The 121,896-nt window shown below is 42.5% G+C and overlaps 18 protein-coding genes and 3 long non-coding RNA genes across 67 annotated transcripts in view; 7 read left to right on the top strand and 14 right to left on the bottom strand.

Moving 5' to 3' along the window:
* The first annotated feature begins 443 nt into the window (after nt 1-443).
* LOC124337711 (protein timeless-like) lies at nt 444-5,916 on the top strand. The gene is made up of 12 exons (XM_046791743.1): nt 444-552; nt 629-648; nt 747-853; nt 934-1,120; nt 1,180-1,610; nt 2,523-2,759; nt 3,125-3,270; nt 3,315-3,512; nt 3,570-4,348; nt 4,410-4,680; nt 4,739-5,330; nt 5,411-5,916. Exons 1-12 carry the CDS (start codon nt 444-446, stop codon nt 5,487-5,489), a joined length of 3,156 nt encoding a protein of 1,051 aa, XP_046647699.1. The 3' UTR covers nt 5,490-5,916.
* Nucleotides 5,917-6,196: 280 nt separating this feature from the next.
* On the bottom strand, nt 6,197-7,728 carry LOC124337115 (carbonyl reductase [NADPH] 3-like). Its single transcript, XM_046791171.1, has 5 exons — nt 7,585-7,728; nt 7,005-7,522; nt 6,855-6,942; nt 6,637-6,787; nt 6,197-6,574 (listed from the first exon to the last, which is right to left on the bottom strand). Exons 1-5 carry the CDS (start codon nt 7,612-7,614, stop codon nt 6,441-6,443), a joined length of 921 nt encoding a protein of 306 aa, XP_046647127.1. The 5' UTR covers nt 7,615-7,728; the 3' UTR covers nt 6,197-6,440.
* Nucleotides 7,729-7,868: 140 nt separating this feature from the next.
* On the top strand, nt 7,869-8,748 carry LOC124337453. The gene is made up of 2 exons (XR_006917381.1): nt 7,869-8,558; nt 8,706-8,748. It is a non-coding gene; the product is annotated as an uncharacterized LOC124337453 (long non-coding RNA).
* On the bottom strand, nt 8,517-13,335 carry LOC124337027 (IQ and ubiquitin-like domain-containing protein). Its single transcript, XM_046791038.1, has 7 exons — nt 12,099-13,335; nt 10,290-10,785; nt 10,052-10,219; nt 9,553-9,722; nt 9,171-9,452; nt 8,950-9,111; nt 8,517-8,882 (listed from the first exon to the last, which is right to left on the bottom strand). The coding sequence occupies exons 2-7, from the start codon at nt 10,771-10,773 to the stop codon at nt 8,709-8,711; spliced, it is 1,440 nt and encodes a 479-aa protein (XP_046646994.1). The 5' UTR covers nt 10,774-10,785; nt 12,099-13,335; the 3' UTR covers nt 8,517-8,708.
* Nucleotides 13,336-14,584: 1,249 nt separating this feature from the next.
* Nucleotides 14,585-34,744, bottom strand: LOC124336947 (RNA binding protein fox-1 homolog 1-like). 11 transcript variants are annotated; one of them, XM_046790903.1, is made up of 13 exons: nt 34,546-34,744; nt 31,923-32,441; nt 24,488-24,910; nt 23,893-24,309; nt 23,362-23,415; nt 20,415-20,507; nt 18,547-18,601; nt 18,291-18,474; nt 18,122-18,215; nt 17,044-17,145; nt 15,914-16,044; nt 15,743-15,836; nt 14,585-15,666 (listed from the first exon to the last, which is right to left on the bottom strand). In XM_046790903.1, exons 2-13 carry the CDS (start codon nt 32,190-32,192, stop codon nt 15,622-15,624), a joined length of 1,962 nt encoding a protein of 653 aa, XP_046646859.1. In that variant the 5' UTR covers nt 32,193-32,441; nt 34,546-34,744; the 3' UTR covers nt 14,585-15,621. The 11 variants fall into 11 exon arrangements, with proteins under 11 accessions (XP_046646859.1, XP_046646857.1, XP_046646858.1 ...); XM_046790901.1 differs by having other exon boundaries at nt 15,914-16,062; nt 34,546-34,743; XM_046790902.1 differs by having other exon boundaries at nt 15,914-16,062; nt 18,137-18,215; nt 34,546-34,743.
* A 329-nt stretch (nt 34,745-35,073) lies between these two features.
* Nucleotides 35,074-46,396, bottom strand: LOC124336875. 3 transcript variants are annotated; one of them, XM_046790761.1, is made up of 22 exons: nt 46,202-46,396; nt 46,036-46,150; nt 45,095-45,548; nt 44,816-44,934; nt 43,334-43,442; nt 42,782-42,991; nt 42,401-42,555; nt 42,124-42,272; nt 41,857-42,042; nt 40,387-40,635; nt 40,258-40,323; nt 39,987-40,140; nt 39,448-39,866; nt 39,218-39,344; nt 38,892-39,068; nt 38,592-38,696; nt 38,360-38,522; nt 38,078-38,259; nt 37,473-37,575; nt 37,207-37,349; nt 35,389-35,935; nt 35,074-35,304 (listed from the first exon to the last, which is right to left on the bottom strand). In XM_046790761.1, the coding sequence occupies exons 3-22, from the start codon at nt 45,381-45,383 to the stop codon at nt 35,243-35,245; spliced, it is 3,714 nt and encodes a 1,237-aa protein (XP_046646717.1). In that variant the 5' UTR covers nt 45,384-45,548; nt 46,036-46,150; nt 46,202-46,396; the 3' UTR covers nt 35,074-35,242. The 3 variants fall into 3 exon arrangements, with proteins under 3 accessions (XP_046646717.1, XP_046646719.1, XP_046646718.1); XM_046790763.1 differs by lacking the exons at nt 44,816-44,934; nt 45,095-45,548; nt 46,036-46,150; nt 46,202-46,396 and adding exons at nt 43,535-43,722; nt 43,788-44,464; XM_046790762.1 differs by lacking the exons at nt 44,816-44,934; nt 45,095-45,548; nt 46,036-46,150; nt 46,202-46,396 and adding an exon at nt 43,535-44,464.
* Nucleotides 46,397-47,613: 1,217 nt separating this feature from the next.
* Nucleotides 47,614-71,845, top strand: LOC124336859 (myosin heavy chain, muscle-like). 32 transcript variants are annotated; one of them, XM_046790712.1, is made up of 32 exons: nt 47,615-47,715; nt 48,074-48,442; nt 48,629-48,775; nt 49,869-50,025; nt 50,587-50,614; nt 51,408-51,513; nt 51,721-51,732; nt 52,139-52,231; nt 52,300-52,363; nt 52,437-52,535; nt 52,733-52,826; nt 53,488-53,497; nt 55,590-55,724; nt 56,760-56,879; nt 56,953-57,102; nt 58,044-58,214; nt 59,275-59,454; nt 59,535-59,685; nt 60,582-60,634; nt 61,182-61,269; nt 61,874-61,991; nt 63,399-63,528; nt 64,481-64,617; nt 64,711-65,047; nt 66,762-66,890; nt 66,955-67,199; nt 67,271-67,529; nt 67,606-67,859; nt 68,371-68,449; nt 68,617-69,561; nt 69,641-70,774; nt 70,842-71,845. In XM_046790712.1, exons 2-32 carry the CDS (start codon nt 48,242-48,244, stop codon nt 70,878-70,880), a joined length of 5,865 nt encoding a protein of 1,954 aa, XP_046646668.1. In that variant the 5' UTR covers nt 47,615-47,715; nt 48,074-48,241; the 3' UTR covers nt 70,881-71,845. The 32 variants fall into 32 exon arrangements, with proteins under 32 accessions (XP_046646659.1, XP_046646662.1, XP_046646677.1 ...); XM_046790703.1 differs by lacking the exons at nt 52,733-52,826; nt 53,488-53,497; nt 55,590-55,724; ... (1 more) ...; nt 61,182-61,269; nt 68,371-68,449 and adding exons at nt 54,811-54,914; nt 56,019-56,156; nt 60,043-60,095; nt 61,522-61,609; nt 68,053-68,131 and having other exon boundaries at nt 47,614-47,715; XM_046790706.1 differs by lacking the exons at nt 52,733-52,826; nt 53,488-53,497; nt 55,590-55,724; ... (1 more) ...; nt 60,582-60,634; nt 61,182-61,269 and adding exons at nt 54,811-54,914; nt 56,019-56,156; nt 57,380-57,550; nt 60,043-60,095; nt 61,522-61,609 and having other exon boundaries at nt 47,614-47,715.
* On the bottom strand, nt 71,261-74,789 carry LOC124337042 (uncharacterized protein CG3556-like). Of its 2 annotated transcripts, XM_046791058.1 has the most exons (8): nt 74,641-74,789; nt 74,094-74,567; nt 73,586-74,060; nt 73,190-73,391; nt 73,009-73,112; nt 72,782-72,940; nt 72,191-72,716; nt 71,261-72,127 (listed from the first exon to the last, which is right to left on the bottom strand). In XM_046791058.1, exons 3-8 carry the CDS (start codon nt 73,677-73,679, stop codon nt 71,893-71,895), a joined length of 1,320 nt encoding a protein of 439 aa, XP_046647014.1. In that variant the 5' UTR covers nt 73,680-74,060; nt 74,094-74,567; nt 74,641-74,789; the 3' UTR covers nt 71,261-71,892. The 2 variants fall into 2 exon arrangements, with proteins under 2 accessions (XP_046647014.1, XP_046647013.1); XM_046791057.1 differs by having other exon boundaries at nt 73,586-74,567.
* A 714-nt stretch (nt 74,790-75,503) lies between these two features.
* On the bottom strand, nt 75,504-80,176 carry LOC124337187. 2 transcript variants are annotated; one of them, XR_006917202.1, is made up of 3 exons: nt 77,797-77,811; nt 76,067-76,400; nt 75,504-75,989 (listed from the first exon to the last, which is right to left on the bottom strand). XR_006917202.1 is itself a non-coding variant. In XM_046791285.1 (3 exons), exons 1-3 carry the CDS (start codon nt 80,159-80,161, stop codon nt 75,656-75,658), a joined length of 522 nt encoding a protein of 173 aa, XP_046647241.1. In that variant the 5' UTR covers nt 80,162-80,176; the 3' UTR covers nt 75,504-75,655. The 2 variants fall into 2 exon arrangements, 1 of the variants encoding a protein (XP_046647241.1); XM_046791285.1 differs by lacking the exon at nt 77,797-77,811 and adding an exon at nt 80,129-80,176 and having other exon boundaries at nt 76,067-76,221.
* LOC124337424 lies at nt 76,639-77,477 on the top strand. The gene is made up of 4 exons (XR_006917352.1): nt 76,639-76,729; nt 76,795-76,967; nt 77,076-77,307; nt 77,386-77,477. It is a non-coding gene; the product is annotated as an uncharacterized LOC124337424 (long non-coding RNA).
* Nucleotides 78,081-79,319, top strand: LOC124337348. The gene is made up of 2 exons (XR_006917237.1): nt 78,081-78,814; nt 78,890-79,319. It is a non-coding gene; the product is annotated as an uncharacterized LOC124337348 (long non-coding RNA).
* Nucleotides 80,177-80,536: 360 nt separating the features above from the next.
* Nucleotides 80,537-83,004, bottom strand: LOC124336976. Its single transcript, XM_046790959.1, has 2 exons — nt 80,975-83,004; nt 80,537-80,909 (listed from the first exon to the last, which is right to left on the bottom strand). Exon 1 carries the CDS (start codon nt 82,757-82,759, stop codon nt 81,008-81,010), a length of 1,752 nt encoding a protein of 583 aa, XP_046646915.1. The 5' UTR covers nt 82,760-83,004; the 3' UTR covers nt 80,537-80,909; nt 80,975-81,007.
* A 176-nt stretch (nt 83,005-83,180) lies between these two features.
* LOC124336897 (protein timeless-like) lies at nt 83,181-88,782 on the bottom strand. The gene is made up of 16 exons (XM_046790806.1): nt 88,502-88,782; nt 88,352-88,418; nt 87,884-88,041; nt 87,682-87,804; nt 87,235-87,329; nt 87,107-87,168; nt 86,804-87,005; nt 86,534-86,725; nt 85,903-86,041; nt 85,694-85,840; nt 85,557-85,620; nt 85,317-85,483; nt 84,480-85,252; nt 84,150-84,414; nt 83,537-84,089; nt 83,181-83,474 (listed from the first exon to the last, which is right to left on the bottom strand). The coding sequence occupies exons 4-16, from the start codon at nt 87,782-87,784 to the stop codon at nt 83,387-83,389; spliced, it is 2,850 nt and encodes a 949-aa protein (XP_046646762.1). The 5' UTR covers nt 87,785-87,804; nt 87,884-88,041; nt 88,352-88,418; nt 88,502-88,782; the 3' UTR covers nt 83,181-83,386.
* Nucleotides 88,783-90,494: 1,712 nt separating this feature from the next.
* On the bottom strand, nt 90,495-92,228 carry LOC124337710 (protein fem-1 homolog C-like). Its single transcript, XM_046791742.1, has one exon. The coding sequence runs from the start codon at nt 92,226-92,228 to the stop codon at nt 90,495-90,497; it is 1,734 nt and encodes a 577-aa protein (XP_046647698.1).
* Nucleotides 92,229-92,760: 532 nt separating this feature from the next.
* Nucleotides 92,761-95,477, bottom strand: LOC124336950 (protein fem-1 homolog A-B-like). Its single transcript, XM_046790915.1, has 2 exons — nt 93,475-95,477; nt 92,761-93,289 (listed from the first exon to the last, which is right to left on the bottom strand). The coding sequence occupies exons 1-2, from the start codon at nt 95,288-95,290 to the stop codon at nt 93,156-93,158; spliced, it is 1,950 nt and encodes a 649-aa protein (XP_046646871.1). The 5' UTR covers nt 95,291-95,477; the 3' UTR covers nt 92,761-93,155.
* A 1,236-nt stretch (nt 95,478-96,713) lies between these two features.
* LOC124337007 lies at nt 96,714-98,877 on the top strand. The gene is made up of 7 exons (XM_046791010.1): nt 96,714-96,884; nt 96,979-97,104; nt 97,176-97,383; nt 97,452-97,606; nt 97,673-97,874; nt 97,935-98,186; nt 98,247-98,877. The coding sequence occupies exons 1-7, from the start codon at nt 96,768-96,770 to the stop codon at nt 98,732-98,734; spliced, it is 1,548 nt and encodes a 515-aa protein (XP_046646966.1). The 5' UTR covers nt 96,714-96,767; the 3' UTR covers nt 98,735-98,877.
* A 226-nt stretch (nt 98,878-99,103) lies between these two features.
* LOC124337708 (protein Wnt-2b-B-like) lies at nt 99,104-100,096 on the bottom strand. Its single transcript, XM_046791741.1, has 2 exons — nt 99,823-100,096; nt 99,104-99,586 (listed from the first exon to the last, which is right to left on the bottom strand). Exons 1-2 carry the CDS (start codon nt 100,094-100,096, stop codon nt 99,321-99,323), a joined length of 540 nt encoding a protein of 179 aa, XP_046647697.1. The 3' UTR covers nt 99,104-99,320.
* Nucleotides 100,097-103,895: 3,799 nt separating this feature from the next.
* On the bottom strand, nt 103,896-108,888 carry LOC124336896 (protein timeless-like). The gene is made up of 15 exons (XM_046790805.1): nt 108,840-108,888; nt 108,597-108,762; nt 108,395-108,517; nt 107,948-108,042; nt 107,820-107,881; nt 107,517-107,718; nt 107,247-107,438; nt 106,618-106,756; nt 106,409-106,555; nt 106,272-106,335; nt 106,032-106,198; nt 105,195-105,967; nt 104,865-105,129; nt 104,252-104,804; nt 103,896-104,189 (listed from the first exon to the last, which is right to left on the bottom strand). Exons 3-15 carry the CDS (start codon nt 108,495-108,497, stop codon nt 104,102-104,104), a joined length of 2,850 nt encoding a protein of 949 aa, XP_046646761.1. The 5' UTR covers nt 108,498-108,517; nt 108,597-108,762; nt 108,840-108,888; the 3' UTR covers nt 103,896-104,101.
* Nucleotides 108,889-111,210: 2,322 nt separating this feature from the next.
* On the bottom strand, nt 111,211-112,944 carry LOC124337707 (protein fem-1 homolog C-like). Its single transcript, XM_046791740.1, has one exon. The coding sequence runs from the start codon at nt 112,942-112,944 to the stop codon at nt 111,211-111,213; it is 1,734 nt and encodes a 577-aa protein (XP_046647696.1).
* A 3,571-nt stretch (nt 112,945-116,515) lies between these two features.
* On the top strand, nt 116,516-119,840 carry LOC124337004. Of its 2 annotated transcripts, none has more exons than XM_046791006.1 (7): nt 116,516-116,645; nt 117,714-117,839; nt 117,915-118,131; nt 118,190-118,344; nt 118,412-118,613; nt 118,689-118,940; nt 119,004-119,840. In XM_046791006.1, exons 2-7 carry the CDS (start codon nt 117,768-117,770, stop codon nt 119,489-119,491), a joined length of 1,386 nt encoding a protein of 461 aa, XP_046646962.1. In that variant the 5' UTR covers nt 116,516-116,645; nt 117,714-117,767; the 3' UTR covers nt 119,492-119,840. The 2 variants fall into 2 exon arrangements, with proteins under 2 accessions (XP_046646962.1, XP_046646961.1); XM_046791005.1 differs by lacking the exon at nt 116,516-116,645 and adding an exon at nt 116,709-117,619.
* Nucleotides 119,841-119,932: 92 nt separating this feature from the next.
* Nucleotides 119,933-121,896, bottom strand: part of LOC124337172 (protein Wnt-2b-B-like) — a 3,460-nt gene continuing 1,496 nt past the window's right edge. The window contains exons 5-10 of the mRNA XM_046791259.1: nt 121,774-121,896; nt 121,329-121,572; nt 121,110-121,253; nt 120,955-121,055; nt 120,493-120,781; nt 119,933-120,333 (exon numbers count right to left, since the gene is read on the bottom strand). The exon at nt 121,774-121,896 is cut by the window's right edge and continues 93 nt beyond it. Of these exons, the coding sequence (XP_046647215.1) occupies nt 120,065-120,333; nt 120,493-120,781; nt 120,955-120,987 (591 nt within the window). The 5' untranslated portion in view covers nt 120,988-121,055; nt 121,110-121,253; nt 121,329-121,572; nt 121,774-121,896 and the 3' untranslated portion in view covers nt 119,933-120,064. The remainder of the gene's footprint in view (nt 120,334-120,492; nt 120,782-120,954; nt 121,056-121,109; nt 121,254-121,328; nt 121,573-121,773) is intronic.

The raw sequence follows: 121,896 nt of genomic DNA, 5'->3' as shown, positions 1-121,896 counted from the left end.
GCTTCCAAAAACGTGGTATACCGAGGAGCGATACGCAAATCGTTACCTGAACAATAAAGTTTTAGACATGCGCGCAGATAAATAGGCATGAGTCATAGGTCCAGGTCCTGCCTCCTTTCCGAAACGAACTGCCTCAATAAAGAGTTAAAGACTCAAACGAATCTAACGTACCTTGTACAATTTTCATCTCATATTCGAGCCACAAGCAACGCTCTGCCTCCTCCTATCGCCCTCCCAAAGGGCTTCGTTCGTGAGAAAATAAAACTACGCATTGCAACTTAGTTCAGTGGAATCGAGCACAGTTAATTAATTGCCAAAACAGGTTGCTCCCACGATCGTTCCTTGTTTTGTTTGTGTAAACAGAATGTTGCTTAGCACCTCGAAGCGCTAAAAGCTCGAAGCGTGTCCCTTTTGTTTGAGATTGATTAAAAAATTTGGTTAAGATGGAGCAGTTAATGAAATTGAAATTAAGTGGTGACATTCCGTGTTTGTCTTCGATTCCTCTGGGGACATTTCACAATAACAAATATTATATCGGCGACGAATGTCTGAGTGAGTATCTCATCACTGAAACTTTATCGATTCAAAATTAACTGACATTTTAATCAACTCATTTTCTTTACCGTAGCTCATCTTGAAGAAATTAACGTTATGTTAAAGCGTGAGGATCCCAACAGTCGTCCACTCCGGCGTGCCATCGGCTTCATGGACATACTAAATAAGGTAACACAGAAATATTATAGTAGCCGGATGAAATATTTAATTTCCCAGCGCTATCATTATTATTGCAGGATCTAATTCCTATTCTGACGATCAGTAAGGATCAGACCGACATATTTTATTCAACAATAAAGTAAGAAAACAACGACATCTTTAATCTTAAAAGATTTCGCCCGTATTTTATTCAAGAAATGTTTCCCGTTATTTAAACAGATTGTTAGTTGAACTTACTACACCCGTCGAGTGCTTGGTCTCCGTCAATCCGTCCAACCGCATTAGTCCATCGCAGCACATCGCCATCCACGAACTGACCCAACTCCTCTATGGTGCTAAAGAATCCTTTCTGGATGGCAAAACAACTCAAGTTATTCTCAATCATCTTCTCCTTATCTCACAAAAGGTGAAATTAACATTTACAAACGTGACTGAATTATCTTTTAAATATACTTTCTTGTCAAGCAATCATTGTCTAGCGAAGATTGCGAGTTGGTAAATCATTCCCTATTGCTGATACGCAATATCCTGCACGCTCCTGAACGCCAATGTCAAATAGCAGTAGGAGAATGCCAAGTTTCATCTACTACCTCAACACAGCAGCAGCAGAATCGAATTCTTTGGAACTTGTACGCCCAGGGACTGAGTCACCTCCTCATCAACTTGCTCGGCTGTTCGCAGGCTACGGTAAAACACTATTACTTCTCTATTGACTTGCTTGCTGCTGGCTGTTTGCCTTGCATATTTAAACAGCAATCGACAAAGGCTTTTTACTATCTCTCGCTTCGTCTATTTACAAAAACGGATTTCAATTTACTGAGAATTTATTTCGCATTTGTTTCCACGAATACCATGCGAATATTTCCAACTGAGATTTTAGAGTTGGAAAACTGGTTGTAGGTTCTTTGACTGTGTGAAATAAGTACTAGTAGGCCTACCTTGTAAAATCTTATAAAATCGTGAGAGAGTCTAGCGTTTTTTCGTTGAAATCCTGTGGTTGGGCATTATGGCTAGCAGGAATAAATAAAAGAAAAAAATAAAAGTTACCATGTAGGTTTTGCTCAGATGAAAAACTTATTGACGAAAGCCTTTCAAGGTATCACATCTTCTTTACAGTTGCTAGGGAATATGATTTCCCATCAGTTGAGTAATACTGCCAGTAGCATGCATGGATGCCAATAATAGGGGGAGATTAGAGCTGTACCACAGAAATTATTTTAAAATAGAACCTATAATCTTTAAGACCATCAGCTAAAAATACGATTGAGAAGGTCATATGATTGATTTATACCGCTTCAATAGAATCTTCGTTCAAAGTCGTAGAATTGCAGGGTTCAATCAACAATTTCTTTCTGGTTGATTTATAGAGGTTAACTTTTTACATGTGTTGGCAATAATATGGCCGTTGCTTAGCAGCAGCCATGCAAATCGTTAAAAGTCAGTGATCTTTTCCATAAATCGGGCCATTCGTATTCAGCGTTGTGCAACAGCAAGGATCGTTCCTTTCCCCTAGGAGAGCAAACTAGCATACACAGATCAAGGAGTAAATACTAAATTATTCGTGACATTGATTGTTATTCGGAACACTGATGGTGTGCTTCCATTCCAAAACATTATTAAATATTAACGATTACCTGCATATCACAATGCCACGGTGGCATTTGATTATAGTGTCTTGGCTGGAATGGAATTCAGTTCTAACAGTCGGCGCGTTATTTCGTTTGCGTAGACTCTATACATTTTTAAAGAATGTTAGTAATTGGATAAATTAACAGCTGGAACGCTACGAACGTGATTTAATTACATGCAAATTCTTCACAGGAAAAATGGTCAGTGACGATCGTACAGCTGATTTCGCTTTTCTATAAAGATAGACCCGTTGAAACTATCCAAAACATGTTGAGAGATGACATCCATTCGTCCGAGTCCTCAGAAGATGATGGACAAAGTCAATTCAGTAAACAGAATCTTGAGAACAATCAAAATGGAAATCCAAATCGAATCAATTTTTACCTCAGATCAATCACGTCGATCCAGTCAAGAAAGTATATCTAGCAGCGTCTTTCACTCGGACAGTTTCACTCCGCCGAATGCGACGCCAAAAATGACATTGTCGGGAGAAATGCACAAGCAAGAAACGGGAACAGTCGGCCAATCGCTCTCATCCGGTGAAAGAAACAACAGCCAAACAGGTGCGGACGGGAGCAGCAGTTAAATGTTGAAATTCTGTAGTTTCACGATTTCTTTTTTTATAGATAAATCACGACACTCGTCTAGCGAACAAAGTACATCCAGTGGTTTTCACTCTGAGGATTCCGGAATTCTAAAATGCAACAATCTCGCCCTGAAGGAGCACGACGGTCATAAAAAGAAATCGTTTAAACGTCGTTGTCGTGACAACTCTCAAAAGGGCTGTAGTAATAGAACCTTTCATGTCGATATTCCAACCGAGCATCCAGCCAATCATGTACCGCCCACGGACGAATCATTGGAAAGTGGTTCAAGCTTGTTGCCTCCTGTTTTATTTCAATCCAGCGCCGACAACGGAATTAAAAGGTCTGAAAATGATGAATAAATTGCGAGGAAGTATTAATAATGAGAAATGAATTATCTATTACAAAGGAATATAAAAGGTGACACAAAAATTAAGGAAATTCCGGAAAAAGAGCAGAGCCGGAAGAAGTTTACCGAATGCAACGTGGAAATGGATCAACGCTTTAAATTATTTCAATATCAACCAACAGAAAAAGATATTGCTCAGCTAGTGAAAGAATTTACTGTCGATTTCCTGCTCAACGGTAATGACTTGATCTCCATTCTCTTAAATTTAAATTCAAATGTTTTAATTCTTATAGGCTACAACACTCTGGTGAAGCAACTGCATCAACAGTTACTCAAACAAGGTGAAACTTACCTGCTCTGGGACAAATCTCATTTTTGCTGGCTCATCTGCTACTTTTTGCCCATCGCTGTTCAATTAGAAACGAGTGTGGAACACTTGAAAGACGTCTTAACTATTGATCTCTTGTGTTATCTGACGTGGGAAGCTGTTTGTCAGACGGAAGAACTAGAAATTTACACGTTCCAACCGACAGTTGATTTGAAGCCGTGCGTAAGGCGTCTACATCTGAGCGTGATGGCCATTCGTGAGTACGTGCAAACTTTGGAGAGTTATTTCCGTCTTGCTTCGGGGTCGAATAGAAATGAGCCAGGCCTCCTCACAGGCAGCGAAGATTTGATTACTCGACTGAGTGGTTACGTGCCAGCCATTCGGGACCTCCGTCAACTCTTTTTGCTCCAACTCCGTCAATTCGATCCTGTCGTTCAAAGTCGGCGTTATCTACTCGATGTCATCGCGACCAATCACATCTTATTGCTTGCGCTCGAACGGTCCACTGGGCAATCATCACGCGGGAGTTTTAATATTAGCCAACACTTGACTCAATTCTGTTCGGAAATAATAGTCGATCGATACGGCACGGCTCTCGAGGATTTCAAGACCAACGGCCCATTCGTCAACGATTGCATTTTGACGATTTTGCATCACATCGCGGGCGATTTGGGCCGGGCCGACCTTTTGTGCCGGCCCGTCATTCTTCGTCCATTCAGCAAAATCTGGAAAGAGGAATTCAATGTACGTTACAATGAACAACTATAGCATTCGGAATTATTCAAATTTGTCGATTTATTTGCAGATGTGTGACGATTGGAATGATCTGATTGAATTGACTATTCAAAAATCAATGCGGAGTTTTCAGAAAAGCGTTCGCTCAATCAAGGAAACATCACGCAGCAGCCCAAATGAACCGCTAGAGATCAAAGTTTCCGCTTCCCATTTGACAGACACCCTCCCACTAAAATGTTCGGATAAGATAAAAATAGAAGAATCGACTGAAACAAATCAATTGTCGTACGAAGTACCTGACACCAACATTAAATCACTTTTGATTCAACTCAAGGATTCTGGTGCGTTTCAATTAATTTTAACATTTTTACTCAAATAATTAGATTATTTTTCTTACAGGATTTCAGAAACAACTGGACTGGATCCAGTCTTCATTATTATCAGCCTGTGCTGTTCGATTGGGGATTTACTCCGGCCAAGAATTCCGCCACCCCATATATACCCTGAGTTTTCAAATGAATTTGTCCTGCCCTTTGGTTCCCTGGACGGAGGTGGAAGCATCCGCCCTGCGTTCAGAACTCTTCCTCAATCTCCTATTTCGTATTGGCCTCATTCCTCCATCCCCTCAGGCTGTTCTGTACCCTCGTATCCCGCGTGAATGGTCCCCGGACACTTTGTACAGTGTCGCCCTCCTTTTCGGACCCATCGACCAGAAGAGGATCGATTTCGATTTAACTCGAGTCAAGAAAATTGAACTAGACTTCCCCTATTTACCTATCAATGAACTCGGAGACGATAAGTTTTCTTTTCGTTATTCAACCCACAGTGAATTCCCTTTCTGTGATACTTGTTATTCGTACAATTCGGTCCAAATGAAGCCCTTGTCAGCAGATCCCTATCAGCCCTATGTAAAAGAATCCTTTGAGTCTCGGTTACTTTCAGAAAAGATTACTAGTCCTATCAGCATCAGCGATCTTCATCCTTTCGACAGGTATGTAATCAATTCAATTACTTGTTAGTTGGTAACTCCTACTTCATTCCTAACTCTTATTTTCTTTAAATCGTTGGCAGTATCAGTACAAGCAGCTCGCTACAAGTTCACAAATGCGAGTCGACAGATGGCGAAGAGGAAACGGAAAAATGCGGTTGATTGGGTTAACGGATTGGCAATTCTGAATGAGCTTGTCTTTTGGAATCTAATGTATGGTCGTCGATTGCTTTTTTGAAAACGTCAGGTGCCTGATGTTTCATCAATTATTACTGTAATTCAATTTGATGTACGTAAAAACATATCCTGTTTTCAGATGATACACAAAATCTGAATAGTAATTAGAAGGAACCACATGGTATGTGATCAACTTCAAACCATAGGAATTTTTCAAACATGGAGATCCCTGACATGAGGAATGCACTTTCAAACATGAATGAAGCCATAGGATCTCACGAGCCTAAACCCATAATTAAGAATGAGACCGCAATTGCGATCAATAACCAAGAAGAAAAGCCTTGTGTCGATAGTTTCTCTCCAAACCGATAATCCTAATCTATTTGGAAATTATTTTACGTGCCAAATGTTACGACGTTTTATTGGCCAAATTTCCCTAGAATTTCCATAGCTCGACCACTGACAGCATTCAACTTGCTTTAGTCGTATTCGAACGACGTTCTTAATTCTACCCGATCTTTTTTTACTACAAATCGGCAAACCATTTAGTAAAGAAAGAATCCAGAGCTTACCTTCTGACAGAAGAGACAAATGACAAATGAGACAACGACAAGCTGGTCAACTTATTACTTACAGTGTGTTTACGAAATTCAAGATTGGTCCGTATTCTTATTTTGCTGAAGTACTTTCTCCGTGTGATTTGCATTGTATTTCCAATTAGATTGATTTCGATTTCATTATAACACGGATAATTTTATTACATTGAAGGAATCAAATCGAACCGGATTTAAAATATGAAGTCCATTTAGGGGCGAAAGTTAGTTACGTATATCAAGCCAAATACAAATCAGAATTATTTTGAAATTCCAACTCGGATGTGTGCGTATTTTAACACCGAAAATCGTATTATAGCCGTGAAGACTATTCAAAATGTAATTAATAAATCGATGGAAGGGGTCCATTGACCCAGTCGACGAGTTGCTTGTCGTGCCAAACGTACGCACCTTTCGGTACATTGTTGGCCGATGAAGATGGCGGTTGCATAGCCAACCAACAAGCCGCCTCGGCACCTGTTCAACAATTTGACTTTAAAAAAATAATGATTCTCAAATTAAGTGCACCAATTCTTGACCTTCTTGGATAGTTTTCTCTCCTTTCTGGTAAGTGGCATCTGTGACAACATAACCAGGGTGGACGCAATTGACAGTTAAATCTTCCCGCGGGTCCTGATCGAATTGACGTTGATGAATGCGAGTTAAAGCGCTTATGCCGACTTTTGAAACCTTGGAATTCATAATATGAATTAAAATTAACTCTCAAATAGTAAATAACATTTCATATGTTACTCACGATGTAGCCTTCGTTGGGCCATGTATCTTCCCTCTCTTTGACGCTATCTGGCCATCCGCGTTCATAATAATCTCCATTCTTAGCAGCCCTATAAATCAACAAATAATTAAATTAATTGCCAATTAATCATTTTAAAAAATATACACCCACTCGATAAATTCTTCCATCAATTGGCAGAGCTCTGGCTCTGTCAAATCCGGAGAGCAGAATCTCTGCCTCAAGGCAGCAGCTTCCGGTTCCCGGCCGGATATTTTCAGCAAATGGCCATCGTCGCTGGTCAAATGAACGACCCTAGCGTGAGGTCGTAGGATGGGAAAGAGGATCTTGCAGGCTCTCATCGTGTGGTAGAAATTGGTATCGATAGTCTTGCGAATCGATTCGACGAATTCCTCCTTGGGCGTCATCATCGGGAAAATGATGGCCGCGTTATTCACCAGCACGTCCAGCCCGCCGTGGGTGTCGACCAGAAAATCGCGCAATTTCAAAACGCTCGACTCGTCGTCAATGTCCAATTGGTGGTAGGCCGGATGCAATCCGAGTTTTTCAAGCTCTTCCATCGCCTTCCGGCCGCGCCCTTCGTCCCGCGACGTCAAGTAAACGGTCCCGTCGAATTTGGCACACAATTCCATCACGGCCGCGTAGCCGATTCCTTTGTTGGACCCAGTGACCTATTTAAACGGCATCATAAATTAAATTCGTTCTGTATTTGTCATTTTCACGCAAAACTTACCACGGCCACTCGAGTTCCGGCGGATGACATGATTTTTTGGCACTCCGGAGTGAAAATTGTCAAACTGACACGTTGGAATTGTTGACGCCTAAAGGAGACGCGAATCGATGGAGAACTGTAGAGTCCATGTGTGATCGCATGCGCAGTTGCCAGGCAACGCCATTCGAGATTGTGTGGCGTCTGTTCAATGTCCGGTTGGAATTTTTATCTTAATGCAGCTATCTTTTTGTGTACTTTATAACATTTCAGATTTGAGTTGTATACTTAACCTTAACTAAAGAAAAGTGCGGTAAAATTCGAATCGCCTAAAAGTTTTATACATTCGATCGCGTGTCAAAACTTGAGAAATAAAAGACTCCCGCGGTCAGTTTGCCACCCCCCATCCAGATGACTGGCGAGCTGTTTAAAAAAACCTTATTCCAGTGTTATATGTACATTCTGGAACTGGGTGGTGGTGTGTGTAACAATGAAAAGGTAGTTGGCAACTTTGCAACAAGACATTTCTAGCCTTTATTGTCCACACACGCCCCCCGGGTAGGAAATGTTGATGGGCAATACGTGGCGAGAATGTGAAAATGTTATGGCACTGCACAGCCAACTCGTCGGCGTGATCGTTCAATAAAGAACGCGTGAAAATCCTTGTGTGTGGGGAGGGATTAACTGTTAAGGTCGTAGAATTCCAAAGGGGCGGAAACCTAGAAAAAAAGAGAAAAAATGTTAACGAGTTACATATTCTGCCAAAAGGGATTTAACAAAAGAAAACATGACGTCAAGTGTGAACGCTTCGATGAAAAAGGCGTCAGCATTATTGATTGTGCTGGCAAACGCACCCAGAGGGGGGCATTCCGACAGTTTTTCCCCGAAGACAAATGGACACGGATGACGAATCATCGTTCATTTTTCCTCGGATTCTTTCACGTTTGAAATTTTTTGAGTTGATTTCAGTTTTATTTGTTCCCGCCAGCATATTACAGGTGAGCTATTCAAACAAGTCAATTTTTGCTAGTCGAAACGAGTGACACGATTTGTTTTATATAAGAATTTCACGCAAAACGAATGGAATGATCTTGATTGACTATGGACAGCCGAGATAATTATTATTAAAGTTATTCTTCCTTCAGGTATTAAACACACGGGGGCTGGGGCAGTTGCTCGGTGATGAAATGGCGCAAAAGAGCCCGGAGTCGTGATTGGAGCCCGCTCAACGCTGAAGACATGAGGCCTCTGGCCAGCAGGTCCAGCTCACGATCGGCCAACTGGAGGAGTTCCTTGACTAACGGCCCGCTCTTCTTCCAAAGCTGCACCGATCAAAATAAATTATAAAATTCCCAACTTTAAATTAAACAGTTTAAAATAATAACTTGCAGTTCGTTTCAAAAGGTGCAATGCTCGCACGCGTTCCTCGGTCAAGGTCGAATTGCAAACGGCCTCGTACATGAGCCGCATTTCACGTAGATATTCAATTTCGACCGTGTCCACCTCGACGATGGCACCTGTTGACGACCTCCACACTTTCGGTTGCGATATCTAATTAAATTAATTTAAGTTGATTAAATTAAATTTTTTTACAAAATGGCCGGTTGTACCCTGTGCAACAGACGCCGTAGAATTCGATCCTTGACGGCCGACGATTTGGTCGAGTTGAGGATTTCGATTTCGTGGAAAATGATGCGGTGGTTGTCGAGTTGGTTGTCGACCTCGTTGATGCGGTTCTTCTCGATTGTGACGTCGCCAAAGCGGATGATGAGAGCCTCCACCGGCTCTATGGCCGGATTATTGTTGTCGATCGATTCGGCCAGCGAACTGGTCACGGAACAAGGTCGAGGAGTGTAAGGATTCTCCCCAGGATCGCAGCGCTTGACCCTACGCTTTAAAAATCCATATTCAATAGTTAAACGGTGTCAAACCCTATGATTCTGGTTCGATCTATTTCGGGGGCTTCCGGTGGTTCCGGTTCGATCTACTCACAGATTTGTCGGCGTCGTCGAGGGGGGCCACGAATCGTCCGGTCGCGTTGAGACTGTCGTCTCGTGACGACAAGTTCCAGTCGAAGCCGCGCACTTGGCACGAAACGCTGGATGAGCTCTGCGTGTGATTGTCGCGGATTGTGGCCACCTGGCAGTCCTTGCTCCTGGGACCTATCAAAAGTACAAAAATAGCCAAAATTTTATTTTTCAAAATAAAAATAAAAACGATAAAACTGGCGGAAAATGAAACAAAATAAAATAAATAACAACAAAACTGGGAGATCAAAGTTGATTCCAGCCAACAAAGTTTCGTTTCACGAGTCCCGGTGAAATGTGGCGGCAGACGGACAAATACACGTCATGCTAGCCACCGATCGGCCCGTCTGAATTGATGAGAAACTATATAGTATGCGACCCGTTTGACTGCCGGCCATGGATCAAACACATATTATCCCATCGAAAGGGCCGGAATCGATTGAATTTTCGAATATCTCTAATACCTGGTGTCAAGATGCGGAGGCGATCGTCCGGGCCGACCGTGTAATCCGTTTGAGTCTCGGCGTGATAGTAGCAGACGCCGTTGTTCTTCCGCCGCCATCCGCCGAGAAACGGCTGGCAGACACTTTGATTTTCAATTTCCACCACCAGGTCACGATCCGGAGCGTTTTCTGTCCCAACAGAATTGCCTTTAATTGAATTGAATTAAAAATTGAAAAATGGAGATGATGAACTACTCACTGGTGTGAATGCGGACGGTGATGACGTCCGGAAGCGGCATGAGATCTTCCGGCGGAAGGGAGGACTTGATGCGGATGGGAAAAGCCACAGGATCGACGGAGCGCAGCGACAGAGAAATGGTTTCGTTGACTCTACCGCCCAGCTCGCCCAGCGTCACGTGATCCTGGACGGCCTTACCGCCGTGAATGAGGTGCAGAGTGCCGACGGGCAGTTCGACCATGCGGGAGAGACGCTCCTTGAGCGAGCCAGCGGACGTGGCCAGCGTCCAGGCTTGAGTGATGACCTGAGAGTCGGGGCATTCCAGCTTCACTGTGACCACATAGCGGCCGGTTGAGGGAGCAGCGCCGGTGGGTGAATCGTCGCCCCTGGTCGACACCGGGACAGGTGGACGTTGCTCCACCTGGACGTACATCTGCTGGGGTATGTCGGCGGCGCAGCAGTCGTCTTGGGTTGTCGCTCCTCCTGCAGCTCCTGTCACCTCCATTTTCTCCCGCGTCTGTCCCACCCCGAACAATCAGAAAAGGTGAGGTGGGGTTGGGGTGGGGGGCGTGATTAGAAACGCCAGACGGAAATGTAATGAACGCGGGACACACTCAAAATAGAATAAGGGAATAAGACTATTATTTTTTTGAGCTTAGAGTTAATATCTGGATGCGAGAAGTTGGGAACCACAGCAGCACAGTGTAATAGGACGAGCTCTACTGGCATCGCCACAATCGATCCAACATTAAAAACCCCAGCCCCACCCAGACCCCCGCCCAGCACCCACCGTCCACAACAGCGCCGAGAGTTTTGACCCGTTGTACACCAGCACAGTCGTAAACAACTAACCCCTGACAACGGCTGCTATAGCTCCCGTTTTTGTTTTTATTTTTTTTAAACCCTGGACACATCAGGTAATAACAAAATGGCGGTAATGATTATAGGCCCAAAATGCGTACGTACACAATTTCTTATGTAACTTCTTTTTTATTATTCGTCGATGAATCAAAATGATTTGCGTGTCCACGGGTTTGCCTATAAAAACCCGTCGGATTACGCCATCCATAATCAAAGGTCGTTCATTTGTCAACATCCGGCCGATCCAAACTTATTGGTTTCGTGCCGTCTATTTTGATTGACTTGGCCGGATAATTCAGGATGCCAATTTTTCTTTTCCTTGGCCTTAATTGCAGTTTCGAATGACTGGCGCCCATAGAACGAAATAAAAAAAAATGGGAGAAACTCTAAAGTTTCAATCGGGAATGTGTTGTTACTTTTTAGATCAAAATGGCAACGATGGCCCGTCATCAGCCGCAACGCCTTTTAAAAAACTTTAGCCGTTTTTCTTTTCTTTTTTTAAAAAAAGACTTAAACTTGCATCAAACACGCCATTCTTGACTTGATTCCCTTTATCGACCCCCGAATGATCTGTGAAAAAAAACACTCGAAAATAATTTAACTATTACGTACCGTACGTCATGTTATATACTCAGCGCCGGATGGGAAAAAGGCCTTTTATGATCGATAGGCTGTGACGACGTGGGTATTAAAAGACAATTTTCCCCGTGTGTGTGTACATGTTTTTGATACGCCTTAATCGACTCGACATATACATTTCCCCGGGAAAATATGGCCTGTGTGATGTTGAAGCCACTGCCCTGCCTGGAACACGACAAGTCAATCGTCGTTTGCATTATTATAAATCGATCTCTACTTTCTATAGAACTAGTATCGTAAATGTATTGCTACTCTCATTCGTAAAAAAAGGACCTTGACGACGGCTGATTCGATCAACGGCCACCACTTTGAACGATAAGTCCAACTAACCAGTTTTGTCCAGTGTTTTTCGGGCTTTCACGCTGTTCTGTTCCGACTCGATGAACCCCGATGTCGTCACTCCTGGGAAATCGCTTGCCCAGGATATATGGAGGAATTATGTGTTTCACAGCGCCGGCTGCCGAAAAGCCTTTCAAGGTAAAGTGAGCGTAATTTATGAATGCAATTTAACGTTTCGGTTGGAGGAAAGAACAAACAAGTATTTATAGTTGGTACTATATACTCACTGGGTATGTCTACAGATGGCCGGTTTTGGGACGTTGCTTGGAATAAAACTAAAAAGGCAGCGGGATCGAACGGTTGTTTGGCGTAAATTTAGAAATCGATTCCAGCTGTCTACTAACGAGGGGAATATGTTTCATCGCTTCCCTGGAAAAACAGTTCTCCAGACCGCTGTCGAAAGACACACACATGACTCACGAGTCGTTTTGAAATTTTCACGAAATGTGTCGCAGCTTAATAATAAATGAGGGAACTCGACACTCGACTGCTCCGTCATGCTCAACATAACAAATCAACTGTCTGTCACGAATGATTCAAGTATTTTCCCTCGAGTTTCGAATCTCATTTTCCCTGGAAACAATAAATTTGGTTTTTTAAAAGACAAAATGGCTTCGCATTTAAAATGATAATTTAATACGTGTATACTTAAAAAAAATGTCAACTGCAGCAGCCCCGCTCTCTATTGATTTCCTTCTCCCGCGTTCAGACACTCTTTCGAGCGTGTCGCAAATAAATGACTCGGGTAAACTTCAGCAGCCGTGCAGCACACAGTTGTTACATCCCAGGGAAAAAAAAAGAAGAAGCGTGAAAAGCAAATCACGGACTGGGGGGCAGGTTTAGTGAATTATATTCTCCAGAGTGGTGCGTCCTGTGCTGCTGCTCTGCCCCGGTGACTCGAATACAAATGCTCTACATCCAGTTAACTCTCTCTTCTTTTTTTTCTTATTTCATTATTTAAAAGGGGCCTCTTGTGCACAGCTAGGTGGGTGAGAGTCAGCGTGCGGAAAAGCTCGTTATTTCGAATGCGTGAGTAGAAAAGCATCTTCCGGATAAAACAGGGAATCTCTCGAGGGATTTCTCTCGCAGCCGGCAAAAACTTGTTCGCTTTTAGCCTCTTTTAATATTTCAACTAGATTCTCCCACATTCACCAATTAAAGCAGCTCCTGAAAAATAAAATAAAAATAATAAAACATTTCCGCAACACGATCGATAACACTGGTGATACCTATAGAAAAAAGAAATTGCCATATCAAATAAGAAAAGAATTTGTTGTTTTTTCTCATCTCGTACATTTTTTGTTTTCTTCTTTTAAATCATCTTCTTATCGAAAACGTTACACAGAGTTCATCATACACACCTACAAAAACACACTCACACATTCGGGTAGTTTGTATCATATTTAGAAGACTTTTTTGTCGGAGAGAAGAACACGAATGAGAGAGCACGAAAATTAAAAATGGGGGAAAATAAAACCAAAAAAAGAAGTTTGAAAAAAAAAAAAAAATTTTCTGTTAGGCTACCTGAAAAAACTTTGAAAAATGTTGCACAAAAAAAAAAAGGTGATTTTTGTTTTTTTCAGGACTGCATCCGGACAGGGGATAAAAATAAAAATAAAACTAAAAAAGAACTGGCCTTTTCAAGGAGCGAGGCAAATCTCATTCTCGGGGAAGGATTGAAATGAAATTCAAGAGATTCTAATATGATAGACAGCCACACGCACACACATACACATACACATCAAAATAATAAAAGAACCTGGGAGAATAAAAGATGTTTTTTTCTTTCTTCTTCGGAGATGAGTATGAAATATTATAAGAAATATTATAAAGAAATCAAGAGAGAGAGAATAGAGAGAGAGACAGGAGGGGATACCGACTAGCGATTACTCAGTGAAATTATATAAACCCCTCTGCAAATGTTTTCCTTTTTTTTTTAAATTTCCCTATCGTAGTCGAGAGAGAGAACTTTGATTTATAAACTATGTCTACAATTCAAAACTTTTTTTTTCATTTTACTTTACGAAAAAAAAAAAATTATTTTTCAAATCTTTGATTGAATTAAAATTGAAAAAAAAAAAAGATTCCATCGAGTTCGAGAAATTCCAAACTGCAATAAACAATTTGCCAAGTTGCGACGAAAACAAAAAAAAAAAAAAGAAAAAGAAAATTCTTTACCCCCAATTTAATTAAAAATAAGAGACCAAAAATCATATTTCCCAATTTGGAAACTTTTTCGAATCGGCCGAGTGATGAGTATATAAAGCGGCAAGAGGAAACGGAGTAAGTGAGACCCAGCTGCGGTACACACAAGAGACAAAATTAAAAATATCGATTTAAAAAAAAATGGGGGATTCAATAATAAAAAATAATAGACACACGCAAAAATTAAAAGAGAAGGAACAAACGGAGGAGGATGAGTATTCGTTTTTTTTTTTTTTGCGCTGCCTTGAGTATGTGTGTGTTACTCTTTTTTAAAAAAACGATTTTGAAATAAACAGGTGAGAGAGGAGGAGGGGACTCGGTGAGAGAGAGCCGCTCGACTGGCCGTCAAAACACCAAAACAAGAAAATAAAAATAATTTAAAAAAATCGTCGTTTGAGCCGGAAGAGCGTGAGAAATACAATTTTTCTGCTAATTTGTTTTGTGCTAAAATTAAATTTCTCCTCTCTTAAAAGAAAAATCGAGTCAACTCGGTAGGAGAATTTGTGTGTCAAGAAACAAATACACGTGCGCATCTTTTTGTTTTTCTGTTAAATATTATATCACTCTCGAGAGTATTTCTTCTGTTTTGTGTGTACGGGGACGTCATCTGAGTAAATTCAAATATGAGGGGGGTAGACGAACGATTCCGAGTAATTTATCTTTTTGTTATATCAAAAAAAAAGAGAATTTTTGTTTTTTCTTCTGAAAATTGGGCGTGGAGGCGAGTAGGAGGAGAAAGCGAAAGAGGAAAACGAGGTCCGTTAGGCTCTTATTTGGTATACGTTTTTGTTGTTGGAAGCCTCGAACGAAGAGAGAGAGAGGCCAACACAATTTTTGACTGTGAAACAAAAAGGAGAAGAGAAACAAAATTTCAGGAGTCGAGAAAATAATTAAAAAGAGGACCGAGGGACCCAACAAACTGCCCACTCTTCTTTTTCTTCTTTCTCCCAGTTGTTGTGCTTGATTTTTTTGGTTTAAAAAATTAAAAAAGGAGAAAGTTGAAATACTTTGGGCCGGCCCCCCCATGTGTCACCACATGTGAGAAATTTTTGTGCGTTTCGGGGCTGGTTATTTTTTGGTTTGTCTTTTGTGCGCGCTGGTGATTTTTCGTGTGAGACGACCGAACGAACGGAAGGGAAACGACTACTGGCCACACACTCACACACACACACCAAAACACTCAACAATTAAAAAGGAAAAATACGGCAGCGGGTCGGGTTTGGTTTTTTACTCAATTTGTTATATCTCTCCCTCCTTTTTTCTTTTGTTTCTTTTCTTCACCGACGTCGTTCACTTCCGGGAGATTCTCTCAATAGGGTGTGAATCTGTTGTAACTACTTCGGTACATGGCAGCCTGCGGGGATAAACCCAAAAAACCAAAATGAATTAAATCGAACAATTTTCGATTCAATTTTTTTGTTTTGACGTACCAATTTGTTGACGGATTGCAGTTCGGCGGAATTGCTAATTCCGTACGTGGGCACCGGTCCGATGCTGTGCCCCAAATACGGATCGGCTCCGTAACTGAATTTGGTTTTGAAAAATAAATGTTGCAGAATAAACGAATCGAATGTGGGAATCATTTGAGGGGGGAAACTCACTTTGCGGGGACGGCAGCGTAGGCGGCCATTGTTGAAGGTTGGGCAGCTGCAGCGGCTCCGTAAGCCCGGGCTGCCGCATTGGCCGCCGCGGTGTAATTGGCAGCAGCGGCGGCCTGACTCAGATAGCCCGCCTGAATTTGTTGCGACGTCAACGCATTGCGCGGAAACACAAACAAAAAAGAATAAAAGATGAACGCATCGAACGAGAGACCCAAAAATCAACGTCACACAAAAATCACAATTTCACTTCAATCGCAGTTGCTTTCTTCGCCCCATTATTTTTTTAAAAGAAAAATATAAAAGAAAACAAAAGGAAGTTGAATAAGAAAATCGTTTCTGGTTAAGTCCATCGGTCCGTGCACAAAAATGAATAAAAAAGAAAAAGAGAAAACGCATAAATGGCGAGTTTCCCCCATTTTGTTTTTTACACACACACACACGACTATAAAGAAAGAAAGAAAAAGGGGTTCCGATAGAAAGGACCTAAGAACAAGGTGCGATAGAAAACCCAGGCAAAAGAAAAATAAATTTCCGACAGAAACCTAAAATGAAAGGAATGTTGCGGCATGCCTGAATCAAAACGACCCAAAGGGGAAAGAAGAAAACCCAAAGGGTTACACACACACACACACACTCGGGAGACCAACAACAACCAAATAAAAGAAGAAGAAGGGGGGGGGGGATGTAGACTAAAAGAATATCATCTACAAAAATACCAAAGACGATGGTTGGTCCGTGTTTTTTCTTTTCTTTAAAGTGTGTGAACTCTATCGAGACCAAATAAATTTGGTTTCCAATCAGCTGGATAGACACACGGACCCAACATCGCCTTTCCATGAATGTTAATTTCAACCGGGGGAAAGAAAAAAAAAGTCCGTGCCCAAGCAAAATGCAAATTTCATCAATTGAATTCCTCAAAATCCGAAAGAGAAAAGAAGAAATTTTAAAAAATGAAACCAATCATCTTAATTTTTTTAAATAAAAATTTTAACCAAAAATAAGTTTGAAATGAAATGAAAAAAACCAATAATGAGAAAATAATTCTCGTTTTTTCTCCGATTGAAATTTGTGCGCTCTGTTATTTGTTGTTGTTGTTGTCATTTTTCTCTCTTTTGATTGGAGCCACTTACTGTGGACTGGGAGTTGCGTGACAGTACGGATGCAAGCGACGGCGAGAGAGTGGGCGGTCGCTGAGTAGCGGCGGCCGCGGCGGCTGCTGCTGCCAGTTGCTGCTGCAGACGGACACAAAGGGGGTACGACGACGACACACACGCCAAAATAGGACGCAACACACGGACGGGAGGGAAAAGAAAATTTTTTCGACCAAAGGCAATAAGAAAAAAAAAAGAAAAAGAAAAAAAAAAAGAAATTTTGAATTTCCCGCGCGTGGCTACAACAACAACAACCAAGATCAATTCTTTTTTTTTTTGCAAAAGTAATTTTTTAATTTAAAAAAAAATTAATTATAAATTCCCGATTCATCATTAATTAAAAGAGAAATATGTGTGGCAATAAGTCAAGTATTTTTAGACCCCAAGAATGGAAAAAGTGAGTGATGGTTTACTCGGTTAAATCGAAATGCGCGCGCACATGACATAAACCTCCCGGCAGAATATATATCAAACAAACAAAGCAAGACAACAAACCAACACACACACACACACAAAAAGAAAAGACACGCACGCTAATTCTGTTAATAAGTAATCAAAAGTAATCTACACATTGCCTTGGACGAGTGGGAGCTTTTCTACTAAGACCCTCCTCCCCCCCAGAGTGATTATCTCCCAGCGATTAATTATCTTGAGATGATTGATGCTCGTCGGGACGCCCCTCCCACGTCAAACGAGAGTCCCAAAATGAGTAAATTCCCCCCTTAATAATGTTTTTTTAGGAATCGACGACATGGTAATTAATATCTAGCTACCCCAGTTTGCATGCTCGTTTTGAACAAATTGAAACGTTCTTGAATTATTTGAAAAAATCGCCCCGACGAAATTTGTCGTGCCAAAAACAATTCAATTATTTAAACATGCGTCAATAATTAATTTCAAAAAGGGAAATTAAATTTCCATTTGTTTTTTTTTGTTAATAACCAACGGGTAAAAAAAAGAAGATTTTTCCATGTACAACTCGATCAAAAATTCAACCCGAAAAGAAGTAGTAGTAATAGTAATAAAGATAAAAATGTTTTTAGAAAATGGTTATTACATATTGTTGTCCTACCTGCAGTCTGTAGGCGTCGCTGGCCTGGGCTTGCGCTTGGGCTTGGACCTGGGCCATCAAATTATCGTAGTACGCTCCCCTGTGAGTCGATTGTAAAAAAGAATATTTAGTAACGAGCGCCGATTTCACTTCGGGGGAATCAAATGTGACGTACTGTAGCGAAGCGGCAGTGAGCTGAGGTCGGGCCATAGCGGCGGCAGCAGCGGCGGCAGCAGCTGCAGGGTAGGAAGCGGCCGCAGCGGCTCGCTGGACCCGTCCGCGTTGAAGGGCAACGCCTCGCAAAGCTGCAGCGGCTTCCAGTCCCAAGTGGAATTGGGATGACTTAAATTCTTGCTCTTCTGCATAAGAAATTAGTACATTTTGAAAATGTTGTATTTTTGGCGCGCGAATTTTTCGAATTTTAAATTTACCGTTAGGAAGAGTGGCGGGTTTTTTGGTTTGTACTCTGGCCGTCGCGTTATTGACCTAATAGGAACAGGTACGGGGAAATACACAAGACACACAGCCACGCAAACGTGGACGACGACGACGAAGAACAAAACAAAAAATAAAAGAGAAAGAAAAGATTATTAGCCAGTGCGACCACCACATTCGCGCAATTTCGAAAAAATGAACAAACATCATGGCATTGGAAAGAGATTGTAACAATCACACAAGACAACAAGTTTTCTACGAGGTAGGAGGAAAGAGGGTGAGGAATTTAATTAATAATTAAAAAAAAAGGGTATTGAATCAATCGAACTCATTCAGAAGGAGAAACGGAGAAAGAAGACAATAAAAAACAAATAAATTAACAAACTTATTTGCATTTTTCGGGAGAAGAGTATTAAAAGAAGAAGGATAACGTGCAAAATCATAAGAAGTAAAAAAAAAAATTAAGGAAAATAAATATAAATGTTCTTTGTTAACGACACGGTCAAGCCTACACATTTCTTTCTAGCCCTAGCAGAACAGAGCGTCCCCTTTTTGAATCTACGCGCGTAATTATTAGATGATTAGAGAGATCAAGGAAAAAATTCACGCTTTTGTTTCTCTTCCATTTTGATTTCGAGAAAAAAGGCAGCAAGACTCTTCTTTGTTTTTATGTGGGAGGAGCTACACGAATGCGACACGAAGAAAATAAGTGTGAACTGTGAACGATCTAAAATTAAAAACAAATCATATGACAATTCATTTTCTTTCAATCGAAATTTTGATTTTGGCTGGTGGGATATTTTGTGTGAGAGAAAGGAAATGAAGTAAAAAGAAAAAAACTAACTTCGGTAGCCAACAAACGACGAGACGGATATATGAAAAATGGACGATTCCAAATGAAAAATGAACAAATTGCAAATTCACGCGCACACGCCACAATTAAGGGAAATATAGATATAGAAATGGTGTGTTTTTGATTGCTTTGTTTTTTGGTGTGTGTCTATCCATTTCCACAAAAAACGAAAATATACACAACCGAGCTCAATCTTTTTTGGGTGTTCGGCCACAGCCACGAATCAGGCAAATGTTTGGATGATTTTGAAATACGTACAAATTCTCAGAGATATGAGTAAGTAGTAGCAAAAATGAATTAATAGCAGCGGTACGTATTTTATATAGTATGTAAATAGCAGCGGATGGCTAGCAGAAAAATAGCTTCGAGGGAATGGACGTAAGGGGGAAATATTAATAAATAATCTGGTTGTGGAGAGAGAGAGAGAGAGTGTAGAAAAACATCGATCAGGAAGATTCACCAGAAGAAATTAAAAAACATCTATCCAAAAAACGTACGTGTGAATTACAAAGGGGGGTGCAAAAGACTTTCCACTAGCTTTTTTTTTTGGTTTTCTTCTGGCTAATTAAAAATTCACACAAAATTCCCGCGACGAATAAATAAATTCCCCGATCACACACACAGAAAAAAAAATTAATTGTAACGAAATTAAAAAAAAAAAATTGGTTTTCTGGCACGTTCAAGTTCCATTTCAATCTGAACTTTAAGCGCTTCGACTACCTTTTTTTTTCTTTCTCGGATAAAATAAAAACTGAAGCGAAAGGTTAATCAAGTCAGTAAACAAAAATGATAGAAGGTGGTGGTTATAGACAGAAAGATCTATCAGGGTAAAACAAATAAATAATTAAAAAGGTCAGGTGAAGGTGGTAAATGAAAAAGGTGAAGGGAATTTTTGTAAAAACACATTTGAGTCGATGGGGGGGGGGTAAATTGTTGTCCAAAAGGTTTTTCAAAAGTTGTTGAAGTAGTTTTTTTTTTTGTTTTTTAAAGGGAAATCAAGATCATGCACACCTCAATTTTGCGTCCCTCAACCACGGTGCCATGAAGCTTCTCTCGTGCGCGGTCCGCATCAGCACTACTTGCGAACGTTACAAAACCGAACCCCTGCATGCCAAGACAAAATACAAAAAAAAAAAAAAAAAAAAAAAATACAAAAAAAAATCATAATGATCAATCAAATTAAAAATCAAATTGGAGAGAATTTCAAGAGCGCGTTTTCTTTTATATAAAAATCAATTAAATTAGGGGGGAAATTCCTCCTAGGGAAATCAGAGAGAGAGAGAGAGATTGTGAATGTTTTCTTTCAAAAAAGGCTTGACGAACAACAACACCCAGTAGGGAAATTTTTATGTGTACAAATAAAACATCAGACAACAGACTAATATAATAAATAAGTTAAGTTCAAAAAAAAAAAAAAAAATTAAAATAAAAGGGGGGCATCGTTCGAAAAAATGATTAAGAGATATATAAATGTTTGTTGCTGCAATTCGGCCAGGGTAAATTTTGCGGGATTTTTTGTCTTTCCTTTTGTCTTTTTCAAACACACAGACACACACACATACATGTAAATATCGATTGATTGGCCAACAAGTCAAAGTAGCACAGCAGCAGCAGCAGAGAGAGAGAGAGTGATGTATATATAATAGTAAGAGAGAAGTATAATGCCCAGCATTCGATAAGATACCACAAGTTTCCACCGTAACAGGGAGAATAGGGGATAAAATATTTGTGTGTTTTTTGTTTCTTTTTTTTTGGTGGTGGTTGTGTTTCCGAGGAAAAAATAATAATTCCATTCGCATATAGAGAAAAATAAACATCAGGCACCACATCACACATGCCCCCTCTGCATATCCACCTCTAGAAGGTCAATTTCAATTATAAACAACAACAACAACATTTTGGAAGCTCTTTATTGCGTGTTGTTGCGCTCTCTCTAGCTCTCTCTCTCCCCCTCTTCTTCCTCGATTGGTTTAGTTGTTGTCTAAAGTCTCTACACAAATACAACAACAACAGCCCGAAATAAATAGCATTGTGGAATGACTTTTTTCTTTTTCTCTTGACAAAAATCAATACAAGAGTGTGTAGAGAGAGGAGCAGCTATGAGAAGAAGGAGAAAAGAAATAAAAAAAGGGGCGGGAGTAAGGATGATGATCATCTGCATGCGCCGGTGTCTGCTCGTGAAGAAGATTGGTGGGGGGTGGAACGAACACTCACGAAGGGAGGAAAAGAAAAGGATCGATAAAATGGGCGCCATGGGAGTGTGTAAGGATCGACCGATCGTCGTCGGCGACACAAATAATAAACCCGGAGCAGTAAGGAAAAGAAAATGATAAATGGATTATTTCACGAGAACCGCATACTCCCCCCTTGCCCCCCCCCCTCGCACAAGAATAAAATAAAAATAAACCGAGACGAATAATGCAAATAGGAAACAATCAATAAACGGGAGTAGGAGGGGAAAAAAAGTTGCGGAATCGAATAGCTAAGTATATACATGTACGGAATCCCAGAAGATTTCCGGAAGTGCGGATGAACGTTCCCCGGCTAATCAGACAACAAAACCAACAGAGTAAAAAAAAAAAAAAAAAAAATGTAAAACTGACGCAAACATTTACAAGTCTCTCGTGTCTTTTAGTTTTTTCTTTCGCGCATTCCAAATTGATTCCTTATTTAATCGTCTAGGAAAGATCATTTTCGGTTGGTGTTAAATACTCTATATCTAAAATAAGCCTTTCCAATTCGAATTTTTTCGGCGGGAAAAAGAGGAATGATAGAAAAAGGGGAGATATAACCAGCAGCCAAGTAAACCCACATCCCAGCAACCACATGTCAGAAGGCACAAACAAAAGGATTTTGTTTTTTTCAACAATCGGGAATTTTTGTGTTTTAAGTTTCCAAATGAAAAGCTTCGAAAAATAATTAAACCGAAAAAATTACATACACACACGGACTATTTCCCAATAAAAAACAATTATCTTTTTTTTACTTTTAAAATGCTTTTAGCTTTTTTTGGTTTGGTAAATAAAAAGGACATGTATAGATATAAAGACAGAAAAACCGACAGTGGTGTGCAGAGCAAGTAGCAAATAAGTAGCTGGAGGAGGAGAAAAAAGGGGGAGTTAAGTTACCCGGTTATATAGTACCACATGACAGAATATGCTCATCAAAAATGCTCTCACCTCTCGGGCTTCTACTAAACAACTTTTGGTGACTTTTTGCGTGATCAGCTCAAAATGATTTTGTCTTCTTCCAACAGTTAAAAAAATAGTGAGATATGTACAAGGATGGAATAAAAAAAAAACAAGGGAGGTAATTTTGATTTAGAAATGAGAGAGAGAGAGAGAGAGAGAGATAAGAGAGAGAGAGTGAGCCAAAGAGCCGTGCATCACCAATTCATAATATCACCATTACGGGGAGATCAAAAAATACCTGTCAAAACACACATCGAAACAACCGCAGTCTTTTTGTTAAAAATCAGACCAGCGCACGTTGACGCTTGTTGTATGTGTGTGCGCCCTTGTGTTCTCTCTCTTTTAACTTCGTGTGTTCTCATTTGTTTGTTTCGTTTCTTTTTCTGATTTTGTGTTTGCACATCATCACAGATTTTTTGATTGTTGCACAGCCTTGGGGGGCCTATAAAATAATACAATACAGAAGAAAAACGGAATTGTTTTTGTTGTTTGTTGTGTAGGTTGTTTCCCCTTTTTTTCTTAAACAACAAAAAAAGGCACACAATTGATTTTTAATTAATAAGTTAAACTGCATCTCCCCCCCCCCCATTCCACAAAAGTCTCGTGTGTGTGTTTGTGTTCGCCGGGGAGAGAGACAATCATTTTTTCTCGGGCCCAAAAGAATCACAAAACTTTTTCTTTTTGTTTGTTATGATTAAAATAAAGTCAAGACATAAATAAATCAAGAACAACGGTGATCAAGTTTCGCGTTTTCTCGTTTGTTTTACCTTGGATCCGCGCTCGTTAAAGATGATCTCCACGTCGAGGATGGGTCCAAATTGCTGTAAACAGATACAAATCAGAAGGAATTAAGAAACTTAACCAAAGCCAAGCACAAAAAAAAAAGATAATGGTGACAAATCACAAAAGGGGGGATGATGTGATTGACTTATTTTTATCTTTTTTTGTCTCTCACACTCCCCCGGACTTGTTATTAACGAGAAAGAAAGCCAGCCGGAATTGATTGATGAGGGCGGACAAGGAGTAGGGGGAAAGGGATATATAACCATCGATCAATAACAAGAAACCCCATCAGGCGAAAACCTTCTTCCTCCCGACTCCCGTCCATCATCACATGTATAATATATACATGTGATATACATTAGATCGCCCGGACGGATCCAGCCAGCCAAACAACACAACGACGACGACTGCCAGTAGTTTTGGGCTTTGAATCCGGAACAAGGAAGTTATTGATCTCGGTTGTTACAATATATAGATGCTAGAAGGGCTGGATCGGTTGTTGTTGTACTACATACCCCGAACATGGCTCTCAGATCGGGATCCCTGAAGCGGAAGGGGATGTTGGAAACGTGGAGGCGTTTGGGCATCTCTTTGGGAGAGGAAGAGCCGCCGGCGACGCTTCCGGCTCCGCTCGTCTGCACCACCACTCCAGAGCCGACGCCGACCGATGACGAAGATCCCGATGACAGGTCAATGGTGGTGATCATTCCGGACGTTGGTGTTGTGTTGCTGGATGAGACCGAGCAGCCCGTGTTGGTGGCAGCCGCCACGGCCTGAGCCGCAGCCGCTGCGGCCGCTACGCAACCGCTAGGATCGCCATTGACATCACCATTGCCCACCATCACGTCCTGCTGCTGTTGCTGCTGCTGTTGTTGCTGTCCGGCTCCTAGCTGATGCGACAAGTTCAATCCGAATGCCGCATTCAATTCCGCCTGGAAAAAAATCAAAATGTGAATCAGGTCAGTGCTAAGGGATGGCGCCACCGACTCTGGCCATCAATTTCGGGTTTTATGTCTTCAATTAGTGGTCGACTGGTTGGTTACAGTTCACGAGACTGTACAACAATAGAAGAAGAAGCAGCATAGTGGAGTATGTGTGTGTGTTACTTACGGCTAGTGAAGATTGATCGATGCCTCCGAGACTAAGAGCAGCTGCTGCGGCTCCGCCGGAAAGGCTGTCCAAAGCGGCTGCCACTGCGGCCTGGGAGCCGAGTGACGGCACTCCCACTGACCCCGATAGGACGCAGCTCGTGGACGTTGAAGTATTACACGAACTGGTCGAGGCCATGGTCATGGCCATGGATCCGTTGGCGTCGTCCTTCTCCAATTTCAAGCCCCCGCAGTTGGGGCCGCCGCCACCTACGCCACCGCCGACATTGTTTGGGCCCTGGCTGGTCGGAACGGCGACACCGGCCGCTTGGGCCGCCGCTGCCTGAGCCGCCGCCTGGGCAGCCGCTTGGGCCAGCGCCGCTGCATCACCTCCGCCCTGTCCGTACTGGGCATAGGGCGGAGCCAATCCGGCCTGCACCATGTGCTGCAATAGAAGCAAAAATCAAAAAAGTTAGCCAAAAATGAATCTTCAGTGACGTCAATCACAGGTGATAAGTCACAAGAGGGTGGCTATAGAACAACTTTTTCCTGGGATGTTTTCAATTTGAATTTTTCAATTGAATCTCGACACTTGACAAAAACATGGGCTGTATGGCGCCGACATTGCGCCGCCGGTTTCGTGTTGAATGTCGGACTGACTTTTGGACCCCCCCCCCCACACTTGCCTTTTTATTTTTGTGGGGGTGGGAGTAAGGAGGAGGAGGTCGGGAGGAGAAAGGAGAGAAATTCGATTCCGCCGCCATCGATCGACCATTGCGTTTCTTTTTCTTTTCTCTACTATTCGTCTTGGACCTTTTTTTGGCCTTTTCTTCCACTTTCATCCTTCCTTCCTTCCTTACTTTTTCCCCAACTTTGACACACACACACACTACACACCCCGATTCCTGACTTGGCCTGTTCACAATTAAATTAAAAGCTAGAAGCAGCATATAACATCCGTATCCATCCCACTGCCAGAAGCTCCGGCTGACGACGACGATCCATTTTCGAGTGAGTGTGTGTCTGTTCCTATTCCTTTATGGCGCATTGCCGGGAGACCAACAGTGTTATATAGTGTGTGTGTGTGTGTGTGTGACCCATCCATCCGTCATCAAACTGGAGGGGGGGTGGAGGAGGGGAGGAGGGAAAAGAGAAATGGCGGCGGCGACGGCGACGGAGTCGGCGGATCAATAAAGTTCATGGAGCGGATGGGGCAAAGAAGAAGAAGAAGATGTACACACACACTGCCGTTTTCTCTCTCCTCGCTTTACTTGTGCTCTCCTTTTTGGATGACTTCCAGATGTGTTTTAGTCTGTATGTCTTAACACACACACACACCCACGAGGTCTAAATTTAAAAAGGGAGGACGACCAGCCCCAACTGCCCCGTTGTAAAATAAGAAGAAGAAAAATCTCCCAAAATCAACAAGAAGAAGATGGTCTCCTCCCGCGTCTCCGGTAGCATGCCCCAGCCACATGGACACATGCACATCTGGAGCACAGCTATTCATCTCATCGTCACGGGGTTTAGAACAAGAAGGGAAAAAGAATAAAACAAAAAAAAAAGGAACACAAGAGAGTCTGTGGGAGAGCACAGCAGCAGCCTCTTTCGAATAACCCACACACAGACAGATTCTATTTTTACAAAAATACCGGGCTCTCTCTACCCAGCAATTTCGAAGAGAAGAAGAAGAAAAGTCAGGGGCTTGTTACACAGGATCTGGTTCGTTACGAAACGGACAGGACCCCCCTCTCCAAAAAAGCAATAAGCCTCCCACATTGGGGGCAGGAAGCTACCGATTGATTGAGTCAACGACGATGACGCCATGGCGACCAAAAAAGAACTCACAAACTAAATTTTTCATTATTATACACCAAAAGAAAAATAAAAGAATTTCAGAAGAAAAGAATTTCTTTTTCTAAAGCTGCAATATGTACGCACAGATGAGGAAGGAAATAAAATAAAAAAGCAGAGCAGATGTTTCCATCCGTTTTTCCTTCCCCCATCTGAAAAACCCCCCCTTCCTCCCCAGTCTATGTTCACCCAAAAAGCTACTGGGTATTTTTTGTGTGTGTTAAGAGAGGGTCCCAGAGTGTTTTACTGGAACAGTTCCAGATGTACAGACACACCACACATGACCCAAGAAGAAGCAAATACACACACGTAAAATTTTTCTGTCCTTGCCTAAAAATAGCCTCTTTCCAACATACGAGTGCAGGGCAACCAAAATGTGTGTATAAATATAAATCTTAGAAGGGGAGAGAAAAAGTAAAAAAGCAAAATTCACCGGATAGTAGACTCCTTGCGGAGGAAGGAAGAATGCTCCGGCGCTCCACAGTTTGGCGGCTGTTGGGGGTTTCGATTCGGAATCCAAATCAAATCAATCAAAACTAACTGACCCACACACTTGATAGAAATCTCGTGTCAAACTTTCTCGTTTCTTGTTTTCTAGTATTGGCGAATTGAAAAATAAATTTTTCAATTCGAAATCAAATTCGTTCAGTTTTCAAATTAAATCACAGCACTTTTAAGACGACTGTATTGTCGATCAAACAGCGTTGGCCACTCTCTACTGGGTCGGACAGGAAAAAATCTAGAGCAAAAGGCAAAAACAACACACCACACCACTCAAAAGGGACATGGAAGCATGTCTGTGTAAAACCAGCCGACTACTACGACTCTTGTGTAGTAAAGAGTCTCTGGTAGGGTTGGAAGCAGCAGCTTTTCTTCCTGTTGACAGCGCATGCCCAAAAAGAGACTCCGCCCCCCTCTCCTACACAGTGGATGGACCACTGGTATGGATCCCGATGGGCAATCGCCATTTAAACGCCATCTATTGCTCGCACAGTTGACTGACGTGACGTGGGAAAACGGGCGGAAACTAGACGACCGAGATGACCCCCTGCCATTTACCCACTTCCTAAGGGACGACTACTATACCCCCCCTAGAGGAATAAAAACAGCTGCCTGTCATTAACACCCGAATGATTCTTTTAACAACCTCCCTTTCTCTCTTTATTTTCTGTTCACCAGACGATAATATTGTTCAGCCATATGTGTCTAAAAGAATCTAATCAATAACACTGTGACTGTGAAATATTGGCGGCGATCTTTTTATCTCATTTGTTTCTTTACTGCGATGGTTGAGAAATGCGCCACTCATCCGTTGCAATTGATTTAAAGAAAATCCAATACGAATAAGTATACGTGAGGGGAAACAAAAAAGGGGCTCGCTGACTTGTACTTGCACTGCATAATGACCGTTATTGATCCACTCCAGCCAATCCCACCCACTCACGAACGCTTTGGCGAAGAGCTCGGCAAAGTTTGCGTAGAGTCAATTAGTTTCCTTTAACAAAAAGCAAAAATAAACCCGTGAGTCTCCTTAAACTTTCAAGTCTAATCTCTACTCCCTTCCACGCTCCTTTTTTAAATGGGAAAAACAACCAAAACAAAGTGGGAAAAGAGGATCGTGAAACCCGACGTAAACAAATGGGAAGCCTTTTTTCCCGACATGACAGGAATTAGGAAATCAAACGAAGGCGATTAGACATTAGAAAGAGTTGAACGAAAAATGCGGGACCCTCACCAAAGAGCCGATATCTTTCGCCAGTTGGCCAAGATCAAAAAAAGGCTATCGGAACAAAAATCAGCGAGCTGCTCTTTGCTGGTCAGCATAGGAAGCCATCGATCGATTACATTTGACACACAAAGGAAGGCCCCCGAGCGAAGATGTTTTTGTTCGCCCTGACATCTGGCGGTGGCGGAATAACGCACGTAAAAAGAGAATCGAACATTGTCCGCTAGGTGTCGAACAACGTGTTCACGACATTGAACCAAAAAAACAACAAGAGAAACAGGAAATGAAAAAAAAAAGAAAAAAAAAGCTGCTCACGATTCAAATTCCAATGCACGAAATCCAATAAAAAAGAAATAAAATAAAAACCGGTAGCACTCGACAATCGGATCTGCTCGCAAATCGGCTAAAAAAACAAATACCGAGGAAAGCACGTGGTTCACGACAAAAAAGATAAAATACAATTTCCAAACCGAATGAAAATATTTCAATAACACGAAAGAACAAAAAACCCACGTGTTGGATCCCTGGAGGCAACTCGATCGAAAAAAAGAGACAAAAGAAAAAACCGGTTAACTCACCCAAATGTCGTGATCGATATCGATCCAATCGTCGTTAATATCCTGTCTTAGTTTAGCCTTGTAAGTAAAGTAGCCGATCTGCTGCCACTGGTCCATCGTGCAACACGTTTCGAACATGGTCAACGTGGTGGTCGTCGACATGGCGGTGGCAGCGGATGATGAGGGCGACATTGAGGAACGACACACACGCGACCACCTTCTTCCCAAACGATTCACTGACCACAGACAACAAATTTTCTTTCGCTCATCTTGGAGATCGGTGCTTACCCCTTCCCTCGTGTTTGTTTTTGGACGAATGAGAATCGTAGGTCTAAATGACTTTTGATTGGCTCAATGGAGGGGGTGGTTGATTTTTAACAAGAGGGGGGTTACATGGGTGGGTGGAAATGTCGTTGGCTATTTCAACCACGTTTCGCAATTCAATCAAAGCACGTGGTCGAGATAATTTGATAAAAAATTTTCTCTAATTGAATTGAAACTAGTTCAACTGGTTTTCGAAAAATCTACCAGTTTACAGAATTAAAAAAAAATTGATTGGACGAATCAATCGATACATTGATCCACCCCCTAGAGACCACGTGTGTGACTCGTGCTGAAACCGTTGGAAAATCTCTCCCTCCAAATTAGCCATTTTTAAATGTCTCTTTTTCTTAAAAATCTCTCCCAAACTTATGTTTCTGAAAGACAAAAGGTGGTGGTGGCAAAACTCGACAACAAAGATGGCGGCCACCATTATCTTCTCTCGCCCAAACGAGGCCTCCGAAGAGTTGCTCAGACTCTCTCGGGAATTGTGCGTGAACAAACAAAAAACAGAACGAAGCTCAGCACGCAGCATAAAAGAAGAGATGAGAGTCTGAGGAAAGAAAGAAAAAAACATGAAACGCGGGAGCGAGAATTCACGAGAAAAGCCGATTCCATTATTCAAATTGAAAAGATCATGTTCTAAAGGAGGATTTCAAACGAGAAAAAAGGGACGAAATTGTGTGCATTATGAGGCTCCCGATCGATACTTAGATGGAGATATACACGAAGTCGTTTGAATCATTGAACGCCATTTTGGAAAAAGAAAAAAACGTCTGGGTGTGTGTTACGTTCCGTTTCTTTTATAGATTTATGGACATTCGTCGTCAGCAATGTTCTCGTTAAAAATGCATTCATCTCTTTTGTGAATCGCTTGGAATTAGACAAAAGTGGAATCCATCATCAGCCGAGCGAATAGAAAAGAAAAGAGAATTGATGGCGTTGAACAAGAGAGACTCTCTCGTCAAATTTAAATAAATAAATTGTTGCAGCCGCAGCAGCAACGCTGTGTAATGCGTTTTTCACGACGACGAGCCAAGCTGGAATCCTATTTTTGTGTTAGCTGACAATCTTTTTTAAAATAAAAAAGCTGCTGCTATTTAAAAATAAAAAGGCTACGTCAATATTCAGTCCCGAAAACGAATTTCAAATCTACCAAGTCATGGCGCGAAATTCGAAAAACAGTTAGTCGGCCTTGACCAGACGAAATGATTCAAACAGAAAAGTTAAGAAGAAACGGAGCGTCCATTTTTAAATGGCCGAACCCAGGAACAAGTCAACAACACACACACACACCACTATCCTGGGCTCTTTTGTATATCCTGCGGCTTTCCTATTGGATGGGAAAATACTGTCTACGTCGTCAGGATTTATATGAAACGTCGTTGCCCTCCTTTCCGGAATTGTGTATGTGAGAGCCGCAGCAGCAGCAGCCGAGAAAGGAGACGACAAGACCGACCCCAGCTGTTGTCTTTTCCACACACTCCCGACCGAAAAGCCTCCTTCCCCCCTTCACATTGTGTGTGTGTGTCCGCCGGGCAGAAGATTCCGCCATAAAAAGAAAAAAGGAATTTTTCTTTTTTAAAAAAATATTTTCGTTGCGTGAGCAAATAAGAAAACCAAATGGAGAACCAACGGTTTGTCCATTTGGGTTGGAAATTGTCTGCAATTTTCACTAACAAGTGACGGCTAAGAAATTTTTCAAAAATGTTCCGATCGATCTTGACGGGCTGCTAGCTGTTTCAGTGTGACGTCACACGGCAGAGAGAGCTGATGATTGATTCAGATCGGGACGACCTTACTAACCCTTTACACAGCTGACTGCTGTTGCTACACTCACGCCGAGAATCTCGGCAGAGAGTCTGTCAACCGTAGACTAAAGTTGTAGGGATTTAGCACACATGGAAACGGCGCTCTTCCAATTGGCCGAATCACAAAAAAAAAGGGAAATGTACACATAAAAATCGTCTGTCTCCGTGATCTTTCGACGACGCCAATCGATCGATCCTCCTCCTCCTACCGTGTATTACACGTCACGCACGTAACAATCCCGCCCGTTCTATTATTGGAAAATCCCTGCGACTTAATCGCTCGGAGAGAGTAGAAAGTTCCTGATAGTTCTACCGAAAGAATTGGTTGGAAAAACTTTTTCCCCCCTTCTAAAGTGACTCCTGTGTTTCCTATTAAGCGGCTCATTATACAACCATCAAGTTGTGGAAACAAATGAAATTTAAAAGGAAACATTCTTCTTTCCCCCGAGCGGCAAATGAACCAAAACGACGACTGTTTATATCTAAAACACAAAGAAGGAAAGCAATCAGATATCCTGTTACACACATGGAAGCCAAAAGTTCCCATATCAAACAGGGGCGTCGTCGTCGTCGTCGAGGGACGACACGGAAACAAGACGCTTCAATGGCGTCTGCTGGCGTCTCCCCAGCCGTAATGAAAGTCAGCTCTCGACGTCAATCAGCCTTGAAGCAAGAAATGTGGAGCTGCAATGCACATTTTGTAAGAAGGATCTGTCAACAATCAAGATCCCAATTTGGGAGGGGCAAACTGACACGAAGAGATGGAGAAGCTTTAGTGGTGCTACTGCCCCCCTTTTCTTGAATGGGCTGGCTGTTTGTGAGTGCCAGTCAATTTGTTTCCACTACAAATAGAAAAAGGGCTGAGCTGCCTTCAAATACACAAGCTGCAGCTACTGTCGTTTTCCAAAAGCGAAACAGAATCACACTTTGGAGTGGTAGACCTGAACAAACAGCATAAACCGTAATCACAGGGACACACACACACACACAGCCCAGGACCGGGGAAGAAAAACAAACACACAGGCTTGGAGGAAAGTCTGCGAGTGTGGGAGGTTGAGGTGTTGTCGAACACACCCTAAACAAACAGCAGGGAGCTAGAGAGATTTACGAAAAAGAAGCAGATTTGGTTTAACAAGTATACGTGTTTGATTTGGTGTGTGTGTGCAAACAGCACCACATTGTACTTACCGAGTTACCGTCAGTGAAACTGCCGCTAATTGTGATGATGGGTTTCAATGATTCGATGGGGGACGCCTCGTCTGCGATGCTGCCAGTGGAAGTCATTTCATTGTTGGTGGGTTCTTCCATTTGCAGTGAAATGCTCATCATTTCCGAATCGCTGCTGCTACTGCACTGCTCTGATTGCTTAGCTGCTTTTTCACTCATGTTGTTGCCACCATTGTTGTTGATACTGTTATTGTGCGCCGCTGTTGGCAGAGCTGCAATGGAGGCCGCCATTATTACACCACCACCCCCAAAAGACACACTCACACTCGTAACACAACACAAGATACACACACACCCAATATAAACTGCTAGGGCGAAGAATATATATGTGTGTACGTTCTGTTTACGTTTGTAGTCGTTGAAGGGTGGCAAGATTTTATTGGGGTGGGGGCGCCAAGATGAAGAACAAATGACAAACTCAATCCGCGTCTCGTACTGCGTCGGCTGCTAGAGTCACTGTCGGCTGTCTGCTAGAATGGCCTTCACACATGGAATAAAAGAATAAACAAAAAGAATGTTGACAAAAAAATACATTCCGATTGGCCGAATGCCATGGTAATTTCATACACTTGTAAATAAAATAGAAAAAAGAGACAGTGACGTGCGTACACACATGATTTGAGTGGATTTACCTAGCTATACTACTGTGCACATTTCAGCTAGCCTGGTGATGGCCGGGGACTGCTCTAGGCCAACATGAACCAGCATTATTATTATGTTACATACGAGCAAGATTATGGACCAACGGTTCACTGACTTTGTGTGTGTTGTTGTTGTGCGATAAAAATGTGTTTTAACTATATACCGGACATCCACAGGGTGTGGATGTGAATATAATAGCAGACGGCATATTTCACTTCAAGGATTGAAAAAAAAAAAAATGGCGGGAGTTATGTAACTTTTTTCCCCAGAAAATCCAACAGAGACGGATGATGGATAATCTCCGAAATATGTGCGTCTGCTGAGACACCCTAACGCCTGTGACGAATGGACTCTTTTTGAAAAGCATTTTGGACACATTATTAAGTCTGACTGCGCAGCACACGCTGAACGAAAAGGAAACGAGGAGTGATGATGAAATTCAGCGTCCTCTCTAACAACGCCCTTTTCTCCCGTTTTTATATGTGTCTCCCAATTTTTATAAATATCTCTCTCTCACTAGGCGACTGTCATGTTTGTCTTCTTTTTTTAAAAAATTTCGTGAATAATGCTCGTATCTCTGTGTCGGGGGGGCTTGGAAATGAACTCAATTCGGCTAGCTATAGAATTTTCAATTTCCCAAATGGAAACTGGCAAGCTTGGGCGCTGAATTGTGTGTGTAGTAGTACGTTCAGCCATGTGCAGTCGGCAGTGAACGAACGCAGAGCTGCGTGACGACACCCGAACGAAAGAAGAAAAATAACTTTCAGACCCTTCCTTCTTCTTTTCTTTTTTTCTTAACAGAGTCAAACCGCAAGAGCACACGCGGGACGACACACACATCTAGCGACCAAAGTCGAGAAAAAACCGCACAAAGTTTAGACCTGAAAAAGTCCAGGATCCTCCTTTTTTTTTTCCAAACTAATGATGATGATGGCCGTCGGTGTGGTTTATTGCACGAAACTAGTTCATTTCCCCCAAAAAAAGTTCGCCTCTACTATCACGACGCCCGTCAATGTGCCAAGTTTAATTTTATTATTTTTCTCTTTGCTTTTAAATTGATTGTCTCTCATATAGGCCACTGGTTTGTGTGTGTGTAATTCGTCAAAAAGAAACGCCAGAGCTCCTGGTTTTTGTTGACCGAAAGCAAACAGCTAGTCTAACTATATCAGTTGGCCGTGGTATAGGAAGAAAGCCATTAGGTTAATGGACTCCTACACTATATACGTAATGGTGTAGTAGGTCTATACACACACATCCAGGAGAATTTGCTTTGGCGCTCTATGTGGATAAGTAAATTTAGATTATGTAGATGGAACGTTCATTTTCAGTTGTAAATTGTTTGACGTTTTGACACGGTCGTGTTGAATAATTGATTGCTGACTTGTGCTACACCACCCCAACACGTCGGCATTTGGGTGTCCGAAATAGAAGTGGAGCAAATTTTGTGTGTGTCCTTCCAACGTTCCAGTTCTCCTTGGAGACTTATGGGTGTGTACTCTCAATCTAATCATCTATCGGTTGTCGATATCTATCTATATGTGCTGGGTGGGGGGGGGGGGGTGTACAAGGGGGAAAGGGGGGAGAATAAAGAGAAATGGCGTCTCTCTCCGACGGCGTCGTCGCCCTGGACACGCAGGGCGACGCCATACACACACGCGAAAAAGTTTCGAAATTTACTTTTTTTTTTAGTTTGTTTCGCTCGGTTGAATTTTTCACGCGACTTTTTAAAAAATTTCCCTTTTTTACTTTTTACCTACTGAAAAAATGTCTTGGCTCAATTTTTTATTTTTCTCAAGGATTATAACACTCGAGTTGGCCGGAAGTCGTAACAACACACATGGCCAATCTTGCGGATCCTAGCCGACAGACAGACACACCACCACCACCACTCGCCATGTACAAGAAGAAGAAGGAAAAAAGAAGAAATACAATTTTCTCTCACTTGTTTTTGTTGTGCGCAGCCGGTCGCAGTCTGGTCGGGAGGCGACTAAAAATATATCTCTTTGAATGTAGATATTGTGTGTGTGCGTGTGTGTGTGTAGTTACAAATATCCTATGGAGTTGGCAAATAATCGACACACAAACAACTTGCAAGAGAAGGAACAAATGAACGCACGTCCGTCTGGCTTGGCAGCAACACCCTCGACTACCGATTCCACCGTCCGTATCGCCATCCCAAAGAGAATTTCTCAGAGGGTCCGGCTCCTCCCCCTTTTTCCATCCATGTCTCCTCCCTTGCCTGTTTGGTTCTTTTCTTTCCAAAGGGTCGACCTAACGGTACATTTTCTCCTCTCGGGAGAGAAAATGAGAACCGCCGAGCGGCGGCAGCGGCGGCGCTTGCGCATTAAGAAACCAACGGAGTTGAGCCCATGGGTCGGTCACTATCACATAGGGAGAGAGGGTGGATGTTCTTCCATAGCTCCGGGGCCTTACACACACACACTACGTATAAAACACGCATGTGTGTCTCTCTGTGTGTGTATAATATATATTTTCCAGCGCTACAAAAGAAAAGAAAAGAATAAAATCCCGAGGAAACACTGGCGGAATGAGCAATGAAACAAGTGATGAAACGTGACAATGACGACACTCTTAATCTTCTTTGAAACTCTCAAAGAAAAGTTTTTGTTTTTCTTTTGTTACTGTGAAGGCGGATGTCGACTCAGTGTCTCTTCCAGTTGGGTAGACCATGGGTGAGCTCCTAAACGGACATGTAAAAAGTAGTTTGGTCATTTGAAATATTCAACGTTTGAATTTTGGCGCTGAAATGTGTACGAGTTTATACCGCAAGATTTGAGTGTCTGCTTCGAGTGGCGGATCAATGCCGTGGCCAACTGGACGGCTTCCACGCTGGACGACGACGGAGAGCGGACGGCGTCGACCACGACCATGTAATTCCAGGGCTGGGCAGCCAGCAAGGCGAACTGGGCGGGCGGAAGTGATCGCTGACAGGAGCGCATCAGTTGCGAGAGACAGGCGAAAATTCGGTTCTTGGTCGTCGACCCGTCGGCACTGCGCATCGTCCAGTTGACCAGCGTGGACCACAAGTGTTCCAGCAAGCCATTCCTCTCCTGGCTGCAATAACGGTGGTGTGGCTGCTGGTTCACTGGGTCTCTGTCGTCATCTTCCAGTGAAGGATCGATAAGTAGACGTCGGTTGGTAGTCGTGGGAGTGACCGGATCGTCGTTGTCGGGAGTAGCATCGCGTAATAGCCAGTCGAGCAGCTGGAGGATAACATCCAGCGACTCGGCAGCTTCGCCGTCCATCCCGACTAATCCAGCCGTCAGCTTTCTGCTGAGACGGGCCATGGAAACACGAACGGGCGAAATGACCTATTGATAATGTCGAGACAAGAGAGAGAACAAAAGAGAAGAAAATCATCAACAAAAATCCGACTGGCTGGATACGAGCGAGAGTCTACCCATGAGTCCCACAACGAGCATATGGATCAATGATTTGGGTGGGGGGGTTTGTCCGACACAAACGCCACTCGGAGCATTGTTGTTTGGTAGTACAACAACAGCAGTAACAGCTGGCTCTGGCTCCCATTCTAGCTCCTCCTTATACATACACCACCCCCACCCAGCCACCAAAGTCTTTCCCAGTACCGTTTTGGCACCACTTCTCCACCAGAAAAAACAACAACTTTTTTATGGTAAATCAATGATGCACGGCCCGTTACATCACAGAAAGTTTGTTTTATTATTTAGTGAGAGTCGTTCATCATCATGTTGGCCCATCAAAATTAAAGCGACTAAATAATTTCTGGGTTAATTTTCTATTTTTCAAAAACGAACAATGGAAAAGCTGGGCCGATGTAAGACAAGCGAAAATGGACACTTTGTGTGCTGTCGGATGTGGGATGTCCCCCTTTACATTTTCTTTTGTGAGTTCTTATTTCGGTTAGTAGAACTTAGCAAAGAAGAAGAAGAAGAAGATGAAACTGGGCGAAAAGCCAAGACGGAAGAGATGAGGGGGAGGACAACTATTGTGAGCGGAGCTTATGACGGACGATGAGCGCACACACACGTCTTCTTATTCGCTCCTTCAATCCATCCATCCATCCAACCATCTACATCTATCCATCCATCCAGCGATGAAAAAAGAGAGAAAAACCGCCCGAGCAGAGTTCGTTCAGGCGAGAGAATTTTCACCATCATCACCCACCCCTCGCATCCTCACCAACCCCCACCCGTCAAGGAGCAGACGAGGCATTATTGGCCTCCGCCCTCGGGGTGCTGGAGGGAGAAAAAGGGTATAGAGGGGTTTGAAGAAGGTCCGTCTCTCTCTGCTATCGATTTGTGCGTTCAGCGGTTCGTATTTAGACCTTAGCCAAGAAGAAAGGAAGAAGATAGAGAGGAAAAACCGGCCATGGGTTAGTGTGTGTTGGGCTGCCGGATGAAAGAGGAGAGAGAGTTTTGAATGGGTGGGGTAAGCTCCTGGCCCCCTATCGAGTCGAGTCCGAAACTTGTACACAAAGTGTGCACCACTCTCGGATGAGTTCCAACAACTTTTGGAAAAACAATTTTTCCACGATAGTCAGCGAAAGTTCGGTGGGACGAAGGACTTAGATAAATATCAACGTCGTAGTCGACAATCTGACCTTTAGTCGGTGGAGATGATGGAAAGCGGCCATGGCCGCCACCAATTGGGCCACGTTTCGCCAGACTGGAAGCTCATCCCGTCGATAAATCTCGTCGACAAATTCGATGAAACTTCGATTTTCCATCACAATTTGGCAGAGCACTAGAGAAGTAGGGGGCCAAACAGTCAATCAATAAAATAAAACGAGTGATTAGTGACGTCGGAATAAGTAATGACATCATCTCTCAATCCTCCAGACGGACGGAGAGAGAGGGAGGAAATTACCACGAGATGAAGGGGATGGAGTCGTTTCGGTTACAGACAAGAGTAGCACCGACTCCAAGTAGCGGCAACTCCAAGACCAGAGATCCATCGCGCCCAATTTCACCTGCATAACACATCACACGCCGGAGTAGCAGCACATCAGCAGGAGCAGGAGCGTCGGAAATGGAGAGAACGTCAGAGATCTTAATGATTAATTATTCACACAAGTTACGTAGACAGTTTGAGAGGGAGCTAGAAGTTAGCCTTTCAAGTTATATAACATCTCGCTCAAGAGTCAAAAAGATAAAAACCGGACAACAACAACAACAAAAGGATCCAGCTTGGAAGTCAAATCGATTCACGCTCTCGTTATTATCATAAAGGAGAGCTGTAGATAGGATCGATAAAAGCTGTACACTCGAACACACTGGGATTTTCTGAGCTTCTGCTGCTCTTAATCTAAAAAGCGTCTGGAACGAAATAAACAAAAGAGATTGGGCGAGTGGGATGGAAAAAAAAAAGAAACGGGGTCTGGGTGGGCGATAAACAAGTCTTGAGAAAATCGATCGGGACCAACCCCACAAGAAATAAATAATAAAAGAAGAAAGAAAGAAAGTCATCGTCACCTGGTGCTGGCCAAAGCGAATGGTGCGGGGCAGGAACGAGACGAGGGCGGCGACGATGGCGGGATCCCTCCAAGCAGAAATCGAATCGTCCGAGATGACAGCATCCGCCACCGGTAGCCCGTAGCGTTGACGACTTGATGACGACAGGCGACAGAGCAGACGTAAAGATCCTATCAATCGAGCTGGGCGACAGAGAGGAGGAAGGGATAGTGGATTATGTATAGTGCACAGCTAGATCACAGGAGCAAATAGTAATAATGCCAGATGTTATAATGACGTTACAGTAATTGTCATCAGTGACGTCTGTCAGACGGAGGAATCGCGGAATGTTGTACTTGATCATCCGGCCAATGGCCACTCTCATCGACTCGCTTCCGGCGGCTACTCGCTCCAAAATGGAAGCCACACAGCAGCTGACGCCGGCATCTTCGTGGAAAGCCAAATCCTTGATCGAAAAATTTAAAAACAAAAATAAAATGGAAAGAAACTCGGCAAAATGAAATGGAAAACTTACGAAAACGCTCAGGAGCAAAACATCGTCGGATCTTTCCAGGCACAAGTTGACCAGAGTTGTGGCCTTTTTACCATCGACATCATCTTCATCGATCCAGAGGAGGATCTAAAAATAAAAATAAAAAGATGTAGTAGTAGTAGTAGGGGGGAAATGGATGTAGATGAAAAAGCTGAGACTCTTGGCTCAGCTTCTTTGATGATGAACTGCTCCTGCCGCCACATGGCGCGCGGCGTCGTTGTCGGTAATGAAGTAGTAGACTGTCAGGAGCGAGCGGATATAGACAGCAGGAGCTATACATACCATGTAGGATCCCAAGTAGGAGGCGATATCCTTGAGAGCAAAGGCCCATCGCATTAGAGACAGATGGGGCGTGTAAATGCGACGGAGCCACGGCAGCAGAAGCGAGCCATTGGGCTGGAACCATTTCACCAGATGGACAAAAGCTTTTGAGGCTTCGTGGAATCCATCACTGTACCTCTGCATGCGAGTGGAAGAAGAAGAAGAAGAAAAGGGAGGGCACCCCCATTGTTGCCAAGTCCAATTAGAAAATCATTTGTCAGACGTCGTCATGAGCCAAAAGGCAAATCAAATCAGATCACAAAGTCTCGGCGAAAATAAAACCTTACGGCAATGAGGAACCAGACGGAGCGGAGAAGATCGGGATCGTCCATGTCGCAAGGGGAATGAGTCAGCATCAAATCACCAACGGCCGTCAGGAGGGCCTCCGAGTGATCACCGGCGAACGGAGCTTCCCTATGCGGAACAACACGGGCGCAATCATTAATTCCGGCAAGTTCAATTCAACCGCACACATCTTCTTCTTGTTCTCTTATTTTTCTTTTCTTCGCCTTGTTACTTTGATGTCTCGCATAATTCCAGCTGATAGAGCAAGACGAGGGCGGAGCACTTGGCTCCAAACGGCGACCTCTTATCGTTGGTGATCCAGTCGGACCATTCCGCCAGGGCGGATGGAATGGAGCGGACCAAACCGCGGAGGGTGGCGTAGTGGTGGTGGCGGATTCTGGTGGTAGGAGCCAAAGCGGACGGTTGCTCCTGGTTTCCGTCGAGCGAGCGAGCCAGAAACCAAGTCAGGAGCTCATCCGCCGAGTCCCTTTCAGCCGACGCCGGGCTCGATCCTCTCCGGGCATTGTAGACTCGACTCAGCAAGAAACCGGCTTTCAATGCCGCCTGGACGTAACCGGCGCCAGTGGCGGATCCCGTCGCTAATTGGACCAGCACAAGAAATAAATCGGACCAAAGATATTCTTTGTCGACCTGTCAGTAAAAGAAGAAAACAAAACAAAATAAGGGCGGAGTAAAGTATTGATTTTTGACTCCACCTTGACGGGGTAACGTGATTTTATTTTTTATTCCCGTTCTTTGTACGTTACGTACTTGCTGGAACGCAGTAATGAGCTCGTCGATCGTAGCGACAATGAGATCAATCAATTTATCGAGCGACTCCTGGTAGGACGCTAGTTGGGCGCTGTTGGCCGACGCGTAGGAGCTCAAACGAGCGCGAGGGTCGTCCGTCAAGTAGACAATCAATCTGAATCGATTGGACACGGGTGGAAGGGAAGTATAAAAAGAAAAATTCAATTTCCTCTTTTTTTTCTTGTTTTCCCCCTCATTTCGATTGGCTAATTATTTCAATCAACTTATTTACCCGGTAGCTGAAGAAAGCATCCGAATCAATCCTTGAAGATGGATCCTGCCCGTTTCGCTCTTCCACCTTTGATTCAAAAAGGAGAAATGATTGAAATCTGAGATAAAAAGGGAGAGACTCTTTTTATACTTTTTGTCGGGAGGAGCCAGCGATTTGACGCAGGATCGGATCAATTCAGAGACACGATCCAGCGGAATCGGCACGGGCAGATTTTTCCTGTCCAGGAGAGCGGCCACCAGGTAAACGCCGCCCGTTTCCAAATGAAGAGCGCACGAATCGAGTACCATGTTGGCGATGTGACAGGCCACGTGGAATCCGCCGTTCGACTCATCCGTCGACGAGACGCACCGCTGCAGCAGCGACTCTTCTCCGTCGTACCTACCAATTAAATAATTAGCAATTTCTCATTAATAAAAAAGACCAAGTGGAAAAGAATCACATTCCCCAATTTGTCCCCTTTTTCATTACACCCCGGAATAATTCCGGAATTCCATCGTTTTCCGGAATTATTCCGGAATGACTAGCTGGAATTTGATGGAAACAAAATCAAATTCCGGACTCGTTCGGGGGAATTTGATTGTCCTTTGTCCCCCATCGATTGAGATTTTCTACACTGAAAAGGTCGAAAGGCATTCCAGAACCACTTGACAGCCGTGGGTGAGTCAAAAAGTGGCGCCCGCCATTTCTGTAAGGCGACATGCGACGGCGCCATAACTCGGCGCCTTCTCGTGAGTGCACAGGGCGGATTTTATTAATAATAACAGCGGTACTCTACTACTTGCATCTAGTACATTATTCCTGTTTTTCTCTCTCTTTCTCGGCTATATATAACTCAATAGGCGGCCCATGTGTGTGTGTGAACGACGCACCTGCTGCCTTTACGAGAGTCCCCCACCCTAACCCGTGATGGATAACTATTCCGTGCGTGTGTATTCTTACTGTTACCCCCAACAGCTCAAAAAGTGGAGAAAACTCTAGCACCCAAAAAGTTGGCACACGGGAAAAACTTTGACGGATCACGGCATCATCATAAAAGAAAACCCCAGAAACAAGTTCGACTGGCCTCTCTCTCTGTCCGGATTAAGGTCGTTATGAGCACACGACACACAACAAACAAATAGTTAATGATTTCTTTCAAAGAGATTCCCGCAATTCTTTTATTTGCCATCTGGGCGACCGATGGGCATCTCCCGGAGCGAGTCGCGTTCCCCCTCCCTTTTCTCTATTAGCCAAGGGTCTCTCCTTCCGTGTGGCCGATCCGGCAGGATAAGAACGGATGGATGCGGACGAAGAAATGGGATCCATCCCTAATTTGTCCTCGTTGCTACGACACTAGGCCACGCAAACAGAAACAAATTTGTGTCCAATGTCGCCGGGGTCTCTCTTTTCTCCCATTAAACAAATAAGAGCCCAACAACAACAACAAAAAGGAAAAATGATGAGATGGAAAAATACGCCGCCTCCCACACACAACACTCGAAACTTTCTTTGCCCGTCGCCGTAACTAAATAATCTTAAGGGGGGACCGAGTTGATTGTCGCTCCTTCCTTCCTCAATTAGAGAAGTAGGAAGAAAAGGGAAATGTTTTCTTATTTTTACTTGGAGAGCATGTCGCTGAGGAGGTGGACGGCGTAGGCGACGATCAGTCCGCCACTCAAGGCGCTGGCGTTGCTGTCGGCCAGGTGAGGAATGACTCGCAGTAGCGGCTCCACGCCCAGGATGACGCATCGGTGCTGGAAAAAGGGCGGACAGCGGGACAAGTGATGCAGACAGCGCAAAGCGAACCTGTCCAGCAGCACCAAACAAGAAAAAGAAATGAGAATATCATCAAGCGGAATCCCGGACAAATTGAAATGTGTAACTTACTCCAATAACGGCAGATGGTTAGCGTAAAGGACGTCGTACATCAATTCGGCCAAATCTTGCTGCTCCATCAAGACCGTCATCATCTGAGGGCCGTCCGTCAGCTGGCGACATTTCAGCAGCAAGGCGTCCAGCACCTGTAAAGCGGCCACCTGCGTCGGCCAAAAATCCAACGGTACAATTATTTTGTTTTTAATTCCGTAAAAATAGATATCGGTCAATCATCATCTTCGTGAATGTATATCTAAAAAACCAAAAGGCTTTTTATTTTTATCTTTACCTGTATCTCTGGCTGGCTGCGGAGGATGATGCGTTTCAAACCGTTGGCCGTGGTTGACAACAGCTGTTGAGTTTTCGAGCGGCCATTGTCGTCGGGTTGTCGGCTGTGCTCCGGCTGTTGCAAATCCTCTTTGATCCAAAGCATCAGAGCGAAACCTGTTACATATCGTCCATTTTTATTTAGACCAAAGCGAAAAATAAAAAAAGGTTCGAGCGTCAGTCGAGCGGAACTAATCAAGGATCTTGCGAGACTAACTGGAACCCAATAGATTCTATTAAACCCCAGTCTCTCTGTGTATGTCTTTCAATATGTATACTGGGTCCGATTTGATGCTATATTCTATACGTGAGAAAGAGAGATACTTCTTTTGTCTACTAATACCCAGGGTGGAGCAGACCAACTGTTGGCATTGAGAGTTTTGGAGAAGGCGGGCCAACTGGAGCATCAGGATCGGGCGTCTGCCGGGTCGGATAAGAATTCCATCAGCGTCGCCGCTCCTGACGATTGGATCCAGCAGAGCGACGACGTGCAGCGCGACAAACTCGCTCAAGTGATCGCTCAAGTGTTCCACCATCTCATTTTCCAGTTTGGCTGCCATGATGAAACGGATGGAAACATGAAAATATATACATCAAACAAGGAAAAAGAAGAAGAAAAAACATTTCATTAAAAATCTGAGAGAGAGAGGAAACTCTGTGCAGGATGTTACGTCAAGAAACATGTTGATCGATTTTTCCTTATTTGTGTGAAGAGAAAAGAAAAGTCTTTCTTTCTTTTGTTATTGTTTTCATTTCTGTAGGCATGGAGATGGATAAGGTTGTGAAGGCCGACCAGCAGGTGACAGCACCACCTCCGCAAAGTTGTTGCCGTGTGTGTCTGTGCGGGCTGATAGGTGGGCTAGAGTTAGTCTAGTTAGAAATTTGTTTGTATTACCGTTTTGGCTGATGGCCAGGGCCACGGCCGATGAATTCAGACGGGCAAGACGCTGCATGACACTGAGGTAAGGCACCCATTTCTCCGGCTGGTCCAGGTCTTCACCAATCTACTCCGTTCGATTGTTGACATGTATAAAACACAAAAGAAAAATCATTTAAAAAAATAACAAGACCAAAAACTTTGGCGACAATATGAAACCGTTCAAAAACGACGGCGGCGAATGTTTCCAAAGAACTTTTGAATCTCGTTCGCCCAGGCTAAATTAAGTCTTTGCTCTGTGTGTGTGTCTGCTCCCAGGAAAAGGATCCACCCTGAAAACTGTGTCCCTCGGCTAATTTCAAACGGTCGCCATTTCTTTCCAGTGAAAAAATTCCACCTTCAACATTCTCCATCGGGGGAACAAAAATATCAGCCACGACTCTAAATGCTTGTGGATTTTAAAAATAATTACTGATTCGCACAGGAGCCGCACATTGTGTAGTGACGAGAGACAGTGGGCGGTAAGGAGAGAAGGTACATACACCCACAGGCAGACACACAGAGAAGAAGAAAAACGGGGCGGTGCCTCGATGATGCCAAGTTTGTTCGTCTAAAATTAAACCTGGGCGAGTTTGTTCGACGGCCCCGGTCCCTACACAAGAGAGCCTAAATATGGACGGCCCCCATTTCTTTCTCTACTTTTCTTTTTAGAGAAAAATTAAATTTCTGACCATTTTGTCTTTGTGTTTCACTTGACGTTAAAATATCAAAGATAAAGTTATTAGGAGCCCCGGAGAGTATAGAGGATCCTTGTTTGTAGAAGATGGTGTGTTTGGCTTGGACAAGATTTTCGGTCGTTTGGAATGCCCGGCAAAACTTTTTCTTCCTGGCACAATGGGAAGGCGTAAAAGCCACAAGATGCCGCGCAACAACAAAAAATGTTGGGGTTCCGGCCTCCGCTGGAAAAGGAAAAAAATCAACAGAAAAAAAGGAAAAAACTGATTCAAGAAAAAAGTTATTTCAACGACGACGAAGGTGGTGGACGACCGGTCTGAATATCTTTTTCGGCCCACCCTGAACTTGTGTGTTCCTCTAATAATAATAAGACGGGGATAACGAGAAGGTAACGTTGCCAAAGCTTAGTACGCTTGATGGAAATAGGCCAAACGCCTCTCTCTGACTACTCTTAAACTGTACACTACTTCTTTTCGGGAAGTTGTGGCATTTGAGTCACATTTTGGAATGTCCTTTGGGCTGTCATGACATTGAACGCCATTTCGATTAGACTTGTACGTGCGTCGTTGGGGTTTTTTGATTCTATAAATATGAGGAATATATAAAAAGCTTCCGGTTGATGACGTGTGATGATGGGTCTAGGCTCCCCCAGCCACAAATGAGACACGTGGCGTCGTAATCACTGGAACATTGTACACAACTCTAGACGATTACGAAAAAGAGAAAAAAAGAGTGTGGGATGAAGGAAAGTTCACGCTCGGTCACCTTTTGAACGCAGTGCGTCAGCACGTTATCCAAGACGGTTTCGTCGCGCAAGACGTGATGATAAAGTCGGTAGACGGCTTCAATCGCCAAATCGACGACGTCCACTGAAGTTAAACTGTCTGCACAAAGAAAATTGGGGGAAACAAGATATCAGCAAACAGAATTGTACATTATGAATAAATAACAGCACACACACACACACTTTGACCGGCAGCAATGTGTGTGGAATGAGGTCATGGTGACCGTCCAAGAATCGAAATCAATCCCTGTCTGGCATACCCAAAAGCGTGTTGAGGACTTGTGAGGAAACATTGCGATTTTTCTGCAACAGCCTGGCCAGGTTCTTGCTGCTGCAGCTGCTGTTCTCTTGCTGCTGTAACGAGGGTCGAGTGACGTCAGGGTTGAGTCTGTGGTTCAAAGTGGCCAGGGCGAAACGACGATGGATTTTCAGCCTGCTACTCGAATCGGCTCGGATAATCTCAATTAGACATAAAAGACACGTGTCGTCTGAACGCCATTCAAGGGCGTGACTTCGATGTGTCTCACTTACTAATTCGCTCTCACGCATTTTGTATGTCAATTCGTTTGTGTATCAATGCAAATGGAGACAATCAAACAATCAAACAACACTCAGCCAATATTCGACGTTTCTCACCTTTTCCCCCCAAAATCTTTTGTTTGTTTAATCGTCTTCTGCTAGTTGTCGATTTCGACCGCCAGGGCACCGATTTTTCTTGAATGAAAAACAAAAAATGGCGTAACGTCAATATCGATATTTCTGGGTGACGTTTTTCTAGAATATGATGACTACACAGTGACGGAATGCGATGGCGCAGATCTAATAAGCGGGACAAGTGCCCATTCTTTGACGACACACGAAGAAGAAGAATAAAGGGCAGCAAAAGCTCATTAAGAGACGGAAAGGTGATGAGAAAAGAAAAGAACTTTGGACCAAAAAGTTAAAAGGAAGAAAGAGGGGAGACCACAAGAAGTAGGTCCGCTCTATTTATAATTCAAGAGAGTTGGCTCGGGTCGAACCCGAAAAAAGAGTTTTCTTTTCTCCTAGAGCACAGAAAAACTGCCTCCCTCATCAACGCTAAACTCTCAACTTTGCATTTCCTGGTCTGACTCTTTTTTGTTCTTCAAAATGTCGGAAATGAAACGAAAAAGTATTAACGTCAATTAAATAAAGTAATAATAAATTATTAAAAAATACAAACCCGGATGGATGAATCATCGTGTTCCGGTTAGGTCAACTTCGTGAGTTTAACCCCGTGAAAGTCCTTTTCCTTGTTATCATGTGGGTCCAGCAAGTCGATTAGTCAGCGAGGTGAGCTAGAGATAATTTATATAAGAGTGTATAAGAAAAATTCTCTTTAGCTATACAGCTCTCGCGCGTTTTGTTTATTCTATTCGTCTCTGCCATCCAGCCGAGAGTGCAAGGAGAGAAAAAGTTTCCGAATTGGATCTCTGTCTCTCTCTACATATGCTCTGCGTTTTTCTCCGGCGGAGAGTTTCGAAAATAGACGGGCGGCGAACTGGTTCACATACACAGCAGCAGCAGCATAGCGCAGTTCAGTGAGCTGCTGCTGGCACTGTCTGCCTGCTGCCGAGGATCATTTGCAGACACACACACTCCGTTGTGTTTCTATCTCCATTCCAGGCCTTGCAACTATGCAGGATCACGAATAGTTTCCTACACACAAATAAAAGGATTTTAGAGTTGATGGAATTAATCATTTGAGAGAGATTCCACCTCACATAAATATAGTCGATCCCCCGCGTTAGTGAACAATCTAAGCAAATAATATTAAGGATGTATAGACGCTCCAGCAGCAGCTGCCGGAGCGTGTAGGTTTCGGCAGGTCTTATTCCGTCACCTTATGTCTATAAAAAGACCCGCGTTCGCCGCGCGGAACTCGAAACGTATAGATGCCCCAGTTTCTTTCACGGGGAAGTTTCTTTTGTTTCTTTTAATTATTATTATCTTTTTAAATCCTGACTTCCCGATTTTCATATCAACTGCTGTCGATGATTTTCGGGCGTGATTTCAAAAAGAGGTGGACACCGCCTATCGCTCGTTCATTAGCACCGCCACCGCATTACGTAATTGGGCAGTAGTTTTATATGCGGAATGGAGGAGAATCAACCCTCCGATGTGGCGATTGAATTGATCGCTATCAAAACCATTACAGCATTTATAGGTGTAATGGGGAGGATTATTAGATTACGTAACAGCTTAATAATATTATATAAAAGCTCTAGAGTGAAAAGATTGACACTGGTAGAGCTGCTCAGCCTTTTGGGTGTTTTCGGTTCGTGCCAAAAAAAGCTTTTCACCCATTTCTCTCTGTGTGTTTGTGCTTCTTCTTGCGCGTTCGATTTTTGTTTTTGCTCGGCGTGAGCGAGAGAGGGGAAGAAGCGCCTTGTGTGCACGCCCGCATTCCATCGCTCACGGCTCCTCTGTCCTTGTTGCGCGGCTGCGGGAAAAAAGGAACGAAAGGGAATGAAAGCGACAGAAGAGAGAATATCGAGAAATAAGAGAGAAGCTGTGCGCGCTGAATATACGGGGGAGGGCCACCTTAAAAAGGCATGGGCCTGCCTTTGAGACGTGTGTGCAAGTTCTACCTTCTCCTTTCGTCTCTCTCTCCCATGTCCGTTCATTCGCCTTTTTGGCCCTTTTGGCTCTCGGCTCGAAATACTTGAGCCCCGGCCGTCACAAGGAATTGAAAAGGAAGAAGAAGAAGAGGAAGAAGAAAGAAGAAAAGGAAGTAAAGGATGTTGAAAAAGAAAAGAAAAAATTCAGAATAACCAATAAGCTAGAAGAGGGCGGAGTCGCCTTTAGGGTTTAAATAGGAGCCCTGGTTCGCTTTAGACAGACAGTTGAACAGCTTTCGAACGTAAGTGTGCACACGAGGATTTGCCTCTCCTATCTACCTATCTACCTATTGCAAATTCGAAAGACAAAATTTGTAACATTTTGTTTTCAAACTTTTAGTTTTTTGGCTTTGACAATTTTCGATTTTAGTAGACGAAACAATTTTGTTTGTAAATTTTTCTTCACTTCCCACAGTTTTTGATTCAATTTTTGCCTAATAGTTTAAAAGTGCCCCTTGATTAGATAAGCCCAGCCTACACAAAGTTGTGACAACTCGGATGTGGATTTTGATAATTTTTAAATAAGAACACAATCGACAGTCATTTTTTAATTGTTGTTGCTCACATTGGCTGATGTTGTTGTTGTTGTTTTGCACACAGGAAAGCGCTCCAGGGCTGTTCTAACGCGTGTTGTCCCGCCGCCGTGTGTGAAGGAGATCCGCCAATCCGAATCCCACACGAATTTCAACCGTCTCTCTCTCTCCTCTCTCATCAACTTGTTTGATTTTTTGTCGTCGTCGTCGTTGATCAACAACTCGAAACAACAAGATGCCTCCCAAGAAGGATATGGGACCCGATCCCGACCCAGCCCAATACCTCTTCGTTTCCCTGGAAATGAAACGTGCTGATCAAACCAAGCCCTACGATGGTAAGAAGGCCACCTGGGTCCCATGCGATAAGGACAGCTACCAACTCGGTGAGATCACTGGAACCAAAGGTGACCTGGTCGTCGTCAAGGTTGCTGATGGCGTAAGTAACACAACTTCTTATCAATTCTTCCAAATCAAAGAGTCCAGTTTATAAAAATTTGGAAATTTAAAATTTGAGGGGGGTTGAAGAGTAGTAATGATTTTGAAATTTTGGAATTAAAATTTGGCCATTTGCTGCTGTTTTCATTTCTTTTGGGGTGGGTACATAACGGGCCAAACTAAATAGAACGAAAAGATGGTCAAGAAAGACCAATGCTTTCCGGTCAATCCGCCGAAATTCGAGAAAGTGGAAGACATGGCAGATTTGACTTACCTGAACGATGCGGCCGTCTTGCACAATCTAAGGCAGCGCTACTACCACAAACTGATTTATGTAAGTCGAAACGAGAACTGGAATCTACTAATCAATTTCTTTTTTGTTTCGTTTTTCTTTCCTCCCAATCATATCCCACCACAAAACAAAAATTCGATCCTCCCGATGGTCCTCCAAATTATCCGGAATTCCTCCAATCGATTTCGTCCGTATTTCCAACCGCCCCAAACAACGACCAAATATTACAAAAATAACAGGAGAAAACCTTTAAGAAAGATCAGTGCAGTCAAGTGAACCCCCCCAAATACGAGAAATGCGAGGACATGTCCAACTTGACCTACCTTAACGATGCCTCTGTCCTATGGAACTTGAAAGCCCGTTATACCAACCAGCTTATCTACGTAAGTGCCTTGTGGAGTTAACCTTATAACCGTTTTTACCCTCCTGCCAAACAAACAAACCATGCATCGAAAATCACCTCATATCAGCTCCAGCTGTAGTTAGGAGCCCCTCTCTGATGTTATTCTATCCCTCGTTTGCTGTGATATTCTTTGTCAACTCCCACAACCAAAAGGGAATTGGTAGGCCTATTTTATTGCATGTCTATACACTACCTTTTAATAACCTAATTTCAAATTCAAATCTAATCCCAACTGACACCACTCTCTATGATAGATTATCCATCCCCAAAATCGATCATCATCTTGGGTCGACATCCTCCCTCGTCCGTTTTTAGACTTGATTATTCGTCCTATTTTCAAACTTAGGACAGTGTGAATTTGCCACCCTCTACCTTTTTCATATACTCTGTCTCTGTCGTGTGTGTGTTTGATTTCGAGTGTTGACGGATCCAGAAGCCTCAAAGACGAGCTCTCTGCCGAACCCCGTTATTCGCCAGAAATGCCCAATTAGAAAATTTGTTTCTTCTTATTCATATTTTATTCCTTTCTCCGCTATTATTTCTTTTTGGTTTGACATCATTTTTTCCCTTGTTCTGCTGAGTGTTGTGGTTGTTTTTGGTTGTTTTTCTTCTTCGGTTTGGTGTTGTTGTTTTTGTTGTTTGAATGGACAACAACACCACGAGCAGAGAAAAAGAGTGAGGACACATGCTAATGAGTTGATTATTTTGATTCCGATGAAATAACAACAACAGACCTACTCCGGTCTCTTCTGCGTGGCTATCAACCCTTACAAGCGTTTCCCGATCTACACCCCACGTGTCATCAAGATGTACATCGGCAAGCGACGTAACGAAGTCCCTCCCCACATTTTCTGCATCTCAGACGGTGCCTACATGGACATGTTGACCAGTAAGTTGTTTCTCTCTAAGCGTGCAAAAATCCTGAATAAAAATCCTCCCACCCACCCACCAGTAAAAGAAAAAAAAAGAATCCTTGGGCTCTATGCAGCTCCCACCAATCGGCAGCCAGAGTTTGGTCGTCAGACCAAACTTGGTCCGACGACGGGTCTAACCAGTTGCTCCTAATACCCATATAGAAGTAGTAGTGCTATTTCCGGACCCGGACTGGAAGAGATGAGCTATAGCAAAAAGAATCCAGGAGCTGGAGCCAATAAGCCTCAAGGGTTTTGAGCCCTGCAGCACGGCTGCTGGCTCTTGTGTAGAGAGTAAATGGGATATATTTACCTTTTGGCCAGACCCGTCGGGAGCAGCCCAACGTTTAATTTTAGAAAGACTACATAACCTGGATGAATAGCTCCTGCTGGCTCTGGCTATAGCTCTCTCTATCTCTGGCTTCCGTCTTTCTTGATATTCTTACATATCCATTAGAATACCAAGAGAATGAATAACATGATGGACCCACTTCATGACTATATGCTAATTCTCAATTTGTTTGTTTGAATCATTCCAGACCACGAAAACCAGTCCATGTTGATTACGTACGTATTATTTCTTACTCTTTCTATATTATTTTAAATTATATACAAAAGTCCAGGACATACAGTTTAGTTATTAAGACTTCAAAATAGCCCAACAAAATACGAAATAGTTTGATACCATGTAAAAACCAATTAGCGGTGAAAGCGGTGCCGGCAAGACGGAGAACACTAAGAAAGTCATTCAATACTTTGCCCAAATCGCCAAGGATACCAAAGGATCCAAGCATACTTTTTCATCCGGCGTAAGTTTGTTATTTTTCAGGGGAGAGGGAATTAGATACTACTAATTAGGAGGGGAATCAATTCTGGCAAAACCCAAAAAACCAAATTCACCTTTCAAAAAAACAAATTAAAAGCTTCTCCTTTTTTTATTTTTCCACTGCTAATGGATCGTAACAGTAACCGGAAGTACAAGAGACAAAATCCCCCCAACAGGAACAACTTTTTCGCTTAATTTTTCTTATGGCTTATTTCATTGATTGAATGCCACAAAACCCTCTCTTTCCTATTTCAATCGAATTTTCAGAACAATTTAATCATTGGCTTGTTAAAATTTCCGACTTTCTTATAATTCTTTTTAAAAAATCCTTCGCGCTCCGGATTTATACCCCGAAAAAAACAATCCTAGCCGATCCTTTTGATTACGTCCATGGCCGTGCACCGACTGATTACATTTTGGTGGACAACTTTTTCGAATTCTGATGAGAGAGAGATAGTCCGTGATTTAAATTTCACGACCGTATTTTTTGTACCACTCGGTCCATCCAATGTAATCACACCAAATCCTCCACAGTGGCGAGTCTGGTGCCGGAAAGACTGAAAACACCAAGAAAGTCATTGCCTACATGGCCAGTGTCGGTGCTTCGACTAAGAAACCCAAGGAGGGTGAAGTCAAGAAGGTATTGCTTCGCCTCAAAAATGGCTATAAATCCACTCACGCACACTCCACACACTTGTAAAAAAAGATTGAAAGTAGTTTGATATTGTCCGATGACGAACGGATCCAATCAAAGACACCGGATCCCGTTTTAGTCGAGGCAATTGTTTGATTTTTGCTGTCGTTGTTTCATCGTATTTTGTTGTTTTATTCTTTTCTTGATTTCCAGTTGATGAAAGTGGTGAGTGTGTGAAATATTCTGAAAACACAAAATTCCGACAGTGAACACGGAACAAAATTGCACAACCCTACACACCAAAAAACAATCGGCACTATTTGACAACCCCGATTTGTCCGTTCCTACACGTCCTACACACACACAAAAATTACCATAAAAAGAACAAACCTTTTGACAAACGGAGGATTTGCACAGTTTTTCTTTTTCTATTCGTCCACTAAAATGACTGCACGACTATTGCATCCCACTAATAAATCATTTTTCTATTACTTTTAGTAGTTTTCATCCAAAGTTTTATCTTCTGCATGTCGTAGCTATGTTCGTCGTTTCGTGTGGTGGGGATCAAACACGTGGGAATTCGTTGTAAAAATGTGATATTAATCGTTGCAAATCGGGTCGTGTTCTCTAGGGTAACTTGGAAGATCAAATTGTGCAGACTAACCCGGTTCTTGAGGCCTTTGGTAACGCCAAGACAACCCGTAACGACAACTCTTCCCGTTTCGTAAGTTTTCGTTTTTCTTACAACATTGACCTTTATGAATAACCAAAAATGTAAATCTCCACAAACAGGGTAAATTCATTCGTATCCATTTCGGTAACTCCGGCAAATTGGCTGGTGCCGACATTGAGACCTGTAAGTTTAACTTCAACACTTCAAATCAAAAGCAATAAAATACTCAAATATTTTTCTTTGTTTCAATATGAAGACCTGCTGGAGAAGGCTCGTGTCATCTCCCAACAGGCTTTGGAGCGCTCCTACCACATCTTCTACCAGATGATGTCAGGAAAACTGCCCACCCTCAAGGGTCAGTATAACCACATCATGGACTCCATTGCGAGTTCATGTTGTTACTTTTAAGCTATAACCAAAACATTTTCACGATTCATAACAGGGTCATACATCTACATAATTTAAGAGTTTCATTAATTTTTAGACATTACCTCCCATATAAACTGTAATGATTAATTTTTACGAAATCCCACCTCCATATAAAATATTTAGCCGATTGTTGCCTGGTGGACGACATCTACCAGTACAACTTCGTCAGCCAAGGCAAAATCACCATCCCCAGTATGGATGATAGCGAAGAGATGGCAAACACTGACGTAAGAAAAAGCTGATAACAGTCTTTTCACTATTACCAGTGGGAGAACGCCAGCCGTACAACATTACGTTGCCCTCACATCTCTCTCTATCTCTCTCTTAACTATCTCAAATCTTCTTTCATTGACGAATCTCTCCCGTCGGTTTATAACGTCGTAATCCGTTTTGGACAAGGATTTTTCTTAAATTTTGATGTTGAAAGTTTAATTTTAACTTAGAATTTTGGATTATTTGACACTGTGTGGGTGTTTTATTTGTGAGACAACGTTAATCTTTTGATTTATCCCCCTATCTGATTAATCCTCGTCGTATAAAACGAAATACCAGCATGGTTTGGTTGTTCTTTTGGTCCCCGTCCTTCGACATTATTTCCACATTTGGTAGCGGTACCTCTCAGTTGAACCATACAGGAATTATATGGATAGGCTATATCGGATCTGCAACATAACAAGATGAATCTAATTATGCGTCCCAAATTCGGCGATTCCGAATCCTCCGAGCCCTACAAACGTGTTTCTATAAATCGTAATTTTTTCCGATCCTCCATGTACACCTACAGCCGACTGTAGCTTGGTGGACGACATCTACACCTACAACTTTGTCAGTCAAGGCAAAATCACGATCCCCAGTATGGATGACAGCGAAGAGATGGGGTTGACTGACGTAAGGAGGAGCTGTAACAGTCTTTTCACTATTACAAGTGGAGAGACCAGCTCACCGAAACGTTAGCCTCAATTCGCCCACTCTCAATCTTCTTTGATATCTTCGTCGGTTGATATCATCATCCAAATATTCCGCTCTTAGAAAAAATAATGTACCAGCAAATTCCCCATGACAAACAGTCGTTTGTTAGTCTCCTCATTTCAAAAAGATTTTTGGAAATGAATCCGATCCGCTTCTTTTAAACTTTTAAGACGTTAGGTCCCGTCTTTAAATGCAGTAAACTTCATTCCCAATTCCCGAACTGCGCCGCAAGCGACAACCATTCCAATTTCAAATATTTCTCAAATTTGTGATCCGCTTATTAGTACAGGCTGTCTTGAACAGCATGTCTTACTCTCGCAGCTTACAGAATGCGGGAATGCTCCACCTCCCTTATAGTAATAGCTAATTTCATGCATTGCAAGGAACTGTGGGACATTTAGATAGGCTATAAGATGTAGTGCTGCTGTTCGATAAGGTTACGATTTTCCCATTTTTCCCGAAAAAAAAAGATTCGATTTTAAACGATTTTGAACCCTCCCTGTGCATACAGCCGACTGTAGATTGGTGGACGACATCTACACGTACAACTACGTCAGCCAGGGCAAAATCACGATCCCCAGTATGGATGACAACGAAGAGATGGGGCTGACTGACGTAAGGCCTAGCTACGCTAACAGTGGAGAGGCCCAGCTCATCAACCTGATACGTTCGCTTCAGCGCTCCCGCTCTCGAATTAAAATCCTTTTTTATTTATTTTTTATTTGAAAAACTCATTCGTCAGTTGAAATCGTCACCCGCAATTACCATATTCGATCCCCGTCGTTTCTATGACATTCAGTCGTTTGTCAATTCTCCAATTCCCAAATATTCTGAAATATTCCCCTTTTTTTTTTTTTATTTAGACTTGGGTTTTCAAAAGAAATTCAGTTGGGTTTCGTTTCCTTTCTCAAAGACCTACGTACAGGTTCAATCAATCATTCCATCTCTCAGGAACAATTCGCAATCGAAAGGCGACAAACCCCCAATGTTGGAAACAGAGTTAATGTCAAACAGCATGTTATTTAGATATTATTTTGAAACCTGAATTTATATTTTGCTAGCCTATCCTAACCTATTTAGTCCTCTACAACCGTATTGAACTCTATAAGAACATTTTAATAACGTCACGAGAAAATGCCATTTGTTTAATGATTCGTACCAGGATTTCTAAAACTTGACATTTTACAAACATTGCTAAAACGACTCCAATCATCTTTGACTCATATATACAGCCATGTGCTCTTTGTCGGACAACGTCTACGACTATCCGTTCGTCAGCCAAGGCAAAGTCACCGTTCCCAGCATCGACGACTCAGAGGAGATGCAAATGGCCGATGTAAGATCTTTTGAAAACTGAGGGGCGAGGGGAAACTAAATCAAAATAACTTAATCGTTCAATCACTAGAAAAGTAAAAATCGATTTTCAAGGTTTAAAGAAAAAAAATTAATAATGGCTTTTCTTATATCTTAAAAAGGTCTAAATTCCATTCCATATTTTCCAAATTTGAAATTTTTGTATCATGCATGACCAATTTCTCATTTTGCCAGAGATTTAGAAGATTTTTTTCTATTTTTGAAATTTAATTTTGATGCATGCCATTTAGCTGTACAAGATATTGAACCGTAAAAATAGGTTCAACATCGATTGAAACCGAGTGTGCAAATGATGAGTGGCCCTGATCCTGATTCCAATTCTGAATGCTAAAAAACAAACAAAAGTCATTTCTTTGATGATTATCGACGACGACGACGACGGTGGCAACAAAACACAATCCTTTGAGAGAGTATGGGGGCGGGGCTTATACAACGTACTGTGTGTTATGCTGGTTTCTCTTTTCTTACTTTTCTACTTCTTTCTCTCTTCTTCTTCCTCTTGTTCTCCTACTTTCTTCTTCTTCTTTCTTCTTCTCTTTAATTTCAAAAATTTTCTTGACATTTACTAAAACTTGGAGAATTGTGTTGTTGTTGCGTCCGTCCTGTCGCTCGACCGGATCGACTGGCAAAAATGTAGGAGGCTTTCGAGATCTTGGGTATGGGTGAACAGAGACCCGAAATTTGGAAGATCACGGCCGCAGTCATGCACATCGGAACGATGAAGTTCAAGCAAAGGGGTCGAGAAGAACAGGCCGATCCTGACGGCACCCAGGTGAGCGGTCGATGGACGACGATTATTAATCTACTTTTTTCTTTTTTTTTCTCTTTTTTTTTCGTGTGCGGTTTTACCCCCTTCACCACAAACAAACAAACAAAAATCGATTTGATATCGGAAATCAACAACGAAATCCAAAACAAAACCCCAACTGACCGTGTCCATGGATTGGAACGGGCTGTATTCTACCACGTATTTATATCTACCTCCCCACACCTTGTCCCTTCGAAACACTCACACACCACACGACACACACGTCGCTGAATGAAAACAACGACGGGACACACCCAGGAAGCTTTTGACATTCTGGGTTTCACCCAAGAAGAGAAGAACATGATCTACATGGTCGTGGGAGCCGTCATGCACCTCGGAACGATGAAGTTCAAGCAAAGGGGTCGCGAAGAACAGGCTGAACAAGAAGGCAAAGAGGAAAGATAAAAGAACCTTGCATCTTTTTTTTAAACATTTTTTTATTTAAAAAAATATTTGCTCAAAGAAATTGGAAAGGAAAAAAAAACAGAAATTTACGCTGCCCAGCTGCACTGTCACATATCTTTATGCATTTTCCTCACCACAATTAATTTCAACTTTTCAACTTGGCTTCCGCTATAGAATCAGAGAAAACAAAAATTGTTTCAGAGAAAAATTTAAAAAAGACGCTATTATTTGCACCACCAAATTATCCGCAATCACGCCAACGCGCCTTCGTTAGGAATGAACGAAGAAACCCCTCCACAAAAAATTGGAATGCTACACAGAAATATTTTTACTTGACTAACCCAAATGAATACTAATCTTCCATCCCGCTTTTTGCTACCACCACAACATTATTTAGGCATTCGCTAATCCAAAGTCTTGCGCTTCTTAGGTAACAAAAAAAGAAAGAAAGATCGGCTTTTAAAAGGAAAATGAAATTCTCATTGAGCACGATCGCAAAAAACGATGGGCGCCAAATTTGAATTCGACTAATTCTCCATTTTCTGTCCTTTTTTCGGTTCCCCGTTCTTGTGACTTGTTTTTCCACACCAACAGGAAGGTGAAAATGTCGCCAAGATGATGGGTGTTGATGGCCCTCAGCTGTACATGAACTTCTTGAAGCCCAGGATCAAGGTCGGTAACGAGTTCGTCACCCAGGGTCGTAACGTCAACCAGGTAACTATTCAAATTAAAAAAAAAAATCCGGCAAGAATGATTCACGAAACGAAACCGCAATCCGTAAAAATAGGTCGTCTACTCCATCGGTGCCATGGCTAAGGCCATCTTCGATCGTCTCTTCAAGTGGTTGGTCAAGCGTGTCAACGAGACTTTGGAAACTGGTCAGAAACGTGTCACCTTCATCGGTGTACTGGATATTGCCGGTTTTGAGATCTTCGACGTAAGTATTCTTGGACGGAAAACAATACCCGAAAATTACCTCTGGCCAAACTGTCCTCTTAACTTTCCCTCATTCAAACAATTGCCAAAATTAATTGAACCTTCCAAAGACGACCAACGCTGACGACGTACACATACAAATCAACAAAAAATAATCGCTAGCTTCTGCAAACCATTTGCATGGCTTTTGACAAAATAATAATAATTTAGATCAGATTTTAAAAATCAAACCAGAAAGAAACTTAAATACGCCTTGCCAAAAAATACTCAAATATTAGTACAACGGATTCGAGCAACTTTGCATCAACTTCACCAACGAGAAGTTGCAGCAGTTCTTCAACCATCACATGTTCGTTCTTGAGCAAGAAGAGTACAAGAAGGAGGGTATCGACTGGGTCTTCATGGATTTCGGTATGGATCTCCAGGCCTGCATTGAGCTGATGGAGAAGGTACGTTTCCAAACCAAGCAATTTGGGAGGGGTTTTTCTACGATATTACTACCGAGGGAGGGTTAAGTGATAGTCGAATTATTAGTAGCTCGTTAGTCCAAAATCTAGTTGGCAAATGATCAGTGAAATCAAACGGGGATGGATGGCGGGCTTATTGGCGGTGATGGATCGTATAACTAACTATTCCGGGGGTGAGTATTAATCGTGTGGAGAGCATGCCTGCATGGTGTCTTCTAACCGTTTCAACACATACAACGACTGTGGGAGACGTTTTTCATGGATTTTTTTTTTTTTTTCACATTTGTCTCTGACCCTCACAACACCAACGACGTGAAAATTTGAAATCGACAATATTTCGCGTCTTATTATTTTTTTCTCACTTGATTTCCTCTTACATAATGCCCCAAAATTTTCTCTGTTTTTATTTTGTCGTGGTTTTCCTCCCTCCTCCCTCTGCTCATTTCAAAAATTGAAAATAAAAAACCGTGAATAGTTCAACGGTTTCGAGCAGCTCTGCATCAACTTCACCAACGAGAAGTTGCAGCAGTTTTTCAACCATCACATGTTTGTTCTTGAGCAAGAAGAGTACAAAAAGGAGGGTATCGAGTGGGTCTTCATGGATTTCGGTATGGATCTCCAGGCCTGCATTGAGTTGATGGAAAAGGTACGTTCAAAAGAAACAAATCGGCGGGAAAATTAGGAGAAGTTAACATAGGGAGATTATTTAAGCAGTTCCATTCCACACCATTGTTCTGATGATCCTGAAACAATCAAGTGAGTCTTTTTTTCTCAGCGAATGATTCTCAGCGAATGATTTGCATGTTTAAATTACCCGCGCCAGCAAAACGACTGCGGGAGACACACAACTGTTTTTATTTTTGTTTGACGATTTTTATTTGAAAAGCACTTTGTTGACAGTATCCGATTCAGATGACATCGGCTAATTGAAATTGGTTTTTCTACATCACCAAAAATTTTTTTTTTGTCTTGTTTGCCGTGGTTTTTTCTCACCTTGTTTCCAACCCTTTTTGTGACCACCTCTCTCGAACGAACGAACACCCAAACCGCAGTTCAACGGTTTCGAGCAACTTTGCATCAACTTCACCAACGAGAAGTTGCAACAGTTCTTCAACCACCACATGTTCATTCTTGAGCAAGAAGAGTACAAACGTGAAGGTATCGAATGGACCTTCATCGATTTTGGTATGGACTTGCAAAACACCATCGACCTCCTGGAAAAGGTATCCCCCTCCTATTTGCCGTGCCGTTTTTTGTTTTATCTTTACACATTTTTCATCCATGGAAACAAAACGACTGTGGATGAATTATCTAGTCAAATTGGTAGTCAAATACTTCAAGCTGAAACAAACAAAATCAGCCAGTTTTTCTTTTTGGAATTTTTTTCGTGTGGTTTTCCGAGTGATCCCCCCCCCCCCCTGAGTGGTGTGTGTGCAATTCACCTCTTTTCATTTCAAATCAAATACTTCCTTGAATATGAAAACGAGAAATCCCTTTTTTTTTTGTTTTTTCAATTTAAATTCCTCCCCAAAGCAACCGGCGGTTAAAAGGCGGTAAGTATGAAATTGGAAAACTCTCTAAATAATATCGGAAGGGTATCGGATATCAAATTATAAATAGGCACATTTTTTTTCTCACCCAATGTTTCACCCTTACGTGCTGGACTAATTCGTTGATTTCTTTCCCCCCTTCGTTGCAATGCACAGCCCATGGGTGTCTTGTCCATCCTTGAGGAAGAGTCTATGTTTCCCAAAGCCACTGATCAGACCTTTGCTGAGAAGTTGAACAACAACCACTTGGGCAAATCTGCCTCCTTCGTCAAGCCCAAGCCCGCCAAGGCCGGCTGCAAGGAAGCCCACTTTGCTATTGCCCACTACGCCGGAACTGTACGTATTCTTCCGTTTTTTTTGCCATTATATTTGTCGACTATTGATGTTTAATTTTTCGAAACTCTTGTGTCTGATAGGTGCCCTACAACATTACCGGCTGGCTCGAGAAGAACAAGGATCCCTTGAACGACACTGTCGTCGATCAGTTCAAGAAGGGTAGCAGCAAATTGGTTCAGGAGATCTTCGCTGACCACCCCGGTCAATCCGGAGGCAAAGAGGAGGCTAAAGGTACGTCCATTGATCCTTTGTTGGTCGGTGGGCATTTCTTACTTTACACATTCACAACTTTTGATTACTACGAATTCAAAACAATGGTGGCGCTATCAAAAGAAGAGATTTGTTATGATTTTGATTCTGTTTTAACACTTACAACCTGACATAGCACCTAGTCCGGTTTCTACATTGACCTGAACCGACGTTCAAAAATTTTAAAAACTCTTTTGGTGTGTGTGAAATTCAACCAAAAAAGAATCCGACATTGGGGTTTCTTCTATACAAAATAACCCCCCTTATCCTTACATCTGCGACGATGGCGCGGACCTTATTGACCCCACCTGACTATTTACTACTTGACGTTCTCATCAGGTGGCAAGAGAACCAAGGGTTCCGGCTTCCAGACGGTGTCGGCCCTCTACAGGGTAAATTTTATTTCCCGTGTTTTCTATAATCGAAAAAAAAAAAGAATTTAAGAATTCGTAAAAAAGAAATTCTAATGGAATATCTACCACACTATGGAAAACAAAGGACTAACCCACAACTTATTTAAAACCAATAAATCAAACGCTGTTTGCTTGCCAAAAAAACAAAACAAAAGAAACTCGATTCAAAAACCAAAAGGCTTTACACGGCCAACTAATGACTTTAGCAACTCTCCCACCCCCACTACGCAAAACAACGAAAAAATGATCCTGGACCCATGGCTCAAATAAATCTCTCTCATGATAGCGCGCGCAGCTGAACGATCTGATTGATTAAGAAAAACTCGGGGGCTTGTATGAATTGTGGCTTGGTGTCTTTTTTAATTCATAATAATCTTGATTAATTTTGACACAACAATTTCCTCTTGGTCCCTTTTCATCCGCAACAACCAAAAAACAAAACCAAAAAAAAATGAAACAATTCAGGTGGCAAGCGTGGCAAAGGTGGTGGCTTCTCTACTGTCTCGTCTGCTTACAGGGTTCGGCCGGAAAGCTCTTTCTTATTTTTTATCATGTCGCATGTTATTTGTTTATCTTAACTTCCAAAGGCACGAATTTACACCCCGCCGAAGAATTCCTCTTAACGCTGAAACACCTATTGATTAACTGACTATAACCTTTTTTTAAACAACCAAAAAAGAGATGGTGTGGTATTTTTCCAGTGGTTATTTTCATTGACAAAAATTTTTTTACTATTGACAATTTTGATTTTGTTGAATTGTTGTTGTTGTGGGGCTGATGTTCTGCTGGGGCCAGAATATTCAGTCCGGTTGTTTCCACCAAACCTCCATTGAAAACCCTCCATGGCAGGCATGACTCCCCACATCCACCCCCCACTCTCTCTTTGCAAGAAATTAGAGAAGGGAAAAGATTTTTTTGAACCCAAAAACACTCGATTGGCAAGTGTCAGATTTTGCAAGTTTTTCCAGTAGTCTTTTTTGAAAAAATGTCCTCCAAAAGAAAAATTCTCAAATATCTCTCTCTCTCTCGCCCTATTTTGGGTCCCACCCACATATGGAACCACAGGAGCAGCTGAACGGTCTGATGAAGACTTTGAACGCCACTTCACCCCATTTCATCCGTTGCATCATCCCCAACGAGACCAAGTCTCCCGGTAAATGACCGCCCTCCCAACACAGCACCAAATTGCACACTCTTTTTAACTTTGGGTGTATTTTACACATACACTCGAATCCACCACCCCCCGACCCTCCTTTCTCTACTCTCTACTCTCTACTCTACTCTCTACTCCGATGAATATTCTCCTCCAACGAAACTCTGCCGGGCCCCCGTTCTTGTTGAGTCGACGAGAACTAATCGTAACACTTTTTTTCATTATTGGAAACTTTTGTTACAAAAACAAAAGGAGCAATTGAATAACTTGATGACGACGCTCCGCTCCACGGCACCCCATTTCATCCGTTGCATCATCCCCAACGAGACCAAGTCGCCCGGTAAGATTCCAAGAGATTCCTTGTTCGTTGCGACGGCGGCCCTGGCGATTCCGGAAGAGATTCTTTGGGTTTTTAAAAAACGGCGGAGAAAAAGGAGGAGAATTCGACATCTGCAACATGAGACCTTAAATACCTTCTCCCAACCCCTCACCTTTATTTCAAATTTTCACCCAACCACCCTGTCACTTTCTCCCTGCACACCCAGTGTCTCTCGACCAAATGGCCGATCAAACTGACGTTGTTGTTATTTTTGTTTCCCCACAGGTGTCATCGATTCTCACTTGGTTATGCACCAGCTGACATGTAACGGTGTACTTGAAGGTATCCGTATTTGTCGCAAAGGATTCCCCAACCGTATGGTCTACCCCGACTTCAAGCATCGGTAAGATTCTTGGCTTCCATCGGCCGACTCTTAGCCGTTTCGGATTTTATTTTCATAGACTTTTGATAGATGATAAGTTAACTTAAAAATATTTTAGTCGATAAGATATTGTCCAAGCCCCCTTGACCCTCCAATTAGAAAAAAAAGTTTGAATTCAATAATCGAAACATCCACACAAATGATCGAATCCCACCAGTTACATGATTCTGGCCCCCAACGAAATGAAAGCCGAGCCGGACGAGCGCAAGGCCGCCAAAATCTGTCTCGAAAAGATCGCTCTTGATCCCGAATGGTACCGCATCGGTCACACCAAGGCACGTAACAATCTAAATGATTTCCCCCCAACAACCACATTTCTTTTCTTCTCAAACGAGAGGAAAGTTTAAAGAAAATCACAGAAGGTTCGAGCATCGATGACAGCAGGATTTCTTTTCAAATAAGAGACTTTTTTTCTCTTGAAGCCCCTCCAAGTTATCCCCCATTTGAAACAAGAGTGTGACCCCGTATTTAGTAGACCGAAATCTCGATCAAGAGTTCGAAGATTTTCTTTTTCTTTTATACATAAGGATTTTGATTTGATCTCTCCCCCCCCCCCCCAACTTCCATTATGATTTAATTAGTTTGGCAGCTATCTGACAGGTGAGTTTGATAGTCTGCAGTCTTTAGTTTTCCTAGATTTGTATTAGTAGACCCTGGTAGTCAACTTTTAGATGTCGCAGTCCATTCCGACTTGGATGACTGTTTAGTACATTTTAATAATTGTTGATAATTGAACGACAACCTTATTAACTTCCGAAACCTCCCCCTCCCAAATGGATATCATTAGTTACACCATCCTAGCATCGGCCATTGCCAAGGCAGCAAGCGACCCCAAAAAAGCCTCGGCTGGCATTCTGGAGAAGATTCAGCTCGACACTGAGCTGTACCGTCTCGGCCACAACAAGGCATGTCTATATATACATACACACATAATGCCCGCCATCTTTGAAAAACACTCGGCTTTTTGAAAGCTATAAAAGACAAATGAGTGTGTGGTGTTTCTCTTTCATCTCCTCTCTACTCGCCAGTTCACCCACTCTCTTTCGCTCACTCTCTCTGGCTTATCTCTCCTCCGGTTTGAACCTCTTCTCTATCTGTGTGTGTTGTGCTGTGTGTGGTAGTAGACAAAGTTGAGAAAAAAAACGGGAATTCTATTCCCTCCATTTAAGGTAAGCGATTGAAAAAGGAGTGTGTGTGTGTGGCCTTTATAAATGAAATCTTTACACATTTTATTCGATCCTCCGCAAACATGACATTTGTTGGATTATCAGTTTTCCTAGAATTAAGAATTAAGTCTAAGCAGCTCATTGCAAAAGAAAAATCAGATGACGAAAGTGTGCTATATCAACCCTGTGTAACCAATGCCAGGTATAACATCCTGAACCCCAACATCACCAAGGAGAAAGATGGAACCCCGATGGACGAAAAGAAAGCTTCATCCAATCTGTTGGATGAATCCAAACTGGACGTCAGCTTGTTCAGATTGGGTCACACCAAGGCACGTTGTCTCGTTTCATTCGCCTGCGAGCCAAATCGAGCACACACACCGCGCCTCATTAGACAAAAATCTGCAAGAAAAAAAGAAATTTTAGAAGCTGGTGCTGCTTTTTTTATTAGGGAGACATCTAGGAAGTTTGAATATCATAGAGAGCTGTTTAGATGATAAAATTAGATTGATCCCGTCCGCCCTGCCGCCGACACTGACCGGTTCTGAGCAAAAGAAATGACGGACGGGATTCTTAGATCTTGTTAGTTGTTTGCCCAAGTGTGTGAACTGTTTTGTGTGTTTGCTGTGCTGATGTCTCGATCTCTTTTTCCTTCTTTCCTTCCGGTTTTCTCGGGGCTATTTGCCACATTAGTTACAAGCTGTTGTGCCCATCACTTATCAAGGATTCGATGACCGGCGAACAGATCGCCAAACTGGTCCTAGATAAAATGGGCTTCGATGAAGCTGTCTACCGTTTGGGTTTCAACAAGGTAGCCGGAGCGATTCCGTTTATTTAGAATCAACGAAACAAAAAAACCCTTACGATTAATTTAGATAACTAACCCCAAAAACTATTCTTTTCTTCTTGCTACTGTTTGCCAACTAACTGCAGAACGAGCCGCAAAATTTAGAAAAAATGCAAATTTTAGTCTAGTCAATTCCAGGTAAGTTTCGCTTTCAGACGCCTTTGTAGGAAAAAAAAGATAAAATTTGCACTGATTTTTAGTCTAGTCGCCTAAACAAACCTCACGCCTTAAAACAAAACAAATTTACTGCTCATCGATGCTGCCGCTTATGTCTCTTCACTGCTGAGCTTCATTCACAGCTATTGGCTTATTCTTCAGCATTTCACTTTCTTCTTTGCCTCACCAATTCCATTCACGGAGAACGGGATGTTAATTCTTATTCTCATTCACCAATTCCTTCCATCCGCTCCTGGACAAAACCAAACGAAAAACCACAGGTCTTCTTCAAGGCCGGAGTCTTGGGTCAGCTTGAGGAGATGCGAGATGACAAATTGGCCAAGATCATCACCTGGATGCAATCCTTCATCCGCGGATACCACACCCGCAAGCAGTACAAGCAACTGCAAGACCAGCGGTAAGTTTTTCCCCCTCATCCATCCATCCATCCATCCATCCATCCATCCATTTTTACCTGGCCATTCAAAAACTTTTAAAATTCGATTTGCAGTGTCGCCTTGTGCGTTGTCCAGCGCAACTTGCGCAGCTACCTGCAAATGCGCACCTGGGCCTGGTACCGTTTGTGGCAGAAGGTCAAGCCTCTGCTCAACGTCACCCGTGTCGAGGATGAGATCAAGGCTCTTGAAGACAAGGCCGCCGCCGCCCAGGCCAACTTCGAGAAGGAGGAGAAACTCCGCAAGGAGCTCGAGACCAACTTGGCCAAGTTGAACAAGGAGAAGGAAGATCTCCTCAACCGCCTCCAGGCCGAATCCGGCACCGTTGCCGACTTCCACGAGAAGCAGAACAAGCTCATGTCGCAGAAGGCCGACCTCGAGTCCCAGCTTTCGGTAACTAGCAACCACACCGTCTAATTCATCATTTGTAGCCCCAGGAATGTTTCGATCCTAACCACGTCAGTGTGTGTGTCGTCCACAATCCCGACCTCTCCCACGCATCACAGACTTGTGTCCTATAGATCTTTCAAGGCGATAATATCAAAATGCCTGGCCATCACTAGCGGCGATAAAAATAGACGGAAACATTGGAGCTCGGCGGGCCAATTACAGTACACACCCGCCGAGGGTATATTCCGGAGAAGGATGTGACTGTCATCGTCGGGGCTTGGGAGCCGGACCGTATCTTTCCGAGTACAAGTGGGCGAAGTCAAAACAGGCCCTCCTCCTCTCGCTCCTTCAACAGGAGCGAGAAAAAAAGAAGAAAGTGGCTAAAATTGGGAATGAAATGCAGCGTGAAGATGGGTCGGGCAAGTTTGAAAATAGCCGGGCTGATTCACACACACTACTCCCCCCCTTTGGTTAGATGTGTCATATTGGGCTTCTTTTATACCCACCGGTGTGTTTTCATGTTTAGGACCCCACGTCGTCTGTCTGTTGATTTTAGGAGCCAAGGGGGGAAGATAGGTGAAGTATCTGTCCAGGTTTGCCTTAGTGCGAGACACGCCATTTGGCGCTGGGTCGGAGAGAGAAAAGACAGCTGGGAGTGCCCAGCTCAGTACGAAAAACAAAAGTGAGAGACGGGCAAAAAATAAAGAAGGAGCCACAACACAAAAAAACAAGTCAGAATCAGGCCAGTGTTGACAAACGGATCGACTGTTGGACCGGGGTAAGATGGGAGGGGGGCGGCGGTCGTAGAGGTGAGAGATGCCTCTTCTAAATTTAGCCACACCGGAATTTTTTTATTTTCCACAAAAAAACTTTCAACAAATGTCAGGATTTTTTTATTTTTTGCTACAAATACCTGGGGGGAAAGAAGAAAAAGTTTTCGGGGCAGCTCCAAAGTTGGGAGCAGGATAGAAACCGAGTGGGCGGGGTCGATGGCGAGTCCTGATGATCCAGAACAGTTTCCATCATCCGCCAGTTGAGCTGCAGCTAGCTAAGCTACTAGTTGAGTAGCAGTCATCGGTCTTTGCGGTCTTGTTCTCTCTCTCTCTCTCACTCTTTTACTCCATCGGAATTTCAACTTTATCCAGTGGTGGGCCCCAGTCATCGAAAAGTCGGGATATTTAAGTGTGAATCCATCCAAGCTGCCGCCACACGACTACAGGGATCACCATCTCTATCTCTATCCTTATTAACTTTTGATTGTTGTTTGGCTTTTCTTTTGAAATTTTAGAATCCCTAAACGAAAGCAAACGTTTTTCTGCCTTGAATAGTCTTTTTCTGACGGAATCTCAGACTTGTCTTCTATATAGCCCATTTAGCTGCTATATATAGTTTGAGAGAGTCGTAGTAGTCTGTCTAGTAGTAGTAGTTGGTAGTAGTCTATTGGGTGGGTCGGGGTTCTATTCATTCCGCCCATTTGCCTGTTGTGACGTTGTCCACTTTTGTGTGTGTTTGTGTTGTGTGTGGCTGGTTTGAGAGAGAAAGAAAACCATGTCTGATCTAGAGTACCTACTTCAGGTATAGTCTGATGGGTTTTTGATTCAAAAGTCTCCATTCCTGCACCTTTTTCCTCCTCCCTTTTTTTGCGTGGACAAAAAAATCCTGAAACGAATGCCCAAAATGCCAGACTTGAAAAATTGAAAATGTTGAATGAAAACAGGACACCCAAGAGCGTCTGCAACAAGAGGAAGATGCCCGCAACCAGCTCTTCCAGAACAAGAAGAAGCTCGAACAGGAAGCTTCCGGCCTGAAGAAGGACATTGAAGACCTCGAATTGGCTCTCCAAAAGGTATGAATCATTCTCCAAGCTTTTGCTTCTCTTTTTCTAAAAATTACTAATCATCAACGTGTAGACCGAGACCGACAAGGCCACCAAGGACCACCAGATCCGCAACTTGAACGACGAGATCGCCCACCAGGATGAGCTCATCAACAAGCTCAACAAGGAGAAGAAGCACATGCAGGAAGTCAACCAGAAGACCGCCGAAGACCTCCAGGCCAGCGAAGACAAAGTCAACCACCTCAACAAGGTGAAGGCCAAGTTGGAGCAGACCCTTGACGAGCTCGAGGACTCTTTGGAGCGCGAGAAGAAACTCCGGTGAGATTCAAACTCAATAGATAACAAACAGAAAATGTTTTTACTAAATCCTTTCGTTTTAATCAAATTAGCGCCGACATTGAGAAGAACAAGCGCAAGACTGAAGGTGACTTGAAGCTGACCCAGGAAGCCGTTGCCGACCTGGAACGCAACAAGAAGGAACTTGAGCAGACCATCCAGCGCAAGGACAAGGAGATTGCCTCTTTGAACGCCAAGTTGGAAGATGAGCAATCCCTGGTCGGCAAGCTCCAGAAGCAGATCAAGGAGCTCCAGTCCCGCATTGAAGAGCTCGAGGAGGAAGTCGAGGCTGAGCGCCAGGCTCGCGCCAAGGTACAAAACAAAACCCCCAAAATTTCATTTGATTTGACTTGACTTGACCTGCTGACACTTTGGAATTGGAATTTAGGCTGAGAAGCAGCGCGCCGATTTGGCCCGCGAGCTTGAAGAACTCGGCGAGCGCTTGGAGGAAGCCGGTGGTGCCACTGCCGCCCAGATCGAGTTGAACAAGAAGCGCGAAGCTGAGCTGAGCAAACTCCGCCGCGATTTGGAGGAATCCAACATCCAGCACGAGTCGGTCCTCTCCAACTTGCGCAAGAAGCACAACGATGCCGTTTCCGAGATGAGCGAACAAATCGACCAGCTCAACAAAATGAAGGCCAAGTAAGTCGACAGTCGACTCATTTTTTCGACACGAAAATTTTACCGACACTTTACAGACGTGATTTTACTTTTTTTTTAAATGGGGATTAATTCGGTTCAAATTCCGGGGTGGATTGGTTTTCTTGGTTTATTTTTTTGAAAAATTGAAACACGTACCTTAAATGTTGTTGATTGCTGACATCCGCCGAAATAGAGCGGAGAAAGATCGCTCCCAGTTTGCCGGTGAAAACAACGACCTGCGCGCCGCCATGGATCACGTTAGCAGTGACAAGGTGAATTTTGGTCCGACACCAAAAAGAGAAAGAAAAGGGCTGCTGTACAAACGCGTTTAACTCATCTCGGTCTTTGATTAAGATTTGCATGCGGCATGAGCTAATGACATACACACACACACACACCAACAAATCGACACAATGTATAATAATAATGGTCATCACTTTTTATTAACGGATTTAATCTTTCTTGACACTCAAATCACTTAACTCGCAAAACGCAACAAACAATAATCAAGGGCTGAGAAGGATCGTTCCAGCATGAAGAACCAAGTGGACGATTTCAAGGCCGCCACTGACCACATGACCGCCGAGAAGGTACAGTATAATAACGCCGCTTCTTTTTTTATTCAATTAATTACTTTACAACTTCCGCACAATTACTTATTTTTTTGAAATCGATTCATTAACAATAACCAGATAATAACTCATCGAATTTCTTAAATTAATACAAATTTTTTAACAAAATCGGAAATAAATGACAGGCCGCCGCGGAGAAGATGACCAAGATGCTCCAGCAGCAGCTCAACGAAATCCAGAGCAAGCTGGATGAAGCCAACCGGTCATTGAACGACTTTGATGTCCAGAAGAAGAAGCTGACCATCGAGAACAGCGACTACCTCCGCCAGTTGGAGGATGCCGAATCTCAGGTGTCTCAGCTGCAGAAGCTCAAGATCTCCTTGACCACCCAGCTGGAAGACAGCAAGAGGATGGCCGATGAGGAGGGCCGCGAGCGCGCCACCCTTTTGGGCAAGTTCCGCAACCTCGAGCACGACATCGACAACATCCGCGAGCAGCTGGATGAGGAGTCCGAAGCCAAGGCCGACCTCCAACGCCAATTGTCCAAGTCGAATGCCGACTGCCAGATGTGGCGTCACAAATACGAGAGCGAAGGTGTCGCCAAGGCTGAAGAGCTTGAAGACGCCAAGAGGAAGCTCCAGGCTCGCCTGGGCGAGGCTGAAGAGGCCATCGAGTCTTTGAACCAGAAGAACGTCGCCCTGGAAAAGATCAAGATGCGCTTGACTGGCGAGCTCGACGACATGCACGTCGAAGTTGAACGCGCCACCGTCCTGGCCAACCAGATGGAGAAGCGCGGCAAGAACTTCGACAAGGTCGTCTCCGAATGGAAGGCTAAGGTCGACGATTTGGCCGCCGAACTCGACGCTTCCCAGAAGGAATGCCGCAACTACTCTACCGAGCTCTTCCGCCTCAAGGCCGGTTACGACGAGAGCCAGGAGCACCTGGAAGCCGTCCGCCGCGAGAACAAGAACTTGGCCGATGAGATCAAGGACCTCATGGACCAGATCGGCGAAGGAGGCCGCAACGTCCACGAAATCGACAAACAGCGCAAGCGCTTGGAAGTCGAGAAGGAAGAACTCCAGGCCGCCCTCGAGGAAGCCGAATCCGCGCTCGAGCAGGAAGAAAACAAAGTGAGATTTACTATTATTATTATCAATTGAAATTATTTGATCAAAACTAACCATAAAATTTTATTGATGACCTGCGCAGGTACTTCGTGCTCAGCTGGAACTTTCTCAGGTGCGCCAGGAAATCGACCGCCGCATCCAGGAGAAGGAAGAAGAGTTCGAAAACACCCGCAAGAACCACCAACGCGCCATCGACTCGATGCAAGCCAGCCTGGAAGCCGAAGCCAAGGGCAAAGCCGAGGCACTCCGCATGAAGAAGAAGTTGGAATCGGACATCAACGAGCTGGAAATCGCTTTGGATCACGCCAACAAGGCTAACGCCGAGGCCCAGAAGAGCATCAAGCGCTACCAACAAAGCATCAAGGAGACTCAGTCCGCCTTGGAGGAGGAACAGAGGAACCGCGACGACCTGCGCGAACAGTACGGCATTGCCGAGCGCCGCGCCAACGCTCTCCAGGGCGAGCTGGAGGAATCCAGGACGCTGTTGGAACAGGCCGACCGCGCCAGACGCCAGGCCGAGACCGAGCTGGCTGATGCTCACGAGCAGTTGCACGACTTGACTGCCCAGGCCGCTTCATCATCCGCCGCCAAGAGGAAGATGGAATCCGAGCTGCAGACCCTGCACGCCGACTTGGATGACATGATCAACGAGACCAAGAACAGCGAGGAGAAGGCCAAGAAGGCCATGGTCGATGCTGCCCGTCTGGCCGACGAACTGAGAGCCGAACAGGAGCACGCCCAGGCCCAGGAGAAGCAACGCAAGGCCCTCGAGCTCCAAGTCAAGGAACTCCAGGTCCGACTGGACGAATCCGAGAACAACGCCCTCAAGGGAGGCAAGAAGGCCATCCAGAAGTTGGAGGAGCGAGTGCGCGGACTGGAAACGGAGTTGGACGGAGAGCAGCGCCGCCACGCCGACGCCCAGAAGAACTTGCGCAAGTCGGAGCGTCGCATCAAGGAATTGACGTTCCAATCCGACGAGGACCGCAAGAACCACGAGAGGATGCAAGATCTGGTTGACAAGCTCCAGCAGAAGATCAAGACGTACAAGCGACAGATTGAGGAAGCCGAAGAGATCGCCGCCCTCAATCTGGCCAAATTCCGCAAGGCTCAACAGGAGCTCGAGGAAGCCGATGAACGCGCTGAATTGGCCGACCAGGCCGTCTCCAAGTTGCGCGCCAAGGGCCGTGGTGGATCCGCATCCCGACTCTCCCCACCCGTAATTTGATTTCATCTACCAATTTCTAAATAATCATTCGACTAATGTTTTTTAAATTTCATTACAGCCCCAGATGAAGCCCCGCTCAAAGCGAGACTTTGAATAAGGTCCATGCCAAACTCCAGCCACCACCACTCCACCCACCCACCACCGCAACTGGAAAACCAGGTGTTCAATACAACAGCAACGTGTGTGTCGGATATAGTAAATAATAATCAATGCTGGTTATTCAATTAACTTCTCAAATGGACATTTCAAAAAATACCCTCAAAAAAAGTTCCTTCTTCCTCCTTTTTATATCCTTCTCTCTTATTTCTGACTTCTTTCCCACCCCCATCCCCCTCCAGTGTGTGCGAGTGTGTTTTCTAGTCCGATTCGTGTGGAATCACCTTCAACCAGCGGCCGTAATTTTAATTTGATTTTTTAATTTTTTCGAATTGTCTCTCTCGTCCCGAACTTGATCCAGGCGGAATCTTTTTTTAAAAATTTAAATCACATCTTTCAAAAGTTAAACCCTACATTTTTAAGCGGCGGGGCACTTTTCACACACAAGTTTGATCGGGAGAGTAAATCGGGAATTTCTAAAAATATTTGTTTAAACATTTCGGTCGTTTGATTGCCGGTCGTTGAACCCCACTGAATCGAAGGAGCATCCGTATAATAATTGAAAAAAAAAATTGTCATAGCCTATTATAAAAAAGAGTTTGGCGCACGCACTGTAATATGAGAGAGAGAAAGTATTGAGACAAAATCATCGCGCGCAATCAAAGAGAGTCGGTTACAAAAAAATTTTCAAGTTTCTTCTTTTATTTCCCCAACCTTCTACTCTTTTATTATTATTATATACCTGGGTCTGTTTCAGTCGGCGGGCCTTGTGTTGTTTTTCATGAATTATTTCAGCCCTGTTTTTGAGACGATGTTAGAACAAACAAGAAACAAAAAAGAAAACATCCTCTTCTCGCTTCTTGAATCATTCTCTACACACCTATTATATCCCCTTCTGATTGTTGCTTGGCCTTTTGTTGTAATACACAGCTTTCAGCCCTTTCAAGTTCAGCGAACAAACAAAAATCATCTCCTTGTCGTCTCAATTTATTTTTTAAAATTCAACCGGGTATTCAGAGGGAAGATTGAATGGAAGATTGGTACCAGAACAAGATCCTCTCACCTCCTCTGATCTTGTACGAAGACACGGATGTTTTCATCAAGAATTTGCTATCCGGTTTGTCGGTGGGGACGTGCTCGCTGGCCGGAAGAACGTAAATCATCCATCGCTGGTCGGTGGTCGACAGTTCGGGTGTGTTGTTGATGGACACGATGTAGTGGCCGAAAGAATACTCTCGAGTCTCGAATCTGCAATTTATTTTAACTTAATAATTTTAATTTTAGTTTTGTGGGGCGGATGGCGGACATTACCGGAGTAGTCCATCGGCTTGGGCCAGCAAAAGAGCTTCGTAGACGGTCGAGTTGACAGGGACTTTGAAAGAAAAGCTCTGACGCTTTGGCGTAGGTTGCTGGCCAATCCAGATGAGGAAAGAAACTTGGTCCGTTTGACTACTTCCGGAGACGGCCGTCACTTCCGTTTGATTGTCTTTGCAGCGACTCAAGTGGATGTGAGCTCTTCCTCCCGTCGGAGACAAAGCCAGCAGAACTTCGGAGGTGACCATCAAATCGGAATCGAAAGAGCCGTCTTCCAGCTGGGCGGATACAATCCAGTCGACTGCCGCCTGGACAGTTGAGTTAACATTGACCGACAGGCCGTGAATCCGCAAAGCCTGGACGACCAGCGCAGTGGAAATGGTGTTCCCGTTGTTGAACGATCCGTCTCTCTGCTGTTTACTGATGAGGATTGGAACCAACTGATCCGCAAACGGCAAAATGTACGGATGATTGTAATGCTGGGCAACGCATCCGGTCGCCATCAGTACCATAGAAAGGGTATCTTGGATTTTAAATAATAATTATTATTAATTAAACAGTTCTTTCACTTAAATATTTCATTATTACCAATGTCTAACGAAGGTCCAGTCCACATTTTCGGATTGAGAAGCCAAACTAGTCGACGGATGCTGGTCCGGATGATGACTCCGTCTCCAGCGCAGACGGCCAGCATTTCAGAAGCGAAAGTGAAATTGTCCGTCTTTCTCCGGTAATCCAGCAATCCGTCTGTCAATTAAGATAATTTATAATTATTAGTATTCTGTGTTTGGTATAAAACACTTTTGAAATAATACCCAGCAAATCGTAATCATAGTAGTGAGTCGGACTGCGGCAGAGTGAAGTTAACGTTACAGCGAGCGGAATTAACCTGTCCGAATACAGCTCCAAATCTCCAACTCTTGATTAAAAATTAAATGAAACAGAAGTTAATTGAAAGTTTAAACTTTATCGTAAATAAATCATTTCTTTTTTTACCTTAGTCGGTCGAGGAGAAAATTAATGTCAAGTTGCGCAATTGCAAGTTGAAATTCCGGTAGAGACGAGTTAAAGTAATCAGACTGCGACAAAGCCAAAAGAACTTGGGAGTTGGACAAATGACCCCAGTGCAATTGGCTATTACGACGGTTCAGCAACCATTGCGCCGCTCGTCTAGATGATTCAGCTACTCGGACATTCCCTGTGAATCAAACCAGCCTTTTTATTAATGACGAATTGCAAAATTTGCATATCAAACGGCAGACGCACTTTGTACATTAACAGTCAGCGTTGACCTTATTTCAAGAATCACACAAAATGCTGACTACACTTTTAATTTAAAACAAATTTCAACATTTTAAGTTCAATATAATATAATTAAATCTTATGACTTACCATTTGGTTGAAACACGTCATTGGCCAATACACTACCATTAACTATGTACAGCAACGGAAGAATACTCGCTAAAACACGTCCGTACAGGTTCATGTCGATGGATGGACTAAAGTTTACATCTATGACGACTTGTAAAATGGCACACCCATCAGCGATTCCCAAGAGTAAACAACCACAAAAGATTAAAATTCTAGTCAATGTAATATTCACATAATAAAAGCCATCTAGGCATTACAGTCAGCTGGTGAGTTATAAACAAATTGTACAGAGAGAACTAAATTTAAAAAATTAATAAGAGTAAGTTGATTGAGATACAGAGGATTGTGTGGTAGTGGCGTTCTCTTCTTTAACCACAACTTCGGCAACTGGAGTAGGACGGGCAGGATGGACAATGCGAGCGGACAAGGTGGACAATTTGGTAGAGAGCGGAACAAAGGAGATCCTGGCATTATTCTCCGACTTGTGTTCCTGTACCTTGGATTTAATTTCCGACTTGTGTTCCTGTACCTTGGATTTAGCTCCCTGGACTGTATCTGTCACCTTGCCAACGACTTGACCAACAATTCCAACGGCAAAGTTGACGAGCTGGTTGCCCTTCTCGACCAATTTCTCGACTCCAGCGGACAATTTGTCGTGAATCTTTTGCTTGGCGGCGTCCATTTTGGCACGAGTGTTGGCCATTTTCTGGGCAGTCTTGTTCTTCAGTTCAGTCCACTTATTGGATCCTTCAATTAACTTCTCGCCCACAATCGCCGTCAAGCCTCCAGCGACTCCACTGACCATGTTCGCAGCAGTGAAAACTGTGTCGGCCGTTCGGTTCAGGACCGTCTCCACCTTGTCAGCTAGTCTGGAAGTCGAGTTGACCATTTTGGTGATGGTTTTGTTCCAGTGAAGTTGTTCGGCTTCCTTCAAATCTTCCAGCTTGTGGGATGGAGACGCTTCACAGCACAAGGAGAGAACAGCAACGGCAGCAGCAATAGCCTGAACAATCACATAAAACAAAACAGGAATGCATTAAAGATAATACTTAAACAATTAAATGCAAAGAACTTACGAAAATCAGACGACTAGCCATGGTGATGACAAGAGATAATTTTGGACAGGTGGAGACAACTGAAGACGAGTTGGAGAAGTGTGTGATTGACGACGATGAAACTACAGCTTATATACGAATTTTCTGGCGCCATTACTTAATAAAATCACGCCCCACTATTGTTGACCCTACCTCTTTTAGGTGTCCCTGAACTAAATTCAAGGCTAATCGATTTTATCTTTTTCTTTATTCCTGTAATCGTAGACTAGGTAGGCGTATGAATTATTGGAGAAATGACCTCGAATTAATCCAGGTAGATTAAAGTTGAATGTATCAAATATCTAGTCGTAATAAGATTTCTCTTCCTTTCGAAACATACATTTCCAATTCAATCAAATGTAATTTAGCTGAAGCTATAATGCGTCCTTCACTATAAGGTTAAATTAAGCCGATTTTAAGAAATAGCCAAATTTTTGATTGAACATAGGATGAAATTTTAGTCTGATTATTCTATTCGTCCCTATAACGCGACGTAACGCGAGGCTTTTTGATTTTACCCCCGATATTCCAATGTGGTTTTTCCCTTTAACATCAACGGCAAGCATTTGGCATTGCAATTCTCTTCAGTTGCCGGTGTTTCCCTTCGTGTAACAGACTCCATCCACGTGAGTAATAAAGTGGGTGCATTGAGAGTTGGCGATTCATATGCCACCGCATTATTCGCCGACGCTGGGCTTATTGTCGATGACATTGCCAACGAAATGACAATTGAAAAAAGGATAGTTTTACTTTTACGTATAGAAATAACAGTTTATTTTTACAAATAGTCACAAATCTTTATTCAAGCGGAAAAATGGAATTAAACCACATTAAACAAACAAAAAAACCTTGCTCATAATATGTATTTACCAATGTGATGCCGAACATATTACAGTATATCCTCGGCTATTAATCGAAATATTTGGAACGGTAATTGTTTTTTTTCTCAAGTAGTGGTTCTTCATTGCCAAAATTCATATCGATTGCGTCCGTTTTTTCAGTCAATTTTCTGCGCGGTGCGATCGGGGATGAAACCGCAAGCGCTTAGATATTCACTTTCTACCAGCCAATTAATGGTGGAGTGATACAGGTAACAGGTTCCACTCTTGTAAGTAAAATGGGTGCACTTTTTGCTGGGCGCGTCGTTGACCAAGCAGAATCTTCCGCAATGGTCGCCAGGGATGTCCTTCTTGGCGATGATTTCACTGCCTTTAAATGCACAATCCAAGTCCCAGCGAACCAAACCGTTGTCGCCTTCCTTCCAGGTTCGAGTGGACTCGGTTGTCATTGACAAGACCGCCATGAGCAGGAAAAATGACAAGACCTTCACCCTATCAAAGGTTTAAAACATATATAATATGATTTAATGATGTACAACCAACTTGAAAGCCATTTGAGATGAACTTACATTTTGATGTTGCAGACTACAGGCAAGAAGTGGAACACGCGCAGACCCACAGATGTTTCCTGGTTTGAATCTCGAGTCGAAATGATTTCTTTAACACGGAGGTGACTGCAGCCAGATACCTTGAGCGTGAATAGCTCCGGGATAGCACGTCGACACTAGAAATTTTATTTTTGAATTCAACGTTATTTGGCCACGACAAGCAGTTCACATTGGTTTCTCCGAGAGTTTTCTCTCGGTGAATTCTACCGGTCCTTGTATATGCTCCTAAAATGTTGATCGGTGCCATCAGCAAACTGGATTTATTCGCAATAGTAGTTTTTTGCCTCCGCTTTCTCTGTACGCTTGGTGCGGTTCAACAGGTAAATGCATCTGCATCCAGTTATCTACAGCATTGGAAGTGGAAATCGGCCCGTGATTAAAAGGGGAATAGAGAAAGTCCACTTTCAATTTAATCTAACGTCATAGTATTTGTTTCAGAACAGAGAATTCGCTAATGTTGACCTATAACTGATTTAGTTCAGAATTTTGACTGTCGTCAAATCCCACAGTACTTGCACAGTATCTTCCAATGTGAAAACCTACCCATTTATTCCCAGGATGCCTTTTAGCTCTTCCGTGCTGAGTAACCCCTTAACCTCATTCTGGAGTTTAGCTAGTAGAAAGGTAGGTCTTTAAAGATTCTGCTTTCATTTTGCGGGGAAAACCCTAGATGCATCATCAGTTGTTAGCACTGCTTCCCAGTTCTCGCGAAAGTTCGTTTTACGCGGCTGTTTCGCGTTTGAGCCGTCGCCGTTTAGTAACACCCAGAAAATTCGTCTGCTGTGCTAAAGTAAACAAATCATTAAAGTCGTGTCGGCTCGATCTCGAAGCCGTTTGAAGCGTTAGTTGGCCACAGAGTAAGGTAAATTAGATGTCAGTGTTTGTGAATAAAAGTTTTAGCCACAACAGTTAATTCCAAACAGCCCAATTTTCTGTTTGTCCATTTCTGTTCATTTTTCTTAGTCAATAGTCATTGACGTAGCCAAAATTCATAACGATTGCGTTCGTTTTTCGTTTGAGGCCATTCCCTGCAAGCTACGGTCGAGGATGAAACCGCAAGTGTTTGTAGTTTTATCCCTTTCTCTCCATTCGTCAAGGAATCTCTTCAGATAACTGACTCTGCCAGACTCGACCAGCGGACACGGTTGTCATTGTCGACATGGCAGCCATGAGCAGGAAAATTCACAAGACATTCATCCTAGGTTTAAAACTTAAATGATTTACTGATATGAACAACAAACTGAAAGCCGTTTGAGATGAACTTACATTTTATTTTACAGACTGTAGGAAGGAGATGAAACACACAGATCAACTGATGCTTCTTGGTTTGAATCTCGAGTTGAAGTGGATCCTTTTATACGGAGGGAACTGCATCAGATGTCTTGAGCGTGAGTAGTTTCGGGAAACTACACTAGGAATGTAAGACTCTTTTTTTGTGTGGCTAAGACAAGTAGTTTGCATGGGTTTTCCCTCGATGAATAATACCGCGTATTCACCGGACTGTTTACTAAAAAACTGGTCCTTGTATGCTCCCATAATGTTTATCGTTCGTTGCCATCAGCAAACTGGATTAATTCACGACAGTAATTTTTACGCAACGTTTCCTGTACTTGGTACGGTTCGGCTGGTAAATGCGGGTAAAATTTACATTGCATTTTACCCGGTAAATGCATCTTCATCATATTATCTACCTAACAGCATCTTGGAAGGAAAAATTTTTCCGTGATTAAAAAAGTATAGAAAGTTCATTTTCAATTTAATAGAATGTCATATTTGTTATCAGATAATAGATTAATCGCGAATGTGAGCATATTACGGATTAAGTTTACGGGAATTGAGTTTGTCGTCAAAACCCGCAGGAACTTATTCCAATGCCAAAACCTACCAATATATTTCCAGGAAGTCTTGTATGGGAAAAAATCTTTATATTTTCTTCTAACAACTCTCTAGATTGTAAATTAGATTAAAAAAAAAAAAATTTAATACGAGCGCCGATCGAGAGTCATAAATTTAGCAGCAGAGCTTTCCTGGTTGTCACGGAAATTCGTCTGTAGTGCAAAACTCACGTGTCACATCAACCATGTATCAGTCGTATCAGTTGTTCGATGAACAATTCAATGTAGGTGGTATGTGGTACGAAGTGCGATAAGCAGTCTTAAAGTCAAGCAAATGTTTCAAACGGCTCAGGATTATTAGATCACACTGGTGCAAGAAGTGAGGATCATCCGTCAAGCAAAGTTCATATAAGATCCGCATTCGCGCATACTCCATTCCTTAACAAGTCTAACGTTAGATTAAATTTAAACTTAAGATTATTTACACTGTTTTAAGCCATGGATAAATTTTCCCTTCGAAATGCTGTTAGGTGTAGAAAACTACACAGGGAAAGCGACAGGCTAATAAGGAAAGGCTATTATCTATGATACACCAGCATGTATGAACCAGTTTTAAGAAAACAGTGATACAAGTTTGGTGAATACCCCGTCGTATTCATCGAGGGAAAACCCATGAAAACCAGTCGTCCTAGCCAAAAAAATAAAGGTCAAACATGTCTAGTGTCGACGTGTTATCCAGAAGCTATTCGCACTCAAGGTATATCTGATGCAGTCACCTCCGTGTAAAAGGAATCACTTCGACTCGAGATTCAAACCAAGAAACATCAGTTGATCTGTGTGTTCCATCTCCTTCCTACAGTCTGCAAAATAAAATGTAAGTTCATTTTAAACGGCTTTCAGTTTGTTTGTTGTACAGTAAAACATTATTTTTTGAACCTTTGATACATAGGATGAAGGTCTTGTCAATTTTCCTGCTCATGGCAGCCGTGTCTCTGACCACCGTGTCCGCTCGATTCTGGCAGGTAGGCGACAACGGTTTGTCTCGCTGGGACTACAATTGTCATTTTGTTGGCAATGTCATCGACAACAAGCCCAGCTCTGGCGAGCAATGCGGTGGCATCTGCATCGCTAACTCTCAATGCACCCACTATACTCACGCAGGCGGTTACTGTTACCTGAAGAGACACACCGGCAACTGGAGAGAAACCGATGAAACTGCAAACACTTGCGGTTTCATCCTCGGCCGAAGCACGCAGGCACCTTAAACGTGGAAAAACGAACGCAATCGTTATGAATTTTGGCCATGTCAAACGACTGAGAAAACGGGGAAATGTGGACAAACAGAAAAATAAACTGTTTGAATCAATTGTTTGTTCCAATATTATTCACTGACACAGACACAGACACCTATGTTGCCAAGTTCGCTGACGAGGAACGTTCCCCTATACAAATTTGAGATAGAGATTTTTAACAGGGTGCTGACAAACCAAAATGTATCCACCAAATAGCAACCAAGTACAGGGGGCGCAAAGTGAAAGGCTATTATTGTTAATTAATCTGGTTGTTTGCTGATGCATCAACTTCAATCAAAACAATGAAGGCATACATGGACCCATGGTTAAGGGCACATTCATATTATATAGGTCAGTTTGTTAAATATTAGGCCATATTCATCGAAGCAAAACTTTGGGGCAGAAAAACAAACAACCTATTTGTCCCAAGGCAAAACAAATCCTATTAAATGTACATTGTCGACGAGGGACCACGGAGGTATTTGCGCTCAAGGAAACTGGTGCAGCTGCCTCTGTAGAAAAGTAATCATTCGGACAAGAGATTTAAATAAAGACAGAAAAAAGAAAGTTCACACGAATCAATCAAAATGGGGAAAAATGAATCAGGTTTTCACAATCACAAAGAATGAATTCTGTTCCTAAACTAAAACTAGTAAATGTCAAATGCCCTGGAGAGATTTATTACGAAATCTGACTAAAGTTGTGTGTGGGACAGCGTTATCGTCGGTGAAAGAAGATCCTACCGGCATACTAAGCCTTTGCTTAGTATAGGCTTACCTTAAATAAATAATAGTATAAGTAATTGGAATTTACGGGGGTGGGGGGGGGGAATTGAATACAAGTCGGAATAGTATGTTTTACTTAACTTAGAACTTGTAGAAAACACTATAAACCACCTTCTTCAAATGGCTTCGAGTTCGAGCCCACATGACTTGATTGATTTGTTTTCCTTTACATGCAGACGAACTTTCAAGGTGTTACTAAAAGGCGACGGTTAAACGAGAAACGGCCGTGCAAAACGGACTTTCGCAAGAACTAGGAAGCAGTGCTAACAACTGATAATGTCGACAAGGAAAAAGGATGATAGTGACAGCGTCAGTAAGTCAAATGGAATAGGATTTATCATTTTATCCGTATATAGAAATAACCGGAGCGAACGACATTGTTCGGTGAATCATTAGATTTAAAAAAAAAAAAACTAAAATAAATAACAATAGCCAAGTCCCAAGTGCTATGGAAAACAAGGGTCATGTCCGCAAGCATACGTTTCCAGAATGATGAGGAATTCTATTGAAATGTCCTTATCGTCCTCGTCTATTTTTGGCGACAAACAAAACCAAGGCCATCTATTTTTGGAGACAAACAGGAAACAGACGAATGTCTTACGATATTTTGCATTAATAATAGATTGCTGGAACATATTTTGAGACATCAGCAGACAGAGCATTTTGGACAGGTCAATCACTGACGTCCGTTTGAAGACAGAAATGTTGAATTAGATTAGCCAATTAGCGAATTTAAAAATGTAGAAAAATACAGACTAATTACTTGGCATTAGCAAAATATTTTATTCCTCCGTAGGTTACATAAGATGCCACATCTTACAAAGGAGAAATAAATTTTCAAACTAATTCCAAAGTGAAGTAAATCCAGGACAAGCTTGTTTCTCCAACCGACCTGAGTACAAATGATCAATTAGTCATTTCAAAATTAGGAAAATCATTTGACTGATTTAAAATTACCAATGACTTGCGAAGGAAATCAATGCAAATATTTCAAATGGATTTGAATGTAGAAGGACTAGAGGAGAGCGGACTTTCAGGTCCAATCAGCGAGTCAATGAAAGGATCAAAGGGATAGCCCAAAGTAGGATGTTTGGTCCTGCGATCCTTCAGCATGCAGAGAACCGTTTTCCCATTGAGTGCGGTTGGGTCCAGATACACACCAGCGTCCAGCAGTGCCTGGAAAATAATAAAATACGCTTCCGAAGTCTCATCTTGCGAATACTTGCCAGCCAAGAAATGAAGCGGAGTCTTGCCGTACCGGTCGGTTGCGTTCGGATCGGCTCCGGCTTCCAGCAACAATTGAATAATCGACACCGCATGTCTGGTGGAATAATGGGACAATCCCCCGTGATAGTCGACCATCTCAATGGCCACGTGAAGGAGACTGGTGACGCCGCTATTTTCATTGTACAGGTGAATGTAGCGCGAAAGATATTCGGTTAACTGTTCAACTTCCTGCTGGTTCAACCTGGGCAGCCAATTGGAAATGAAGAAATAAGTTCGCTCGATGATATCAAACAGCTGGCGCTCGGGCAGAGTCATCGGTGGCACTGGCAACATGTTGGTGAAGATTTCGATCCCGAATTTGGCGGCCGCCAGGAGATTGGCCGACGACAGCTCCTGTTTCAAGATGCTGTTGGGTGGCTGGCGTCGTTTTAGACACACCAACATGAGATCGAACGTTTCGGCGAATAGTTTGACGCACTTGGGCGATGAATTGGGATTGAAACCTTTGGAATGTTCCAGGATGAGCAGGGAAACGTTGATGGCCTGGCTGTACTGCTGGTGGAATTTACAGTAGAGCCCGTAGTGCAGCAAATTGTCTAGGTGGAACGAATTGGGCCCGTCGATTTGCTGGCCGGCAGCATCAGCACCGTTTTGGCTAAAGATGCGCTTGCTGACCAGCAGAGCTTGAACGACCAGTGGTCCGCATAACAGATGCCAATCCTGGTGGGATCCGTGCAGCGTCGATTGGTGTTCTAGCAGGTCCAGCTCGTCCAACGTCATGAATTCAACCGTGTCACCAAAAGCGCTCGAGGCGATTTCAGAAAAGACGTAAGGAATTTTCGGGATCGGAGGATCGCCATCGGCATCATCGATCCTGCGGTAAATCATGGCCGATTTCCAGCACTGCAGCCCACGCCATGGTCCGGTTTCGGTCGGATTCTTCTTGCACAGCGATTTGCGACGCGTGTGCAAAATCTGTTTGAAAATAAAAGCGGCGCCCATCAGTTCCAGGGCGACAATCTTTTCCGGCCGAGTGATGGCCGAGCTGGTCACGAACGAATTTAAAACAAATTCCAGCCAAAAGGGCTCGTCGTTGGCCACGTCCACCAGGTACTCGATCAACTTGATGATGGGCACCTGGCCGGTAATGTCGCGGACGATCGAAACGGCCGCCGACGGTAAAACAAACGACGACGGTAATGTTCGGGTGTAGTCCAGTTTGTCCCAGGAGAACGGACACTTGTTATTGCTGGACTGGGCGAATTTGCCTTGCGGGCAGACGGCGTGAGTGACGTGATATTTCAACTGGTGGACGAGAAACTCGACCACGTCGTAGTGTCCGCACTGGACGGCCACCTGCAGGGACGTGTCGCCTTCATTGAAATGAGGGCCCGTGATGAGCTCGATCGAAATGGCCTTCCACGAATAATGATGGCGGATGTCGTGTAATTCGGCTAATGAACCTTTGATGACGGCTTGGTAAAACAGATCAAACACAGTTGGGGTGGTTGCCATTGTTCTTTCTTCATTGAGAATTATTACGTAAGAATAGGGACTAACACTCTGCACACTATTGACTGGGAAAATTTAAAAAAAACACTGGGTAGAACTTTGCAGGGGTGGACTGAAGAGCACGAGGTCAACTAGAAGATTGAATATTTTAGTTTTCATGGGAAGGTTCTAACTGTATATAAGGGAAACCCGTTGGGATGATGTGACCAACGTCTTTGGAGAGCTTGACCTTGGGGTCCTTGGGCCAAGGACTGATGTGAACGTGATGCTGGTCACGTAAACCAAAATATTTACGTAATGATTACGTCATTTTTTCTGGAATGAGGACGACAGTAATTATTTCAATCAAGACCGAGCAATTATTTAGGGAGATATAAGTTAATTACTTAGAGACGCAATTAATTGAGAATTTGTGAATAATTAATTTAATTATACGATATTGCAATTACACAATTAATTGTTGACCAATAAATAATAGGGAAAATGTCTTACCAAATTATTGTTGGAGAATATTTACAGAGAGGTGAATCAACTAATTGTTCCACATTTAATTTGAATAGTTTAAACATGTACCGCTGTCCGTTTAGACGGAATTGAATTATCTCGTGACGTCACTACCGTCCAATCTGCCTAATCTGTCACAAACAGAAGGACCTCCATTTCTTCGTTGTCGCTAGAGTCCATTTTGTGGACTTCCAGTGAACTGGTGGTGCTGATACTGTCGACGGAAAATTATGTAAATAGGCTGCTGAAATTCGTGATATTTGGAAATTGATTTACCTGTCCAATGGTCGTGGACTATGCTGGTCGAAGACACAGTCGATGCTATTTTGCCTAGAAATGTCGATCTCTGCTGAAGGAAACTTGGATTCCAGGAACGAATCTTTACGGTGAGATACGCCATCGTGAATTATGAAAGGGTGAGAAGATGATCTTTGGACATTTTGGACATTGACAGATGAATAGGGGTGGTCTAACTCGATTTTCTTGACTCGAGTTAAATCAAAATCGATCCTCTTCTGGTCGATGGGTCCGAAAAGGAGGGCGACACTGTACAAAGTGTTCGGGGACCATTCACGCGGGATACGAGGGTACAGGACAGCCTGAGGGGATGGAGGAATGAGGCCAATACGAAATAGGAGATTGAGGAAGAGTTCTGAACGCAGGGCGGATGCTTCCACCTCCGTCCAGGGAACCAAAGGGCAGGACAAATTCATTTGAAAACTCAGGGTATATATGGGGTGGCGGAATTCTTGGCCGGAGTAGATCCCCAATCGAACAGCACAGGCTGATAATAATGAAGACTGGATCCAGTCCAGTTGTTTCTGAAATCCTGTAAGAAAAACAATCTAATTATTTGAGTAACAATTTTAAAAAATTGATTGAAACGCACCAGAATCCTTGAGTTGAATCAAAAGTGATTTAATGTTGGTGTCAGGTACTTCGTACGACCATTGATTTGTTTCAGTCGATTCTTCTATTGTTTTCTCATCAGAATATTTTAGTGGGAGGATATCCATCGAATGGGAAGCGGAATCTTTTATCTTTTGCGGATTATTTGGGTTGCTAGGCAATGTCTCCGTGTATCGATAATGTGAAAAATACCGCATTGATTTGTTAATGATCAATTCAATCAAATCATTCCAGTCGTCACGCAACTGCAAATAAATCAGACAATTTGAATAATTCCGAATAATATAGCTGTTGATTGTAATAAACTTACGTTGAATTCCACTGCCCAAATTTTGGTGAATGGACGAAGAATGACGGGCCGGCACAAAAGGTCGGCCCGGCCCAAATCGCCCGCGACGTGATGCAAAAGAGTCAAGATGCAATCGTTGACGAATGAGCCGTTGGTCTTGAAATCCTCGAGGGCCGTGCCGTATCGATCGACTATCATTTCCGAACAGAATTGAGTCAAGTGTTGGCCAATATCAAAACTCCCGCGTGACGATTGCCCAGTGGACCGTTCGAGCGCCAGCAATAAGATGTGATTGGTTGCGATGACGTCGAGTAGATAGCGACGACTTTGAACGACAGGATTGAATTGGCGGAGTTGGAGCAAAAAGAGTTGACGGAGGTCCCGAATCGCTGGCACGTAACCGCTCAGTCGAGTAATCAAATAATTTCCCGGTGCATTTGCATTTCTAGACGTCGAAGGACGAGAAAATCTCTCCAGTGTTTTCAAATATTCACGAATTGCTTTCACGCACAAATGCAAGCGCCTCACGCACGGTTTCAAATCGAATGTTGAATGTTGAAACGCATAAATTTCTAGTTCTTCCGTCTGACAAACAGCTTCCCACGTCAGATAACACAGGACATCAATAGTTAAGACGTTTTTTAAATGTTCCACGCTCAATTCCAACCGGGAGGCGATGGGAAGGAAATAAGAAATGAGCCAGAGAAAGTGCGACTTATCCAGCAGCTGGAGGTGGGCGTCGCCCTGTTGTTTCAGCATCTGTTGATGCAATTGGCCCACCAGTGTGTTGTAGCCTATCAGAAGAAAGTTTTAAACTGTGCATTTTAATTGATATACGCTATAGCGAGTTATTATTACCTTGCCGGATGAAATTGACGGTAAACCCTTTCAGGAGATTCAAATTACTTTCATCCGTCGGTTTGTACTCGACGACGTTGCCTATCATCTCCACTCGACGTCCAAGTTTGTTGCATTTGCTAAGCTTTTTCAAAATTTTCTCTGATTTCTTGGAACCTTTAAAACTCCTGGATACCGAGAGCAGAGGTTATTTGAGTCATATGGCGTTTCCCATGCAAATTTTTATTTATTTTATTTTACTTTTTTAAGCATTTAGTTCCGCCAAGTTGAGATGATGCGGAAGACGACGAACTTCCGCATTTACCTGTAAAAAAGGGAAACGAGAAAAGCGGATGTCAAATATAAAATGTTCAAAGGTTTTCCAATTTATGACTCACTAGATTGACTTCCTGAAAAACTTTTTCTTCGATTGGATTTCCTCATCACTGAATCCGTAACCTTTGGTGATGTCATTTTCGGCGCGTTTGAATCTTCCGAGTGGAAGCCGCTGGACGTACTTTGCTGACTAGATCGTCGAGTTTTATCTATTGGCGCAGGTAGAAACAAATTACATAATTGTCGTGCCATTTGCTCTCAGTTTTAATACCAAATTGATTTTGTTCGTCAAAGTAGAATTCCGGCTCAAGATGAGTGCAGTTTTCATCCAAAAGTTGTAAAATAATTTCAACGGGTTGATCCTTGTACAATAGAGAAATGAGCTGCACAACTGTCACCATCCATTGTTCCTATACGCAAAAATTAAACAGAAAACTGATTAGTATAAGCCGAACGGTAATCCGATATAAAGTTGTTTTTTTTTGTTTTTCATTTGATAACGACACAAGCGAATGCTATTAATTATTTAAGAGACTACAGGTTGAACGGGTGCAAGCGTGCTGTATGACATGACTCTATGTCTGGGGGGGGGGGGGGTTAAAGGCAAAAAAATCAATACGATGGATAAAGTTACTCTCGTTATAGCTGTAACATATCTCGTACGTTACTTTTTCTGGGAAACCATTTGAAATGATCTCGCTCTTTTACTTATATTGTTAATATTATTATAGAAAATTAGAGTTTCAACCGTATACATTTATGTACAGGATCTTTTAAAATTAACTTTTAAACCGTCGTTCTGCGAATTAAAATTTACCTCTCCGTCCAGCTGATTAATTTCTTCTACCTTAATTTTAGAACCGGGAAAATAAAAGATTTCAAATGATAACTAATTAATTCACCCTTTGGGAGCAGGCCAGTAAGCTAATGAGGATACGATCCAGTCCCTGGGCCAATAATATCCGCACAAGTTGGTCCTGCTGATCTTGTCGTTTGTCCGCCATCTGAGTAGGTCGTTCGGGAGCGTGCAGGATATTGCGAATGAGTAACAGGGAATGATTCACAGAAATGTTATATTCGCTCAAAAACGGCTCCTGGTGATTTGGTGGGAAAACGGTTTTGTGTTAAAAGGATAAAATAACCTGGGCGGGATCAATTAGGACGATTTTTACCTTTTCTAGGGTGTGGCAAACGTGATGGAGAACGGCTAGCATGGCCCCACCACCATTCAGAAAGGATTCCTTGGCATTGCAGAGCAGCTGAGTCAGTTTGTAGATGACAACTTGTTGCGTTGCCGTGCTGCTCTGATTGGATCCAGTCGCTACGCCGACCATTCCCAGGCATTCTAGGGGTGTAGTAAGTTCAGCCAATAACCTATTTAAAGACAGGGAAACCAAACAACATTTCAAAAATTACTTTTCGAGTAATACCGTACAACCTTAAGCGATCATCAGCGAATCCTTATTATAATATACTTGATTGTCGAATTCAAAATGCTGGGCTGATCCTGGCTGTTGATAAGAATCGGGATTAGATCCTACACACATAAATTAATTGTTAGTTTGGTGGAATTGTAATTTAGTCAATTCATTTTCTATTATACCTTGTTGAGAATGTCCAGGAATGCGAGGGCGCACCGAAGTGGGCGAGTAATGGGATCCTCGTTTTCCAACTTGATATTGATCTCTTCAAGATGAACTGGAGTGTAGCAAGAAAGAAAGAAAGAAAACAACATTTTCAACTTCGTTTTTCGTGACGTCGAGTGGAGGAGATGGTGACGACACATCATTAAATGAAAAAGGAAAAGCTGGCCGGAAAGCCTATTATTTAGCTACAAGGCCAACTGGCGGATAGAAGTGGAAATAGATTATTAGTAAATAAATGTTAGGGGGTGCTGTGAATCACACAAACATGTCTTGATTGCACACAGCTGGTGTTGTGACATATAATTAGTTTCGGAGGAATTCCCAATTTGGTGCTCATTATATTCCACGTTTAATTATTTCTTTAAGTAAAGAAAAATAAATGAATTGGTTGGGGGAATGCTTACCCAGACATTCGCCGTCGATGTAGTACTTGCCGCTATGACAAGTCCCCAACGGAATGAGAGATAAAGACGGAACATGGCCACTTAATGTCATCCGCCGTTCCATTTTGAACCACAGCAATCCGGCTGTCAATGTAATACGAGCGACAGTTATATTTTTCACACCATTCAAACAAAACACTTGAACGAATTGATCAATCTGAACTTATTGTGGACTGAACAACAGACGTCCCAGCGCCGTGGGGATTCCTGCGGTCGTGTGAGTAGGAGAAGCGGAATTGCGGAGACTTTTATGCCGGAGTCGGTAAATCGACTCCGGCTGTGCGCATGTCTGTAATCTTGTGCCACTCAGACCAAGACCAACTAAATTTTTAAAAATAAGTAAATAAATACTTCACAGTGTTATTACATTACGCCTTATGTTCACTATCGCAATTTACCAACGATAAGAAAGAAAAAGGAAAAATGTCGTGGCCCCTTAATTTCGTCGAATCCTTTCGAAATTAATCTTTTCAAAAGAATCGTTTACATTTTCTTTCCTCTCGTTTAGATGTTGGAGAACTATTTGCGTTGGCCCTGGGTAATTCCAAACGTATACGTCACAGCTCGGAGGAAAAGTGACACCCCCACCTTCTCCAGTCTATCCGCCTACATATTAAACTGTACTCTATACCTTTTCAAATGTTTTCCCTTATCTCTGGTGACTAGACACGCACCAATGACTCGTCGGGTTGGAAAACCTTTGTGTCAATCAAAATAGAAACGTGCTGATGAGAAAGATGAAAGAGAGAATAGTTCCTTTATATTTATAGTACATTTATACCTCGGATTGACGCGACGTCAAAAGTATACAGACACAATGGCGCTCGCCGGAAGCGTCTGGGAAATGAGAAGAAACGACGAGTGTGACGGCAGCAGCATTCGCCAGCACGACGACATTGTGTCACGACTCCCAGACACCCAACACTGTCAGTTGAAAATCCTAAAAAATGTTTTAATTGAACCACTTTTCTGAGTTTCTCAAACGTCATAGAAATGAGACTATATAAAACTAAAAAACGCCCCTCAATCCTTTTCTATATGCCAGTCTGACTTAACAATGGGGCGGGCCGGCGGGGGAGAAGAGTGCGAATGTAAAGCCAAAAGGTTCCAGCGGATTGACGAATCATCAACCACGACGCTACGTAACTGACTAAAATACTAATTGGAGTCAGGTGTAATAATAATAAGGTGACACTGACAGAGGCACCTCTCGTACGAAAGGTGAATTTTATCTGCTGATAATTGTACACTGCACCTTGATTGCGCATCGGAGGAGGAGAAAAATCCCCACTAGCCCAAATTTTTTTCTTTTTAATTACATTATTTTAATTGGTCCGAAACTTATTTTATGAGGGGGAAAAACGTTTCGTCATATAGTCAAAGTTTCTGGTGCAATTAAACTTATTTTGATCTTCATCTGAATTCGAATTGTCCGGAATTGTCTAATTTAAAAATGCAATAAAAGTAAAAAGTCATCGCGCAAGTTAGTATTTTTTTAAAAAAGAAACCGTCTAAAAATAATTGGCTGCTTTAAAAAAATGACCAAAAATTACATAACAGACCTAAATATGGTAGCGCGCATACGCGTTTAAAGCCCATAAGAGGCAAAATGGTATAAACGTGTCTCCATGGTATTACACATAATTTCCTAATAAAAAAATAGCTTACTGAGAATCAAAGCCTCATATATCATGCTTTTCTACTTGCACGTAGGGACCATGGCGACACAATTCCACCTGGTGCCCATTCGCCAATGACGGTTTATACGTCTCTCTCTCTGCCGTAGTGAATAGCTAATGGCTTTTATAAAAATTTAAATCTTAAATTTTCGAGCTTGCAAACTGAACTGATTGGTTGTATTTTCATTTATGGCTGCCGCTTGGCTATATACCGTTCACTATACGCACTAAAAAATGTCACTCTTCTCTATAGTGACTACGTGTGAATCACGAAAGATATTTGATTGGTGGCCTTTGTTTTAATTGGTGGAGAACAAAATAAACCTGGAAAACGAAAATGACCTGGTCATAAGGTCATCACATCCCAAGAAATCCACCCATCAGTCGGGTTTTTGTATATTTCTATTATTAGACTTCTGGCAGGTTGTTTCATTCTCTTGATAGCGATCGACCAATCCGGTTGGTTCTATTATTAGCCCAAGATACGCAGTATCGTTTTTAAAAAAGTCATTTCCTATTTACTTTTTCGTCCTTTTCCGTCTAGTCATTCTCTCAGTGAAATGCGCATTAAATGTTAGATGGGTATAATAGATAGGGCTGTACATAGCCAGTTGTCGCTATACACTCTTAAAAGGGCGAGCTGAGTCAATATGTCTTGTTCCCGTTGGGGTTTTTATTGGACAACGGCGAAGCTTTTAAAAGCCACTCATAAAACTATTAAATCATCCTTGTTGGTGTCGTTGCCAAGCAGCTTAAACATTTTGAGTCGCATGTCCACTCAGTATCGAAAACCAATTAGCAATAATTGTTTATTTCTCAAACAACAGAGTAATAAACTAGAGAACTGAGTAATAACACTAGAAGCCTATGTCAATTTCAACAATTTCTGCACATTATTGAATTCAGTCGATTATTAATAGCACAAATTTGTTAAAAGGTTAAAAAAAACCAAATCACATATAATACGTTTGGTTTCCATTTTCTCTCTTGGAATTAGGCCTACGCTGTCAGACAGCACTGTTAGAAATTGCGTAATCTAATAGGCAAACAAATAAAAATAAAAACCAATATTAGATAACCCTATTATATAACTCATTACCCCGTGTTTATAACAATATCACCTTCCATAGCGCTGTGACGGCTAACAAACGATTGCAGCCGCGGCGGAAGTCGGCCTTCGAATAAAATTTGCTTGTGGCGGATGACTTTGGCGCAAACGCAGGCCAGTGGTAAGACGACATTGACCAGCGGATCCAGATAATGATGGAAACGGAATTTCGATACGCATTTAGATTTCTGGCCGTTTAAAATGCTCAGAAATGTTTTACCCGCCGGAATCGATTGGCCCAGACAACATCCGGCATCCAGCAAAGCCTGAAACACTTGCTCATACGATTCCGGATCGGATTGAAAGCAATCCTGATTTTCGGATAAAAGATGCAACGGAGTTTCGCCGTTGGTGTCGATTCCGGTTGGATCGGCTCCGGCTTCTAGGAACAGCTGGATGATGGGCAAGATTTGACGGCCGTCCGTCCCTTGGATGATGGCCAGGTGAAGAAGACTGGTGAACCTTTTCAAATTATTGGCGCGGAAATACGGCGAGAGACAATCTTTCAGCTGTTGGATTTCCGCTGGATTATTACGACAGCGTCCAAGATGCTCTAAAATCAAACGGTGGATTTGATCCATGACGTTGAACTGCCACCGATCGACGGTCGGTCGGACGACGGGCGACAACAGCATGACATTCAGCAAAATGGCCAATCCGAATTTGACGACCACCAAGAGATTAGCGAACGATAAATCTTCAACTCCTTTTTTTATTTTCAACTTTTGGTGCTTCAGACATTCCAACAGCAGGTCCAGAGTCTCGGCGAAAATCCTGATACATTTAAGTGACGATCCTGATCTGAAATCGTCCGTTTGTTTGAGGATCATCATCGCAATGTTCAACGAGCAATTCAATTGATTCTCGTGGATGTAGCAGCGATAAGCGTAGCGCATCAAATGTTCCAGGTGGAACGAATAAGGAATACCCGTCCGCTGCTGCTGGCCGCATTGATTGACGATCCTCTGGCTGACGGCCAAGGCTTGAGTTTGAGCTTCCAGCAGGTTGTAGCCGAGTCGCCATTCGCCTTTGAATTTCTGGAGAGATGTTGGCGAAGCGATGAGCTTCTTGCGGTCGACAAATAAAGAGCTGGCCGCTAGATCGGGAATGATCGGGATCGCCGATTGATCACCGACTGTCGAGTAGCGAAGGGCCATGGCCTGTTCCCAGCACTGGACTCCCCTCCAGACGCCGTTTCTCGGTTTGAAGACGAAGGCGACGCCCATCAGTTCGAAGGCGACGATCTTGTCCGTCCGGCTGGCCGAACTGGCCACGATCGAATTCAATACAAATTCCAGCCACTGACAGGGTTCGTCGCTGGCCGGATCGATCAGATATTCAATGACTTTGACGATTGGAATTTGGTTGGCGATATCGCGGATAACTTCCATCTCGGGTGACTGGACAACGAGCGGTGGAAGAACTTTGTTGAAATTCAAATTCGTCCAGGTGAAATAAGACGGGACTTTGTCGATCGATTTCGCCCATTCGGGATAAATTTGATATTTCAATTCGCCGACTAGGAACTCGACGACGTCGTAGTGTCCGTTTCTGACACTCGACTGCAGGGCCGTTTCGCCCTGCTGGCCCAGAGGCTGGGTTACATAACGAATAGGTATCGCTATCCAATTGTTGCGCTTTCGTATTTGATTTAATTCGGCGATCGAACCTTGACTAACTGCTTGGGAAACAAGGTCCAACACGTTGATGGCTTCTACCATTTTGTAATTAATTTTAAACGATTTTGGCTATCAAATGAATTAAAATGTGGTGTCAAACTTAAAAAAAAATAAGATTCAATCGCTTACGTAATAGAAACTGGGAGAGCAGTGTCAGATGGACGACTGTGTACGACAGCGTTAGGAAGAAGACTGCAAGTGTTCTACCAACAGGCCGAAGGCAGGTCAGCAGCAGGATATATTATTATGTAAGCAAAGTAAAAGTGCAATTCCAAGGATTGGCCCCTTTATGTAACTGGTGTAGAAATTCAAGGTCGGACCCAGATAAAAAAGGATAGGCAGACCGATACGAGCCTTACGGCCTTTTTTTTTAGGTGGAAAAATGGCTGGGGTATAATTGGCGGGGGAAGTTCACCGGGGTACACAACATTTATTTACTGCACCATCCATCCCTGTAGGTATAGCGTATTCTTTTCTTTTTTTCTTCTTTTGGTTAATCTAATTCTAGGGGGAGAAGTCGACTAAAATATGCGAATGAAATTGTCTGTGTACGTGACATTATGGTAAAATTATGGAGAAAAGCGACGAAGGTGCACAGATTTTTTTTTTTTTTTTTTTTTTTTTAACGTTTGAAACGATTTGCCATCGATATATTTGATTTTAAAGATTTTGATGTTTATAGTTTCAACTTTTTGAAAAATCTTGAACTGTTCTAAATAGAAAATGACGATACGAAACGTTAACCAATCTCGCGTACTTCAATCATTTGCTCGCAATCGGTCTTCAAATGAAGGACCGTATAATTGTATTTGGCTCAATTCGGCTTGTGAAATTAAACTGAAATTCAATTCCAGAACCAGATAGGAGTGTATTAGTCAAAGCCATCGAAGGTGCGACGAATACAATAAAATTCCGCCACCTAAATTTTTACGTAAAGTATTAAAAATGAAAGTCACTGAAAAAATCAAGTCAAATTTTGCAATCAAAAATAGACCGGAAATAATTGAAAATCGTGTTCAAAACGGAAATGTGAGACGCCTTTGCAGAATCTTGAAGGACTCGATAAGCGCTGGGAAATCCAATCAGCGGAGGCCTCTCGACTTCTGTACGTACTGTACGTATAATTAATTCGAATTTTCAAATTAATTAAATAAAATATAATTTTATTAATTGTATTAAAAATAATATTAATTTGATTTTAAATGATTTTATTTGTATTTAAATTTATTTTATTTAATTCAATAAATTATGACGTCAATTTTTAATAATAATCAAATGAATTGATCACCTTGCAGTTTGCTTTTCAAGGGGCTGTGCTGTTCGATGAATTGCTGCAGGCAAAGCGGAAGCTGTTGCTCGTCTTCAGCGAACGCAATATGCTCCTGGCGGATTTTCTGAGCGCAGTAGCACTCGAGTGACACGACCGTGTTGATCCAATGATCAACTCTGGGATCCAGCGATTCATCCTGGAATTGTTTTTTCTTGTCCTTCAGGACGTCGATGACCGTTTTCCCGTCAGGTGTCACTTGATCCAAATGCCCACCGGCTTCCAGGACGGCCTGGAACACCTCGAAGAATAACTCGTTTGAATTCGGTTGACATTTTCCCGCCAGAATGTGAAGCGGCGATTTGCCGCTTCTGTCCAGGCTCTTGGGATCGGCTCCGTTGTCCAGGAAAAATGTGACAATGTCAGCCCGGACGGTGACGTCGATCCTTGCCGCCAAGAAGCCCTCGACGGCCAGGTGGAGCAGGCTGGAAAATCCGTTGCGCAATTGTTCGACGCGGAAGAAATTGCCGAGGACTCGGCAGAGTCGCTCGCCTTCCGGCGGATCGAGTTTGGCCATTTTGAACAGGGTGATCATCAGCAAATAGATTTTCCTCATGACCAGCATTTCCCACATGGTGTGCTGATCGCAGATCGGTGGCAATAAAATCAAATTGGTGGCGATCATGAAGCCGAATGTGATCGCTTCCAGGACGTGAGCGAACGTCAGCTCTTTGATCCGCTCGACGTTGTTGGTCGTCTTGCGGCCCAGTCCGTTCAGGACGTTGGCGAAGAGCAGGAAAGCCTCGACGAAAACCTGGAAACATTTGGGGAAATCGGCCCGGTTGAACTGCTGCATAATCATGAGCGAAATGTTGATCGCTCGGCCGTAATGGATTTCCGTGTTGGAGAAATGATCGCCCGTCGTTTTGAATTGTTTGCCGTAGTCCAGCAGGGTTTTGAGATGGAAGAGATTGGGCTCGGCGCCCAGCTGGCGCTGGGCGAACGTCCGCTGGATGACGAGAAAGGCCTGATCGGTGATGAGCGATCGTCGATCGTGACGTCTCAATTGATTTTCCAATTCTTGCAATTGTTCCGGCGTCGTCACTTCGGCCGAATCGCCCAGGGCGTTGCGAGCGGCGCTGGACAGGACGTGCGGGATCTTGGGCATCAATAGGCGGCCATTGGCCGTCGAATTGCGTAGCTCCAGGGCTTTTTTCCAGCACTGCAACCCGCGCAGTCCGCCGGAAATTTCGTCCGGCTCGAACTGCTCATCGGCCAGTCGAATTTTTAAAATAAAAGCCGAGCCCATCAGTTCCAGGGCGATGATCTTCTGGGCCCGGTCCATCGAGCTGGCCACCATCGAATTGAGGAAGAATTCGAACCAGGACGTGTCGTCATCGGCCACGTCGATCAGGTACTCGATCAATTTGAAGATGCCGATCCGATCGCTGCTGGCCATGTCCCGCAGGATGGCCACGTCGGCTGACGGCAGGACGAACGTCTGGGTGAATTCCTTGCCAAACTCGGCCGGCCCGATGGCGAACGATTCCACATTGATTTTGTCCCATGAAAAGGGCGACATCCGCCTGACCCACCTGGAATGCGGATGGCAATGGATTTGGATGTGATCCTTGACCAACTGGACCAGAAACTCAATCACTGCGAATTGTCGCTCTCGGATGGCCACCTGCAATGGCGTCTCACTTTGCTCGTTGCATTCGCACAGGTTCTTGAGTATCCGGCCATCTTTCTCCAGCACTCGGCGCAAATGATCGATCCATCCGCGGTGGACGGCCAGGAAAATCTGATTCACATTCAGGGTAGTAGTAGTCGACATTTGAACACGAGTTATAATGTTGGATGTGAACTTGTCTCCAATTTATAGTTTGGAAATGGACGTTTCGATCGGACGACGTGAGCCCCACGAAATGTTATAAACTTTAATATAATAAACAGCTGTTTTGGGGGCGTCCGGAAGGGTGTTTTTATACCAGAAAAAAAGGATAGGATTGACGTCACGCTGACGTCACCACCGTACAAAATCAAAACCAGCCAATAAATAAAGTGGATGTCAGTTGGAATCGATTCTTTAGTTGAGTTGATCGATTGGGGAAAAATGTCCGTTCCGCAAAACCACGTCTACCTTACACACACACGTCGGAAAAATTATCGTCGGGGAATTCTCTTGACTTGGACTTTTGTTTTTGGGGCCAAGTTGAAGGTCGGTTATATACGACACGTGCCAAGATGCCAAGATGTTTTTCTTAACGAAATCCACCCACCGTTGATGAGTGGGGACGTGGTTCGATGTACATGAACAGTTTGCGAAAATGTCCAGCTGAGACAAGTTCTTGATGTATAATAAAAGGACGTGGTGCTTTTGTTGTGAGATTTATGTCATTTGCTGGTAAAATTAAGAGAGAAAACAAGTTTGGAATGGTGAAATCAAATTTTAGGAGGTCAGTATTACAGATTTTGTGGCATCTTATGTAACGTACATTCAATTATTCGTGGAGGTCTAGTTTCGTATTAACAGTGTTGCGATTTTTTAGCGTTTATTCAAGAACAGAAAATATCGTTACTGATTGCAATGAACCATTTTTCTTTATATTATGGTGTCGCTGGGAAAACAGTCGTGTATTTTTATCAGGGCTGGACAGAAACCGCGTAGTAATTTCATTTTCGGTTGGACGTATGAAATAGTTTACCTTGTTTCGACTGCTGAAGAGCTCTACAGATTCCTTGAGAAATATTTTGGCAAATTTTTTAATAATTATTGAACTATTTTTGTGCGAATTTCACCAATATCGTGAAAGTGAAGCAAATCATTTCGAATTTTTTTGTTTTGGTTTTTATTGCTGTGAGGAATGGACAAATGGAGGAAAACAAGATTTTCCAAGTACAGCCGATGTAGGTCAAGCTGCAGATTTTCCAAAGAATTCGGGTGCAATTGGCATCTGTATGCTTATATTCACAGTAACAAATTGACCGTACTTAAATATTCATTTTGCATATTTAGCTTATTTAAAAAAGGTGATAATCGTTGTGATGCTGGGAAAGACGAAATTAGATCCGGTTCGGAATGAAATATATCATTGTAATATTTTCGCATCGATCCGCCAGAAAAAGTAAATTTTTAGAACTTGAACAAATCTCATCGTTGTTTTTTAACTGATTGCGATCTGACTTTGATTGGACCATATTATCTTGAATGGGGAAAAACCTCGTCTAAATCATATCAATCACTTTTGTCTCACAAGTTAACCACGACACACTACGTGTAGTGGATTGCATTGCTCTTTATAAAAGTGAAAATGGCTAAATTGGAATTCTTTTCAATCCATTTGAGTCTTTCTTTGTTATTTTCGGTTTGGCAGACCAGCGCTGCTCTCAGTCTGGAAGACCAAGTGAAACGACTAACTGAAAATTATGTAAGTTTGGCTAAACTTTTAACTGTTCTCAGCATAGTTCGTACCTGTATGTTATTGATATTATTTGACTGTATTATTTGTATTATTTCCAAAGGTAAGGTTAAATGAAGTTGTGGCGACAAAGAATGTTCAACTAGAAACCAAAGTTATGGCACTGGAGACCAAAGTTGCGGCACTGGAGGCCAAAAACGTTCCACTGGAAACCAAAGTTCAGCATCACGTAGGTTTCCTCCCATTAGCGCTGTGTTCTAATAATAATCCGCTAAAATAACTATTAAAACAATAACACAGGATATTTTAGTGGAGAAATTGGCTCGGCTAGAAATCGCTCTGCAACGTCAAACAACAAGTCAATTATCCGTTAAAAATTCTATGCCCAGAACTTGTAAAGAGGCTCGTGCAGCAGATCCATCGCTGAGCTCCGGCATGTACTGGATCGATCCTGACAGCCAAAGTGTTGGGGATGACCCGATTTACGTCTACTGCGACATGGCGAAAGGTAATTTAAAGTAGTAAAACTCACATAATGTAAAATTCGGTAAAATTTACCTAAGTTCCTGTCTTCAGGGTCGACTGCTATTCCGCACGACAGTGAATCGGCCATGGATGTTGGACATTGCGCTGATCCTGGATGTTATTCCAGGGCGATCAATTACAACGCCAGTAGTCGACAAATTTCAGCGCTGGTTGAACTCTCCGCCGAATGCTACCAGTCAATTAAAGTAATAAGTCATTTTTGTTCATTATTTTTTACCAGTAAAATTAATCTTTAGCGTCTCATTAAATAGTACGATTGCAATTTTGCACCGCTGGAACTCAATACCATCACATACGCCTGGTGGAATGACAGAAATGGAAACGCCAAAACTTTTTGGGCCGGTGACAACACGGACGTTCATCTTTGCCAGTGCGGATTGGATGGAAATTGCGTCGATCCTTTCACCAAATGCAACTGCGACTCCGCCGCTCCAGTGCCATTAACCGATGACGGTATTAGAACTAAAATTTCCTCGACAAATTTAATCTATGATTATTATTTGAAATATTCAGGAGTCATCACTGATAAGCAAGTTCTGCCCGTCACGAGACTCAATTATGGCCGAACTCAACTGGAAACTTCGTCCGGGATTCATCATCTAGGACGTATCGAATGTACCGGCCAAGTGGCCATCACTGGAATGCCAACGTCGTGCGAAGACCTCTGGCGGATGGGACACACTTTGAGCGGATTATATTCCGTCGTGGGAGCTAAAACGGTGGAAAGGGTCTACTGTGATTTCACCAAGTTACCAAATGACGCGGGTAAATTCAAATGTAAGCATTGAAACGTTTAAACTTTCATATGTGTTTCTCATTCGATAGGTTTCCTGCGCTGGATCGGGTTTGAAGATGTCAAATCATCACCAACTTATTTCTACGTCAAGAAAGACGCACCCTTTAGTCAATTGAATGTTCCAGTTCCATTCGAGATTGTGGAATTGAATGTAGGAGGAGCCATGAACGAAACGACCTGGATTTTCACGGCACCTCGCCCGGGCCAATATTTTTTCTCTGCATCTGGAATTGCATTTCTTCCATCTTCTACATCTAGGGTTTACTTATTTATGCGACTGATGAAGAATGGTAATCCCATGTCGAATGGTTATGCTGATGAGGCAAATACCTCTGGTGAATACGAAACATTTTCTTTGCAATCAACTCTAAGTTTGCAAGCGGGGGATCAAATATGGTTAGAGATTGCAGATATTTCCCCGGGGGTAACACTTCATAACTCACTTAATGGTTACACTAACTTTAATGGATATCTCATTGAAGAAGATATTTCCCAGTCACTGGCCACATTTGTTTGATTTTTAATTAATTCCAATTAGTTTCAAGAAGTTTGGTGTTTGTGGTTGTACGGTGTAGTCCCGGAGTTATTGGTCTTTTGGTTCTGCGGAATGTGCAAATCTTTAATGCGTGTCGACGTCTAAATAAATATTTGCAAATTTAACCGCCCATCAGTTCAGCAAAAACGATTTTATTGTTTGTAACAATGGGAAAACATTTGCATATTAATCGACAAGAACATTTGAAAATTTGTTTATCAGCTGGAGAGCTACAGTAGTAAATAACCATCCGCCACGGAGTCAATTCTGTCACATCCATTCTCGACAAAAGCGTATGGCACTCATCTGCTGGATGGTAGAAAATCAGTTGAATTTAATTCCAACTCGTAATGGACAATAAAAAGACGGACGATTCGATCATTTCAAGAAGTTAATTTTTTTTTCTGTTCAGATACTTAAAAATTGGAACTATGTACATCAATGCGCTCACCGAGACAAAGGTAAAGAAAAAAAGGAAGAAATACTTCATAATAACATAATAATATCTGGAAATTATTCTTTTGTTTTTTGTCTAGTCAAAATTTTCAAAAAATGTCGGTCGGTTGTGTCATTTCTTCTTCTGATTCTGCTGCTGCTGTTTGGTGGCGTTGAATTTGTTGAGTTCGAACGACTGCAGCGGCTTGCAAAAGTGCTCGTCCTTCCACTGGGTGCACGTTTTGCACTCGACCGAGCAGCACCACTTGAACGTGCAATTGCACGGCGTCGACACCAGCACTCGCCTCGTGTCGTAACCGCGTCCGCAGCACAGCAAATCGCATCCGTCGATTCCTTTCGATGTTTTATTGCACGGTCTTCCGGCCGTCCCGATCGAACCTTGATTATAAATTTAAAAAAAAAATGATTTGGTTTTAATTCATTTAAATATTATTTTAAATAATAAAATTTAAATCTAATATGAATATTTTAATTTTAATTCATATGAATATTTTAATAAAAAATTATTTGGTTAATTCATTTAAATATTATTTGAATATTTAAATGTTAACTCACATTCTAATTTTAATTCATTCATTTGATTGAATGAAATTAGCATTTTTTTAAAAACTCACCAGTGAGGGGATCAAAGGAACAGTAATCGGACGAGTGTTCCAGGTAGACGAGATCGTGAACTTGCGGCGGATTGGTCTTGAGACTCTTGCGGTTGTCGTTGAGATGGTCGGCCGTGATGAGCGTCGTGCCCGACGGGTCGGAGCTGACCTCCAGCGAGGCGTCGTATTTCTCCTTCAGGTAAGCGCCGACTTCGCGGAATTCCGGAAGTGTCGTCCAGCAAGTGCGGACGTTGCAGGCGCCCGACATTCCGTGGCATTTGCATTGATGCCGCATCAATTTGTGAAGGCCTAGGGGGCGAATAAATTCAAACCAATTCATTGAATTAAATTAATTTAAATTATTTAATGATTAATTTAACTATTAATTATTTCATTTTTTAAGCGATGAATTTCATCAAAATTAAATTTTTATTTTAATAATTTGCTCATTTTTTTAATTGATTTAAATAGCCAATGAATTACCCTTCGACCGACTCGGTTGTTGTGGAGGTTCATCAGGCCATCTTTATCAGCATTATCTAAAACGGCCTTGTTCACGTTATGGAAGAGATAAAGAAAAAAATTCTTTTCCGAATTAGATTTAAAACTGTTCATAAATATTATTATATTACAGACACAGATGATACATTTGCGTAGTACAGCTCTATAAGCTTCGGTGCTTCTGACTACTGATGAAGATGGTTGGTTGTCGAACCATAATTGAACATTCATATCAAATTCGGCGTCTGCATTAGGAAACACTTTACGAACTTCTTCTGTTAATTAAAAAAACAAAATATTTTGGGTTATTTGGTATTATAATTATCTGGTGAGAAATAGTTTACTTTGAATTGCGGAGCGGACTACACAATTTTTGAACTCCGATCCGTGGCAATTCCCATAGAAAAACCAGAAAAACGTACCACCACGTTTTACGAAGTGCCCATTAAGGAGGTGCAATGTCAGAGTTTTAGCAGTTTGCTTTAGTGGTACCAGCTCTCCTCATGGTGTTGGTGTTCCCAATCTTTAATTTCTTCAACAAAGTGTAGTTCTGGTAAAGACTCGATCAGAAATTTTCCTAAAAAGAACATCAGGTGGGAAGAATTTGGAATTAAAAAACCATACACGCCAAATTAAAGGATCACTATCCAATTATTTAAAACATCGTTCCGCGAAATTTTATTTATCTCTTCGCCCAGTTCACTACGTAATTAATTTTTATATCGTAATCTTAGAAGCGGGAAAATAAAAGATTTCAAATGATAATTAACTAGTTCACCTTTTGGGCGCAGGCCAGTAAGCTGATGAGGAGACGATCCAGTCCCTGGGTCAATAATATCTGCACAAGTTGGTCCTGCTGATCTTGTCGTTTGTCCGCCATCTGAGTAGGTCGTTCGGGAGCGTGCAGGATATTGCGAATGAGTAACAGGGAATGATTCACAGAAATGTTATCATCGCTCGTCAACGGTTCCTGGTGATTCGGTGGGAAAACGTTTTATGTGTTAAAAGGATAAAATAACCTACGCGGGATCGATTAGGACGATTTTTACCTTTTCTAAGGTGTGGCGAACGTGACTGAGAACGGCTGGCATGGCCCCACCATCCAGAAAGGATTCCTTATTGGCGTTGTAGAGCAGCTGAGTCAGTTTGTAGATGTCAACTTGTTGTGTTGCCGTGCTGCTCTGATTGGATCGAGTCTCTACGCCGACCATTCCCAGGCATTCTATGGGTGTAGTTAGCTCAGCCAATAATCTATTGAAAGACAGGGAAACCAAACAACATTTAAAAAAAATGACTTTCCGAGTAATACCGTGTATAACCGTATAAGCGAATCCTTATTATATAGGGCCTACTTGATTGTTGAATTCAAAATGCTGGGCTGATCCTGGCTGTTGATTAGAATCGGGATCAGATCCTACACATTATTTGTTAGTTTTGTGGAATTGTAATTTAGTCAATTCATTTTCTATTATACCTTGTTGAGAATGTCCAGGAATGCGAGGGCGCACCGAAGTGGGCGAGTAATGGGATCCTCGTTTTCCAACTTGATATTGATCTCTTCAAGATGAACTGGTTTTTATAGAAAGAAAGAAAAAACACTTTCAGCTTAGTATTTCGTGGCGTCGAGTGGAGGAGATGGTGACGACACATCATTAAATGAAAAAGAAAAAGTTGGCCGGAAAGCCTATTATTTAGCTACAAGGCCAACTGGCGGATAGAAGTGGAAATAGATTATTAGTAAATAAATGTTAGGGGTGCTGTGAATCACACAAACATGTCTTGATTGCACAGCTGGTGTTGTGACATATAATTCGTTTCGGAGGAATTCCCAATCTGGTGCTCATTATATTCCACGTTTAATTATTTCTTTAAGTAAAGAAAAATAAATGAATTGGTAGGGGGAATGCTTACCCAGACATTCGCCGTCGATGTAGTACTTGCCGCTATGACAAGTCCCCAACGGAATGAGAGATAAACACGGAACATGGCCACTTAATGTCATCCGCCATTCCATTTCGAACCACAGCAATCCGGTTGTCAATGTAATACGAGTGACAGTTCACACCATTCAAACACTTGAACGAATTGATCAAATCTGAACTTATTGTGAACTGAACAACAGACGTGCCAGCGCCGTGGGGATTCCAGCGGTCGTGTGAGTAGGAAAAGCGGAATTGCGGAGACTTTTGTGTCGGGGAGGGGAATCGACTCGGCTGTGCGCGTCTGTAATTTTGTGCCACTCAGACCGAAATACCATCTAAACTTAAAAAATAAATAAATAAATAAATACTTCGTGTTTTTTACATTACGCCTTATTCATTTTTGCAATTTAGCCTACCAATATAAGAATTTATATATAGAAACCATCTTTTTAAAGAAAGGTCTCGATTTAACTACGTTTGTCTTTGTTACATTTGAATATGTTATATATATGTCGTACGAAAGTACCCGTACGATAGAATTATCTTTTACAGTAAATCATGCTGATAAAAAAGCTATTGTTCCTTTCATGATTTAATTGTTGAATTTATTTTTAGTTCCGTCATTTGATAACTGATACTAAAACTATTAATGCCATTAGGATGATGATGCAGAAAAATTATAGCAAAATGGAAATGCTGATAGAATCCTCGGGTCTGGATAATGAATGGATATGAAGTTTTTCTTGGCATGGACTTTTTGAACAACCTAGATCAAATCCACCATATTCATTCAGCACCACGCCGTACCATCAATGTCAGACTTAAGATATTAATTAAATTCAATCATACGATCAAAATATGAAATAGTACTTGTCGGTGTAGTAAGTAAAAGTCTGAGATTATGTTTATACTTTCCTTATATACAGTCGTGGCTGAAAGTTTCTATACCTTGTGCTCAAATATACGCCTTTTTACTCTGTATTGGCGGGTAGTGTCAGCCTATCACAAGAGAAAGGGGTTGTTATTTGTTCGCATTTTTCTTTTATTACCCAAACCCCTCTACCCCCTCTTTTCTTAACTCTACCTCTTAACATCTCTAACTATTTTACCGCGAAACGGGATACGGTTAAGCAACCCTTTTACGGAACGCAAAATGAAATTTACGAACGCTTGATTAGCAAGAGTTCTAGAATTAAATGGTGGCGTGACAGAATAGTGGCAATTAATAGAATCTGTCTATCAGCCTTATTTTCTATTCATTTTGCGTTCCGTAAAAGGGTTGCTTAACCGTCTGTCGCATCGCGGTGACTTGGAAGGAAAATTTAAAAAAAACACTGGGTAGAACTTTGCAGGGGTGGACTGAAGAGCACGAGGTCAACTAGAAGATTGAATATTTTAGTTTTCATGGGAAGGTTCTAACTGTATATAAGGGAAACCCGTTGGGATGATGTGACCAACGTCTTTGGAGAGCTTGACCTTGGGGTCCTTGGGCCAAGGACTGATGTGAACGTGATGCTGGTCACGTAAACCAAAATATTTACGTAATGATTACGTCATTTTTTCTGGAATGAGGACGACAGTAATTATTTCAATCAAGACCGAGCAATTATTTAGGGAGATATAAGTTAATTACTTAGAGACGCAATTAATTGAGAATTTGTGAATAATTAATTTAATTATACGATATTGCAATTACACAATTAATTGTTGACCAATAAATAATAGGGAAAATGTCTTACCAAATTATTGTTGGAGAATATTTACAGAGAGGTGAATCAACTAATTGTTCCACATTTAATTTGAATAGTTTAAACATGTACCGCTGTCCGTTTAGACGGAATTGAATTATCTCGTGACGTCACTACCGTCCAATCTGCCTAATCTGTCACAAACAGAAGGACCTCCATTTCTTCGTTGTCGCTAGAGTCCATTTTGTGGACTTCCAGTGAACTGGTGGTGCTGATACTGTCGACGGAAAATTATGTAAATAGGCTGCTGAAATTCGTGATATTTGGAAATTGATTTACCTGTCCAATGGTCGTGGACTATGCTGGTCGAAGACACAGTCGATGCTATTTTGCCTAGAAATGTCGATCTCTGCTGAAGGAAACTTGGATTCCAGGAACGAATCTTTACGGTGAGATACGCCATCGTGAATTATGAAAGGGTGAGAAGATGATCTTTGGACATTTTGGACATTGACAGATGAATAGGGGTGGTCTAACTCGATTTTCTTGACTCGAGTTAAATCAAAATCGATCCTCTTCTGGTCGATGGGTCCGAAAAGGAGGGCGACACTGTACAAAGTGTTCGGGGACCATTCACGCGGGATACGAGGGTACAGGACAGCCTGAGGGGATGGAGGAATGAGGCCAATACGAAATAGGAGATTGAGGAAGAGTTCTGAACGCAGGGCGGATGCTTCCACCTCCGTCCAGGGAACCAAAGGGCAGGACAAATTCATTTGAAAACTCAGGGTATATATGGGGTGGCGGAATTCTTGGCCGGAGTAGATCCCCAATCGAACAGCACAGGCTGATAATAATGAAGACTGGATCCAGTCCAGTTGTTTCTGAAATCCTGTAAGAAAAACAATCTAATTATTTGAGTAACAATTTTAAAAAATTGATTGAAACGCACCAGAATCCTTGAGTTGAATCAAAAGTGATTTAATGTTGGTGTCAGGTACTTCGTACGACCATTGATTTGTTTCAGTCGATTCTTCTATTGTTTTCTCATCAGAATATTTTAGTGGGAGGATATCCATCGAATGGGAAGCGGAATCTTTTATCTTTTGCGGATTATTTGGGTTGCTAGGCAATGTCTCCGTGTATCGATAATGTGAAAAATACCGCATTGATTTGTTAATGATCAATTCAATCAAATCATTCCAGTCGTCACGCAACTGCAAATAAATCAGACAATTTGAATAATTCCGAATAATATAGCTGTTGATTGTAATAAACTTACGTTGAATTCCACTGCCCAAATTTTGGTGAATGGACGAAGAATGACGGGCCGGCACAAAAGGTCGGCCCGGCCCAAATCGCCCGCGACGTGATGCAAAAGAGTCAAGATGCAATCGTTGACGAATGAGCCGTTGGTCTTGAAATCCTCGAGGGCCGTGCCGTATCGATCGACTATCATTTCCGAACAGAATTGAGTCAAGTGTTGGCCAATATCAAAACTCCCGCGTGACGATTGCCCAGTGGACCGTTCGAGCGCCAGCAATAAGATGTGATTGGTTGCGATGACGTCGAGTAGATAGCGACGACTTTGAACGACAGGATTGAATTGGCGGAGTTGGAGCAAAAAGAGTTGACGGAGGTCCCGAATCGCTGGCACGTAACCGCTCAGTCGAGTAATCAAATAATTTCCCGGTGCATTTGCATTTCTAGACGTCGAAGGACGAGAAAATCTCTCCAGTGTTTTCAAATATTCACGAATTGCTTTCACGCACAAATGCAAGCGCCTCACGCACGGTTTCAAATCGAATGTTGAATGTTGAAACGCATAAATTTCTAGTTCTTCCGTCTGACAAACAGCTTCCCACGTCAGATAACACAGGACATCAATAGTTAAGACGTTTTTTAAATGTTCCACGCTCAATTCCAACCGGGAGGCGATGGGAAGGAAATAAGAAATGAGCCAGAGAAAGTGCGACTTATCCAGCAGCTGGAGGTGGGCGTCGCCCTGTTGTTTCAGCATCTGTTGATGCAATTGGCCCACCAGTGTGTTGTAGCCTATCAGAAGAAAGTTTTAAACTGTGCATTTTAATTGATATACGCTATAGCGAGTTATTATTACCTTGCCGGATGAAATTGACGGTAAACCCTTTCAGGAGATTCAAATTACTTTCATCCGTCGGTTTGTACTCGACGACGTTGCCTATCATCTCCACTCGACGTCCAAGTTTGTTGCATTTGCTAAGCTTTTTCAAAATTTTCTCTGATTTCTTGGAACCTTTAAAACTCCTGGATACCGAGAGCAGAGGTTATTTGAGTCATATGGCGTTTCCCATGCAAATTTTTATTTATTTTATTTTACTTTTTTAAGCATTTAGTTCCGCCAAGTTGAGATGATGCGGAAGACGACGAACTTCCGCATTTACCTGTAAAAAAGGGAAACGAGAAAAGCGGATGTCAAATATAAAATGTTCAAAGGTTTTCCAATTTATGACTCACTAGATTGACTTCCTGAAAAACTTTTTCTTCGATTGGATTTCCTCATCACTGAATCCGTAACCTTTGGTGATGTCATTTTCGGCGCGTTTGAATCTTCCGAGTGGAAGCCGCTGGACGTACTTTGCTGACTAGATCGTCGAGTTTTATCTATTGGCGCAGGTAGAAACAAATTACATAATTGTCGTGCCATTTGCTCTCAGTTTTAATACCAAATTGATTTTGTTCGTCAAAGTAGAATTCCGGCTCAAGATGAGTGCAGTTTTCATCCAAAAGTTGTAAAATAATTTCAACGGGTTGATCCTTGTACAATAGAGAAATGAGCTGCACAACTGTCACCATCCATTGTTCCTATACGCAAAAATTAAACAGAAAACTGATTAGTATAAGCCGAACGGTAATCCGATATAAAGTTGTTTTTTTTTGTTTTTCATTTGATAACGACACAAGCGAATGCTATTAATTATTTAAGAGACTACAGGTTGAACGGGTGCAAGCGTGCTGTATGACATGACTCTATGTCTGGGGGGGGGGGGTTAAAGGCAAAAAAATCAATACGATGGATAAAGTTACTCTCGTTATAGCTGTAACATATCTCGTACGTTACTTTTTCTGGGAAACCATTTGAAATGATCTCGCTCTTTTACTTATATTGTTAATATTATTATAGAAAATTAGAGTTTCAACCGTATACATTTATGTACAGGATCTTTTGAAATTAAATTTTAAACCGTCGTTCTGCGAATTAAAATTTACCTCTCCGTCCAGCTGATTAATTTCTTCTACCTTAATTTTAGAACCGGGAAGATAAAAGATTTCAAATGATAATTAATTAATTCACCCTTTGGGAGCAGGCCAGTAAGCTGATGAGGATACGATCCAGTCCCTGGGCCAATAATATCTGCACAAGTTGGTCCTGCTGATCTTGTCGTTTGTCCGCCATCTGAGTAGGTCGTTCGGGAGCGTGCAGGATATTGCGAATGAGTAACAGGGAATGATTCACAGAAATGTTATATTCGCTCAAAAACGGCTCCTGGTGATTTGGTGGGAAAACGGTTTTGTGTTAAAAGGATAAAATAACCTGGGCGGGATCAATTAGGACGATTTTTACCTTTTCTAGGGTGTGGCAAACGTGATGGAGAACGGCTAGCATGGCCCCACCACCATTCAGAAAGGATTCCTTGGCATTGCAGAGCAGCTGAGTCAGTTTGTAGATGACAACTTGTTGCGTTGCCGTGCTGCTCTGATTGGATCCAGTCGCTACGCCGACCATTCCCAGGCATTCTAGGGGTGTAGTAAGTTCAGCCAATAACCTATTTAAAGACAGGGAAACCAAACAACATTTCAAAAATTACTTTTCGAGTAATACCGTACAACCTTAAGCGATCATCAGCGAATCCTTATTATAATATACTTGATTGTCGAATTCAAAATGCTGGGCTGATCCTGGCTGTTGATAAGAATCGGGATTAGATCCTACACACATAAATTAATTGTTAGTTTGGTGGAATTGTAATTTAGTCAATTCATTTTCTATTATACCTTGTTGAGAATGTCCAGGAATGCGAGGGCGCACCGAAGTGGGCGAGTAATGGGATCCTCGTTTTCCAACTTGATATTGATCTCTTCAAGATGAACTGGAGTGTAGCAAGAAAGAAAGAAAGAAAACAACATTTTCAACTTCGTTTTTCGTGACGTCGAGTGGAGGAGATGGTGACGACACATCATTAAATGAAAAAGGAAAAGCTGGCCGGAAAGCCTATTATTTAGCTACAAGGCCAACTGGCGGATAGAAGTGGAAATAGATTATTAGTAAATAAATGTTAGGGGGTGCTGTGAATCACACAAACATGTCTTGATTGCACACAGCTGGTGTTGTGACATATAATTAGTTTCGGAGGAATTCCCAATTTGGTGCTCATTATATTCCACGTTTAATTATTTCTTTAAGTAAAGAAAAATAAATGAATTGGTTGGGGGAATGCTTACCCAGACATTCGCCGTCGATGTAGTACTTGCCGCTATGACAAGTCCCCAACGGAATGAGAGATAAAGACGGAACATGGCCACTTAATGTCATCCGCCGTTCCATTTTGAACCACAGCAATCCGGCTGTCAATGTAATACGAGCGACAGTTATATTTTTCACACCATTCAAACAAAACACTTGAACGAATTGATCAATCTGAACTTATTGTGGACTGAACAACAGACGTCCCAGCGCCGTGGGGATTCCTGCGGTCGTGTGAGTAGGAGAAGCGGAATTGCGGAGACTTTTATGCCGGAGTCGGTAAATCGACTCCGGCTGTGCGCATGTCTGTAATCTTGTGCCACTCAGAGTCTCAGACCAAGACCAACTAAATTTTTAAAAATAAGTAAATAAATACTTCACAGTGTTATTACATTACGCCTTATGTTCACTATCGCAATTTACCAACGATAAGAAAGAAAAAGGAAAAATGTCGTGGCCCCTTAATTTCGTCGAATCCTTTCGAAATTAATCTTTTCAAAAGAATCGTTTACATTTTCTTTCCTCTCGTTTAGATGTTGGAGAACTATTTGCGTTGGCCCTGGGTAATTCCAAACGTATACGTCACAGCTCGGAGGAAAAGTGACACCCCCACCTTCTCCAGTCTATCCGCCTACATATTAAACTGTACTCTATACCTTTTCAAATGTTTTCCCTTATCTCTGGTGACTAGACACGCACCAATGACTCGTCGGGTTGGAAAACCTTTGTGTCAATCAAAATAGAAACGTGCTGATGAGAAAGATGAAAGAGAGAATAGTTCCTTTATATTTATAGTACATTTATACCTCGGATTGACGCGACGTCAAAAGTATACAGACACAATGGCGCTCGCCGGAAGCGTCTGGGAAATGAGAAGAAACGACGAGTGTGACGGCAGCAGCATTCGCCAGCACGACGACATTGTGTCACGACTCCCAGACACCCAACACTGTCAGTTGAAAATCCTAAAAAATGTTTTAATTGAACCACTTTTCTGAGTTTCTCAAACGTCATAGAAATGAGACTATATAAAACTAAAAAACGCCCCTCAATCCTTTTCTATATGCCAGTCTGACTTAACAATGGGGCGGGCCGGCGGGGGAGAAGAGTGCGAATGTAAAGCCAAAAGGTTCCAGCGGATTGACGAATCATCAACCACGACGCTACGTAACTGACTAAAATACTAATTGGAGTCAGGTGTAATAATAATAAGGTGACACTGACAGAGGCACCTCTCGTACGAAAGGTGAATTTTATCTGCTGATAATTGTACACTGCACCTTGATTGCGCATCGGAGGAGGAGAAAAATCCCCACTAGCCCAAATTTTTTTCTTTTTAATTACATTATTTTAATTGGTCCGAAACTTATTTTATGAGGGGGAAAAACGTTTCGTCATATAGTCAAAGTTTCTGGTGCAATTAAACTTATTTTGATCTTCATCTGAATTCGAATTGTCCGGAATTGTCTAATTTAAAAATGCAATAAAAGTAAAAAGTCATCGCGCAAGTTAGTATTTTTTTAAAAAAGAAACCGTCTAAAAATAATTGGCTGCTTTAAAAAAATGACCAAAAATTACATAACAGACCTAAATATGGTAGCGCGCATACGCGTTTAAAGCCCATAAGAGGCAAAATGGTATAAACGTGTCTCCATGGTATTACACATAATTTCCTAATAAAAAAATAGCTTACTGAGAATCAAAGCCTCATATATCATGCTTTTCTACTTGCACGTAGGGACCATGGCGACACAATTCCACCTGGTGCCCATTCGCCAATGACGGTTTATACGTCGCTCTATCTGCCGTAGTGAATAGCTAATGGCTTTTATAAAAATTTAAATCTTAAATTTTCGAGCTTGCAAACTGAACTGATTGGTTGTATTTTCATTTATGGCTGCCGCTTGGCTATATACCGTTCACTATACGCACTAAAAAATGTCACTCTTCTCTATAGTGACTACGTGTGAATCACGAAAGATATTTGATTGGTGGCCTTTGTTTTAATTGGTGGAGAACAAAATAAACCTGGAAAACGAAAATGACCTGGTCATAAGGTCATCACATCCCAAGAAATCCACCCATCAGTCGGGTTTTTGTATATTTCTATTATTATACTTCTGGCAGGTTGTTTCATTCTCTTGATAGCGATCGACCAATCCGGTTGGTTCTATTATTAGCCCAAGATACGCAGTATCGTTTTTAAAAAAGTCATTTCCTATTTACTTTTTCGTCCTTTTCCGTCTAGTCATTCTCTCAGTGAAATGCGCATTAAATGTTAGATGGGTATAATAGATAGGGCTGTACATAGCCAGTTGTCGCTATACACTCTTAAAAGGGCGAGCTGAGTCAATATGTCTTGTTCCCGTTGGGGTTTTTATTGGACAACGGCGAAGCTTTTAAAAGCCACTCATAAAACTATTAAATCATCCTTGTTGGTGTCGTTGCCAAGCAGCTTAAACATTTTGAGTCGCATGTCCACTCAGTATCGAAAACCAATTAGCAATAATTGTTTATTTCTCAAACAACAGAGTAATAAACTAGAGAACTGAGTAATAACACTAGAAGCCTATGTCAAACAATTTCTGCACATTATTGAATTCAGTCGATTATTAATAGCACAAATTTGTTAAAAGGTTAAAAAAAACCAAATCACATATAATACGTTTGGTTTCCATTTTCTCTCTTGGAATTAGGCCTACGCTGTCAGACAGCACTGTTAGAAATTGCGTAATCTAATAGGCAAACAAATAAAAATAAAAACCAATATTAGATAACCCTATTATATAACTCATTACCCCGTGTTTATAACAATATCACCTTCCATAGCGCTGTGACGGCTAACAAACGATTGCAGCCGCGGCGGAAGTCGGCCTTCGAATAAAATTTGCTTGTGGCGGATGACTTTGGCGCAAACGCAGGCCAGTGGTAAGACGACATTGACCAGCGGATCCAGATAATGATGGAAACGGAATTTCGATACGCATTTAGATTTCTGGCCGTTTAAAATGCTCAGAAATGTTTTACCCGCCGGAATCGATTGGCCCAGACAACATCCGGCATCCAGCAAAGCCTGAAACACTTGCTCATACGATTCCGGATCGGATTGAAAGCAATCCTGATTTTCGGATAAAAGATGCAACGGAGTTTCGCCGTTGGTGTCGATTCCGGTTGGATCGGCTCCGGCTTCTAGGAACAGCTGGATGATGGGCAAGATTTGACGGCCGTCCGTCCCTTGGCTGATGGCCAGGTGAAGAAGACTGGTGAACCTTTTCAAATTATTGGCGCGGAAATACGGCGAGAGACAATCTTTCAGCTGTTGGATTTCCGCTGGATTATTACGACAGCGTCCAAGATGCTCTAAAATCAAACGGTGGATTTGATCCATGACGTTGAACTGCCACCGATCGACGGTCGGTCGGACGACGGGCGACAACAGCATGACATTCAGCAAAATGGCCAATCCGAATTTGACGACCACCAAGAGATTAGCGAACGATAAATCTTCAACTCCTTTTTTTATTTTCAACTTTTGGTGCTTCAGACATTCCAACAGCAGGTCCAGAGTCTCGGCGAAAATCCTGATACATTTAAGTGACGATCCTGATCTGAAATCGTCCGTTTGTTTGAGGATCATCATCGCAATGTTCAACGAGCAATTCAATTGATTCTCGTGGATGTAGCAGCGATAAGCGTAGCGCATCAAATGTTCCAGGTGGAACGAATAAGGAATACCCGTCCGCTGCTGCTGGCCGCATTGATTGACGATCCTCTGGCTGACGGCCAAGGCTTGAGTTTGAGCTTCCAGCAGGTTGTAGCCGAGTCGCCATTCGCCTTTGAATTTCTGGAGAGATGTTGGCGAAGCGATGAGCTTCTTGCGGTCGACAAATAAAGAGCTGGCCGCTAGATCGGGAATGATCGGGATCGCCGATTGATCACCGACTGTCGAGTAGCGAAGGGCCATGGCCTGTTCCCAGCACTGGACTCCCCTCCAGACGCCGTTTCTCGGTTTGAAGACGAAGGCGACGCCCATCAGTTCGAAGGCGACGATCTTGTCCGTCCGGCTGGCCGAACTGGCCACGATCGAATTCAATACAAATTCCAGCCACTGACAGGGTTCGTCGCTGGCCGGATCGATCAGATATTCAATGACTTTGACGATTGGAATTTGGTTGGCGATATCGCGGATAACTTCCATCTCGGGTGACTGGACAACGAGCGGTGGAAGAACTTTGTTGAAATTCAAATTCGTCCAGGTGAAATAAGACGGGACTTTGTCGATCGATTTCGCCCATTCGGGATAAATTTGATATTTCAATTCGCCGACTAGGAACTCGACGACGTCGTAGTGTCCGTTTCTGACACTCGACTGCAGGGCCGTTTCGCCCTGCTGGCCCAGAGGCTGGGTTACATAACGAATAGGTATCGCTATCCAATTGTTGCGCTTTCTTATTTGATTTAATTCGGCGATCGAACCTTGACTAACTGCTTGGGAAACAAGGTCCAACACGTTGATGGCTTCTACCATTTTGTAATTAATTTTAAACGATTTTGGCTATCAAATGAATTAAAATGTGGTGTCAAACTTAAAAAAAAATAAGATTCAATCGCTTACGTAATAGAAACTGGGAGAGCAGTGTCAGATGGACGACTGTGTACGACAGCGTTAGGAAGAAGACTGCAAGTGTTCTACCAACAGGCCGAAGGCAGGTCAGCAGCAGGATATATTATTATGTAAGCAAAGTAAAAGTGCAATTCCAAGGATTGGCCCCTTTATGTAACTGGTGTAGAAATTCAAGGTCGGACCCAGATAAAAAAGGATAGGCAGACCGATACGAGCCTTACGGCCTTTTTTTTTAGGTGGAAAAATGGCTGGGGTATAATTGGCGGGGGAAGTTCACCGGGGTACACAACATTTATTTACTGCACCATCCATCCCTGTAGGTATAGCGTATTCTTTTCTTTTTTTCTTCTTTTGGTTAATCTAATTCTAGGGGGAGAAGTCGACTAAAATATGCGAATGAAATTGTCTGTGTACGTGACATTATGGTAAAATTATGGAGAAAAGCGACGAAGGTGCACAGATTTTTTTTTTTTTTTTTTTTTTTTTTAACGTTTGAAACGATTTGCCATCGATATATTTGATTTTAAAGATTTTGATGTTTATAGTTTCAACTTTTTGAAAAATCTTGAACTGTTCTAAATAGAAAATGACGATACGAAACGTTAACCAATCTCGCGTACTTCAATCATTTGCTCGCAATCGGTCTTCAAATGAAGGACCGTATAATTGTATTTGGCTCAATTCGGCTTGTGAAATTAAACTGAAATTCAATTCCAGAACCAGATAGGAGTGTATTAGTCAAAGCCATCGAAGGTGCGACGAATACAATAAAATTCCGCCACCTAAATTTTTACGTAAAGTATTAAATGAAAGTCACTGAAAAAATCAAGTCAAATTTTGCAATCAAAAATAGACCGGAAATAATTGAAAATCGTGTTCAAAACGAAAATGTGAGACGCCTTTGCAGAATCTTGAAGGACTCGATAAGCGCTGGGAAATCCAATCAGCGGAGGCCTCTCGACTTCTGTACGTACTGTACGTACAATTAATTCAAATTTTCAAATTAATTAAATAAAATATAATTTTATTAATTGTATTAAAAATAATATTAATTTGATTTTAAATGATTTTATTTGTATTTAAATTTATTTTATTCAATTCAATAAATTATGACGTCAATTTTTAATAATAATCAAATGAATTGATCACCTTGCAGTTTGCTTTTCAAGGGGCTGTGCTGTTCGATGAATTGCTGCAGGCAAAGCGGAAGCTGTTGCTCGTCTTCAGCGAACGCAATATGCTCCTGGCGGATTTTCTGAGCGCAGTAGCACTCGAGTGACACGACCGTGTTGATCCAATGATCAACTCTGGGATCCAGCGATTCCTGGAACTGTTTTTTCTTGTCCTTCAGGACGTCGATGACCGTTTTCCCGTCAGGTGTCACTTGATCCAGATGCCCACCGGCTTCCAGGACGGCCTGGAACACCTCGAAGAATAACTCGTTTGAATTCGGTTGACATTTTCCCGCCAGAATGTGAAGCGGCGATTTGCCGCTTCTGTCCAGGCTCTTGGGATCGGCTCCGTTGTCCAGGAAAAATGTGACAATGTCAGCCCGGACGGTGACGTCGATCCTTGCCGCCAAGAAGCCCTCGACGGCCAGGTGGAGCAGGCTGGAAAATCCGTTGCGCAATTGTTCGACACGGAAGAAATTGCCGAGGACTCGGCAGAGTCGTTCGCCTTCCGGCGGATCGAGTTTGGGCATCATTTTGAACAGGGTGACCATCAGCAAATAGATTTTCCTCATGACCAGCATTTCCCACATGGTGTGCTGATCGCAGATCGGTGGCAATAAAATCAAATCGGTGGCGATTATGAAGCCGAATGTGATCGCTTCCAGGACGTGAGCGAACGTCAGCTCTTTGATCCGCTCGGCGTTGTTGGTCGTCTTGCGGCCCAGTCCGTTCAGGACGTTGGCGAAGAGGAGGAAAGCCTCGACGAAAACCTGGAAACATTTGGGGAAATCGGCCCGGTTGAACTGCTGCATAATCATGAGCGAAATGTTGATCGCTCGGCCGTAATGGATTTCCGTGTTGGAGAAATGATCGACCGTCGTTTTGAATTGTTTGCCGTAGTCCAGCAGGGTTTTGAGATGGAAGAGATTGGGCTCGGCGCCCAGCTGGCGCTGGGCGAACGTCCGCTGGATGACGAGAAAGGCCTGATCGGTGATGAGCGATCGGCGATCGTGTCGTCTCAATTGATTTTCCAATTCTTGCATTTGCTCCGGCGTCGTCACTTCGGCCGAATCGCCCAGGGCGTTGCGAGCGGCGCTGGACAGAACGTGCGGGATCTTGGGCATCGGTCGGCGGCCGTTGGCCGTCGAATTGCGTAGTTCCAGCGCTTTTTTCCAGCACTGGAGTCCACGCAGTCCGCCGGAAATTTCGTCCGGCTCGAACTGCTCATCGGCCAGTCGAATTTTTAAAATAAAAGCCGAGCCCATCAGTTCCAGGGCAATGATCTTCTGGGCCCGGTCCATCGAACTGGCCACCATCGAATTGAGGAAGAATTCGAACCAGGACGTGTCGTCATCGGCCACGTCGATCAGGTACTCGATCAATTTGAAGATGCCGATCCGGTCGCTGCTGGCCATGTCCTGCAAAATGGCCACGTCGGCTGACGGCAGGACGAACGTCTGGGTGAATTCCTTGCCAAACTCGGCCGGCCCGATGGCGAACGATTCCACATTGATTTTGTCCCATGAAAAGGGCGACATCCGCCTGACCCACCTGGAATGCGGATGGCAATGGATTTGGATGTGATCCTTGACCAACTGGACCAGAAACTCAATCACTGCGAATTGTCGCTCTCGGATGGCCACCTGCAATGGCGTCTCACTTTGCTCGTTGCATTCGCACAGGTTCTTCATGGTCCGGCCATCTTTCTCCAGCACTCGGCGCAATTGATCGATCCATCCGCGGTGGACGGCCAGGAAAATCTGATGCACATTCAGGGTAGTAGTAGTCGACATTTGAACACGAGTTATAATGTTGGATGTGAACTTGTCTCCAATTTATAGTTTGGAAAATGGACGTTTTGTGATCGGACGACGTGAGCCCCACGAAATGTTATAAACTTTAATATAATAAACAGCTGTTTTGGGGGCGTCCGGAAGGGTGTTTTTATACCAGAAAAAAAGGATAGGATTGACGTCACGCTGACGTCACCAGGCGCTATCAAATGTGTGTGGCCAATAAATGGAGGGATGTCAGTTGGAATCGATTCTTTAGTTGAGTTGATCGATATAGGGAAAATATGTCCATTCCAGGAAACCACCTTACCTTACGCACGTAGACACACATTGGAAACATTATCGTCTGGGAATTTCTCTTAACTTATTGGACTTTTGTTTTTGGGGCCAGGTTGAAGGTCGTTTATACGACACGTGCCAAGATCAAGATGTGGCAAGATGTTTTTCTCAACGAAATCCACCCACCGTTGATGAGTGGGGACGTGGTTCGATGTACATGAACAGTTTGCGAAAATGTCCAGCTGAGACAAGTTCTTGATGTAATAAAAGGACGTGGTGCTTTTGTTGTGAGATTTATGTCATTTGCTGGTAAAATTAAGAGAGAAAACAAGTTTGGAATGGTGAAATCAAATTTTAGGAGGTCAGTATTACAGATTTCGTGGCATCTTATGTAACGTACATTCAATTATTCGTGGAGGTCTAGTTTCGTATTAACAGTGTTGCGATTTTTTAGCGTTTATTCAAGAACAGAAAATATCGTTACTGATTGCAATGAACCATTTTTCTTTATATTATGGTGTCGCTGGGAAAACAGTCGTGTATTTTTATCAGGGCTGGACAGAAACCGCGTAGTAATTTCATTTTCGGTTGGACGTATGAAATAGTTTACCTTTTTTCGACTGCTGAAGAGCTCTACAGATTCGTTGAGAAATATTTTGGCAAATTTTTTTTAATAATTATTGAACTATTTTTGTGCGAATTTCACCAATATCGTGAAAGTGAAGCAAATCATTTCGAATTTTTTTGTTTTGGTTTTTATTGCTGTGAGGAATGGACAAATGGAGGAAAACAAGATTTTCCAAGTACAGCCGATGTAGGTCAAGCTGCAGATTTTCCAAAGAATTCGGGTGCAATTGGCATCTGTATGCTTATATTCACAGTAACAAATTGACCGTACTTAAATATTCATTTTGCATATTTAGCTTATTTAAAAAAGGTGATAATCGTTGTGATGCTGGGAAAGACGAAATTAGATCCGGTTCGGAATGAAATATATCATTGTAATATTTTCGCATCGATCCGCCAGAAAAAGTAAATTTTTAGAACTTGAACAAATCTCATCGTTGTTTTTTAACTGATTGCGATCTGACTTTGATTGGACCATCTTATCTTGAATGGGGAAAAACCTCGTCTAAATCATATCAATCACTTTTGTCTCACAAGTTAACCACGACACACTACGTGTAGTGGATTGCATTGCTCTTTATAAAAGTGAAAATGGCTAAATTGGAATTCTTTTCAATCCATTTGAGTCTTTCTTTGTTATTTTCGGTTTGGCAGACCAGCGCTGCTCTCAGTCTGGAAGACCAAGTGAAACGACTAACTGAAAATTATGTAAGTTTGGCTAAACTTTTAACTGTTCTCAGCATAGTTCGTACCTGTATGTTATTGATATTATTTGACTGTATTATTTGTATTATTTCCAAAGGTAAGCTTAAATGAAGTTGTGGCAACAAAGAATGTTCAACTAGAAGCCAAAGTTATGGCACTAGAGACCAAAGTTGCGGCACTGGAGGCCAAAAACGTTGAACTGGAAACCAAAGTTCAGCATCACGTAGTTTTCCTCATTAGCGCTGCGTTTTTAAATAATAATTCGCTAAAATAACTTCTGAAACAATATGATGAACAGGATATTTTAGTGGAGAAATTTGCTCGGCTAGAAATCGCTCTGCAACAAGCTGAAAGTCAAAGAACAAGTCAATTATCCGTAAAAAATTCTATGCCCAGAACTTGTCGAGAGGCTCGGGCAGCGGATCCATCGCTGAGCTCCGGCATGTACTGGATAGATCCTGACGGCCAAGGTGTTGGGGATGACCCGATTTACGTCTACTGCGACATGGCAAAAGGTAATTTAAAGTAGTTAAACTCACATAATGTAAGATTTACCTGAATTTCTGTCTCCAGGATCGACTGCTATTCCACACGACAGTGAGTCGCCGATGGATGTTGGACACTGCGCTGATCCTGGATGTTATTCCAGGACGATCAGGTACAACGCCAGTAGTCGACAAATTTCAGCGCTGGCTGAACTTTCCGCCGAATGCCATCAGTCAATTAAAGTATACGCCATTTTTGTTCATTATTTTTTAAGTTAGTAAACTTAATCTATAGCGTCTAATTAAATAGTACGATTGCAATTTTGCACCACTGGAACTCAACACCATCACATACGCATGGTGGAATGACAAAAATGGAAATGCCAAAACTTTCTGGGCCGGTGGTAACACGGACGTCCATCTTTGCCAGTGCGGATTGGATGGAAATTGCGTCGATTCTTCCACCAAATGCAACTGCGACTCTGCCGCTCCAGTGCCATTAACCGATGAAGGTATTAGAACTACAAGTTGTCATCTGCTCCACAAATTCTAATAATAATATATGAATGATTATTTGAAATATTCAGGAGTCATCACTGATAAGGAAGTTCTGCCCGTCACGAGACTCAATTATGGCCGAACTCAACTGGAAACTTCGTCCGGGATTCATCAACTAGGACGTTTCGAATGTACCGGACAAGTGGCCGTCACTGGAATACCAACTTCGTGTGCAGATCTATGGCGGAGGGGACACACCTTGAGCGGATTATATTCCGTCGTGGGAGCTAAAATGGTTGAAAGGGTCTACTGTGATTTCACCAAGTTACCAGATGACGCGGGTAAATTCAAATGTCAGGATTGAAACGTTCTTAAACTTTCATATGTGTTTTTGGATTGAAAAGGTTTTCAGCGCTGGATTGGGTTTGAAGATGTCAAATCATCACCAACTTATTTTTACGTCAAGAAAACCTCACCATTTAATCAAGCTGGAGTTCCAGTTCCATTCGAGATTGTGGAATTGAATGTAGGAGGAGCCATGAACGAAACGACCTGGATTTTCACGGCACCTCGCCCAGGCAAATATTTTTTCTCTGCATCTGGAATTGCATTTCTTCCATCTTCTACCTCTAAGGTTGCTTTATGGATTGGGTTGATGAAGAACGGTAATCCTATGTCGTATGGTTTGGCTGATGAGTCAAATACCTCTGGTGAATACGAGACATTTTCTCTGCAATCAACTCTAAGTTTGCAAGCGGGGGATCAAATATGGTTAGAGATTTTGCAGATTGACCCTGGGGTAACACTTCATAACTCACTTAACAGTTACACTCACTTTAATGGATTTCTCATTGAAGAAGATATTTCCCAGTCACTGGCCACATTTGTTTGATTTCAATTGATCCCAATTAGTAACAAGAAGTTTGGTGTTTGTGGTTGTACGGTGTAGTCCCGGAGTTATTGGTCTTTTGGTTCTGAGGAATGTGCAAATCTTTAATGCGTGTCGACGTCTAAATAAATATTTGCAAATAACATTTAACGATTCCAACAGCAGTTCAGCAAAAACGATTTAACTGCGGGAAATCATTGGCATATTAATCGAGATGAACAATTTTAAATTTGTTGATTATTAGCTGTAGAGCGACAATAAATAATCATCCACCATCCGCCACGGAATCGACGTTTTTACAGCCAAAAGCTTATATGCCACTCATCTGGATGGTAGAAAATCTGTTTCATCCGAACTCGTAATGGACAATAAAAAGACGGACGATTCGATCATTTCAAGAAGTTAATTTTTTTTCTTTTCAGATACTTAAAATTGGAACTATGTACATCAATGCGCTCACCGAGACAAAGGTAAAAAAAAAAGGAAGAAATACTTCATAATAACATAATAATATCTGGAAATTATTCTTTTGTTTTTTGTCTAGTCAAAATTTTCAAAAAATGTCGGTCGGTTGTGTCATTTCTTCTTCTGATTCTGCTGCTGCTGCTGTTTGGTGGCGTTGAATTTGTTGAGTTCGAACGACTGCAGCGGCTTGCAAAAGTGCTCGTCCTTCCACTGGGTGCACGTCTTGCACTCGACCGAGCAGCACCACTTGAACGTGCAATTGCACGGCGTCGACACCAGCACTCGCCTCGTGTCGTAACCACGCCCGCAGCACAGCAAATCGCATCCGTCAATTCCTTTCGATGTTTTATTGCACGGTCTTCCGGCCGTCCCGATCGAACCTTTATTTTAAATTTTAAAAAAATAATTTGGTTTTAATTCATTTCAATATTTTTTAAATAATAACATTTAAATTTAATTTGAATATTTTAATTTTAATTTCATATGAATAATTTAAATTTATTTGATTGAAGCAAATTAGCATATTTTGTTGAACTCACCAGTGAGCGGATCAAAGGAGCAGTAATCGGACGAGTGTTCCAGGTAGACGAGATCGTGAACTTGCGGCGGATTGGTCTTGAGACTCTTGCGGTTGTCGTTGAGATGGTCGGCCGTGATGAGCGTCGTGCCCGACGGGTCGGAGCTGACCTCCAGCGAGGCGTCGTATTTCTCCTTCAGGTAAGCGCCGACTTCGCGGAATTCCGGAAGTGTCGTCCAGCAAGTGCGGACGTTGCAGGCACCCGACACTCCGTGGCATTTGCATTGGTGCCGCATCAATTTGTGAAGAGCCTAGGGGGCGAATCAATTCAAATCAATTCATTGAATTAAATTAATTTTAATTATTTAATGATTAATTTAACTATTAATTATTTTATTTTTTAAGCGATGAATTTCATCAAATTAAATTTTTATTTTAATAATTTGCTCATTTTTTTAATTGATTTAAATAGCCAATGAATTACCTTTCGACCGACTCGGTTGTTGTGGAGGTTCATCAGGCCATCTTTATCAGCATTATCTAAAACGGCCTCGTTCACGCTGTGGAAGAGATAAAGAAAAAATTCTTTTCCGAATTACTAGGATTTAAAACTGTTAATCATAAATATTATTATATTACAGACACAGATGATACATCTGCGTAGTACAGCTCTTTGAGCTTCGGTGTTTCTGACTACTGATGAAGATGGTTGGTTGTCGAACCATAATTGAACATTCATATCAAATTCGGCGTCTGCATTAGGAAACACTTTACGAACTTCTTCTGTTAATTAAAAAAACAAAATATTTTGGGTTATTTGGTATTAGGCCTATAATTATCTGGTGAGAAATAGTTTACTTTGAATTGCGGAGCGGACTACACAATTTTTGAACTCCGATCCGTGGAAATTCCCATAGAAAAACCAGAAAAACGTACCACCACGTTTTACGAATTGCCCATTATGGAGGTGCAATGTCAGAGTTTTAGCAGTTTGCTTTAGTGGTACCACCTTTCCTCGCGGTGTTGGTGTTCCCAACGGTTCCCAATCTTTAATTTCTTCAACAAAGTGTAGTTCTGGTAAAGACTTGATCCAAAATCTTTCCTAAAAAGAACATCAGGTGGGAAGAATTTGGAATTAAAAATCCATACACGCCAAATTAAAGGATCACTATCCAATTATTTAAAACATCGTTCCGCGAAATTTTATTTATCTCTTCGCCCAGTTCACTACGTAATTAATTTTTATATTGTAATCTTAGAAGCGGGAAAATAAAAGATTTCAAATGATAATTAATTAATTCACCTTGTGGGCGCAGGCCAGTAAGCTGATGAGGAGACGATCCAGTCCCTGGGTCAATAATATTCGCACCAGTTGGTCCTGCTGTTGATCCTGTCGTTCGCCAATATCAAAGACTATGTCCGCCAT

This window comes from Daphnia pulicaria, chromosome 4 (assembly GCF_021234035.1).
Source record: "Daphnia pulicaria isolate SC F1-1A chromosome 4, SC_F0-13Bv2, whole genome shotgun sequence".
Taxonomy (NCBI): Eukaryota; Metazoa; Arthropoda; class Branchiopoda; order Diplostraca; family Daphniidae; genus Daphnia; species Daphnia pulicaria.
This window is presented reverse-complemented; position numbering and strand designations above follow the sequence as displayed.

Coding starts and splice junctions, on each gene's coding strand:
- LOC124337115 (XM_046791171.1), bottom strand. CDS start 7,614: ATGTCATCCGCCGGAACTCGAGTGGCCGTG. Junction 6,943..7,004: donor TTGATGGAAGAATTTATCGA/GTGGGTGTATAT, acceptor GTTGATTTATAG/GGCTGCTAAGAATGGAGATT. Junction 6,575..6,636: donor AGAGAAAACTATCCAAGAAG/GTCAAGAATTGG, acceptor ATTGTTGAACAG/GTGCCGAGGCGGCTTGTTGG.
- LOC124336976 (XM_046790959.1), bottom strand. CDS start 82,759: ATGGCAACCACCCCAACTGTGTTTGATCTGTTTTACCAAGCCGTCATC.
- LOC124337027 (XM_046791038.1), bottom strand. CDS start 10,773: ATGGAGGTGACAGGAGCTGCAGGAGGAGCGACAACCCAAGACGACTGC. Junction 10,220..10,289: donor CACCGTCCGCATTCACACCA/GTGAGTAGTTCA, acceptor CTGTTGGGACAG/AAAACGCTCCGGATCGTGAC. Junction 8,883..8,949: donor TGCACCTTTTGAAACGAACT/GCAAGTTATTAT, acceptor TGATCGGTGCAG/CTTTGGAAGAAGAGCGGGCC.
- LOC124336859 (XM_046790703.1), top strand. CDS start 48,242: ATGCCTCCCAAGAAGGATATGGGACCCGATCCCGACCCAGCCCAATAC. Junction 52,364..52,436: donor TGGTGCCGACATTGAGACCT/GTAAGTTTAACT, acceptor TTCAATATGAAG/ACCTGCTGGAGAAGGCTCGT. Junction 67,530..67,605: donor AGCGCCAGGCTCGCGCCAAG/GTACAAAACAAA, acceptor ATTGGAATTTAG/GCTGAGAAGCAGCGCGCCGA.
- LOC124337007 (XM_046791010.1), top strand. CDS start 96,768: ATGGCTAAATTGGAATTCTTTTCAATCCATTTGAGTCTTTCTTTGTTA. Junction 97,384..97,451: donor CTACTGCGACATGGCGAAAG/GTAATTTAAAGT, acceptor TCCTGTCTTCAG/GGTCGACTGCTATTCCGCAC. Junction 98,187..98,246: donor CAAGTTACCAAATGACGCGG/GTAAATTCAAAT, acceptor CTCATTCGATAG/GTTTCCTGCGCTGGATCGGG.
- LOC124337187 (XM_046791285.1), bottom strand. CDS start 80,161: ATGTGGGCTCGAACTCGAAGCCATTTGAAGAAG. Junction 76,222..80,128: donor CTCGAAGCCATTTGAAGAAG/GTGGTTTATAGT, acceptor TAAAATTTCTAG/TGTCGACGTGCTATCCCGGA. Junction 75,990..76,066: donor GTAGTCTGCAACATCAAAAT/GTAAGTTCATCT, acceptor AACCTTTGATAG/GGTGAAGGTCTTGTCATTTT.
- LOC124336950 (XM_046790915.1), bottom strand. CDS start 95,290: ATGTCGACTACTACTACCCTGAATGTGAATCAGATTTTCCTGGCCGTC. Junction 93,290..93,474: donor CTTGAAAAGCAAACTGCAAG/GTGATCAATTCA, acceptor CAGTACGTACAG/AAGTCGAGAGGCCTCCGCTG.
- LOC124336896 (XM_046790805.1), bottom strand. CDS start 108,497: ATGGAACGGCGGATGACATTAAGTGGCCATGTTCCGTCTTTATCTCTC. Junction 106,556..106,617: donor TGACGAACAAAATCAATTTG/GTATTAAAACTG, acceptor CTGCGCCAATAG/ATAAAACTCGACGATCTAGT. Junction 105,968..106,031: donor CGTCAATTTCATCCGGCAAG/GTAATAATAACT, acceptor TTCTTCTGATAG/GCTACAACACACTGGTGGGC.
- LOC124337710 (XM_046791742.1), bottom strand. CDS start 92,228: ATGGTAGAAGCCATCAACGTGTTGGACCTTGTTTCCCAAGCAGTTAGT.
- LOC124336947 (XM_046790901.1), bottom strand. CDS start 32,192: ATGGCGGCCTCCATTGCAGCTCTGCCAACAGCGGCGCACAATAACAGT. Junction 24,310..24,487: donor TCGATCAATCTTCACTAGCC/GTAAGTAACACA, acceptor ATTTTTTTCCAG/GCGGAATTGAATGCGGCATT. Junction 16,063..17,043: donor CACGCAACTCCCAGTCCACA/GTAAGTGGCTCC, acceptor CGCAATGCGTTG/ACGTCGCAACAAATTCAGGC.
- LOC124336875 (XM_046790761.1), bottom strand. CDS start 45,383: ATGCGTGAGAGCGAATTAGTAAGTGAGACACATCGAAGTCACGCCCTT. Junction 44,935..45,094: donor AGTCCTCAACACGCTTTTGG/GTATGCCAGACA, acceptor TTCTTTGTGCAG/ACAGTTTAACTTCAGTGGAC. Junction 37,576..38,077: donor TTCGCTTTGGCCAGCACCAG/GTGACGATGACT, acceptor TGTGTTATGCAG/GTGAAATTGGGCGCGATGGA.
- LOC124337708 (XM_046791741.1), bottom strand. CDS start 100,096: ATGCGGCATCAATGCAAATGCCACGGAATGTCGGGCGCCTGCAACGTC. Junction 99,587..99,822: donor TTCCTTTGATCCCCTCACTG/GTGAGTTTTTAA, acceptor TTTATAATCAAG/GTTCGATCGGGACGGCCGGA.
- LOC124337042 (XM_046791057.1), bottom strand. CDS start 73,679: ATGAACCTGTACGGACGTGTTTTAGCGAGTATTCTTCCGTTGCTGTAC. Junction 72,941..73,008: donor CTATGATTACGATTTGCTGG/GTATTATTTCAA, acceptor CTTAATTGACAG/ACGGATTGCTGGATTACCGG. Junction 72,128..72,190: donor CAAGCCGATGGACTACTCCG/GTAATGTCCGCC, acceptor AATAAATTGCAG/ATTCGAGACTCGAGAGTATT.
- LOC124337711 (XM_046791743.1), top strand. CDS start 444: ATGGAGCAGTTAATGAAATTGAAATTAAGTGGTGACATTCCGTGTTTG. Junction 553..628: donor TATCGGCGACGAATGTCTGA/GTGAGTATCTCA, acceptor TCTTTACCGTAG/CTCATCTTGAAGAAATTAAC. Junction 854..933: donor ATATTTTATTCAACAATAAA/GTAAGAAAACAA, acceptor TTATTTAAACAG/ATTGTTAGTTGAACTTACTA.
- LOC124337004 (XM_046791005.1), top strand. CDS start 117,503: ATGGCTAAATTGGAATTCTTTTCAATCCATTTGAGTCTTTCTTTGTTA. Junction 117,840..117,914: donor AAACCAAAGTTCAGCATCAC/GTAGTTTTCCTC, acceptor TATGATGAACAG/GATATTTTAGTGGAGAAATT. Junction 118,941..119,003: donor CAAGTTACCAGATGACGCGG/GTAAATTCAAAT, acceptor TGGATTGAAAAG/GTTTTCAGCGCTGGATTGGG.
- LOC124337707 (XM_046791740.1), bottom strand. CDS start 112,944: ATGGTAGAAGCCATCAACGTGTTGGACCTTGTTTCCCAAGCAGTTAGT.
- LOC124336897 (XM_046790806.1), bottom strand. CDS start 87,784: ATGGAACGGCGGATGACATTAAGTGGCCATGTTCCGTCTTTATCTCTC. Junction 87,169..87,234: donor TCCTGGACATTCTCAACAAG/GTATAATAGAAA, acceptor TTATGTGTGTAG/GATCTAATCCCGATTCTTAT. Junction 86,726..86,803: donor TTTGCCACACCCTAGAAAAG/GTAAAAATCGTC, acceptor CCAAATCACCAG/GAGCCGTTTTTGAGCGAATA.